This window comes from Hyperolius riggenbachi, chromosome 10, assembly GCF_040937935.1.
Source record: "Hyperolius riggenbachi isolate aHypRig1 chromosome 10, aHypRig1.pri, whole genome shotgun sequence".
Lineage (NCBI taxonomy): Eukaryota > Metazoa > Chordata > Amphibia > Anura > Hyperoliidae > Hyperolius > Hyperolius riggenbachi.
This window is the reverse complement of record NC_090655.1, coordinates 86,916,595-87,052,446: the sequence shown is the minus strand read 5'-3', so window position 1 is coordinate 87,052,446 and position 135,852 is coordinate 86,916,595. Positions and strand designations below refer to the sequence as shown.

At 45.4% G+C, this 135,852-nt stretch overlaps 1 protein-coding gene and 1 long non-coding RNA gene across 3 annotated transcripts; one reads left to right on the top strand and one right to left on the bottom strand.

Moving 5' to 3' along the window:
- Positions 1–19,377: 19,377 nt before the first annotated feature.
- On the bottom strand, positions 19,378–103,887 carry CCDC6 (coiled-coil domain containing 6). 2 transcript variants are annotated; one of them, XM_068258866.1, is made up of 9 exons: positions 103,526–103,887; positions 58,590–58,739; positions 47,927–48,055; positions 46,583–46,686; positions 40,785–40,945; positions 32,028–32,121; positions 28,093–28,193; positions 24,549–24,673; positions 19,378–20,934 (listed from the first exon to the last, which is right to left on the bottom strand). In XM_068258866.1, exons 1-9 carry the CDS (start codon positions 103,790–103,792, stop codon positions 20,746–20,748), a joined length of 1,320 nt encoding a protein of 439 aa, XP_068114967.1. In that variant the 5' UTR covers positions 103,793–103,887; the 3' UTR covers positions 19,378–20,745. The 2 variants fall into 2 exon arrangements, with proteins under 2 accessions (XP_068114967.1, XP_068114966.1); XM_068258865.1 differs by having other exon boundaries at positions 31,965–32,121; positions 103,526–103,886.
- LOC137536612 (uncharacterized) lies at positions 51,795–58,594 on the top strand. Its single transcript, XR_011024587.1, has 3 exons — positions 51,795–51,934; positions 52,050–52,128; positions 58,342–58,594. It is a non-coding gene; the product is annotated as an uncharacterized lncRNA (long non-coding RNA).
- Positions 103,888–135,852: the final 31,965 nt, after the last annotated feature.

The following is a 135,852-nucleotide window of genomic DNA, read 5'->3' as shown; positions in this document are numbered from 1 at the left end:
CCCCCCCCCCCACACACACACACTGACCTCTCCCTCCACCAATCACCCACACTGACCCCTCCCCCCCAGAGCCCACAGGGACTTCTCCCTCATCCACCCCTACCCACACCCACGCTGTCCTCTCCCTCCACCAATCACCTACACTGACCCATCACCCCCCCCCCCCCAACCCACAGTAACTTCTCCCACACACACAAACACACTGACCTCTCCCACTACCCACATAAACCTCTCCATCACGGACACTGACCTTTTCCTCCCACCGGCACCCACACTGACCTCTCCCTCCCCCACCCCCCACACTAACCTCTCCCATCCCCCACAATCCACACTAACCTCTCCCTTCCCTGACAACCACACTGACCTTTCCCTTCCCCCAGCACTCACACTAACCTCTCCCACCCCCCCAGAACCCACACTAACCTCTCCCTCACCCGACAATCACACTTATTGATGAAGTTCCCCCTGTTGGTGTCTTATGAATCATGCACTTTACTTAACATTTTTTGTGTCTTGTTACCTCCCTCTGGGCAACCAAACAACAAAAAATCCCCCTCCTCTCTCTTTCTGAGTATACATAAATAATGGATGCTATGCTTGTGGCGCATACCACAAATCAAAAATTAAATTGGGTAGGACATGGACACTTTGCTTAGTGCCTCTTACCTGATTGGCTATATCCATATAGCTTTGCATTTACTTATTGTTTGAGTCAAACAGTAATGCCCCTTACTTGGGATGTCTCTGCTCTGCATTTCGTGCCGATTTTCCTGCTGTATTTTCAATATTATTATTTTGTTCATCACTTTATTTACATGTATATTATCCCTTGTGTACCATGATATAATGTTGTTTAATCCTTAATATTGTGTGACACTTTGCGAAAACCAGTTGTTTTTAATTTAGGGACATTGTAATCAGCCCTGGTAACTATTTGCGTTCCAAGCCGGCATAGCACTTCCTGAAGTGACGCACCTCCGTTTGATGGTGATGCACTTCCGGCTGCTGGGCTTGGTTACCCATGTGCGCTTGCCATTGATGGATGTAATGTCTGATTGTGCTGCCCGGAAGCTCCCTTCCACACTGAGTAGCGTGCATGCCCAGTGTGAAGTTAATGATGCTGCTGGAGGTAAAATACTAAATATCTCCGCTCTCACACCTCTTACACTCCTCATATTTTCAGGGTAGGGAGGGGACCCCCAGAACGACCTCTATGCCAAATTGCAGCCCCCGAGACCTGCTAGTTCAGGAGATAGATTACAGAAACCTATCTCGGGGACCAGCGGGTCTCGGGGGCTGCAATTTGGCATAGAGGTCGTTCTGGGGGTTCCCTCCCTACCCTGAAAATGTGGGGAGTGTAAGAGGTGAGGGAGCAGAGATATTTAGTATTTTACCTCCAGCAGCATCATTCAATAGGAACTGTGGCCGCACTGTCTCCTACTGCGCATGCGGGGCAGCGCAAATCCACAGGCAGCGTAATCAGACACAACATGGGCATAGACCAGCACACAGCGACATAATGGATTCGCGCTCCAGGGACAGGAATCACGTGGATTCTTGCGCTCCTTGACTCATTTTCAACACAGCTTGGAAGGCGGATATATTTCCGCTCCAGCTGATGACGTTCTTCACTCGGACAGCTTGTCCTATCAGAGCGCTCCATCCACGAAGGTCCCCAGCTCTTAAGCAACCCCCTTTCCCATGATACACTGCTCCTGAGGAAGTGGTTATCTTTAACCACGCCACGCGTGGAGCATCTGGTGTGCCTCCAACCACCCTCACCTGAATGCTGCTATCAATTCCAGGACCCTCCAGTATCGGTATATGTGTGCTACAACCCCATATATAACTTTTGACTTGCATTACTGATCCCTATATGCACTTTTCATGCACTTTTACCTGAACACTCATGTTCTTTGAGCATTATATCTATCCTTATTTCTTAGCACTTTGGTCACTATAGGGCTTATTATTGTAGCATGTCATTTTCAGGTCTAGACCCGGGTCTGGGATTGCCTTACATTGGGCTAAATCATTGAACCCAATTTTTGACAATTTAAGCAGTTACAGGGCTGATTGTTTACATAGGTGGTGACACACCAAACTCACCGTGTAACGCACCGCAAACAGCTGTTTGTGTAGTGACGGCCGTGCTGGACTGGTGCGCACCATGGCGAGAACAGGTATGCAGTGGCGGGTTCACTGAACAGAACAGGTATGCAGTGGCGGGTTCACTGAACAGAACAGGTATACAGTGGCGGGTTCACTGAACAGGTATGCAGTGGTGGGTTCACTGAACAGGTATGCAGTGGTGGGTTCACTGAACAGGTATGCAGTGGTGGGTTCACTGAACAGGTATGCAGTGGTGAGTTCACAGTACAGGTATGCAGTGGTAGGTTCACAGAACAGGTATGCAGTGGTGGGTTCACAGAACAGGTATGCAGTGGTGGGTTCACAGAACAGGTATGCAGTGGCAGGTTCACTGAACAGGTATGCAGTGGTGGGTTCACTGAACAGGTATGCAGTGGCAGGTTCACTGAACAGGTATGCAGTGGTGGGTTCACAGAACAGGTATGCAGTGGTGGGTTCACAGAACAGGTATGCAGTGGCAGGTTCACTGAACAGGTATGCAGTGGCAGGTTCACTGAACAGGTATGCAGTGGTGGGTTCACAGTACAGGTATGCAGTGGTGGGTTCACAGAACAGGTATGCAGCCAGGAACAAGCTAAGCCTAACTAATCTTTCCCTATGAGAGACAGTCTGCAGCAGCTCGTCCTACTCTCACTAATGCAGGCACACGAGTGACCGTAATGGCCGCCGCTGCCTGCCTTATATAAGGGGGGTGGGGCTCCAGGGGCTAGTGTAGCCTAATTGGCTACACTGGGCGTGCTGACTGTGATGTAGAGGGTCAAAGTTGACCCTCCATGGTGCATTATGGGGCGAACCGAACTTCCGCAAACGTTCGCCTTCGGGACGCGAACGCGAACCACGGAAGTTCGCATGGAACCGTTCGCAGGCGAACCGTTCGGCCCAACTCTACACACCAGTACGATTGAGGAGTACGGATTATTTCTATTGCATATCAATCCCAGTCACGCAGTGACCAATTGGGCAAAGTTTGAGAACCCTTCCATTAACCTCCCTGGTGGTAAGCCGCCACGGACTATTTCTCAGGCCCTGGTGGGCTGATTTGCAGAATTTGTTTTTTGTTTCACGCAGCTAGCACTTTGCTAGCTGCATGTACAAACCGATCTCCGCCGCTCCGTGCCGATTCGCCGCTGCACGCCGCGCCGCCCCCCCAGACCCTTTGCGCAGCCTGGCCAATCACCGCCAGGCAGCGCTAAGGGGTGTATTGGGACTCTTTCTGACGCCATGACATTGATGACGTCATCTTGATCATTGCCATGGCAATGGGGGAAGCCAAACAGGAAATCCCGTTCTGAACGGGATTTCCTGTTTGCGCTGATTGCCGGAGGTGATCGGAAATGGAGGGGGGATGCCGCTGCACACACAGCGGCTATAATGTAGCTAGCGCTAGGCTAGCTACATGATTTTAAAAAAAAGTGCTGCGCCGCCCCCCTGCTGATTTTATTGTAGCGCCAGGGGGGTTAACAGTGTAAGAATGGCTGCAGTTTACATTTCCCAGTGAAATTTGTATTTGTCTCCGCTCACTTTTTGGTTATGGGGTATTTGTCTCTGTCTACTGATGACCCGGCGTTGCTCGGGTATGTATTTGGCTGGTGTTGGCTGCACCCACTTTTTCTAATACTAACACCTAAACACTCAATTACTCAATGACCAAGTTTGTGAGCTTTGTGGTCTTTGGCATCAATAATTTGCATTGAAATAAAACAAATCTGATTGGCGGTGGCTCCACCCCTTTTCTGAATTTGACCCCCAGTCACCCAATGACTAACTGTACCCGGTTTGAGGCTTGCGCCATTAACAGTGCAAGAATGGCAGTAATTAAATATTCCCTGTGAAAATCAATAGGTGAATTTTGATTGGCTTTTGTAGGCTCCGCCCACTTTTCTGAATATGAAAAGAGTGACCAACTGTGCAAAGTTTGAGAACCCTGCCATTAACAGTGTAAGAATGGCTGCAGTTTACATTTTCCCAGTGAAATTTGTATTTGTCTCCGCTCACTTTTTGGTTATGGGGATAAAAAGTATCCTGTATGTTATTTCAGGTAATGTACTGTGTGTGTGCCAAATTTCATTCAAATTCCTTCAGCCATTTTTGTGTGATCGAGTAACAAACATACGAACTTCCCCTTTTATAATATTAGTAGGATATGCTGCATTTTATATATGGACTGCATTTTCTGTATGGGCTAATATGCTCATTTTATGTGTGGGCTAATCTTCTTATTTTCTATATGGGCTAATGTGCTTCATTTTCTGTATGGGCTAATATGCTGCAATTCATATATAGGCTGCTGTTTCTATATGGATTAACCTGCTTATTTTCTACATGGGCTAACGTGCTGCATTTTATTAATGGACTGCATACTGCATTTTGTATATGGGCTAATGTGCTGCATTTTATATATGGACTGCATTTTCTGTATGGGCTAATATGCTCATTATGTGTGGGCTAATCTTATTTTCTATATGGGCTAATGTGCTATATTTTCTGTATGGGCTAATATGCTGCAATTCATATATAGGCTGCTGTTTCTATACGGATTAACCTGCTTATTTTCTATATGGGCTAACGTGCTGCATTTTATTAACCCCCTTGGCGGTATGAAAAATACCGCCAGGGGGCAGCGCAGCAATTAAAAAAAAATTTTTTTTTAAAAAATCATGTAGCGAGCCCAGGGCTCGCTACATGATAGCCGCTGCTCAGCGGCATCCTCCCGCCCGCTTCGATCAGGAAATCCCGTTCAAAGAACGGGATTTCCTGGAGGGCTTCCCCCGTCGCCATGGCGACGGGGCGGGATGACGTCACCGACGTCACCGACGTCGGGACGTCATTGGGACTCCGGATCCAACCCTCGGCGCTACCTGGCACTGATTGGCCAGGCAGCGCACGGGGTCTGGGGGGGGGGGGGCGCGCGCCGCACCGGATAGCGGCGATCTTGCGCGGCGATCGGGGTGCTGGCGCAGCTAGCAAAGTGCTAGCTGCGTCCAGCAAAAAAAATTATTTAAATCGGCCCAGCAGGGCCTGAGCGGCACCCTCCGGCGGCTTACCCCGTGTCACACACGGGGTTACCGCTAAGGAGGTTAATGGACTGCATACTGCATTTTGTATATGGGCTAATGTGCTGCATTTTATACATGGACTGCATTTTCTACATGGGCTAACGTGCTGCATTTTATTAATGGACTGCATTTTGTATATGGGCTAATGTGCTGCTTTTTATATATGGACTACATTTTCTACACGGGCTAAAGTGCTGCATTTTCTATATGGGCCAATGTGATGCATTTTATATATGGACCGCATTTTCTACATGGGCTAACGTGCTACACTTTCCATATGGGCCAATGTGATGCATTTGATATATGGACTGCATTCGGAGCAGTGCTTTTCAGCGCTGCTAGATTTGGGCGCAGCCGGTGCCACCATAGACTATTATAGGAATCGCATCACACAGCGCTCATTGAGTAACGTTGGCGCCGTCAGAAGATGGAGCCGAAGTTGCTTAAAAACACAATAAATCGGCCTCCAGCAATCGCTGGAAGCTGAATTATATAATTCCCCCCCTATCCATGGCGGCCTGGAGGGGGAATAGTAATTAACATGGCCCGGACTTGTGTAGAAGCAGGATCAGCCATATACTGGCTGTGTCCTGCGCCCAAGTCTACCGGCGCCGATTTCACATGTATGGACTGCATTTTCTATACATGCTAACGTGCTGCATTTTCTGATATGTGAGATGGGCCCCTGTATTGGGGGGTGGGGGGTGGTTAGAAGCTGTGCCCCCACAGCTCTGGAACCACCTGCAGTCGCTGGGGCTGCTCTCTGTGGTTACACCTCTGGTGAAAAGTGTGTCCTTTGGCCTTTGCCATAACCAAACACTAGTAACAGAGTATGGTATAGATATTGTGGGGACTGCTTGAGTGTCCTGAACGTACTGTAACTGCACAACACGTATAAAGCATATACAGTATATTAGAATCTTGCTGCTTAAATAAATTGTTCATGTAGTCTGAAGTGTGTGTCCAGGTGCCCCAAATGTTCCTGGCATTCCCTTCAGCCATTACACACTTTAGATCAGCATTGTCTGACAGTTATCTTCTATTGTTTTTCCTACAACTCCAGCTCACCCCTTTTTCCCCTCCCCTTTCCGTACAACAGAACAGGCTGCTCAGCAGATACCCCGCTAGCCTGTCTATACAGAAATCATTCCTAAATTACCACCTTGAACTAATGTTTTTATGTGAATGGAGTAATTCATATTTTAATATTAATCAACATTTATAACAGTATTTAACAGTATTTATAAATTAAATGTGTGGTTTCGTTTTGTTACAGGCCCTTGTCGAATAAGTTCTGGATCGGTGGGATCAAGGAGGATTGAGAAGACTCTGAACTCTCCAGAGGCTTCCCACTACTGAGGTAAGTATTCAATTATCTTTTTCCGCTTCAGGTACCCTTGAAAGGATACACGAGGTGACATGATGAGATAGACATGTGTATGTACAGCGCCAAGCATACAAATAACTATTCTGTGTTCCTTTTTTTTCTTTCCCTGCCTGAAAGAGTTAAACATCAGGCATGCAAGTGACTGGCTTGGGACTGGGTGGGAATACAGCGTAACCCTCACTGATAAGAAATTACAGCCATAATACAAAAAATGGCTTCTGAGAGCAGACAATAGATTAAAAAGGGTCAACAGTTCATAGATTTTAGCTCTGGCATACTTCAATGGCAGTCACACTCCCATCCTACGCAATAACAGCCGGACCAACACATTACAAAAATCAGAGCCCGATCGGCTCTGTGCTATTGGGAAGGCGTGAGGCATCCTGCACAGTGTGATCACGGCTGCACGCACTTCTCAACAAGCTTTCATCAGAGATTGGAGTGGTCCCAGCGATGGATGGTTGGAGGCGAGGAGGACGGAAGCCTTTAGATTATCAGGAGGCTTCCCTCTACTGAGGTAAGTATCCCATTTTCTGTTCAGGTACACTTTAAGAGTTTGAAAACCTATATATATATTTGGTAAAAAGTTTATGCGCCCTGACCCTTTTAGCCAATAAACAGAATTATCTGGATTCAAAGTTCCAGCTCCAGGTTTTGTGCTAGTACAGACTTGACTTTGCCACAGACTGGATAGCATATTTTTTAACAGGTGCTGTCAATTTATCTATCAGATTTAGGTAAATTAATATAATTGAAAAATGATCAACATATTAGGAACAACAAACGAGACCACTTATATATCCCCCCCCCCCCCCCCTTAGGTGACACTTTGTTGCTGTGCCCGCACAATGGGTAGGAATGGCTCTGTTCCAGTTACTCCACTACACCATTTTTATAGATATGCAAGTTCGTCGATTTTGTGCTCCGATTACATCATCTGTTAACTACTTACGTACCAGCCGTTTCTTGCCCCTTAAGGACCAGAGACTGCTGGTACCGTAAACCGGCATTACCGACTATTTGCCGCACTGATCCACTGCTCTCACTAGTCTTGCTGCTCTCCCATCACCGCAGGTCCCTTTCTCTGCTGTCAGGAGCTGCTTTCACTGGCTCCTGACCCTGTCCAACAATGTAAGCCAATGGGATTGGCTTACAGTGATGACCGGGTCGGGAGCCAATGAAATAGTCTCCTGACCGGCTCATGGCAGGGTGGGTGGGTTGCGGCGGGGACATCGCGGCGTGATCGGCAGGACTGCATGGCGATGATTGTTGAAATCTATGTCCTGTCAGAGCCGCACAGCCACAAGCAGGACCTAGATTTCAACCACGCTGGTCCGGAAGCAGTTAACCATTTAAAGCAGGGGTGCCCACACTTTTACGGCTCGCGAGCTACTTTAAAATTCGCCGAGGCCAGGAGATCTACCAATGTTTCAAATGCACCCTCCCCGGAAATGTAGTTAGGTATAGGTCCCTTCAGTATAGGCTAGCCGGGTATAGGTCCCTTCAGTATAGGTTAGCCGGGTATAGGTCCCTTCAGTATAGATTAGCCGGGTATATGTGCCTTCAGTATAGGTTAGCCGGGTATAGGTCCCTTCAGTATAGGTTAGCCGGGTATAGGTCCCTTCAGTATAGGTTAGCCGGGTATAGGTCCCTTCAGTATAGGTTAGCCGGGTATAGGTCCCTTCAGTATAGGTTACCTGGGTATAGGGCCGGTGTCTTCCCGCGGTGGCGTCCAGGTCTTCAGGCCTGGCTCCGGTGGGCAGCGTGAGTGGAGTCGGAACTCGGAAGTTTTCTGCCTCTCCGAGTCCCGATTGGCTGCGCGCCTCTCCTCCCCCGATTGGCCAGGCTCTCTCCTCCTCTCCGCTGATTGGCCAGGCTCTCTCCTCCAGCGGCCAGCAGCAGAAACTGTGTTATACAGCTGCTGGCTGCTAAATTCAATGGGACGCGGCCAAGGGGCCGCGATCTACCGATCAGGCGGTCGCGATCTACCGGTAGATCGCGATCGACCTATTGGGCACCCCTGATTTAAAGGATACCTGAAGTGACATGTGACATGATGAGATAAGACGTGTATGTACAGTGCCTAGCACACAAATAACTATGCGGTGTTCCTTTTTTTCTTTCTCTGCCTGAAAGAGTTAAATATCAGGTATGTAAGTGGCTGACTCAGTCCTGATTCAGACAGGAAGTGACTACAGTGTGACCCTCGCTGATAAGAAATTCCCCTTTTTACCTGTTTCTTGATCTCAGAAGCCATTTTCTGCTAGTAAAGTGTTTTATGGTTCGAATTTCTTGTAAAGTGGCTCTTAGCAAAATGTACCACCCAAAGAAAGCCTAACTAGTGGCGGAAGAAACAAGATATAGATCAGTTAATTGTGATAAGTAGTGATAAGTAGTGATAAAGTTATAGGCTAATGAATGGGAGGTGATAATTGCTCGGATGCATAAAGTGAAAACGACTGGGCTGAAGTGGTTAGAGAGGATCTGTGTATAATGTAAATTTAAGGCTAGTACACACTAGCAATTTTGATTGACCAATGATTGCTCAATTTTACCACCTCCATGTAGTATGAGGGCCAAACAGATTTTCAATTCTATGCAGATTATATAGGTAAATGGTCATACTACATGGAGGTGGTAAAATTGAGCAATCATTGGTCAATCAAAATTGCTAGTGTGTACTAGCCTTTAGTTTTTACTCACAGCATTTGGCCACACAGAAGCAAAAGTGATAGGATTATCATGAAGGAGGGGCTGCAGGAAAGTCCACATTCTCCACAGAACAGCTGCCGTCAGAGGACTGATGACTGCAAGACCTGGCTGTACAATCAATATAACAAAAACTAAAAATGGTAAAAAATAAAAGTTTGTGTATTTAGAGATTATAAGTTATTGACTGCAGTTTTAAAAGGAAATTTCTTGTAAATGGACATTGGCCCAAGTGTGATTGTGCTATTTTCCTCAGAGTCAAAAACTTATGTTCAGTAACTCACAGCTAGGGATGGGCAATGGATGCAGGGCGAGGCCGACAAATGTCTCTCCCTGCTCCTGCAAAAGTCCTGGCCTTAATTACTATTCCCCCTCCAGGCTGCCATGGACTCTGGAGAAATATGTAATTCAGTTTCCAGCTATTGCAGGCAGCCAAATTCCACCATTGGTATAGTAATTTGGGCTCAGTCTTTTGACGGTGCCCAAATTACTGTCTGAGCACCGCTATAGCCATAATTCACATTACAGCCTATGGTGGCGCACCATTTCCCTAGCCCTAGTCTCAGAATGCTGTTCCTCCCATCCCCACCCAGCTAGTGACATGGCTGCTGGATACTCTCTCACCCTCCCATTCTTTCTCAAAGGTGGGTGGAAAGCTATGTCACTAATTGGGTGAGGATGGGAGGAGCAGCATTCAGCCTCCAGGGCACAGTGACACTGCCTCACCAGTCAGGTCAAATCTGGATTTTTATGGAAGGCTCCTGGCAAAATGGTGTTACTCAGAAGAAAACAGTATTGGAGATTGAGAAGCAGAAAAGCATCCACCAGGCTATTATTTATATTCTGTCCAGACCCTAGGCAACTGCATAGGTTATCCTTGTGGATGATCCAGCTGTTTAAAAGAGTATTCAAAAAGCTCATAGGTGCACATTTAATCAAGGGCTGGTGCACACCTAAAACCGCTAGCGTAATCGCAAATGCTCAGGGTTTTTAGAAGTAATTTTTCTAAGCGATTCTAGGCATGTGCCTAGCCATTTTCTAGCTGTGCCTAGCGATGTTTGGAGTGTTTTGGTGTATTCATTTATTTTTTGCACAGTTTGAGCTGGAAGCGTACAGCTTTGGAAAAACCGCTTGGAAAATCGCTCTGCTCTAGTGCTTTTCAGAGCGATTTTCCACTTTCCTATACTTAACATTGAGGCTGAATCACCTCAGAAATGCAGCAGGACCCATGTTTGCAGGAAAGTCACATGGTGTGATCCATCACATTCAAATACATTAGCCAAGCGCTTTTCAAAGAGCTAGCATTTTGAAAAGTGTTTAGAAGCGTTCTAGGTGTGCATCAGCAGTAAGAAAGAGATTTCCTCAACAGGTCAGCTTCAAATAACAATTATTAATCATTTAATAATTTGCTAGCCCCATCTTCATGGGTGAGGCTAATTTAAATGTTAATATTTTTCACACATCATCAGTGACTATCTAAACAAAGGAAACGCTATTTATGAGAAACACATTTTAACATTGCATCCCCGACTTTAAAGAGACTCTGTAACATTCAAAACATCCCCTGGGGGGTACTCACCTCGGGTGGGGGAAGCCTCCGGATCCTAATGAGGCTTCCCACGCCGTCCTCTGTCCCACGGGGGTCTCTCCGCAGCCCTCCGAACAGCCGGCGACTGTGCCGACTGTCATTTCAATATTTACCTTTGCTGGCTCCAGCGGGGGCGCTGTGGCGGCTTTCCATTCCGAACTACACGGAAATACCCGATCTCATTCGGGTCCGCTCTACTGCGCAGGCGCAGGAAACTTGCGCCTGCGCAGTAGAGCGGACCCGACGGCGATCGGGTATTTCCGTGTAGTTCGGAGCCGACAGCCGTCAGAGCGCCTGCGCAGGAGCCAGGAAGGTAAATAATGACGTCACCGCTGCCCGGACTCCACGGAGGGCTGCAGCGAGACCCCTGACGGATGGAGGACGGCGTGGGAAGCCTCATTAGGATCCGGAGGCTTCCCCCACCCGAGGTGAGTACCCCCCAGGGGATATTTTTATGTTACAGTTCCTCTTTAAATTGGTCCTGTTTAAATATGATTAAGGAAGAACCCTAATTATTTCAGAGCAGAGCAGTTATACAACCGATGGACAAACCATTTTTCAAGCTACTTGCATTATAAGAATGTGGAATGCAACATCACCATCTGCTGTTCCATGATGGTAATGCATTTATTGCAAGAGTGGAAGACAAGACTCTTTGGATAAGTTCTTAAAGGAGAACTGTAGTGAGAGGGATATGGAGGCTGCCATATGTATTTCCTTTTAAGCAATACCAGTTGCCTGGCAGCCCTGATGGTCTATTTGCCTAAAGAAGTGTCTGAATCACACCAGAAACCAGCATGCAGCTAATCTTGTCATATCTGTCTAAATTTGTCAGAAACACCTGATCTGCTGCATGCTTGTTCAGGGCCTATGGCTGAAAGTATTAGAGGCAGAGGATTAGCTGAATAGCCAGGCAACTAGTATTGCTTAAAAGGAAATAAATATGGCAGCCTCCATATACCTCTCACTACAGTACTCCTTTAATGAGTACTCCTTTAATGATTGTAAACATCGAGAGGGAAAAAAAGGGGGATGGCAGCAGCGAAAATAAAGACTGCATATTTGTAACTATGAATATGCCCATGCTACAGCTGAGAAATACAGTGATTAACAAATATCTGGTGTGCAAAAGTACAGTATATGTGGCCATGGAGAGTCAGGAGGTAGTGAGGAGATATTACAGATGCAAAGAAGTAAATAAAAGAATAAAAAGTTGCAGAGACACCACACAATGCAGTGGAAGTGCAAATCAATCCTAGCAGAATTGGATATACCCTGGTGATCTGGCCTGATAACATACAACACAACTTGACACAAATGAGTTTAATCGCTATTAAAAGGTAACCATGTTCACCTGTGATATGTTGCTTGTAATTAGTGGGTGTGTATAAAAGTTCAATGAGTTTCTGGACTCCTGACAGTCCCTTTCATCCAGTCCCGCACTGAGGTTTTTGATTCTAAGGCCTCTTTTAAACAGACTGAACTGCAGGCAAACCTAGCATTGTAGTGCCACATCTGCCGGCCGCCATTGCAATTTAGGAGCAATTTAAATGCAGCCGAATTGCAGTGGTTGTAACACCACGCATGTCAAGAGTTGACTTATAGTGGCGTTGCCCGGCACCAGAGGACCGCGACATGGCCACAAGGCCAAGTCAACCAGCCATTCGGTACAGCAAAATAAAGTGAAGGAGAGGCCATCTCAGTCTCAAGACCCAAATATCATTGTGCCACTCTGGGGAGATCTCAAACATGAAGTTCATGCAAGACAGCCCAAGAATTTATGGGAACTGAAGGGTTTTTGCAAATAAGAATGGGCAGTTTTACCATCTGAGAAGATTAAGAGCCTCATTCACAACTACTACAAAAGACTTCAATGTTTAAAGGGGATACACAGTATTGAACTGGGGTATGTTAACGTTTGTTCAGGGTCATTTGGGTAAAGAGATTATAAATTCATGACAGTTGTTTGACAATAGAATAGATTTTATTCGCCAAGTACGGGATCATACAAGGAATTGTTGGCAGTACAGAGCAGCAAACCTTCATGGACAGGAACATAGAGAATGGATAACAAGTTATAATACAATACAATGCAGTTAATCAATTTACAATGTGATTTGCACTTTGCAGAACAGTTTGCAAGACATTTTGCTAGTTGCGCGACTCAGAATGGGTGGCTCGATGTGGAGAGAGGGGTGGCTGAGTTTAGGGCCAGGTCAGCTTGGGGGAAGTTTTGGTGTCTGGAGGTCCTGGTGGTGATGGTTCTGAAGCAGCGGTCAAATGGAAGTCGACTGAGGAAGCAGTTTCTCTGGTGGGAGAAGTCTGCTGCAATCCTAGCTGCTCTACATTGTAGTCTAGTCTGGTGCAGGAGGTGAGATCCTATGTACTTCTGTGCAGATTTTATAACCCTCTGAAGTTTGAGTTGGTCTCTGGTGGAGGCCTCCCCCCCCAAGTACCATACGATGATGGAGGTGCAGAGGATCGACTCAATGGTGGAGGATTAGAAGCGATTTAGAAGTGTGCGGGACATGCCAAACTTGATCAGCCGTTGTTGGGCCTTGTTTTGCCGTCTGGAGGAGTTTTCGACCCACCTAAGGTTACTGGAGATTGTGGTACCCAGTAGGTGAACACTGGGGACTCTGGTGACCTCAGAGCCCTCAATGAGAACCAGGGGGAGTGCAGGAGGGTTAATTCTGAAATTGATGAGCAGTTCATGAGTTTTAGCATTGAGGACAAGCTGATTTTCCTTACACCAATTGCAGATCCTCTCAATCTCCAGGTGGTAGACTTGTTCACTGCTCTTCTTGCCCGCAAGGCCAATGATGGTATCATCCGCAAATTTAATCACCTTTATTGAGTCAGACTTGGATGTGCAGAAGTTTGTGTATAGGGAGAATAAATGGGTTAGCCAAACACTATCCATGAGTGATAGAAATGTTTTTGTTATTCATATGCTATAAAAAAATGGTTAAGAAATCATACATTCTGCCAGGGTATGAAAACTTGAGCACAACTGCACATTTTAAATGTATTACTTTAACCACTTGACGACTGAAGGGTTTTTTCCCGTTAGGACCAGAGCAATTTTCACCTTTCAGTGCTCCTTCCTTTCATAACTTATTTACTACTAATCACAACTAAATGATCTACATCTTGTATTTTTGCATTGGGTGGTACATTTTGCTAAAAATTAATTTTATTCTAAATGCATTTTAATGGGAATAAAAAAAAATGAAAAAAATAATTCAGTTTTTGGGCAATATAGTTTTAAAATAAAACATTCTAATGTGGGTAAAAGCCACACATTGTATTTGCCCATTTGTCCAGGTTATTGCAAAGTTTAATATATTGCCCTAGTACAATATATGGCACCAATATTTTATTTGGAAATAAAAGGTGCATTTTTTCCATTTTGCATCCATCACTAATTAAAAGCCTAGAATGTAAAAATTAACAGATATATACCCTCTTGACATTAAAAAAAATTTAAGTTGCTAAAGTAAGAATGGCATTTTTTGGGGGGTGCAATGGAAGAGTGTGGGAGGTAAGGAGTTAATTTTAAATGTAAGTGTGGGTAATTTTTTTTTATTAAAACAGATGTATTTAGGTGCAATTTTACCATTTGGCCCCCTGATATCCTTGCAAATTTACTACTCGTATACTGTAAACAGGAAGTAATGCGTTGACGTGTTACCCTGGAAGATACGACACAGGCATCCCATTGATGTCGACAATCATTGACACTGGGACTTCGATTAAGGAGTGGAACTGCATTACCATTCATTCATCTCCCCACTAACGGGCGGCAGCCATACGCAGCTGAAGACTAGTATTTATGGCCCTGGGACTTCAAGTGAAGTTTCCCAGGGCGTAATTATACAGCACCTGATGCAGTAAGTAGTTAAAAGTCAAATATGAAAAATGGCCTGCCTGATTTAGTCCTACAAGGAAAGGTGATGCTTGCCTACATACCTGAACAGGTTTGTTTCTAAACAAAACTAACATGGCAGTGTTTTTAAATTAGGTGGCAACACCTCTGAACTGTATCCTAATAGGTAGGACCCAACACACTGTTCTGCTGAATGTTTGAGATCAATAAAGTGAAGTAATCTACACACATTTCCCAGCTGTTAATAATCCTGTTGATTTTATTTTCAATGTACCTATGCCAGTGCTTTGGCTTTCCTCCTCGGTAATTTGGCTGTTTTATCACGGACAGGAGGTCTGGCTCTCAGTAATAAGTAGTGCCCTCCTTACAGTTCCACCTGCCGATCCATCTCAACACTTATGTGCAAGTGCTCTTCGTTGACTACAGCTCAGCATTTAACATTGTACCTAGCCAGATGATCAACCAACTTTAAGCACTAAGATTCAAAGTTGGAAATACAGAGGCACCAAAATAGATTAAAAATGCTAAAAACCATCTAAAAATGGGTGCTAGTGTTGGACTTACCTTCCAGCAGATGGCACAAAAGGTATTTTGTAGAAATAGAAATCACTTTATTAAATTTTACTCCACCACTTTGCAAAATGTTTCTTGGGTCAAGCCCTCTTCCTCAGGCAGTTGTAATCTATTTTGGCAATTGTTTCCAATTTTCACTCTTGTGTGCTGAAAGCTTACTCTCTTATTGAACCCCTATATTCAAGTATATACGGTATGTTCTTTAAATGCACCTTGGGGGTTATGAAAAGTAACTTTGTTCACAATAAAGTGATTGTACTACAGCAAGCAGCTCTTTCAGCATTAAAATGCCTCCAAAGACTGCACTGTCTGATGACAGGCATCAGCACTGATTAACAGAGCAGATCCTCCTGTCAGTGCACTGAAAACAGTGACTGAATAAGTGGTGTGTGGAACTGCACACATTAATTTGTAAGGATACTACTAGGTATAGGAAGTTGCTGAAGAATGTGCATAAATCACTCTTTGGGAAATTCACTGAGGCATTATTTTCACTGTATTGTTTATCAGTTTATACCTGTTCAGATAGTACAGGCAGGCATTTGCTAATGTGTTGAACAAAATGATGAGGATACAACTCTTGCCTCATATCCATGGTTGCATCGACAGAAAAAAAACTAAAAGCCCCAACCACAGCAGACTACAAATCTTGGGTACAGAAGACTATTATGTGCTCCAGGGAGACCTCTGACTGATGTACATATATAAAAACACAGGGCAATTATCTGGAAGTGGAAAGGCTTCAGGATAGAACCCATGCACAATAACCTGCTCAGCAATACAACCAGTAAAGGAGAATTATGTTCATCCCTTTACATTACAGTATAAGCTGTAGGGGCAGGAGTGACTGTGCTCCATCCACAATTAAAATGCTACTGCTAACCGTCCAGCCAAAAGGTCATCAACAATCAGGCAGTACAGATTACTGGCAATTCCTTCACTAGCAATTAACTGGAAGGCAAGGAACTGCCCATATGCCATGTCCCTACCTAGAAGATCACTGTAGTTGGTAAGCAATACAGAAAAAAAAAAAAAACTCATTCCATCAAAAACATTTGGAAATCTCTACATGAAATTACCAGCTACAGGAAGAAATCTCCTCCCCCCTCACTACATAACCTGCAGCTTGCAGATGAACTAAATACATTTTATTGCAGGTTTGACACTACTAACAAAAGCCAAACACAACAAGTCAATTTGCATCTCTGCCACAGGCAAACTGAACACTCTTCCTGCCAGCCAATGTCTCCACCCCCTGCGGTGCCTCAGCAACTACACAACACAGGAGGCCAGACACAATCTGCTAACCTGTCCCCAGATGTGCATGCTCTAACAATGTGCCAATCAGATGTAAATAGACTCTTTAAAAAACAAAACACCAGGAAAGCAATGGGACCAGACGCTGTGTCTGCGAAATGCTTGAATCTCTGTGCCGACCAATTAGCGCCTGTATTTACAGACATATTCAAAGCATCTCTAGAACTCTCAATTGTTCCTGCCTGTTTTAAATGCGCAACTATTGTACCAATTCAAAAAAAAACAAAACCTACATGTTTAAATGATTACAGGCCGCTTGCCCTGACATCACTGGTCATGAAAGCATTTGAAAAACTGATAATGACTTATCTGAAATCCATCACAGATCCCCTGCTGGACTCTTTGCAATTTGCCTACAGACCTAACAGATCCGCAGACGATGCCGTGAACATGTGTATGCATTATGTACTACAGCATTTAGATAACCCAGGAACCTACACCAGGATTTTATTTATAGATTTCAGCTCTGCATTTAATACCATAATTCCATCACTGCTGCACAGCAAGCTCTCCCAGCTACACATACCTGAATCCCTCTGCAAATGGATAACCGACTTCTTAACCGACAGAAGACAGCGTGTTAGACTTGGTAAACTCACATCAAGCTCTCTGACAGTCAGTACTGGTGCACCCCAGGGCTGAGTGCTTTCCCCACTGCTGTACTCACTTTACACCAATGACTGCATCTCCACAGATCCATCTGTTAAGGTTCTGAAGTTTGCAGACGACAACAGTTGTTGGTCTCATTCAAAACGGGGATGAGTCTGCATACAGGCATGTGGTGGGACAGCTTTCCTCCTGGTGCAGCAGCAACAACTTAGAACTAAATGCTCTCAAAACCATGGAGATGATAATAGACTTTAGGAGATCTCCCCCCCAGCACCTCCCCTTAACCATAAATGGATCCACAATAACCCAAGTAGAGTCATTCAAGTTTCTTGGGTCCACGATCTCAAACGACTTAAAATGGGACAACAACACTGCCACTATTGTCAAGAAAGCACAACAGAGAATGTACCATCTGCGGCAGCTGAAAAAGTTTGGCCTACCTCAAAAGCTAATGGTGCAGTTCTACACTGCAATTATCGAATCCACCATAACATCATCCATGACTGTATGGTTCAGCTCCTGCTCAGCATTAGAAAAGGGGAGGCTGCAGCGCATCATCCGATCAGCGGAAAGGATAATTGGCTGTAGCTTACCTTCCCTGCAGGATCTTTACACTAGCAGGTGCAGAAAGAGAGCGACCAAAATTGCCTCTGACCCCTCTCACCCAGCTTACTCCATCTTCCAGCGCATGCCTTCAGGAGTAAGATTCCGGTCAATCGCTACCAAAACCTCCAGACACAGGAACAGTTTTTTTCCTCAAGCAGTAGCCATACTTAATGCTGAACCACATTAGAGCTGCTAGGACTGAAAGTAATCAGCACAGAACTAAACATGAACAATTCTCACATTGCTTACTGCCACTATACTTATAATGTCCTTAACTTGTAATATTCACACTGTCTGTCCTTGTATTGTTTTTTGTTTGTGTTTGTTAAGCAACTGCCAAGACAAATTCCTTGTAGGTGCAAACTTACTTGGCGAAAATAAATTGATTCTGATTCTGATAACATTCTCCATCTGTCACAGTCTTTGGTTTGTAGCAGAGGTTATAATAAATCGCCAACAGATTCTGTTTTAAGAAGGCAAACTTGTTTTGCATAACATTTTAGAGGACTTTTTGGTCCTTTGTAGCCTCTTACATACTCCTAGGAGTTCTGGTTCACCATGAGCTTGCGGGGTAGTCTGTAACTCTGGGTGCTTCAAGTCCCACATTAATCCATGCCATGCACTGATGAGGATCAACCAATCCGAACAAGTCTTTATTCATGTTGGATTATTGTGGCTCTGTACAATTAAACTGACACATTGCATTCCAATGGTTCTGGAGGTGTATTCAGCTTACAGGGACAACAAAGTATGATTTGCATATTTAGCAATGATGCATCGTGGGAGACATATACTCCAATCTGAATAATCGCAAATACCTTCTGTTTTAAGAAGGCAAACTTCTGCTATGCATAATCTACTATCTACACCAGGCATGGGCAAACTCGGCCCTCCAGCTGTTACGGAACTACAAGTCCCACAATGCATTTGCCTTTATGAGTCATGACTGTGGCTGTCAGACTCCTGCAATGCATTGTGGGACTTGTAGTTCCTTAACAGCTGGAGGGCCAAGTTTGCCCATGCCTGATCTACACCCTGCCTTACTAAGTAGAATGGGATATTTGCATTGCATTGTTTTTCATCTTGGAGTCTAAAGAATAACAGATCGTACAAGACATTATTACCCCAGAACCCCCCTCCCCCAAACAAAAAAGAAGCAATTATACTTGTAAAAATGGCCATGAGTGGTATACTGTATGTTGCTGGCCAACATGCTCCTACTTTTTTTAATGGTTAATGGAGTTTATAACAATAGCAAGCTTTCAAGACAGGTATGGTCTTCTACAGACACTGCTGACTGTAGCACCTTAAATGGTTTTATCCTTATAGTGTTTAGAGGAGTAGACCTAAGCCATTTTCTTGCAGCGTTTTGCTTAGTGGAGCTAAATATCCCCCAAATATACATGAAATGTTTACATTTCTGAACCAGTGATGGCTGCAACTAGAGCAAATATAGCTTAACAATAAAAACACACACAGTTCCACTGCAAAGTGAAACCAAACAATTTATTTGTGCTAAATGAAAAAAAAAAATGTACTCAGAAAATAATTCTTTATACATTGTACCGGCTTACAGTATTCTGCTAATTAAGCATTCATTAGTTCCAAGCTGTGCTACTTTTCTCTGTAACCTGTCCTGCTTCTATCAAGCAATACAAACCCCCTGGCTATGCAGCCAGTACATTGGTAAAATTTACTCTTCAAATCACATGGGTGTCTCCGGGCTCAATTTCAACCTGAATTTTAAAACACTTAGCAAAATTAAGGAAAACAGATTTGGTATATATTTTACATAGCCTTCAAAGCCAGTTTTATACACCTAAAAAAATGGCTAAATACTGAGTATCATAGAAATGGATTCGCGGACAGCTTACGGGATAAGATCACCTAAAACTGATACATTTAAATCTTAAGATCCATTTACAATACATTCCACATATTGAAACAAGGTTGCCCACATTTTTTCACTACCATGTTTATTAAATTGATGAGAAATTTATCTGCTTATTTCTCGCATCAGTTATGGTGTGCGCGCTCAACAGACACTGAACGCGTGTGGGAGGGGCAGGGAGAGGGGGCTGGGTCTACGGATAGCTAGCTAGAAAATGTAAATGATTTACAGGCACTGAAGAACTTCAACCTACCTCCGCATAAAGCCATAAACACGTCCTTACTAGCACATGATTAATACATTTAACACTGTGCTTTAATAGGCTTTTTTTTGTTTTTGTTGCAATAAAGCATGCTGTTATATCAGCTTACTGCTTTTCTAATAGACAGCAAGACTGGCTCTGGAGTGAATAGATTTTAATGCAAGAGCCTAATGTGCAGATGGACCTATGATCACAATATGCACTTCTGAAAAGTCAAAGTCGGAGATAATTGAATGTAGTGATTAAAAGTATGTATGGGATACTATAAAAATAATGTCCAACCCATCATGCTTTAGAAGGCTTAGCAAAATTTCTCAAACGAAAAAGAAAAAAAATAATCAAACAGTATCCCTTTTATTATATAAACCTAAAAGCCTCAGGGATGAAAAAGCATTTTGAGCAGCATGATATAACGTTTAGTAAGGTTGTCCTGCTCATCACTGAGTAGGGAATGTCCCACAGCCAGGGTAACGTACATGTAGCGTCAGTAAACATGGAGGGGGGGAGGGGCGTTGTGTGGGAACGTTAACGCTGTAGGACCTACAGCACTGGCTGTATTCTGAGACAAACATTTACAACACAATTAGACAGTGAAGCCTATGTAACCTCAGTGCAAATAAAGTCAAATCCGAATATAACAGGTAAGCCTTTGGCTTTGAGTAAACTGTTCCATGTTGAGTCCAAACTCAAGATGCAGAGGGCATGCACTAGGGCTGAGAAGGAGGATGCACTGAATTGTGGGAAGTGGTAGACTGAGATGCAGCTGGTTGGACTGCGGGCTGAGCTGGAGGAGGCGGAGGGGGTGGAGGCTGCACAGGAGTCTGGGTGTTTGGTGATGGAGGCGGAGTGGGACGCTTAAACTTGTCAGGACTGTTGCTTCTCCTTGGCGAGGGTCTCTGGAGGGAAACATGCAAGAGGTTTACTTAACATTACAATATTTTGCTATATAGAAGACATTTTACACACAAAGTATTTGTTCAACAGTTCAACAGACATTTTGCTAATCAAGATATTTATCTTTGCTATTCTGGTCATGTCTTGGGTCTGGAGATTGTGCACATGTTAATTAAGGCTCTGGGAAATTTGGCCGCAGGGTAAAGCCGAAAAACGTTGCACCCTGTTCCTGCAAAAGTCTCAACGGCGTTTATTACTATTCCCCCTCCAGGCTGCCGTTAACACTGGGGAAATACTCAATTAACTTCCAGCTATTGCTGGCAACCAAATTGCGCCGGTTTTATTATAACTTGGACACAGTCTTGACAGTGCCCAAATTACTGAGCACAGATATAGCCGTAATTCATATTCTGGGTTATTGTGGCGCCAGCTGCGCCCAAATTCCAGTGCCATTTTTGCCCGATTCGCTGGAGTGTGGCAGCCCTGGGTAAAGCGGAAATAGCCAAACCTGATCATAACCGCTCTACTCGCAGACACAAAGGAATCACGCCTGCGCAGTAGAGGGGATCGATCAGGCTCAGCTATTTTGGCCTTAGCCCAAACAAGGAGCCGCTAGTGCACATGCGCAGGATCATGGTAAATATTTACCTTGTCGCAGTTCAGGGGGTCCCGGCACTCGAACGAAGGGACAGAGGAGGATGGGGGAAGACTCGTTAGGATCCAGAGGCTTCCCCCTCCCGAGGTAAGTACCCCCCCACGAGGTTTTTGTTTGTTAATTACAGATACTCTTTAAGTTGCTGTTTTTGCAGACCATTGAAAGTGAACCTGAGGTGGGAGTGATATGGAGGCTGCCATATTTATTTCCTCTTATACAATACCAGTTGCCTGGCTATCCAGCTGCTCCTCTGCATCTAATACTTTTAGCCATAGGCCCTAAACAAGTATGCAGATCAGATGTTTCTGACAATATTATCAGAACGGACAAGATTATCTGCATGTTAGTTTCTGGTGTAAGGAGGACACTACTGCTGCCAAATATATCAGCAGGGCTGCCAGACAACTAGAAATAAATATGGCAGCCTCCAGATTACTCACACCTCAGGTTCATTTTAAGAGGGAGGTGCTACTTGGAGAGCTCTTACCAACCTGTGTTTTGTATGCTTTCAGAGAGGTTTTGTGGTGGTAGTGGTTAATCCCCCCCCCCCCCCCCAAAGTGGTGAGAACATCTGGGGGACTAGCTGTGATGCTCCCCTTTGGGATGTAGCATGCATAGCATGGTCCAGGTCACCTGGGACCCTGCCTGCTTTGCACCCCTCTGGGTTGTATTTTATAGCTATTCTGGTCATCTTAGAAATATTCCAAAAGGTGGTGGATGTGTACAGGACTTCTGTGACTTGTAGGTACACATTTGCAATTTCTTTGCCGTGTTGTCTAGCTATCACAATCTAGTACTTGTCAAGAAGCGCTGATCAAAAACATGCTAATAATGCCAGCGTGCATGTAAATATACTGTATATTGTATGCAGCTTGGAACTGGGCCAAATAAAATCTACAAAAGTGATTTTATGGAAATCCAAGTTGCATACAAGCGAGAATTATTTGCATTTAATTGATTATCCAACTCCCTAATCGTGAAGAACAGAACCAATTTCTGACTTCTGTCCCCTCTGTGGTGGCCAATAGTAATAATGAAATGCATTTTCTGAATAAATAGGAAGAAGAAAAGAAAACCTGTAATGGGAAAAAACAAAAAAACCCTCTGGGGGATACTTACTTCGGAAGGGGGAAGCCTCTGGATCCTAACGAGGCTTCCCCCATCGTCCTCCGTCCAAGTGCCAGGGTCCTCCAAAGTGCGGCAAGGTAAATATTTACGATCCTGCACAGGCGCACTTTATTCGGGTTAAGGTGGAAATAGCCGAACCCCATCAATCTGCTCTGCTGCACAGGCGCAAAGTCCTTTTGTTTCTGCGCAGTAGAGCACATGCGATCGGGTTCGGCTATTTCTGCCTAGCCCGAACCAAAAGCCGATTCTGCGCCGGTTTCTGGCGAGGTAAGGCCCCGTTCACACTTGCGGTTGTCTGCCAAACGGACCGAATGACCGGACCGGATCGGAACCGTACGGTTCTGATCCGGATCCGATCCGGTCAGGTTGCATCAGGTGTTCATCAGGATGCGATCCGGATCCGTTTGGCAAAAGTTACGTAAAAAACAAAAAAAAATGTTGGGGTCTGGGAGGTCAGCAGAAGGGGGACCTGTGGAATCAGGCCCTCCGCTGTTTAGCACTCACCTTCACCTCCAACATGCTGCCAACATCTCCAGCTCGTGCTGCTCCACTCCAAAATGCTTGCCCATGTGTCCCCGATCCAATATCGCCGCAACAATCCTCATAGGAAGTGGGGTAGAACATCCGGATTTTTAGCCAGTGTGTTGTGCGCTATCCGGTTCTCATTGATTTGTATTGGCCGGATGGTGCAGTCCGGCTCCGCCCCGGATACGGCTGCCGGAGGAGCCGGACCAAAAAATAGCGCATGTTGGAACGGACGCCGGAGTCCGGATCCGGTCCGGACGAAACGGACGCATGTGAACGGTGGCATAGACTTACATTGCTATGCCGTGCGTCCGTTTCGTCCGTTCCGCATGCGGTGCGGCTCCGGCACGGCGATTCCGGATAGCCACCGCTAATGTGAACCGGGCCTAAATATATCTCGTCAAGCTTGTCAGGGGAGGATTGGGAGGAGTATTTGGGGGAGTCAGCGCTGGATTCCCTGAACCTACAGGGGAGGTGGAAGCCTAAAAGGGTCCCTGAGGCTTCCCCCTACTGAGGTAAGTATCCCCCAGAGGTTTTTTTTTAGGAGGGGGGGGGGGGGGGGGTTAAATTACAGAGTCTCTTTAAAGCATAAAGGGGGTATTATTTACCTACAGGAGAAGCTACAGGAAATAGGGATGGCCAATGAGAGGTACACCAATTCAGTTGATGAGTGATTATGTCAATTATGTATGCACATTTAGCAAACCTGAAAATAGACTAATTAATACTAATGATTTAACTTAATACTAATAATTAATACTAATGAATACTGCCAAGATGGAAGTGATTGGCCCATTTTCAAAATGCATAAATTTGCATAATCAATTTAGAATTATTTGCATCTCATTGGCCACCCCTAATAGGAAGTAGAGACTATTGAGAGACCACAGAGCCGTGATCGTATAGCAGTTAGTACTCTGCGTTGCAGCTGCAGCAACCTCGGTTCGGATCTGGGTCAAGGCACTTTTTTTAATTAAATTTTTTATTTTCAAATTACATGATTAAATGTAATTTCATGATCATGTGATTTGAAAATAGATGTAACTAAAAAAAAAATGCCTTATACCGTTTGCATATATAACCTTGTGCTATGTTGTATAATAGTTTGCTACCTCTCTGTCTGTCACCCCTTGTTTACATTGTATGTATCCCTATTTATTGTCCAGCGCTGTGTAATATGTTGGTTCTTTATATATACAATAAATAATAATTGCACTAAAAATATCAAAACAAAAAAGTTCAGATTCAGTTTTCCAAAACGGAATATTGATGAATACTTTTAGTATCGGTTAACAGCAGGATACTTACAGTAATACCATGTGATGAGCCCATGTGTTGGACATGTAAACCTGGTGAGTTGAAATAGGACATTCCAGCTCTAGTGAGGGAGGTTGGAGGTGTGAAGCCCACAGTGTGAGTTGCATATGACAAGCCTAAAAACACAAAGCAGGAGCATTATCACATGTAGTTCCAGCACATAAGTATGGGAGGAATAAAATGAATACGCTTACCGCCATGAAAACTGCTAAACCACAGTTTCAAAATTCTGGTACAATACAATATTAAGCACACACTCAAATGAAAAGCAGTAAAGAAGCTTAATCTATAAGTAGTTATAAAGTGGTAAATAGTCTCATACAAGCCTAAAAAAGATGGAAGAAGCGTCGGAGATGGGATCTATTCTATTGATATTACGGCACCCTACTCAGGATAAAGAGCCAGACGTGTCCCAAGTATAAGGCAGGCCGCCTCCTCATAGCCAGATGTTCCCCTACTATGACAGCTTTGCACAGGAGACTTGCATATAGGCCGAGGGGTAAACTTTTCAGCACATTTGGTGTGCTGAAACTTTGGCTTATACGTGAGTGTATAGGGTAACCTCATTCATATGATCCGGTAGTAGGACTGTTGTGATGTAGGCTAGAGGTAAGGCAATGCAGTTTACCACAAAGCTCCCAGCTGTCACAAATGCTGCTCTCCTGAACCAATGTGCTGGGCTCTCTGATATTGATGTACTACCGCTTAGTGTTTCATCCCTTCCAAAGTACCATTTTAAAGGAGGTAACTGGGAGCACAAATCGGCTGCAGGTTGTTGGTCAGCAATTTTTCATTTTGATATGAAAAAACGAAATCTAGAAACAAAACTGATAATTTAAAGAGAATCTGTGACTTTAAAAAGTGCCCATAGGGAGTACTTGCCACGGGGAGGGGGAAGCCTCTGGATCCCATCGAGGCTTTCCCTGTCCTGCTCCTTCCCGCTTGGCTGCTCCAAACAGCGGCCATGTAGATATTTACCTTCCAGGCTCAGCGCAGGTGCAGTAGTGGCTATTGGCTCGGAATTAGGTGGAAATAGCCGATGCCAGTCGGGTCCGCTCTACTGCACAGGCGACTGGCGGAGAAGAGCTGACTGGGATTGACTATTTCCGCCTGATCCCAAGCTGGTACTGCACCGATGCAGGGGAAGGTAAATATTGCAGGCGCAGTAGCACCTGCTCCACAGCCAGCCACAGCCTGACAAATTGTGGGGCACAAAAGGGGCACAGCGAGACCACTGTGGGATGAAGGAGGATGGGGAAGCCTCGTTAGGATCCAGAAGCTTCCCCCTCCCGAGGTAAGTAATCCCCAGGGGCACATTTTAAGGTTACAGAGTCTCTTTAAAATGGGCACTACTGCATTTGTATGAAATCCATTAATAAAAATTGAACCCAAATAAGATTTAAAAGACAAAACAAAAACATTATGCCCAACCTGAAGGTCTAGAGTTAGGGTGGGGGGCGCTGTCCAGTAGCAAAAAAAACTGCACGTTTAGCTCCAAAGTAGCTATTGCCTGACTATTCCCAATTACTAGCTCCTGAGTAGGAAAAAAGTGAACAAGTGGAAGCTTCAATGCCTCAGGACTCTTTCACATTGGAGAACGCGTGCACAAACCTGATTTTGTGCACGTTATGACCTACAGCGTGACATCAGGAAGTTGTGTTTAAACGATAATCAGCGGCTAGTTCTAAATTCACCAGATGGGAAACCGCTGACGCTGGACAAGTAAAAGCAACCTAACGCTCTGGAACGCTTTGTCTAATACAAAAGGTAACATGAAAATGAAATAGACTCATGTTACCGCATCCTAGGAGCAATCCATCAAACCGCACAAATCAGCTCCTAGTGTGAAAGAGCCCTAACAAGTTCCATCAGCATGAGTGAAGACACACTATGTGCATTGCATTGTGTTGTGACCTCACTGACCATCCATCTGTATAGGGGTTTACAACTTTGCATTGTACAGTAATGGACCACTTTATCCCAATGTATCCAGCGTGTTCCTGGATTGTGTACACAAATGCACACACTACATAGCACCTGTTCAAGCTATGAGCATAACGTTACATTTAAATGCACATTGGCCAGTTATTCACGTTTTCTCCTAAGTGTTATCCTAGAAGATCATTTTTAACCTTGTTTTAAATAACTTTTGCACTCCAAAATAGAAAAAGTGCAAGAAAGCAGTAGAAAAAGTACAGTCAAAATTACTCTATTTGCTTGCTGGTGGCTTAAAGGACAGGTCAGAGGAAAAAAATAAAGATGATCTTACCTGTGGCTTCCTTCAGGCCCTGACAGCGCGTTTCTCGCCGCAGCTCCGGGCCCCTCCACTGCAGATGCCGACCTTGCACGGTCGGTATCTTCTGCACCTGTGCCGTTCCCAATCGCGCTCACGTGGCCTGGAGTGTTCTGCACGGGTGCTTAATGATCTTGCAAAAGATGCTGACCTGATAGAACTCCTGAACGTTTGCATAAATGTTATCCTAGTGTCTCACCTCTTTGCTGGCGGGCATGTGGCCATGTCGGTTCTATTTATCATATGTTTTGGAGCTGTCCAAAGATGCAAACTTACTGGGATTCAATTTTAGAAACCATTCATTTGCCAATAGATGTAGTGATTCCCAAGGACCTTGGATATGTGTCTTAGGCAAACAGATTCCTAAAACTAAGCCACATATCCAAAGATTGGTGAACCATTATCTGACTGCATCCAGGTGCTTAATCGCATATAATTGGAAAGATCATAAAATCCCAATTACACAAGAATACTTGGCTGGGGGGGGGGCTATGTTTATAAAATGGAATATTTAACGGCCCAACTATCAGATAAAATTCATAAGTTTAACAAGGTGTGGGAACGCTCTCCTTTATTTCTGGAATAAGCTCTGTGGCAGATTCTCGGTTGTGTATCGGCTACTGCCCTTAATGTTTCAAGACTTTTTTAGGGGACATCAGCTCAGACACTATCTTCTTTCTTTCCTTTTACTCTTCTTTCTTCTTTTCTTTCTCTATTTCTGTTACTCTTTCAGGTATAAAGAATAGAAAACTATATGAGATGCTACCTGGTCATAATTTTATCCCTGGGCCATCATCATACAGAGGGGTTGTATGATTAGGGATTATTTAATCCCCACAACCTCATCAATCTAAATTTTGGTCAGTAACGTGTTATAGTATGATGCCCCGGATTTGAGCCCGGTGTCTGTAACAAATTTTATTGTTTGCTGCCCATTAAGATAATTTATATCTTTTTTGTATACTTGATATATTTCCACTGAGCATTTTTGTATTGTTACAAGCGTTGGCTTTTCAATAAAAAAAATAAATTAAGAAAAAAAAAAAAAGGATGCTGACCTAACAAGGTTGGCATCTTCAATGGAGGAGACCCGGAGCTGCAGCGAGGGACAGATTGGCTGCCAGGGGCTTGAGGAAGCCCCAGGTAAGAAGATCTTGTTTTTTTCCTTAACCTCAAATGTGTCCTTTAAAATGCATTTTATTGTGCAGCTATGCCTCTTATATAAAAAGTTGAAAAAATTACCAGGCGAAATGGGTCGGCTGGAACTTGGGGATGGCGTGTAGGGAATGGGACTGGATACGGTGCGTGGCCTTAATCCTTGTGCAGACATCTCATTAAAATACCTGTGAAAGAATGAAGTAGTTCACTACAAAGAGCAAAGACACTTTTTTAAAGACATTGGAGTGGAAAAACTGGATCCTCTGGATCCTAATGAAGCTTCCCACTTAGGGATCCAGTGCTTCCCCGAAATCCCAGCCGACAAGGATGTCAGTTGTGGCACAGTAGCGCGTGCAATATTTACCTACCGCAATCCAGCACAGTAACTGCTTTCCGCTCGGGCTCAGACAGAAGACGCCTGAGAAGTAGAGCGGGCCCAATCAGGCTCTTATTTCTGCCTGAGCTTGATCGGAAAGCCGATACTGCTTCTGCGCAGGATCGCGGTAGGTAAATATTTACCTTGCTGGTGTTCAGGGGAGCCAGCGCTGGATCCCGGAGGGTGAAGAGGATGTCTCATTAGGATCCAGAAGCGTTCCCCTTCCGAGGCAAGTACCGCCCAGGAGGTAAAGGCTTAAAAGGTTTACTTTAAGCTATGCTGTAACAACTCTGCTCAAAGGCTACAGTGAAACTTGTGCAAAAACAGGTGCAATTTGCACCTTTATTGTGTCATTAAAGAGACACGGAAGCTAAAAAAAATTATGATATAATGAATTGGTTGTGTAGTAGAGCTAAGAAATAAAGCATTAGGAGCAGAGACACAAGTCTAATATTTGTTTAAAGTACAGGAAGAGTTAAAGAGAAACTACCAAGAATTTAACTTTATCTCAATCAGTAGCTGATACCCTCCTTTTACATGAGAAATCTATTGCTTTTCACAAACAGACCATCAGGGGGCGCTGTATGACTGATATTGTGGTGAAACCCCTCCCACAAGAAGCTCTGAGGACTGCGGTACTTTTGACAGTTTGCCACAATGTAACAAGGTTCACAGACAGGAAATAGCCGTTTACAGCTGTCTTCCAACGGCCAAAACAGCTAGCATCAGCTACATAACCTGCCCACAGTAAAAATGTCACCATGTAATAAATGTCAGAATGTAAATCGGGAAGAGGAAAGATTTTACAACGAGCAAACCCTGACTAAATCATTTATACATAATTATTGTAAAAATGAAGCACTTTTTTTATTACACTATTTTCACAGGAGTTCCTCTTTAAGAAACTCCAGTTATCTCTGCAAATAGCCATTGAGCTCTGCTACTTTGAAAGTTGTGGAGAGCTTCCGATTAAGTTATCTCAGCTGTATTGTTTTTCTTTTGCAGAAAACAGTTCAGGACAGGTCAAAAGTTCGCTGCCTGCAAAAGCGTTTAGACTGCTGAGTAATGTGTAAACTGCAAGTATTAGAGAATGATGGAATGTTACTAAAAAAAAAAAAAAAAAAAAAAAAAAAAAAAGCTGTATAACAAAATAAAAATATGAGAATATTTTTTTTTGCTACCAATGTTCTAGTAATTACCCGTACTACACAACCAATTCATGATATAATTTTTTTTCGCTTCAGTGTCTCTAACAGAGTGGAGATCATCATCAAAATCATCTCACGGACAGCTGTTTAGTCACATTAGTTTCTGGCATTAGATAAGTGAGCTGCTAATTTCTGCTTGCATGCAAATGTTCTGCAACTTGTATGCAGCTTGGAACTAGGCCAGTCATTTGATTAGTACAATTCCAACCTGCATACAATTTTATACAGATATTACAAGAACTGTCACTATGGCTGTTACCACAGAAACTTAAAAGGGAACCCAAGGGGAGAGACATATGGAAGCCTTCAATGCAGAACAGAGATGGACAGCACAGAGGCATAATGTTTTCAGCACACTTGGTCCCTGGGCAAGGCACTATCTGTCAGCCAGGGCACTATGTACACGTATGTACGTTCTTCCTGTGTCTTTGTGCGCTTCATCCAGGCACTACGGTTTCTTCCTACATCCCAAAAACATACAGTTAATTGGCTTCCCCCTAAATTGGCCATAGAGTACGATACATACACTACACATCAGGGCTGTGGAGTCGGTCCAAAAATCCATCGACTCCAACTCCTCAGTTTAGGATTCCACCGACTCCGACTCCGACTCCTCTAATTTGCATATTACAATTTTGTTGATTAAAAGTATGTAACATGAAATTCGTCTCTTAACTGCCAACGCTTAGGAATTTTACAAGTCAACTGAAGTGAGAAGGATATGTAGACTACTATATTTATTCCCTTTAGACTAAAACTAGTCCTTGGTAAGAGTACTTGTAAAAGGTACAAACCGGAACAAAGAACATCTATCAGGCCCTAGGCAATGTAACTGTGGGTACATGTAAGAATGATGTGCAGGTACTCTGCAGGGGAATGAGGAGATTGTAAACAGACAACACCTCTGTGTTCAATGTGCACAACATTCTCAGTGGATTCCCTGCAGCTCTGTGGGGAGTGCATATGTAGAGTATAGTATTACTGTGTAACAAAGTAAACCTGAGACAGATGAAATTAAAGTTTTATACATACCTGGGGCTTCCTCCAGCCGCCTTCAGGATAATCAGTCCCTCATTGTCCTCCTCCACCACCTGGATCTTCTGCTATGAGTCCAGGTACTTGAGACAGTCAGGCGTAGTGCACATGCACACACTCCGCCGCCAGGAGCATACTACACCTGTGCAGCACTATTGCGCAGGTGCAGAATGTTCCTGGCTGTGGGAGCGGCATGCGGCCGGACAGCGCTGACTGGCTGAATTACCAGGACTCATAGCGGAAGATCCGGGTGGTGGAAGACAGTGAGGGACTGCTTAGCCTGAAGGGGGCTGGAGGAAGCCCCAGGTATGTATAAAACTTTACTTTTCACCCGTCTCAGTTTCCCTTTAATTTGTAGTCACCAAACCAAATTTTAATAACATATCAAATTATTTGATTTCATCAGCAAAGGGAGTGCATACATTTGCATAAATCAGCATCAATGCAGAATTATTTCCATCTCGTTGACCATCTCTATTAGTGACACAGCTACACATCAGGCTTTATTCTTACAGCATAGATGTTATTTAGTATATATAAGAGATTCCTGTGTACACATCATATATACAGTCACAATCAGATATGTATATCTGACTTTAAAAATACGGGGACTGCTTTATTGAAGCAGCACAAGTAACTAATTTTGATTGGTTTATTTCATTTTTGTGGACTAAGCACAGCTATTACTGTATATATACTGTATATATACATTATTTTTAATGACTATTATCTGAGAAATAGAACATTTTATCATATTTTCTATTTTAACTATAGTTACAAATTTATTAGGAGTCGGAGCATTTTTTCCCGACTCCAGTCACCCAAAATTGCCCGACTCCACGACTCCGACTCCGACTCCACAGCCCTGCTACACATTACATACATAGACATGTCACTATAGTAGGGATTATATTGTGAGCCCCAATATACTCTGTACAACGCTGCAGCAAACCCTATGCAGCGTTATACAATTATTTAAATAACAGAAATGAGCCATCAGTCTCAACTCTGCTAAGTTTGTTCTGAACAAATGGCAGTTTCAAGACTTTTCCATAGCATAAATGGAGTCATGGCGCATCTAAGTATCACTTGAACAGTGAATCAAAGCCTAACCTTCTGTGAAATACATATACAACATATATGCAGGCCAATAATGAAGATGTTTTCCTTATTAGTAATATCTTTACAACATCGACTGTTAATCTTATAACACACTTCACTGCTTGGGCTGAATAAAGTGGAAAATTGCGGTAAGCCTAAAAAATTAAGCTGTACATTTCGCTCCTTCAATTTTTTTTTTTTTTTTTTTGGGCGAAGGCTGGATATAAATTTGAGACCTCTCATCATCCATTTCTAAGCTGGACTCGCTCTCTGACAGCTGTCTACATAGGGCTTCTCGCCTCTCCATTTCTCTTTGGAGCTTCCTCTGAAGCCGCAGGTTCTCTTCCCTCATGTGACGCTCCTCCTCCAGATACTGGGCCATCTTTTCTGTGTCTGTAAATGAAGAGGAATAGATAATGTCAGCATAACTGTATAATCTCTTCTTTAAAAGCACGATGTACATATTAAAGTGCACCTGAACTCTAATGTACGGTATTATTTAGCCTGTTTAATTCTCACTCATTTATGTCTAATCACAAGTTATTTGATCTCTCCCGAGTCACATGACTGCCATGGGAGAGATGACAGATAAGCTCATTTTAAAAGCACAGGCTTTTAACAATATGCCTGCTTCCATGAATCAGGAAGTAGAAACAGGAGATTTATTTTAGGATTTGTATCAGCTGTAACAAAGAAATTTTTTTGTTTAAAGGTTATTATGCTGTTTAGTATCTTTTAGAGCAGAGAAGACGTTCTCAGTTCAGGTCCGCTTTAAACTCAAAAAGGTGCAACCTTGTGTGTACGCCATGAACTCATATGAGCACTTTGGTCAGTAAAGAGCTAGGGATAGCTCTTAGCACAAATTCATAGCAACGTATTAGCTGAATGTTGAGGGCATTGACATTACCATTTCTGTTCACCACGATTGCAGAACAGAAGTTTACCTTCTTAAAACAGACAGTATTTACAATTATTCAGGTTGGTAGTGAGCTCTGATGTCTCCTGATGCATCACTGCTGAATATGCAAATCATCTCTGATGTCCCAGAAAGCTAACCACACTTCCAGAACCGCTGGAATTTTACAGGAATAATAGAGCCACACTAATCCAACATGTATACAGCCCATTTCAGATTGGTTGATCCTCATCAGTACATGGCAATGATTAATATGGCTCGATGATTTGCATATTCAGCAGCGATGTACTGGGAGACATCTCAGAGCTCACTCCAACCTTAACAATTGTAAATACTTTACCTTCTATTTTAAGAAGGCAAACTTCTGTTTTTCATATCATCTTAGTAAGAAGGCTTTTTTGGTCTCTTTTAGCCCCTTACACACTCCTGGGAGTTCTGGTTCACCATGAGCTTGCTGGGTACTCTGTAACTAAGGTTGTATACAGAGGACAGACCTGCTTAGAATTTTCATAGACAATTATCATGCCTTCTTAAAAGGGAACCTGAAGCAAGAAATAGAGGTTGCCATATTTATTGCCTTTTGAACAATACCAGTTGCCTGGAAGTCCTTCAAATCTTTATGGCATCAGTAGTGTCTGAATCACACAACTAAAACAAGTATGCAGCTAATGCAGTCAGATTATCAGAAACATCTAAACTACATGCTTGTCCGGGGTCTAAAGGGGCCCATACATTGCTTGATTCCAGCCATCAATCGATCAGAAATCGATTCTTTCAAATCTTTTAATCAATTTGTGGCCAATTTTGATCGATTTGATCTATCTGACAGGATGGAAGATCTAGGTCGATCTGCTGCTGGTAGCAGATCCATGGCCCATAGAGTTGCATTGGTTCTAATGGTCCAATAATGCATTTAGATTGATTTCCAATAGAAATTGCATTGCAGCAGTCTGACAGCCACAGCCATGATTCATAAAGACAAATGCATTGTGGGACTTGTAGTTCCTTAACAGTTGGAGAGCCAAGTTTGCAGATCACAGGCATCACAAAGGAAGAACGGATGCCCCTTTTCACCCTACAGCGAGCTTCTGAAGCAATGCTGATGAGGCGTTACTTAAAAGATACTTTTTCTCACAAAGTTTTATCAACCTTAAATGTGTCCTGGTCATACATGCATTTTCTTATTTAGTGTGGTGCAAGTTACTACTATAAGAATGAGCGGTGTACAGACAACCTCCTTGACTACAGCCAAGCAAACTATTCTATCAAGAGAAGAGAAAGACAAGAACACGTGGCACACCATAGCATGGAGAATTAGAATTAAAAATAAATAAATAATTTCTTTAGCAGTCATGACCAATCACTAAACATTTGTGCGTTTTTCGGGAAACACAAATTGGCACAGCAATGAATTCCAATTGGCCTGTTTCCACTAAGGCTACTTGCACACCAAGACGTTGCGTTAGGTGCTACGTTAAGGTTGCATAACGTGCACCTAACGCAGGGCCTGGTGCTCTTTGATGTGGACGTCAGAGTGAGCCGCGTTGTGCAGCTCACTCTGGCGTCCGTGATGCGTACTCTTGGACGCATGCGGCATCACGTGGTCCCGCCGGCCAATCGCCGCACAGAGCGGCCGCACCAGGAAGTATACACTGCATGTCACAAAGTGCAGTGAATATTAATTAGCCATGTGCCTGGCCGCTCTCCGCTCCTCCCCACCATGACTGAGCATGTGCGAACAGTCTAACGCAGCTTAAGCCGCTGTAACGCTATAGTATGCTGCACTTTTGGAAGAACGTGCAGCGTTACATGTAACGCAACGTGGGCAGTGTGAACAGCCCACTTGTGTTACATTGCTGTACGTTGGGGGAGCGTTACAGGCTGCACTAACGTGCGCCTGTAACGTCCCTGTGTGTAAGCAGCCTAAAAGTGAAATCTGCATCCATAGAAACAAAAAAAAAAACCCTGACAACAGGGTTACTATTCGGATGTTGCACACAGAAAAATCAAGGGTGATGCAATTTGCACGTTGTCACATACCTGATCAATAATAGCAATAGGACTACCTACTTTGTATTAAAAAAAAAATCTGCATGCTTTCAGGGCTCGTTTCAACTATCGCGAATCTGCATGCGTCCAACACATGCAGATTCACACATGTAATGCAAGTGAATGGACCTGTTTCCACTGTAGCGTTTGCGTGGTGCGTTTTTATGAGCGGTGAAAAAACGCACAAAAGAGCCAACGAATTCGCCTGCTAGTGGAATGCATGCGAATCGCCGCTAATGTATTTAATAGGGAAATCGCATGCGTTTTTTACGCGTTATTTTACGCGATTCCGCATGCGATTCCGCATAGGAACCAATGTAAATTAACACAGGCAGTGACATGGTTAAAAACGCACATAGCCTAACCTATGCGAAATCGCATGCGTAATCGCGTAAAATAACGCGTAAAAAAACGCACCTGCATGCGATTTCTTCTGCGGTGGAATCCAGGCGATTCCGCACCGCTACAGTGGAAACAAGCCCTTAAGGAAACCTAGCCTCAAAAGTTTTTACCTGAGATGAACAATTGCTCTCCTTTAACCTTGAAAATCTGATAGCCTAAGGCAGGGTTACAACTAAAAATTTATTTTTCCTTATGAAACGGGAACAGACAAACGTCCAATGCCAATCAATGGATTATGGCAGTTTACATTATGTGGGATTTTTTTGTTTGTGTTGTGTGCACAGAAAAAAATCCAGTCAGCCTGCAGCATCTAAACAGATTTGGTGTCTGGGGAAAAAAAAAAGTAAAAATGTGCAACGTTTTCATGCATACAAATTGTGACCTACCTCAAGTTAAAGGGAACCTGAGGTGAGAGGAATATGGAAGCTGCCATATTTATTTCTGTTTAAAACAATACCAGTTGCCTGGCTGTCCTGCTGGCCTCTGTCTTCAGTACAAGCATGAGGCAAATCCAGTCAGAAACACCTGATCTGCATATGCTTATTCAGTGTCCATGGCTAAGTGTATTAGAGGCAGAGGATCAGCAGGACAGCCAGGCACTCTGCATTCTTCAAAGGAAATGCGTTTTTCAGCCTCCGTATATCTCACCTCAGAATCTCTATAATTTTGGTCATCTTTTCCTAGTGTGAATCGGCATGTCACTCCCAAATTTTCCTCAATCCCCCTAACCCCCCCCCCCCTTTTGCCCAGAGCAAAACACGATCATATACTCAATTATCAATAGAAGGTTGTGTGCTCATACCATCAACTAGTACAATATGAGGAAATGCACAAAAAATACAATTTGAGAAAATTACAGCTTATTCTGGATCGCCAGTACCAGAGGGAGAGGATGCCCCATTAAAAAAGTTAACACTAAAAGAGTAAGTCGCTCAACCGTCCGAATGTTTCAGTGAAAGTAAAATTTTTAATATTTTATTATTTGCATTGAAACTGCAGATTGTTGAGCGCCACACTCAGTGTTAACTATAATATATTCACATAGCGTGTTTGTGCAGGGAAAGTGAATACAAAGCACTAACAGTTTGTGCTGCTCCACTGATTTAATGTGTGGACATCAGATTAGATGAAAGGAAGCTATAGTGATTTCGCAACTTCCCAAGTACAAAAAGCGTAACCTTTGTTATCTCTTGGAAAATGCCAAGAAAACAAAGTACACAAGGGCAGAGCAAGAAGCAATGCCAAAAAAAGATCATCAAAGGCTATTACTCGTGAAGGAAGGCTAGGCCTAGATACAGATCTAGCATACGTGAATTATTACAGTATCCGCTAATCTCTGAGAAGCGTACAAGTGCAAATGTTTACAGCTACAGTAAATGTAGACATACAGCACTTTCCATCTATAAGCACTGTCCAAAGGTTGTTCTTTATGTTAAAGGGAATCAGAGGTGAGAGGGATATGGAGGCTGACATGTTTATTTACTTTTAAATAATACACATTGCCTGGCTGTCCTGCTGAACATCTGCCTCTTAATTAAGCCACAGACCCTGAGGAAGCATGCAGATCAGAGGTCTAAAACCAATCTTAACAAGACAGGTTGGGCAATCACCATCAGTTATATCACTGTAATGATATATCTGATAGAGTGTACAGAAGGATCATTTACCATGTATGCAAAAATAATATCAAAAGTATGTTCCATAAGGACCGCACCACTCAAGTAATACATTCAAAAGATCATCTTTATTAATTACAAAAGCATCATAAAATTTAATTAAAAACACAATACACAGGAGTGAACGCAGTAATCATAACCAGTATGTCAATTGTCAATAAATAGCCAATAATCATTAGTACTAGTATATATACTACAAAGCCCTATAGCGCAACAATATAACAAATTGACAGTCCAAAGGACTGAAAAAAAGGAGGTCCTAGTTAAAATATAAAAATAGGTAGGCAAGTAAAGAGCATCAAAAGTGTAAACAATTATAAAGTGCATATTGCAATGGTAATTTTCACAATCTATAATTAACATTGCAATATGCACTTTATAATTGTTTAAACTTTTGCATGCTGTTTACTTGCCTACCTTTATGTATTCACTAGGACCTCCTTTTTTCAGTTCTTAGGACTGTTTATTTGTTATATTGTAACACTCCTATGTATTATGTTTTTAATTGATTTTATGATGCTTTTGTAGTTAAGATGATCTTTTGAAAGTATTGCTTGAGTGGTGCAGTCCTTATGGAACATACTTTTGGTTTTGTTTTTGTCTAAGACAAATCTGACAAGATTGGCTGCATGCTTGTTTCAGGTGTGCAATTTAGACCCTACTGACCAGAAAGATCAGCAGGACTGCCAGGCCAATGGTTTTGTTTAAAAGGAAATATGGCAGCCTACATATTTCTCTCATTTAAAGGGGAACTGAAGAGAGAGGTATATGGAGGCTGCCATGTTTATTTTCTTTTAAGCAATACCAGTTGCCTGGCAGCCCTGCAGATCCTCTGCCTCTAATACTATTAGTCATAGCCCCTGAACAAGCATGCAGCAGATCAGGTGTTTCAGACTTTAAGGGTCCTTTTCCACTAGAGCGATTGTGATTGCTGAATCGCAAAATCGCTAGTGATTTTTAAATCGCTAGAGTTGTTACTTTATCATAGAAATCACGAGAAGTATTTTCCACTACAGTGATTAGATTTGGAAATCGCTAATCGCAAATCGCAATCGCTTGCTGGAGCAATTTTTACAATGATTATGCAATGTAAATGAAAATCACAAATCGCAATCGCATAACAGAATTAATGAAAAATCGCAATCGCTGGCGTTTGTGATTGCGATTGCTAGTGGAAAAGAGATCTGACAAGACTAGCTGCATGCTTATTTCTGGTGTTGTTCAGATACTACTGCAGAGAGATAGACCAGCAGGGCTGCCAGGCAACTGGCATTGATTAAAAGGAAACAAACATGGCAGCCTCTACATACCTCTCTCTTCAGTTCTCCTTTAAGAGCTCTTAACTAGCACACCATCCACAGAAGCGTGTAAAAAAAAAAAAAAAAAAAAAAAAGTGTCCAGGGATGAGGACACTTTCGCATTACATAACGCGTGCATGAACCAGATTTCATGCACCCGTTATGACTTGCGGCGTGACATCAGTAAGTTGCGGTGCGACACCAATTAGCGGCGGTAGTTCTAATTCACCTGACGGGAAACCGCTGCAGCTGGACGTTCCGAAGCTCCCAGAAGCATTACAACATTAATGCTCTGGAACGCTTCGTCTAATGTGAAACATTAAAGGGGCACTATGGCTAAATTCTTCTTATATTCTCATTTAATATAAAATATGTGCAATTGTAGCAATGTGTAAGACTTGTATTGTGGCTGAATAAAACTCTGCTTCAATATTGCTTTACCCTAAATCAGTGCTGGAGTCCCGTCGCCAGAGAAAGCTAAGCAACGCTGAACCAGCACATTCCATTCTGCAGGAGGAGGCTGCCTTATCAGTCGTTTCATCTGAAGTTGTAATCTCCCCCTTTGATGTATCAGGAGAGGTTTCACCCAACCTCTAACTGCACATTAGTGCTGTTACAGCTCCTCTGATCTGCCGTACGTCTCAGGACAATGACTTACGGCTCTGATGAAAAAAATGCTCCCCGCTGAGGCCCCCCTTCAGAGAAGCTGGCACAGGCAGGGTCACCACTTGTTGTCAGTTGCCATGGAGACCAGCTTCTCTTATGCACAGGATTCCAGCGTCTTGATTCAGCACACGCAAGTGCTGTGTAGCCAGTGTCCTGCTTGTGTCTCTGAAGGGGGGGCCTCAGCGGGGAGCATTTTTTTCATCAGAGCCGTAAGGCAGATCAGAGGAGCTGTAACAGCACTAATGTGCAGTTAGACGTTGGGTGAAACCTCTCCTGATACATCAAAGGGGGAGATTACAACTTCAGATGAAACGACTGATAAGGCAGCCTCCTCCTGCAGAATGGAATGTGCTGGTTCAGCGTCGCTTAGCTTTCTCTGGCGACGGGACTCCAGCACGGATTTAGGGTAAAGCAATATTGAAGCAGAGTTTTATTCAGCCACAATACAAGTCTTACGCATTGCTACAATTGCATATATTTTATATTAAATGATAATATAAGAAGAATTTAGCCATAGTGCCCCTTTAAGGCCTCTTTCCCACCAGGACGTTGCGTTTTAGGGGACGTTATGGGTCGCATAACGTGCCCCTAACGCAACGCCTGGTGGTGTTGGAGGAGGACGCTACCTAGAGCTGCGTTTTGCAGCTCTTGGTGCGCCTTTTTTTGTGCTATGCGATGCGGAGACCACGTGATCCGCATCACATGATCCCGCCAGCCAATCACTGCACAGAGCGGCCACTCCAGGAAGTAAACACTGCACGTCACACAGTGCAGTGAATATTTATTAGCCATGTGGCTGGCCGCGGAGGAGGAGGGGAGACCTCTTCCTCCAACATCACTGAGCATGTGCAAACAGTCTAACGCGGCTTAGCCACATATAACGTACTGCATGCAGTACTTTAACTTGACATGCAGCGTTACAATGTAAAGCAACGTGGGCACTGTAAACAGCTCATTTAGTTTTCATTGCTGTGAGTTAGGCTGCACTAACGTGCGCCTGTAACGTCTTACTGTGAAAGCAGCCTAAAGTCAAATATCTTTCATTACCTATCTAAGCGCATCCTAGGAACGATCTGTCAAAACGCACTGATCTGCTCATAGTGTAAAAGAGCCCTGAGAGAAACTGAAGTGGTCTGTTAGTGGCCGCAGCTAGTGATGAGCAACAGATGAATTCCGAACAGGTTTTATTTGGAATTCATCCAGGTAATTAGCACACCTGAGCGGGGGGCCACAGGAGGGTTAAATTTACCCAGATGCCTTCTGCTTTAATCCGTCCACACTGCGGTCAAATTCAGTCACTACACTTCATCCTTTCTGGCTAAAGGAGGAAGTGCGGTAGTCACGTGACCGTGAATTGGAACACAGCGTGGGACGGATTAAAGCAAAGGGCTCCTGGCTAGCAGTAGTCTCCTGGCGCAGATTTGTCAGACATCTGATTTGCATGCTTCTTCAGGGTCTATGACTTAAAGCATTAGAGGCAGAGGATCAGCAGGACAGCCAGGCAATGGGCATTATTTTAAAGGAAATAAACATGTCAGCCTTCATATCCATCTCACCTCAAGTTCCCTTTAAGTTTCATGAAGACAAAACTTAGCTTTGCTTATTACTTGCTCATCGCTAGAAATGACCATAGGAGTAGAAAAAAAATACTCTGTTTAGATTTTGACTAGGACTGGGACTTAACATTACAATAGTAAGACCGGAGAAATGACAGGAAAAAAAGGGCTTGAATCAAGCTTTGGGACATAATTGTGTAGATCTGAACGAAAAGAGAAAAATGATTTCCCAGCAGTCTCCAGTCTTCTGCTGTACACAGGCCATGCGGTCGGTGAGACTGTGGTGGGAGTCACTTCCCGACCAGGATATTAGCTTGTCTCTTGTCACAAATACAGTGAGTAAAATTAATGACCGGTTACATTGTTATTCCAACAGTTCTTCACTGTAAAACAATATCCTGCTTTCTCTCCATGACTCTGGATTCCTTCCATATATGCCTGTTTGGACTAGCAGGAAAGGACAAACAGCATTATAAGAAATGGAAATGCTTACGCTGTAGCTGAGCAGCTCGTAGTTGCTTCTTCAGCCTCTCTACTTCATTCTTTAGGAATCGTATATGCCTCATCATATTTTCCGGGGAGTCTATTTCCATGGATATGTCTCGCGGTGATGGCGGAGCAGACACTGGCTGGTCTAACTTTTCCTGTAAAATTCTACAAACACAATTTTCAGCACTTAAAAAAAGCATCGTTCATTAAATCCAACTAAGACAAATCATGCAAGTTGACTTAAAGTGATGACTAATTAATAAAGATCATAAGACGACTGACAGTGAAAACTGAAAGTTCAAAGAGGCTTATAGATTTACGTGAAAATGTGCTACACAACCTAAACCAGTTCCTGTATCTAGCCTGAGGTAAATTAGCAGGAAATGCTTCACAGCTAAAAAGTGGCAAAGTAATCAGCCCAACAGCACATGAGGGGAGTCTGTCCTCCTGTCTAGAGGTGGTGATCACACAGACCTAAAAGCCAATGAGACACATTGTCCTGAACTAAAGGTTCGACTGCTCGATTGATTTGATACGATCGTTTAGGCCAACCAACGGAGGGGAAAAAGGATAGGCAATCCCATCGCTCCAGCACAGCGGCTTCCCTCTATGAATCCCTCCACTGGCTTCCTATAAAGTCTAGAATCAGATTCCGGATACTGCGTCTGGCCTATAAATATGGCCACAAAACCTGCACGACCTACATTTCCGATCTTACTCAGAGGTAGCCACACACTCCGCTCTTCCAATGAACTTCGCCTGACCACCCCTGCATAACTCAATCCCATGCACGCCTCCAGGACATCGGAAGAGCTATGAACTCCCTACCTCCCCTACTAGGGTCGCACCATCCTTTAACATCTTTAAGAAGGCCTACCCCTTTTTGCCCTGGCCTACCCCCCCCCCCCACTGGTGCTTTAAACCCACAGCTGAACACTGAACTCTGGTCCCCCACCATTCATGCCCCTACCTCTCCCTCAAGATCAGGGGTGTTAAAACGCAATTACAAAAGTGGCCCAAAATTGAATACTGGGACCTTAATGTCTACTGGCCACGTACATCCCTTATACACTTCCCTGGTGCCTTATGACTACCCTCCAACCCCTATACAGTACCCCGGTGTCTAGTGGTGGTCCTCCTTCCTCTATACAGTTCCCTGGTATCTAGTGGTCTTCCCTCCCTCCCCTATACAGTTTCCTATTTAGTGGCCCCCACCCAACCCTATAGAATTCTCTAGAGTTCAGTGCTTTCCCCCAACCTCGAACAAATGGCTTCCCTTTTGTTCTAGGGCTTCACCTCCAATATAGCTTCCCTGGTGGTCTAGAGTGGGCCAAACATAATGCAAAGTGGGGAAACCACTTGAGGGCCAAATGCAATGGCTCTGAGGGCCATATTTGGCCCGCGGGCCGGACTTTAACATGTATGCTCTAGATTGTAAGCCTTCGGCAGGGTCCTACTCTGTGTGTCTCCTACCTGATCACGCACCTCCATCAACGTACACCAATCCTATGGATCTGAGTGAACTCTACGTGCCTAATCTTCACGCTCCCATCCAGTGACTAAGCACTTCCTGTACTCATACTGTGCTGTGCTGTGTAATCTGGTTTGCATGTATAACTGTATTGTCTTATTGCTGTATGTCACTCCTAAATATTGTCTGTAACCTTAACCTCCTGAGCGGTATGGACGAGCTCAGCTCGTCCATCACCGCCGGAGGCTGCCGCTCAGGCCCTGCTGGGCCGATTTTCCTCAAATAAAATGCAGCACACGCAGCCGGCACTTTGCCAGCCGCGTGTGCTGCCTGATCGCCGCCGCTCTGCGGCGATCCGCCGTGAGCAGCGGCGAAAGAGGGTCCCCCTAGCCGTCCGAGCCCTGCGCAGCCGGACCAATCAGTTCCGGCCAGCGCTAAGGGCTGGATCGGAGGCGGCTGACGTCAGGACGTCGGCTGACGTCCATGACGTCACTCCGCTCGTCGCCATGGCGACGAGGAAAGCCAAACAAGGAAGGCTGCTCATTGCAGCCTTCCTTGTTACTTATGCTTGCCGGAGGCGATCGGAAGAACGCCTCCGGAGCGCCCTCTAGTGGGCTTTCATGCAGCCAACTTTCAGTTGGCTGCATGAAATAGTTTTTTTTTAATTAAAAAAAAACCCTCCCGCAGCCTCCCTGGCGATCTCAATAGAACGCCGGGGAGGTTAATGTCCAGCGCTGTGTAATATGTTGAGGCTTTAGAAATACAATAAATAAAATATTGCGCTTTTCTCCTGATGCAGCCAGAGCTGCAGCCTCTAGAGTGTGCTCTATAGGCAGTAGCAGTGTTAGAGAGTCTTACCCATAGTCTCCTCACTGAATAGGTGCTGACTTACTGAACAGGAAGAGCCGAGATTCGAACCCTGTTTTCCTGTGTCAGAGGCAGAGCTATTATAGCTTTTTGGGTTCTTTAAACCTAAAGCGAAGGTGGCCAGGAGATTTGATTAGGCGTTGCTTTTGCCTGTATCAAAAAAACAATTTTGGGTAAGTGTGAGCTTTATGCACTTTTTTCCCAGTACCTTATTTTGCATAATTCTATAGTGTAATAAAAGCAAATCAAAGGATAAGGTTGCATGGCCTGCAGCCTTACTAGCAATGAAATGCAATGCAGTTATGCAGCTTGAAAATGGGCAAACCAAATGCCCCTGCTGCAGCATTTGCCTGACCAATGTTTGAACTGCATACATTTAAAAAAAAAAAATTGCATAAAAAAAATGTTCATCTCACTGATCGTTTCAAGTCACGACTCAGAAGGTCCATGTTTTTCTGGTGCTCCCTGTTGCACATATATGTATAGGCCCACAGACTTGGGGTACATACTCATTCAGGTTTGATTGGCCAATTTTACCTCCTCCACATTGTATGAGGGCGTACAGATTTTGAATACTATAAACAGTTCTATAAACACATTGTGTAAGTACTCACACTACATGGAAGTGGTAAAATTGGAGGTGCGTACGCACCCTTAGGGCAGTTTCACGCTACCTGCACTTTTTAGGCGCAGGTGATTTGATTTGAAAAGCTCTTTCCAATGCAAAACTATGGGTGATTTTTATAAAAATCACATTGCTCAAGTAAGAACAAATAGCATTACATTAGCAAGAGCTTTTGAAGTCACAAGCGCCCAGAAAAAGCTCCTGTATGTGTGTGAACTAAACCTTAGTCTCTACATCAATGTAGAAGTCAGAGCAAGGCCATGTGGTGCATGGAGCAAGCAATTTGTCAACTGTCCTTCAGGGTCCTTAGTTGATTTTTGAAGGCAAGCTTTTAATAAAAGCTGAAAGTTATCTAAAAGTGCATTTTCCCTCATGCATGGTATAATTCAGGATAGTATGACCCATGCTAGAACAAAATGTTGAGCCAGGGACTTCATTACCTGACAGAGTTGGGAAGGTATTTTTTCCAAGCTTAAGGCTGCTTTCACAGTGGGATGTTACAGGCGCACGTTAGAGCAGCCTGTAACGCAGAGTAACGCAGTAATGAAAAATCAATGTTCACAATGCCCACGTTGCGTTACATTGTAAAGCTACACGTTAAGTGAAAGTACTGCATGCAATATGTTATACACGGCTAAGCCGCGTTAGACTGTTTGCACATGCTCAGTAATGTTGGAGGAGGAGGGGAGAGTCCGCTATTGCGGCCAGCCACATGGCGAATTAATATTCACTGCACTGTGTGACGTGCAGTGTTTACTTCCTGGAGCGGCCGCTTTGTGCGGAGATTGACTGGTGGGACCACGTGGTCCCCATGCGTCAAAAAGTACGCATCACGGACGCATCAAGAGACGCCTAACGCGGCTCAATCTGACGTCCAACTTCAACACCACCATGCGTTGCGTTAGGGGCACGTTATGCGACCTTAACGTCGCATCTAACGCAACGTCTTAGTGGAAAAGAGGCCTTAAGGGAACCTCAACTGAGAGGGATATGGATTATTTCCTTTTAAACAATACCAGGTGCCTGGCAGCCCTGCTGATCTCTATAGCTGCATTAGTGGCTGAATCACACAGCTGAAACAAGCATGCAGCTAATCCAGTCTGACTTCAGTCAGAGCACCTGATCTGCATGCTTGAGGGGCTGTGGCTAAGAGTATTAGGCTGCATTTCCACTTGTGCGGTGTGAATCGCCGCGGTAGAAATTGGCATGCGGTTTTCATGCAAATTCGCCTGAAAATTCGCATGGATGACGATGTATGCGAATTTAACCATGGCAGTGCTGGTGTGCTTTTCCATTGTTTCTATGCGAATTCGCATGAAAATTCGCATACTGAAACCTCATGCGAATTTCCTATTAAATACATCGTATGCGATTCGCATAGCGGTATGCGATATGAGAATTCTGATGGCTCTGCCATGCGAATTTTTTCTGCACAGAAAAACGCAAAGGAATCCTGACAAGTGGAAACAGTCCCATTCACTTGTATTGCTATGCGAATTTGCATGCGAAAACGGCATGCGAATTCGCGATAGTGGAAATGGGCCCTTAGAGACACAGGATCAGCAGGAGAGTTGGGCAACTGGTTTTATTTTACAAGGAAAAATCCATATCCTTCTCAGTTTAAAGAGGAACTGTAACGGCAAAACGTCCCCTGGGGGGTACTCACCTCGGGTGGGGTAAGCCTCAGGATCCTAATGAGGCTTCCCACGCCGTCCTCCGACCCTCGGGGGTCTCGCGGCAGCCCTCCGTACAGCCGTGACATAATATTTACCTTCCTGGCTCCTGCGCAGGCGCTCTGACGGCTGTCGGCTCCGAAGTAGGCGGAAATACCGGATCGCCGTCGGGTCCGCTGTACTGCGCAGGCGCAAGTCTCCGGCGCCTGCGCAGTAGAGCGGACCCGACGGAGATCAGGTATTTCCGTCTATTTCCGAGCCGAAAGTAGCCACAGCTCCCCCGCTGGAGCCAGCAAAGGTAAATATTGAAATTACAGTCGGGCCTGTCGCTGGCTGTTCAGAGGGCTGCAGCGAGACCCCCGTGGGACGGAGGACGGCGTGGGAAGCCTCATTAGGATCCGGAGGCTTCCCCCACCCGAGGTGAGTACCCCCCAGGGGATCTTTTTGAAGTTACAGAGTCTGTTTAAGTTCCCTTTAAAGTAAACCTGTATTGAAAAAAAAGTGCCCCAGGGTGGTACTTCCCTTCGAACGGGAAGGCCTCTGGATCCTAATGAGACTTCTCTTGTCCTTCTCAGCCAGCCCGATCCAGCACTGGCTCCCCCGAACCCTGCAGAGCAATAACACCGACATGTGCTTGCCTGCGCAGGCGCACTAGAGGCTCTACGATTGGGCTCCAGTGGAATTAGCCAAGCTAGATGTGGGTCCTCTACTGCGCAGATGGCTCGCGCCTGCGCAGTAGAGCGGATCCAATCAGGCTTGGCCATTTCCGCCGGAACTGAAAACTATTGCTACCAACATCACAATCATATACTGTTTGGACACATCTGTTCTTTATTCGATGCCAGCAGATGCAGTACACAAGGGACATTTACATGGCTTTGTACTGTATGGATTAGTAAAACCAGTGGCTACAGATCTGATGCCATGCAAAATATTTTCTAATATCTACTAGTACAAGGTAATAGACTAGGTAAAGACTGAATGATATAGACATTTAGCAAAATCACCGAATTATGAAGTGAAGAGAGAAAATTACTGGTATCCTAAAAACCACACACCCAGGTGACTATACTGCAAATGGACATCCCATGCTGCTTGCTCGATAGTTTACCATGAAGCAAATCAAGCTCACCTCATTTTACCTCAGAGAGAAACCATTGACTAACCTTTTCTCAGCTTCAAGTTTGTCCATCCTTTTCCACAGGCGGTTTACTAGTGCTTCTTGCTCTTGCTCTAAGGTGTTCTCAAGGTCGATTTTTTCACGTCTTAGCTGAATGCATAGAAAGATTTATGAATGAACACATCTACATGGAAATGCATATATACAGATCTGTTCCAGTTAGCTAAAATAATGAGTATAAAACGCATATGATAAGTTTCTCTATCGTTTTGGTCATGTGCCAGTCCAGAAAAATAATGGAACAGCTGGCTCTCAAAGTGTAATCAATGTGGATTTCTTTGTTTTTTCTTAAAGTCCCAGTAACATGTAAGAAGTTTAATTTGAGGTGCTATTAAGCCGATATACATTAAAGCAAAGTCACAACTCACACTCTTAAGCCTAGCCATTAAGTTAGTGAAAACAGGTTACTGCTCCTCAGAAAAAAGTAGCTTATACTACAAAACAGATGAATGTTCCCTGTGAATATCCAGTTGTCAGGATCCTGCAACATTCACTGCAATACTAGTACAAGAGCATATAGCTCCACCTAGAGGTATACATTTCAAATTTGGTGTTGTATTCACTGAAAACTACGAAGTCATTTCATTTGTAATGCCAAGTTGGGATTCATACACTTTGCGTTAAAAAAAATGGTTCTATTTCACAATTCTAGTCAAATATATTTTTGAGCCCTGCATAGTGTGGATAAGGAACACAAAATATCAGGTACTATACACACGGGCTGCGCTTTGACACAATTTTGGAATTACCAATGTTTTTACAACCACAAGGTCCCTGCGGTAATGAGAATCGCAAAGCGCTGTCCACTGGTACAATGCAAATCCATGAAATCGCAATTGCAGTTACTGCAGCGTTACAGCGTTTGTGAAGAGCAATAAAAACTGCAATGCATGCAATTTTCATTAAAGCTGATCTTTCTACTAAAAACAAAAATCCTGCTGCGTCCCTGTAGGTAAAAGTTACATTTACCTGAGCAGGTCACCCAGCAATACTCCACTTCCGGTGCCTGGCCCCTCCTTCTCCTCTGAGAAAAACACCTGGCTATTTACTGCAGTAAATGTCTTGATGTTTTTATCCGAGGAGAGAGGGGAGGCAGGGCAAGGCGCCAGAAGTCAGGTGATGCGGGGATCTTCAGGACGGCTTTGTGGGGAAAGGCTTCTCAGCTAAATATAACTTTTTTCCACAGAGGTGCTGCAGGATTTTTCATTTTAGTATGGACATCCGCTTTAAGGAGACCTTGCAACTTCCTGGTGAAAGGTAATAAAGAGACCTTACTTGAAAAGACCGCAAGTAGCAGAGCTCAAGTTTCCTTAGACAGATCGCACCATACCTGCTCTAGTGTTAGCTGTTTGGAGATGGTGTCATTTTCCAGTTTCTTAATTTTCTTCATAAGTTTGTTAACTTGAAACTCTTGTTCCTGCTCCAGGTGCTGCTCCAGTTCCGCTTTCTCATGTTGTAACTAAAAAGGAAGAAAAAAAAATATGGCATAAGAATTATTACAATTTTAAGTTATGCCGTATATAAAGATGTACCAAGGTACGTATGTAAGGCAGTGCAAAGAGCAATCACACGGTGACCCACAGTAATCAACATTATCAAATGCTATGACAGCTAATTGGTTGCTGCAACTTCGCTTTGTTGAAAGACCCCATTGCCCATCTCATAGATGTGCTTTTGTACCAAGCCTATCACTAGGCATACACTATACTATTAGTAGTAGATCAGAAAGACAATATCTTGCAGGGATTATTAAATTGGTGTACCGCCTTGCATTAGTAAATATTAAACATGACTTCTGCAAAAACCTCCTCTAATATCTCGCTCAGGCACAGCTGCTAGCTTGGTACTGCCCAATGGAGTACCACTTGTGTGCATCTTCATCTTGTGGATCCCCTGCTTGCATCGATAGAGCAAAGGAAGGGCAAGTCTGATCAATAGATATTTCCTAATGTCAACTATAAGAGTCGTTGTTCAAAATCTTTAAAAAAAAGTTCCTTTAAATGCATATGGAAAGCTGACTGCTTTGCACATACCTTTTCCAAGTACTGACATTAGCATTTGATTTCTTTGCTGCTTATTTTTGTCTTGTGATTCTATAATAAAAATGAAATGGTGCAGCAGGACAGCACAACCACAAGTTTATCAGTAATCAAATAAGCCTCTGTTCAAACTAAATTCCACACTGGAACATTATACCCACAGCACATCCTCTCCACTGGCCAGACCATTATCAGGAAGCTCCGCGTCACACCCATGTTACTGAATAAATAATGCAGGCTTATTCATGTTCAGCTACTAGACCAATCAGACTTCAAGCCAGTGCAGTGAAAATTCTGTGTTGGCCTTTATTGTTCGATTATGAATTTGGAGCATTTCAACTTTATGGCAGTGGTTGAAAAACTTCCCATTACGCAGAAAGATATGGAACGTGTGAACATCAGGCTGAAATTATACAGGTCATAGATACTGTGCAATCTGTCTGTGTTCCCTGCATTAGCTGGAAATATCATTGAGGGCTGGTGCACACCGAACGGGTTTTTTGGAGTTTTCACAGCCCCTTGCGGCTGCGGATACGCTTGGGTAATGTATCTCAATGGGGTGGTTCACACCAGAGCGGGAGGCGTTTTGCTGAAACGCATACTCCCGGGGTGAGGCATTTTTTGGATTGCGGAGGCGTTTCTGCCTCAATGTTAAGTATAGGAAAAACGCAAACCGCTCTGAAAAAACGGCAGATCAGAGCAGTTTGCCAGGCGGTTTTGTTACAGAAGCTGTTCAGTAACAGCTTTACTGTAACAATATATGAAATGTACTACACTGAAATCCGCAGCAGCAATCCGCAAAACGCCTCAGAATTTTTTTTAAAAAAGCGTTTAAAAATCTGCTAGCGGGTTTTGGTGTGCACCGGGCCTCAAATGGTACTTTGTGTTTCGATACCAAAACGGCCCAGTGTGAACAAATCTTGTAGTTAACATAGTATCTGGTCTTTTGGTGTCCATTGTGAAAAACTTACGGTTATCGGGTATAGTGTAACCCTAGCCTTTTTTTTGTATAGAAAATGATCAGAATCAATCAGAGAAATGATTGGAAATCAGAGTGTACGTGTGTACTAGGCATTACAGTAACCAATCTGCTATCAGAAAGGCCCAAAAGCCTATATTGCACACCATGCAATTTCCCATCGGATTGACGGGTCAGTTCTATAATTTATACTTAGACCAATCAGCTGCTGATTTCATACAGTTGTGATTGAAAATTCAATTGCGTTATCGGAAATTAGCAAATCGACCAATCGATCTAAATGCCCATACACACGCCTGACTGAAGTTCGATCTAAATGCCCATACACACGCCTGACTGAAGTCTGATGAAGCAGCCGATAATGACATCCTCAACCGAGTGTTTACACAATGCGCAATCTAGTTTCCCAGCGATGGTCGATCGCACTGTTTTTGCTGCTCCCCTGACTGCTGTGTGATGTCACGTAAGCGCCGCTGTCCTCCCTTCGCTTCCCTGTATAGCAATACAGCGCATTATCGGCTATACAGCTGACGCGTCTGTACAGCTATACCTGGCGATGTCGCCCAAGGGCATTGGGTTCTGATCCCTGACTGGCGATATCTGTAGTTTGGTGGATACGCTCCATAACTGTAAATCATATGGTGTGTAAGCATTACAGTAAGCAAACCACCATTTCCTGGTCCTTTTTCCGAGGTTTCTTTCACACATATAAAGCAGGATTAAGTGTAGATAGGAAGCGTCTGCTGCGGGAGACCGCTCCATTTCCCCCACTCCAGCCTGGCATCAGTTTCTATTTTGGCTGCTGTGGAGAAGGTGTCGCATTTGGAATTAATCTTACTGTGACCAGACTTGTAAAAAAAAGTTCCTTTAAATGCATTATATATATATATATATATGCATATATATTATGCATTTATTTCTCAATAAGAAAATACCGTGCGCAGGATATAATTTTTTTCTTCAATAATTTCCAGCTGCCTGCTAATTCCCTTCCTCTGAGCAATTACTCTGCTCCTTTATGCCCATGTGACTCAGGCCTGAAACCCACTACAAAACACTATCGCTAATCGCAAGCGTTTTGTATGAGTGGTTTGTAACGATTTCATGAGCGATTGCGGTAGAGTTTTTAAAAAGTGTCAGCTTTTTGCCAGCGCTTGTGTAGCGATTAGCATTTTAAATTCTGATTGGTCCTTTCAATTAATTTTAATTTTGTTATAGTGTGCAGTCATTTCAAAACGCTAGTAAAATCGCTCTGTGTAGGTTTTGACGAGCGATTATGCCAGCGTTTATATACTTTACATTGCAGAAACGCTAAATGCTAAAAATGCTGCATGTCCTGCGTTTTGCGATTTGGGAATCGCATTCGCTCCAGTGGAATTTGGACCAATCATTAACATTAGTTGAGCATTTAGGGGAGGGAAAAACAAAACCCTTTACTGGGTTTGAGCCCTAAGAAGGGGAGTGGTGCAAGCTAGCTTGGTGTGTGCAAGCAGCTGCCAGTCCATGCAAATATCTGAATTTCTACAGCAGAGTGGTTTCATTTTTATTTTGTAAACAAATTATTAAAAATATATACAATGCACTACAGTATAATCCCATAGTAAACGTATATAGTAGAACTTCGGGCATAGTAAACGAAATGTCCAGGTCCCTGCCAAGCACCATTATAAATATATGGAAGTAATGCCTGGTACTGTATAGTAAACCTGGATATGAGAACTTTGGTTAAAGCAAACCAGTGTTTTGGCCCCTGCGGTACTCTGTAACAGGCTACAGTGGAACATGGGCAGACGCATGTGTCATACGTCAGTCAGAAACACATGAGCCGTGGGCAGACTGGCTCCACTTGTAGCCTGCTCACTATCTGCACGGTACTCTGGGACCACATGGATTACTTTGAAAGCACCAGCCAGGGCATGGCCTAAAGGACGCAAGCTTCATCTACTGGTGAGACCTGTAAATCCTGTGTAAGCTGCTGCTCGATTATTGAAGGAATTGACATCTGTGACTTGCTTGTGCATGTTCGCAACTTAAAGGGGCACTACAGACAAATTTTAAAATTAAAAATGTGCAAACAAACAAGTACATTTTTTCCAGAGTAAAATGAGCCATAAATTACTTTACAGCACTTAGTGAATGGCAGTTGCTCTGTCGAACTGCAAAAATAAACTGTAGTGAGCAGGGAAGCTGGCCAGCATCACTGTTTAAATCTTTTTTTAGGGAATATCTTTACAAGGAATTATAGCCTTGCTGAGAATCCCCTATGAAGAGATGGACTAGTCCAAAACCTGTCGCTTCTGTCAGATTTCTACTACCTACTGTAAGTGATAGAAACATAGGAGAAAAATAATTTATGGCTCATTTTACTCTGGAAAAAAGTACTTCTTATTTGTCTATGTTTGCACATATTTTAAAATTTTACAATTTTTCGCCAGTGCCCCTTTAACAGTAATATCCAGGCTGCAAGAACATGCTGACAGAGGAGCACACCAAGTACTGTACCTGCATTAACTGGTGAGACCTACGCTTACTGAGCAAGCTGTTGCGTAATTATTGCATGCAAACCCCTGCATAACGAGCAGTGTGCATTCTGATCTAGCTTAGACGCTGTCTGTGCTCCCTTGATGAAGCATTGGAGGAGGAAAAAAGAAAAACCGACGACTCCATATTATTGACTGAATAATGATACAGTACTATGGCACAAGTTATGTGCTTGAGTATCACAATTTCTGATATAATTCTGAGTTGACCCGGTCTCTTGGCGTTTACTATAAAGTGATTTTTTTTATTCTGTTTAAAAACTACGGTATATTCTTAGAGTTGCATATGAAGAAAAAAAAAAAACTGCACCTAAATTGGTCAACTGGGCCTTTAAGACAGATCAGAGCAAAGACAGACAAGCCCTTGTATGGATTACATGTAAACATGAGCTCATCCATCACATTTGTACAGCACACAGAGGTCTGCTGACAATGTGCCACTATTCATTGATATGCATATATTCAAGAGGAAGAAAGAATTTGATTATTCATTAACATTTTGCTGTTCTACTTTGTAAAAATAGTTTTGATAAACTGATACAAAACAAACAAAAAATAAAGCGACAGCTATCAGACAGAATGCTAAATTCTGAGCTAAGCCTAAAAATTATTTTGCAGCTTTAGCAGGAATGAGGAACCATTGCAGTTTTGGCGCTACCGCTTCTCCCCAATGAAATATTACCTCACATTATTTCTTTGGTGGCTCTCACGAGTGGGAAAGTAGTAACATTTGAAGTCAAACAATGTATAGGTTAATTGAATACCTGTCTCATGGTTAAAATATGCAACATGGCAGATTTCCTAATTTCACCTTTAGTTGCCGCTTCTGGGGATGGGAGTGGTTGGGGCGAGTCATTCATGTGTTACCATGTGACAACTAAAGTAGTAGCGATATATTCCACAAGCCTACATTTTCCAGTGTTATAGTACTAAAGTAGAAAACCTGTGCTCTATGTGGGTATGCAGACTTGTATTTGACAGGAAGTAGGTGGAGAATCAAACAGACCATGATCTGTTCACAGAAAACTATTCAATTTCTAGGGGTCTTAAAGGGGTTCTTTCCCGACTGAGGGAAGAAAAAAAAAAAAGTGGTTTATGCATAAACTATTAAACATCCTTCTAAAATAGTGTAAAAAGTTATAGCCCTAACAGCTGAGCTCTGCTGAGCTCCTCAATATGCGTTTACATTGTTGCTGGGCAACCAGAGGCCGGTGTAGAGACTTTTGTGAAAAGAGTCATAAGCTGCTGGGAGAATCAGTCCCATCTACACCATTTGATTCTTTGTCAGATTCAATTTGATTCGATTCAATTCGATTCGATTCATTGATTTGATTCAAAATTCGATTCAAATTGAATCAAATCACAAATCAGACATGTCATTGTCAGATTCGATTCAATTTGATTTGATTCATTGATTTGATTTCATTCAAAGAATCATATGGTGTAGATGGGACTGATTCTCCCAGCAGCTTATGACTCTTTTCACAAACTAGTCTCTGCACAGCCTCTGGTTGCCTAGCAACAATGTAAACATATTGAGGAACTCAGCTGTTAGGGCTATAACAGTGATTCCTGTTAGAAGTGGGTTATACCACTGAAAACTACTTAGGGAGAAGTTATGGTTGTGAAAGGAAGGGAAAAAAACAAAAAAAACAAAACTAATAGATTAGCCTCCCAGTCTGTCATCCGTCACTGTGTTACATTACATTTTGTATTGATGAAACCATTCATTTTTTTTTTTAAAAAATTTACACTATTTTAGAAGGATGTTTAACCACTTCACCACTGAGGGGTTTTACCCCCTGAGCACCAGAGCAATTTTCACCTTTCAGCGCTCCTTCCATTCATTCGTCTATAACTTTATTATTACTTATCGCAATGAAATGAACTATATCTTGTTTTTTTCGCCACCAATTAGGCTTTCTTTAGGTGGGACATTATGCCAAGAATTATTTTTTTCTAAATGTGTTTTAATGGGAAAATAGGAAAAATGTGGGGAAAAAAAAATAATTATTTTTCAGTTTTCGGCCATTATAGTTTTTAAATAATGCATGCTACTGTAATTAAAACCCATGAAACGTATTTGCCCTTTTGTCCCGGTTATAAAACCATTTAAATTATGTCCCTATCACAATGTTTGGCGCCAATATTTTATTTGGAAATAAAGGTGCATTTTTTTCAGTTTTGCGTCCATCCCTAATTACAAGCCCATAGTTTATAAAGTAACAGTGTTATACCCTCTTGACATAAATATTTAAAAAGTTCAGTCCCTAAGGTAACTATTTATGTATTTTTTTTAATTGTAAATTTTTTAAATTTTTTTTAATTACAAAAAAAAAAAAATGGGGAGTGTGGGAGGTAATGAGTTAATTTTATGTGTAAAAGTCATTTATTTGTATGTGAAAAATGTGTAGGGTGTAGTTTACTATTTGGCCACAAGATGGCCACAGTAACTTTTTGTTTTAATGCGACCTCCAAGCTTCCTTCCGGAAGCTTGGAGGAAGAATAAGGAGGCTGGACACGTGAGTTTTTTCTCACAATGATCGCGCTGCCCATAGGAGAGCAGCTGATCATTGCGGGGCTTAGATCAACGAACGGGAATGGATTTTCCCGTTCATTGATCTCTGGGCGAGCGGGCGGCGGCGGTTTTACTAGCGGCGGGCGGCGTGTTTACGAGCGGGAGCGCGGGCAGCGTCGGGAACGCGGAAAGTACGTGTTTCTCCGTCCCTGGTTTTTAAAGGATGGAAAAAGGGGCGGAGAAATACGTACGCGCGGGGGTAAAGTGGTTAATAGTTTATGCATAAACCACTTTTTATTTTTTTCCTCATTCGCGAAAGAACCCCTTTAAAGGGAAGGTTCAAGCAAAATAAAAAAATGAGTTTCACTTACCTGGGGCTTCTACCAGCCCCATGCAGCCATCCTGTGCCCTCGTAGTCACTCACTGCTGCTCCAGTCCCCCGCTGGCAGCTTGCCGACCTCGGCGGGACGCATTGCGTACATTTTTACGCATTCCCGCTAGTGCAGGAACATTAACACATACATTTTTACGCATTACTGGTTTATTGCGTAAAAATGTATGTGTTAATGTTCCTGCACTAGCAGGAATGCGTAAAAAAAAAGTGTACGCAATACGTCCCGCCAACCTCCGAGGTCGGCAAGCTGCCTGCGGGGGACTGGAGCAGCAGTGAGTGACTACGAGGGCACAGGATGGCTGCATGGGGCTGGTAGAAGCCCCAGGTAAGTGAAACTCATTTTTTTATTTTGCTTGGACATTCCCTTTAAATAGATACCCGAGGTGAACTTCAGGTCGAAAGTCAAATACTTACAAAGAGGGAAGCCTCTGGATCCTGTAGAGCAGTGTTTCTCAACATTGTACCCCCTAGCATAGTAAACATTATCACAAGTGCCCCTTGACAAATATATATTTAATCATTGTACATGATAATTGGTTCTAAACAATATCCAAGCTTTTACTGTTGCTTTTAATTAGCTAAAACACTAATTTGGTGTTTAAATAAGATTTATCATTTTCTGAAACTCTAAATTTGTTATTCTTGGTTAAGTTTGGTATATCAAACCCAAGTACCCCCTGGAACCATCAGAAGTACCCCCTGGGGTACGCGTACCACACGTTGAGAACCTAGGCTGTAGAGCACTGATCCCCAACCCTGTCCTCAAGGCCCACCAACCGCAAATGTATTGTGGAAATCCACGCAGGTGAGTAATTAGCTCTGCTGAGACACTAATAACCCCATCTGTGAATGCATGTGGTTTCCTGCAAAACATGTACTGTTCGTGGCCTTGAGGACATGCTTGGGGAGCTCTGCTGTAGAGGATTCCCACACCGGCCTCCGGTCCACTATTGGAGACTGCGGACCGCCCAAAGGAATCAGACAAGTTCTTGCCAGATTCCAAGTTCGCGACTGAGCTTCTCTTCAAGCATGAGGCGTGGCCGTGCATGAAAAGGAGCGCAGTTGCGAAGTGCAGGAGGATCCTTGACATTAGTGGTCCCAGGCAACTGTGTTAGAAACTTCTGGGGAATGAGAGCCTTTCCTCTCCTTAGTTAAGCATTTGATTTTTGAACCAAGGTTCCCCTCGGGTTCACTTTAAGGGCTGATTCACACTACAAGCGCTTTTTAAAACGCTAGAGATTTAAAAAGCTCTTGCTAATGCAATGCTATGGTGATTTTTACAAAATCACATCGCTCAAGTACAAAACACACATAGGATAACATTAGCAAAAGCCTTTAAAATCACAAGCACTTAGAAAAGCTCTTAAAGTGTGAATAAGCCCCAAGCTTTTTTTTCGGTCAATAGCTGAAGGCCGGCACAACAACAAAGCATTTGTGGAACTAAAAGTTATTTTTCAAAAAGGTAATACTTCTGGTTGTACATCAACAAGATGGCTTTCAGAATTTACAGTGCTCAATTTATTTTTGTTGGGCTTTAACAGAGGTGTGCAGACACAGATTGTGAATATAAAAAGGTACGGTATGTAATGGCACCTTATGCCTGCTGTAACGTGATACTGAGGGGAATTTTGATTTAAAAACCTGTATGACTCAAATGCTTGCTGGGTTACATTTTTAATAGGGCATTATTTCTGATCTTTATCCTGACGCATTTCCAACTGCACAAATAACTGCTTTTGAGATTTAAGCCAGATTTTATGTAGCAGTAAAATGCAAAGGAATGTGATAGAACATCTCTGTGCTCCACTTACTAATGCAGGATAAGCCCTCAGAAATATTTCACGGCTACACAGCAATAAAAGGTCTTTGCTGGCATGCCTGGTGACATGAAAATCGGTTATGATTTACCCACAATTGTTGTAGGATCTTGGTCCTGTTCAGACATTTCATGACAACGTTAATCTGGCCGAGATGCCAAAGTTGCATACATTTAGCAATTGAATGCTTTCAAAAACAAAGCTAAAGGACCAGAACCTAAAAGGTCAGCTCCTCTACAGTAAAGTAGAACAGTGTTTCAGTTAACTTTACAAATGAAGAAAAGAAGATGCCTTGATGGGTTGCTAAGAGCAACCAGTCAGATCAAAGCATGAGACCTTGGGCTGTACGTTTGTTTTTGTTTTTTGAAAGGGGGAGTTTATGGAAAAAGTGGTTACCATATATCCCTTTGTATAGGCAAGCCCCACAAATAAGCCATTCCTCCACACCCCCAAAGTCTAAAAGCGGATACTCACCGTTTGGCTGATGTGTGGCATCTTATCCCCCCCCCCCTCCCCCCATGCACAATGCAAGTTTGAGCAAGCATATCTACCTCTCCTTGCTCCAGAGGTCTAGCTCCAGTCCCCGCATCTCCCTGGTGGCTTCAGAACTGGTCACTATTATTATTATTATTATTTAGTATTTATATAGCGCCGACATATTACGCAGCGCTGTACAGAGTATATATATATCTTGTCACTAACTGTCCCTCAAAGGAGCTCACAATCTAATCCCTACCATTGCCATATGTCTATATTATGTAGTGTAAGTACTGTAGTCTAGGGCCAATTTTAAGTGGGAGCCAATTAACTTATCTGTATGTTTTTGGAATGTGGGAGGAAACCGGAGTGCCCGGAGGAAACCCACGCAGACACGGAGAGAACATACAAACTCTTTGCAGATAGTGCCCTGGCTGGGATTCGAACCAGGGACCAAGCGCTGCAAGGCGAGAGAGCTAACCACTACGCCACCGTGCTGCCCACTAGAGCTCTAAGCTCACTGTCATGTAATCCACAGTGCGCCTGAAGCTCTAGCAGCCAGTTCAGAAGCTGCCGGGGGAGACGCGAGTATGCAAGCTGGAGTAAGGACAGGTAGATAATTTGGAGTGAAAAAAAAAGTTCTGATTATCGGCAGGAATATACGGTAACGACTGGTGCCCATAATCCTGTCGCCAATATAGAAAGACTACAGGTGGAAACATTTCGCTAAAAAGGAGCTGCTTAGTGAGATAGAAAGGGGCAAGCACATCTTACAATTCAGGTGTGGCTCCCACTACATGCACATAAGAAATTAAGGACAAAGGGTATTTCAGAGCAAAGGTACAACATTAAACTCAGACATGGAGCAATCCTAAGATCTTCGTAGCTTTGCTTATTTGGACATGGGCTCACATTAGGCTGCACAGACACCTAGGATAACTGTTGCCTGTAATGATTGTTCCTGATTGTTTTGGATTACAGTTTATGACTGTAGGAGACACACTACGTGCAAAGCAGCCAGTTCTACTCCACGGAGAGAAGACAGGATCGATCATCGTGAGGCGTTCCACTTTGGTTAATTTTCAAGCTTGGTGGATCACTGAAAAAGAAGTCACCGGGATTCGGAGGACATCTTTACACACTTTAGATTCACCCAACATGATGCCTAATTATTGTTCTGGGCAATAAAAATCTAAGGTGTGCACACAGCTATAAAATGAAGATCTCACCTGCATGAGCTTCCGGGACAGTTCATTAGTGAGGAATTCCTCTTCTTTCTCATAGTTGACTGCTAGGGTTTCCTTCTCTTTCTGCAAGGCCTGGATCTTCTTGAACAGCGTGTTACTGATGAACTCTTCTTCTTGCTCAGCCCTTGCTTGCTGCAGCAAAAAAATAAAATAAATAAATAGTGTTAAAGTAGTAAATTAAAAGCAAACCTGAACCAAAATGAACTCATGAGATAGTGGTCTATGTAGTATTAATAGTAAATAAAAGCATGTATGGCCACAATTATACACATTGTTCCAATAACTATCGCACAGAAAGATTGTGAATGTTCAATTCTGGAAAGATTCTAGAAATGATCATTGTACAGAGCAGTCGGTTCTGGTCTATGGAGAGTTGGGGGAGACTGGAGGGAATTACGAATGAACATCAATAAAAGAGCAACCAAAGATCTGATGTTGTTGATCACCAATGTTAGTTGATACCTGTACAGGCACTAACCTTTCCAACAATAGTGTCAACCATCAATCAGCCACAGCAAATCCATTTTGCAGACGTAGAGTTATTCTATTCCTGCGTTATAAGAACCCCCAAACATGCTGAAGTGAGTCTTCAGTGAGATAAACAAAAGACAATTGGTTTACATTTAACGCGTACTAGCGCAGTAATACCCAAAGGCCTTTTTTGTGCGATGTGGCCCCCGAGCCGCACTGCACTGCTGCCAATCCTGTATGAAACCGGCCTACAGCCAATTTTGGGAGAAGTCAGTGATTTTGTAGGTTTCTGGGATTTGAGAGAACACCAAAGTGGAGTGAACTCATGGGGTGAACATACCAACCCCATGTAGATAGTGTCCTTGCAAAGATTATCGACCATGCGGCCCAAACGGTCAGCAGTACAGCCATCACATAGCCTCCTCTTTGCTCATCTGTCTTCATTCACAATCATGCATTGCTATTTTGCTTATCCTGAAAATCAAAGCAATAAGCACCAGTGCAAAACTGTTCACCATTATTTTTTTTTCTATAACAAACACCTGTAGTACTGGAAAACCGTGAACAAATGTACAGCAATTCTGATGTGCAGAATTATAACCATTCACAAAACAAAAACACAACTGTAAACATGGCTGTAAGATTGACCAGTCATTCATTTATGAGCTCACCATAAACATTTATGGTCAAGTACAACGAATGAGTGTCTTGCACTCAAGCAGGTTATATTGTGCATGTTAGAAAATATTAACAACGTTATCTATGTCATGTCATGTGTCAGCTTCAATAGGGATTCAACAGCCTCAGTGTCGCCTGTCAGGAACTGGGCTTGATCCTGAGGGCAACACTGAGGGGAACAAGCGCTGTACAGACACGTCACTATGGTGTACCAGAATGGCACGTACTGTATGGAGATAGGAGTTATGAATGTGTTTTGCACAATGATGTTGCTTCCACCAGGAGAGAGGGGGGGGCATATATCTAGCAATTTTGCAACCCAATTGACCATGCGATTTGAGAATTTTATTGTTCAGATGAAAATCTGTGCCAAAACACCGACAAATGATTCGACCAATTTCAGGCTGAAATTAGTCAAATGCATCAATCGAGCAAGCTGGAAAATGTTGGTCCGATGTGGTTGATCAGGTGTGTGGCGGAAAAAGCATGTGATAGCTCAACAAACCCCTGGCCGCCGTTAGTGCAAATGTTAACGCCCCCCCATTGGTGCCCGTGTGGCTGGATAGTGTAATGGTTAAGGGCTTGGCCTCTGACATGGGAGACCAGGGTTTGAATCTCTGCTCTGCCTGTACAGTAAGCCAGCACCTATTCAGCAGGAGACCTTAGGCAAGTCTCCCTAACACTGCTACTGCCTATAGAGCGCGTCCTAGTGGCTGCAGCTCTGGCGCTTTGAGTCCGCCAGGTGAAAAGCGCTATATAAGTGTTTGTCTTTGTCCTTTTTTTTTTGTCTTTGTAAATATCACCTTTCCAACTGCTGTGAATCTCAGTCTCCTCTGCTTTCTCCTCCAATCATCAGCACATGTTGGCGCTCGGTGTGACAGTGGTACTTAGGGAGACAGCAGAGAAGAAAGGGAGTCTGTGCAGCTAGACTAGTGAAATTTACAATGCAAATTTACAATTTACCAGCAGACACACACATTAACATTTGGGCCAATTCCGAAGAGATTTCATGCCGAAATGGAACAGAAATCGGCCTGTATTGTGTATGGGAAGCCAACATATTTCTTTCTGATCAGAGAGAGATCTGTCTCTTGGTCGGACTGCCCGTATATCGTTAGATGTATGAGAACCTTAAGGAGCAGAACACTGGACTGTGCGATGATCCAGACCTGTTGGCACTTGTACACATGCCACATACCAATAGTGGCAGCTACCGAATATCAAGAGACGTTTGCATAGTTTGGTGCTGCACTTAACTGTGAGTGTGGGTGGATAGTGTAATGGTTAAAGGGAATGTCAAGGATGAAAAATAAATAAATAAATCTACTTACCTCGGGCTTCCTCCAGCCCCTAGTGATATCAGCATCTGCACCGGATAGGACCGGGAGCCACTGGAGCTGCGGCTAGGGCACAGGACGGCTGCCAGGGGCTGGAGGAAGCCTGGAGTAGTTTTTTTTTCTTCTTCCTGGACCTTCCCTTTAAGGGCTATCTCTCTGACACAAGTGCCCTGGGTTCAAATCTTGGCTTTTCTGTTCAGTAAGCCAGCACTTATTCAGTAAGGAGTTCTTGGGCAAGACTCCCTAGCACTGCTACTGCCTACTGAGCGTGTCTTAGTGGCTGCAGCTCTGGTGCTTTGAGCCTTCCAGAAGAAATGGGCAATATAAATGTTATTTGTCTTGTGAACAATACTCGATCTGATCTCTGCTGATATCTGAATATCAAGATATTCAAGCAGGTACACTATATCCGGTACATATCAATTACTTGGCAATTCTAATGTATGTCTGCCTAAATAATCAGGGTATTCCTTCAAACATAGATTCAGAACTTTCTATTAGAGACTGTGTCCATGACTAAGAGATGGCTAGAAAGCACTAGTCATCATCTGCGATATCATTGAATATCATTGCAGTGAAAGTTGCCACTATCCATTCTTATCCAATCAGCATCCCTAAACACTAACGTGTTGACATGAGTCATGAGCAGCTGCCTGTGACCCAGATTAATCGCCTGGAACAGGTTACAACTAAAAAGCAAGCAGTAAAAACTGGCTCCCAAGGCGAAGCACGGCTTAACTCCAAAGTATGAAGTCATCTAAGGTGTGGTAGAATTCATTTCAAAACCAGTTAGATACATCATAACGCTGCCCATTACACTATGCTGTATAAAAAGGTTTTCTTAAAGAAAAAAAGTTTGCTCAGAAACAGAGCGCACCCACAATATCAAGTCACTCAAAACTTCATGCATGAATGCCTGGTACACCCCATGCAATTTCCCATTGGGCTGCAGGTCAAATTGTTAATTTCTGACAGGTCCAATCGATTTTCTAATCCCTTCTGTACAAAATCAATCAGAAAAACTATTGGAAATAAGATATTGTCAGAACTGACATGATTATCTACATGCTTATTTCTGGTATACTTCAGACACTACTGCAGCAAAATAGATTGGTGGAGCTGCCAGGCAAATGGTATTGTTTAAAAGGAAACAAACATGGCAGCCTCCAAATCACGCTCACCTCAGGTTTATTTGAATGGCGTACCACCAGTAAACATGCTAGATTCTCAGCAGAATACATTCTAGAGTCTTTGGGGGTGTGTAAGAGTGAAACTAATAAGATTGGCAGCTGCAGAGGCACATGCAGTGTGCTGAGACATGGTAGGGAACATGTCTTACCACAAAAACACACACGCAAGCTGCAAACCTGGAGGGAACATAACTGGCTTACATATCTTTCTATAAGTACCATACTACGTATACCTATTCAGTAAGGAGTTCTTGGGCAAGACTAATGTTCCAGAGTGGCCTACTTAACACAACCTTAGTGGCTGAAAGTCCAAAAGGAGAAAAGGGCTATTCCAAATGTTAGCATCATCTATGTATAATGAATCCAAAGGGCTTGATTCACAAAGCGGTGCTAACCTACTTAGCACGTCTAAAGTCTTTAGATGTGCTAACCAGGGTGCTAAGTAGGATAGCACTGGATTTCTCAATTGAAAAAGCCGGTGCTAACCTACTTAGCACCCTGGTTAGCGCGCCTAAAGACTTTAGACGTGCTAAGTAGGTTAGCACCACTTTGTGAATCAAGCCCTAAATGTGTTTCATTGTGTGCAGGGCTGTGGAATCGAAACAATTTTGGGTACCTGGAGTCAGTCGGTGGTTTAAATAAACTGAGGAGTAGGAGTCGGATGATTTTTTTTATCCAAATCCATAGGCTTTGTGAAAATTACACTAATGCTGGGCATACACGCGTCGATCCAGCGGCCGATTAACCGCCGGATCGACCCCCGCCGCATCCCCGCTCGTCCGCGGATCGATTCGCGCTCGTCCCCGTCGGCGGTCCTTATCAGCCGCTCGATTCCCTTCCATTGTCCGCCGGCGGGAATAGAGTGGGCGTGGGTCGAGCGGCTTGAATATTATCCGCTGGCCGATACACGGTACAGAAACGTACCATGTATCTCCAACATTAGGAGTCTGATTCGGATGATTTTTGTACCGACTCCACAGCCCGGATTGTGTGGCTGCTCAAAAGATAGGCTTGATGCGCATGCAACGTAAGAGGCTTCCTGCACGTGGTGCAGCCTGCTAGTGGTATAATCTTATTGGCTGGAAGGTGTACTGGTTAAGGGCTCTGCCTCTGACACAGGAGACCTGGGTTCGAATCTCGGCTCTGCCTGTTCAGTAAGCCAGTAATTCAGTAAGGAGCTCTTTGGGCAAGACTCCCTAACACTGCTACTGCCTACTGAGTGCGCTCTAGTGGCTGCCTCGCAAGCGCTTTGAGTCCGGCAGGAGAAAAGCGCTAAACAAAAAAAAGGTATTATTATTATCTTAGATTATAACCGACCAAACCCTCTCACCTGAATGGTGCTGAACTTATGCAATCCCTGCTAGATTTGGTACTGCAGGCACTTGATTGGCTGACTGGCTGTCTGCTCACCATATTAACATGGCAGTTTGCTGGCTGGGAGTGAGTGTTTTGCATTCAGCATTATATACAGAGACAGTGTGGGTAAATCCCCGGGCGGTGGCAACACTGGTGCTCGCCTGCACTCCCCCTATTGGTGTTTCATGAGGATTCGGGGGTCCCGGATAGTGGCAGAGCTCGGGGCCCCTGCTACGTGCACCAGCGTTTATGGGTTGGATTGAGTCAGACCTGGCTGCCTCGCCCCCTACATCTTCTCTGTATTCAAGCAGTCGCTGCTCTCCCATGAACTACTCCCCCAAAGCAAAAATCAACTTTGTACATAGTTTTCATTGCAATCTTCCAATTTAGCTGCTAGTGCTGGAGTTTTCACTGTGACCAAGCACCATGTAGGAAGTAAAAAACAATGAACTGCTTGCATGTGAACATTCCATAACTAACCTACACAGAAATACAAACTCCTCGAGGCATTACAAATTCACATACTTCTAGCATTGCCTTTTTGCAAAGTGTCCATCCACTTATATTATGGGATCATTACCACTTGCTGGTACATTTACAGCAGTCGTCTGGCTTGTGACTGGCGTTGGTAGCAATATCAGTGGTGATGACAGGAATTTCAATTGACAGAGCCCAAGTAAATGAAAAACTAGCAAAACACTGGCAGTGCTCCTAATCAGGCTGCAACTAAAATGAAACCAACAGAGGGGTGTGCTGCACCCCTCAGGGAGTTAAATACACACCCTGAATACAAATCAGATGCAAAACTCTCGAGTTGACTAGCTGCATAGATGTGCAGAGCCCAAACCACGAGCAGATTACACAACTTATATTCAAAATAGATGCAGCAAATGGAGAATGCAACCTTCCGAAACAGTTTGCGCTCAGATTGTTCAGTACTAGACTTCCACGATGATGACATGCTCTTACAGATGAGACCTAACCACTAACTAACAATTAGAACATAGTGGGTCCCTGGGGCTGTTAGCCACCAACTGTCTACACATTTTCTAAAGAACAGCAAAAAAATTGGTAGCGCTCCTAATCAGGCTGCAACTAAAATGAGTTAAATTAAAATCTGAACAATGTAAATTCTGAAAGCAATTTTAGTGTAAATTAGAAGTACTAACTATGGAAATGAACTTTTCAAAATCAAAAATTCTTTGCGCAGCGATCCATAAAGAATCAAGACTTCTAGAGCTGGTTCTTTCCTGCTCACAGGATGTAGGTGTGAGGCTGGGTTTACACTGTCAGTAAACATCTCCCGCTTATCGGAGTGGAAAGTATCTGTAGACATGTGAATGGATCCTGTGCAAAGCAATGGAATCCATTCACATCTGTTCATTCATAGTGGATCGGTTTGTTCTGAAGGAGCAGAACATAAGTTTATGTGAAATTTACGGATGAGCGCTGCTAATGATGCGGGTGATGACAGTTAATAGAAGCCTATGAGATTGCACAGTGCCCATTCTCACTAGACTGGCGCCGCATGAGTTATACCATTTTACTCACCAGTCTGTCACCTCGTGTCCACTGCAGGGGGAAAAAAAAAATTCACCCCTATACAGGTCAGAGATCAGGCAGAAGCATGGAGCTCCTCACTGGTTTGCATCAGATCAATGGAAAACTTCTACACCCAGGGAGTATTCTTATAAATTCACTAAGTGGTGGACCAATTCCTCCCTGGTAGAAGGGAGGATTCTCATTGGTCTTCTGCAATCCAGTGATGAGCCCTATATGCTTCTGCCGGGGGTTTAATCTGTATACTGGCACTTCTCCCCTGCAGTGTACCCAGTACACAGTAATGGGCAAGATATCAGACAAGTGTACTCAGACTGAGTTTTACAATGTTTATTTAATAAGAATTCACACAAAGCAGCAGTTTGCTGATGTGTGAGTGAGACGATCCCTTTTAATTTGGATCAATGGCAGTGTGCAAATTATAAATATTAATGTTTCACATTCAGGAAAAATCTAAAACTTCCTGGAATTTGCAGTAAAGGGAAGCACTTTCATCTTTAGTTTCTGGGATCTGGTCTTCATCCATTCCAATTTCAGAATAATTTGATGAGCAGTGCTAATGGACTGGATATGTCTGACAAGAGGAAAGAATAGTGTTAAGCCACATACACACACACGAATAAAGTCGGCTTGGGTGGCCAATAAAGACCACTTCAGCCAATAATCAGGCGTGTGTACAGTAGTTCCCAAGCGATCTGCCAGATAAACATGGCCAAGCAATGGCCAATACTCTTGTGCACGCCACTCCCCCTCGTGACATCACGCACGTGACACTCAGTTTTTCCCTCCCCACCACCATATAACAACAGAACACGCTTTCAGCTGCTTAGCTGACTTTGTGTCAGTACAACCTGGGCCACCGATACCCGCCCAAGTGGATTGGGTCCCGATCCCCAACAAGCGACATTATTCATAGGTGCGTATGCACCTTTAAAAAGTAGTGCAAGTCACTAGATTTTGTGGCCCTGAAGAGCTTCAAACGTGCATCACTGTGAGCAGTAAAAGAATGACAACACACTACCTTCCAATCCAGAGGTGTGTTGACAGTGCTTCTGGTTGGAGCATTGGAGCATTGTCAGTTTAAATAAGGTTTCAGCTCATGTGACTTCCCAGCGAAATTAGCATGCGGTCCCCCCTCCTGGGATTTGAACCACCTCTTATGGCTTGTAAAACATACACACCTGGCCTTTCCACAAGCAGAGTAAATTTACCTGCCCTGGTGATACATCAGGTCTCTTCTGTTCTTCCCGGCAGCTGCACGCTCTATGCTGCGTATCTTCAGTTTCCGATAAGAGGGTGTGGCTGTCAGGAAGATCAGAGGAGACCTGAAGCAGCAATGGAGCAGGTCTGTTTATTAACCATTTCAACCCGCAGTAATTTTTCACTTTATGGACGAGAGGAATTTTCACATTTCAGCGCTCCTCCCTTTCATTCCACTCACTTTATCACTGCTTATCACAAAGAAATGATCTATACCTTGTTTTTTCCGCCACCAATTAGGGTTCCTTTGGGTGGTACATTGTGTTAAGAATTATTTTAAATGCATTTAATCGGAATTAGAAAAAACATTTCTCAGTTTTCGGCCATTATAGTTTTAAAATAATGCTACCGTAATAAAAATCCACACATTTGCCCCGGTTATTGCAACGTTAAAATGATATCCCTAGTATAATGTATGGGGACAATATTTTATTTGGAAATAAAGGTGCTTTTTTCAGTTTTACATCCATCACTAATTTTTAGCCCATAAATGAATATGGCCTCTTTTTTTCTACATTTTTATTTACTAAACACAGGTGTAATTTTACTATTTGGCCAGAAGATTTCCCCATCGAGTGCTTCCTATTAGCATACAATAAGTACGCTTTAGGTTGCTACATTGTAACTAGGGACGTGACACAGGCCTGCAGGGAAATTAATGAATGGGAACTTTGTTCCCATTCATAAATCTAACGATTGGCGGCAGAAATCAACGTAGGGAGGAAGTGCGGCGGCTCTATTTAAGAGCAAACACTGTTTATGAACAAAAACAGTTTTTCGGCAACATCGCGATCGCCCACACAACACCCCAAACTGCAGGGACGTGACTAGCGCATCCCTGCGGCTGTAGCAGCTGCCGCTGTGGACGTGAAGCTCACTTCCCAGCGGCAGAAATGGTTAAACTGCTCTAGACAATAAAGGTTACATTTTAATAAACAATTTGACCTGTGACAAACTCCATCATGTAAGAGGCTAAAATCTAGTACGACACTCCTGCCTTCAGAGCATTCTCTGCCCTTTGTACTTCCAAAGCTTTTATGCTAGGTGCACACCAATTTTCTGTTAGATATACCTGCCAAATAGATTTTTTTTCCAGCATGTTATCGTGAAGGCTCTATAGCATTCCCTCTTTTTAGGCATGTAACTTTTAATTAGGTGGCTACAGGTATCCTTTAATTCCATTTCTGGATTTTTATAGCCGTCTCTTCATCCGCATGTGAGAATATGGAAATCTACAATCCAAGAGTGACAGACAGCAGCATATAAACCCTGTAGACTAGGGAATAGCTAGAATCCCAGACGGATTTTCACTGCTGTCCATTGCCTGACCCCACAAAGCTCCCTGGTGGTCTCTGGAAAAGGAACTGGGGGGATGGGGGGGGGGGGACTTTCCAATAAGACACAACTAGCAATGAAAGTACCCCAAATCATTTAATGGTTTCGATTTAGCTGATCTGACAGAGTCAGACTATTCAACGGTTTTGTTTCCACTAGCCTGACTCACTAATATCAAATGAGGACATGTCTGTATAAACACACAGCTTTCAAGATTATTCTCATACTAACTTGTAATAATTTAGCACAGGAAACAGACATGATGGTAAAACTTCAGGATGTACTAATAAAAGGTGGCCAAGTTATTTCAGTTCTTGCAGTTAATATTTGAATACTGCTTTCTTTCCTTATACAACTGCTTAGAAAGAATGCTGAATAGCAAGCATTTCTGTCATGGAAAATACTGGTTATCCTTAAAGTGTACCTGAGGCGAAAATTCAAGCATTTATACTCACCTGGGTCTTCCTCTAGCCTGTTAGCTGCCCTCCCGGCCACTCCGATCTTCAGCTGGCCGGCCTGTTCTCTTCCGGTCGGCTCAGTCAGTGCTGTACTGCACATGCTCGGCGACCCATCCAACTCCCGTTGTCTGGAGCACGATAAGGGCGCACGTGCAGTACTCAACTTCCCAGCAGGAGGGATAGCACCAGCAGACAGCTGCGCCTGCAACACTTCATATGCTAAAATCTATTGGAAATCTGTTTCCACTACACTAGCAGCAATAGAGGGGGATCTACTGGGATCTAGAGAGGGATCTACTGGATGGTAGAATCTGCTGACCATCTGCCAGTGTATGGGCACTAGTTTGACTATTCAGGAACAAACATTGAGGAACCAGGTAAAGCTCAGGTAGCACAGTATCAGTTTAGCAAAGTTGGGTTACTTGTTAGGGAGTTCATGAAACTCCCTATCTTAAAATCTACAAACTGCTGCCATTCAAAACCACAGGTATGCAATACTCACCCAATGGAAGTGTGTAGGGGGAAAGGGACATGTAGTGCAAATATAAAAACTAAAAAAAAAATTAAATTGAGGGGTGACTAAAAAACAGACCCAGTTTCTGAGATCTCTGCCAAAATCATGCAGCGGTTCAGTGTCTTATCTCTTTATATGTTTATGCACGGAGTTTGAGGCAAGAGCCGCAGTGAATCTGGAAGCTAGCTGACACCATCAATACGTTCTCTAAAGGTGCAAACTTTGCAGATACAGATTATCCTGCTGATATGTTAGCATCGTCAATGCCTTAGCTATGCATCCTGCAAACTAGGTAAGAAGTGAGATTTTTTTTCTTTAGATTTAAAAATTAAATATTCCAAAGGGGCAACACAAATTCACATCTCTATGGTAGCCAAGGCAACGAAATTCAGCTTGGTGGTAACATTGCTTATATCTATGAAATATATCTACAGGAAAAAAGGGCTTAATTTTTATAATAGTTATAAACTATTTAGTCAATGTTTGCCCATTGTAAAATATTTCCCGGCACCAGAGAAGTTGCAATGCACGCATCAATTTATTTCATCCCACCGCAAACCGATACAGGCAAAAAATGGCGGTCTGACAGCTATATCACAAGTCCAACGCTTGCTTCCTCCCTCAGAGACGCTCTCTAGGTCTCTGAGGAAGCAAGCGTTGGACTTGTGAAGCAGCTGTCAGACCGCCATTTTTTACCTGTATCTGTGTGCGGTGGGATGAAATAAAATGACATGTGCATTGCAACTCGTCTGGTGTTCAGATCTTCTCTCTACCTTTATGACTAGGTTGCGTGTTCGGTCTGAAAATACAGTGAGTCACTCTCAATAACCCCGGAGGTCGTCAATGTAGATGTATCTAGTGCCAATCTCCTTTTGAGCTCTACTCATGTACAATCTTTCCTCTCCATAACTTACATTCTGATATTTATCACATGGCGTCATCTTTACTGCTGGCAGGTGATGTTTGTGGAAACAAATTATGCATTTTTGGCAGTTAGAAACAGCTGTTATTTCCCACAATGCAACATGGCTCCCACAGTGCGATATCAGCACCCTGGTTGGAGGTGTTTCAGCAAAACATCAGCCATACAGACCCCCTGATGACCTGTTTGAGAAAAGGCAAAGATTTCTCATGGGAAAGGGGGTATCATCTACTGATTGGGATAAAGTTCAGTCCTTGGTTACAGTTGCTCTTTAAGCATTTCAAAGGTGCCAGTTAGTGCCAAGATACTCCTAAAGTGCAAGGCAATACCTAAGGGCCCGTTTCCAGTAGCGCGGAAACCAGGCCGAATTCGCAGTTTCCCCGCAAGCAAATCGCTCAGGGAAATGCTTGCCCTAGCGATTCGGCCTGGCATTGCCCACAGTTTTCGCATGGGAGGCAGCATGGCACGGCTTCTGGGATTCGTCTGCGTTCCAGCAGACCGGGAAGTGGTGGCTAGTGGAAACGGGCCATAACAAAGATGATGGGTTGCTGCAAAGAAACAAAGTACAAAAAGGAAAGACCACACTTACCTTCGGTAAAGTCTTTTCCAGTAGTCCAGGGGACAGCACCCATCCACTGAGACTTGTCTCCTTTCCAATTCTAGACAGGAAGCTACTAAATAACTAAATTTGCATAATGGACAGCAGCATAGATAAATACAAGCTACTCACAGAGATCCTCAGTAATAAAAAAAATAATAATAATGATGACCCGGACTAACCATATGATGCTTGCATAATTTCTTAATAGTTTCCCACATAAGGTGGGAAGTAGGGGTGCTGTCCCCTGGACTACTGGAAAGGACTTTACCGAAGGCAAGTGTGGTCTTTCCCAGAACGTCCCTGGGACAGCACCCCTCCACTGAGACGATAATCAAGATTTCTCATTATGGTGGGACTACTGCCTGTAGCACTTTTCTACCAAAGGCTAGATCACCACTAGATAAAACATTTAGTCTATAATGTTTTACAAAAGTCTTTTGGCGGGACCAGGTAGCCGCTCTGCAGATCTGCTCGATGGAAGCTCCAGCCCTCTCTGCCCATGAGGTAGCAACACTTGTCGAATGAGCCTTGACAGATGTTGAAAGAACTTTACCCTGTGATTGATAGGCTATCAGAATAGCCTGTCTTATCCATCTAGCAATATTTGGCTTTGACGCACGGGACCCTTTATTCTTTCCAGCAAACAGTATAAATAAAGAGTATGTATTCCTCCAGGATCTAGATCTTTCCAAGTATTGAAGCAGACATCTTCTAACACCCAAGCAAAGAAGTTTTTCTTTTTCATTTGACTGTTTCCCGCAAAAAGGATGGAAGATACATTTCTTGAGTTCTATGAAAAGTTGATACTACTTTTGGTAGAAAAGCAATATCTGGACGCAAGGTAACCTTATCTTCCGAAATAACACAGTAAGGAGGCTTAATTGACAAGGCCTGCAATTCTCCGACTCTCCTGGCAGATGTGAATGCAAGAAGAAATACAGTCTTCAAAGATAACAATTTCTCAGAAATCTGGTTAATTGGCTCAAAAGGGGGGCCACACATGGCCTGTAATACTATATTTAGATCCCAAGGAGTCTTTGGAACTACCACTGGACATAACCTCTTGATTGCCTGAAAAAAAACTAACAAATTCCTCCTGAGACAGTTTTCTTTGTAAGAAAACACTAATTGCTGCCGTTTGTACTTTTAAAGTACTAATACTCAGCCCCTTTTTGAATCCTGCCTGTAAGAATTCTAAAACTGACGTAGATGAGTGAACATTCATTGATCTCTCCAAACACCAGCTGTTATAAACTTTCCAGGCTTTTTGATAAATGACTCTAGTTCCTTTCTTTTGACTTTGTACCAAGGTTTCCGAAAGATCATCCGAAAACCCTTTAGCTTTTAAAATGTTCCATTGCAGAGAGATGCATCTGCTGTAAATTTGGATGAAACGCTGGCCCCTGCTGAAGTAGATCCGGACATCGAGGCAAAAGCAACAGAGGACTGACTGCTATTCTCTGTAAAAGACTGAACCACAGTCTTTTCGGCCAGAAAGGAACAATTCGAATCATCCGGGCCTTGTCTCAACAAATCTTGCTGAGGACCTTTGGAATCTGAGATAGAGGAGGGAACGCATACATCTGCCTGAACCCCCAAATCCACCGAGAAGGCATCTACTGCCCATGGCCTGTACTGAGGACGCAGGGAGCAAAACTCCTGACACTTTGCGTTGTTCTTTCTTGCAAATAGATGGACCCATGTTGTGCAGATTTCCTGAAAAACTTCTGAATTCAGGGACCACTCATCCTGCATTAGAGCCGATCTGCTTAGATAATCTGCCAGTTGATTGTACACTACCTTCAGATGTACTGCTCTGATGGAGCTCAGATTGTTTTCGGCCCACTGAAGAATCCTTGATGTTTGAGTCCATAGTAGATGACGCCTTGTTCCTCCCTGCCGATTGATATATGTCACTACACTGCTGTTGTCTGTGCGTACTAGAACATGACACTGGTTGATGCAACTGCTGAAATGAAGTAGGCCTTTCCACACTGCTTGTAACTCCCTGCTGTTTGATGACCTCCCTCTCATCAAGTTGGACCAGGGACATTGTGCTGGCAGAGAGTCTACATGAGCTCTTAAAACAGCTAAAACCTCAGACATTACTTTTGTGAATAACCAAGGAGCCGAAGCCAACCCAAAAGATAGCGCGTTAAACTGGAAGTGCCTTACCTCTTCCTGAACGCAGATGGCAAACCTCAGGAACTGCTTAGACTGCAGATCTATCGGGATATGTAGATAAGCATCCTTGAGATCCAAGGATGCCAGGAAGCAACTTTTCTGTAACAGATTTATGACAGAATTGATAGTGTCCATCCTGAATTTTCTGTATTTTACAGCCTTGCTTAATCCTTTTAGATTGAGAATGAAACTGAACTCTCCCTGAGGCTTCTTTATGAGAAAGACCGGAGAATAATATCCCTGACCTCTCTGGCATGATGGGACTTCTCAGATGACTCTTTTGTAGTAACGCAGAAACTTCGTTCTGCAGTGCCACTCTTTGAAGTTTGAATTAATGTCTTTGGGTTTTGATTTACCCAGAATCTTTGCGGGGGGATAATGGAACTCGATGGCATACCCTTCTAACACAATCTTTTCCAACCACTGATTTTGAGGAAGTAGTAGCCACTGTTCATAAAAGTGGGAAAGTCTCCCCCCACCGGGTTTCTGACGTCATTGCTTATTTTGTTGGGAAGTATGGGCAAAATTTTATTTGCATTTTTGAGGCTTGCTGGGTCCCCATCTCTTCCTGGAAGAGGTTTTGTGATCCGGCTCTGGTTTAGTGGAATTACGAAAGGAACGTCTGGGTTGAAAAGATCTCTTTATGCAAAAATTCTTTTTTGCATCAGCAGTCCTTTCTAAAGTTTGCTCCAATTTTGAACCAAAGAGAAATTCCCCTTCACACGGCAAACTACATAAACTTAGACCAGGAAGAATTATCTCCCTGCCAGGTTTTTACCCATACACCACGCCTAGCAGAATTCACTAAAGCCGTGGTTCTGGCTGTCAACTTTACCGTATCATCTGCTGCATCAGTGAGATAATTAATAGCATTAAACAGTCTAGGAAAGTCTTAATATTTCTTCTCTAGGTACACTGGATGCTATTTTATCTTGGGTTTCAGATAACCAGCTCCTCAAAGACCTACCTACTGCTGTGGAGGCCACTGAAGGTTTAAATGTTAGCGAAGAAGACTCCCATGCTCTTCTGAGGAGATTACCAGTCTACCATAATTTTCAAATTGTAAATCCGTCTTTGACACCCTAGAAAAAGATGGATCGAGCTTGGGAGATGTACCCCAGAACTTCTGATCTTCCGAACTAAACTGGTATCTACGAGCTAAGGAACGAGGCCAAAAGGCTCTCCTCAGGTTCATCCCACTCCTTTCTAATCACATTCTTTAAAGAAGAATAACCTGGGATGAAACTGGTCTGGGGATCTGACAAACTTTCATACATTTGATCCAAGGGCGTCAGTGCCTTCTGCTCTATAGTAATACTCATTGCACTATGCATGTCAGATAATAGATCCTTCATGAGATCTGGTGAAAAGGCAACCTTTTGTACTTTATCCGGTTTATCAACCGTATGATCATCAGAAATCTCTTCTAAGGAAGACATTTCACCCTCTTCGGAATTTTCTGAATCCTCTGACTCTTCACCTCTCTTTCTTTTAGGAACAGGCTGGGGAGGAGCCTCTAATCCAGACATCACTATCACATCTAGAGGCAGAGACACATGGCAAATGGGAGCAGCTCAAGAATATGAAACAGTTATAAGAACATCATGTATAATTTGTCACAGGTTTATTTTACACTAGGGAATTTGGACACAGGTACACTTTCAGGTATCTGTGAAGGCTCTCATTTATCCAGGTCATGGTATACACACAGAAAAATAAAGTAGCTTCAACTGGATACCTTTTTCTGCACTAGAAGACTAATAATTAATGACACCTTCCCATCACCGACTTGGCACTGTGCTGTAAATCTTTAGCTTTTGGCCACAATGTACCTTAATGGTGTTATAGGCAGACTTACTACAGTGCAGAAAACAATGTGGCCACAGAACAGTTTTCACTGCAAGGACATATCAGTTCTATCATTGTAGACAATGTTTGTCTTTGTGCTGCCAGATAATCAAAGCTATTGAATAATGGTTAACCCAGTGTGCATTTCCTGTACAACCCGGCTGCAAATTACTTTGGTTTTGATTGTTACCTACATTTATGCTGGGAATACACAATGCGTTTTTTTTTTTCTGTCAATTTACAGATCAAGCGGTAAACCGATCAAAAGTAAGATTGGACATGATGGAAATTATCTTTCGAACCATCTGTCGAGAAAACGCATAGTGTATTCCCAACATTAGAAATCAAGCTAGGCATACACACTAGCTGACATTTGGGCCAAGGCTGAAAATCTAGTGTTTTTACAGGCGACGCCATCCCAGGTTGCCCAATTATCGAGTACTCGGGATCTTCGGCCAACCCCTGAACACTGTTTTGTATCCCACCCTGCCCGCTGGAAGCCACGCCGTCATGCACTGCATATCGCCCCCCCAAAGACTAGACGAATCACTAGCCTCTAGGCTAGCGACACATTTGTATTGCCCTAAGGCATCAAGTCCTATATCCTGCAGGCAACAGTAATCAAGTGTGCGCCCTGCTTTAGGCAAGCTCAGCTCTACAACAAACAAAACTAAACAAGGCAGCGGCGGCAGGTACACAATGCGCTTTGCCACTGTTCTTCCCAAACAAACAACAATGTATTGTACAACAATCACATAGCATGTACAGCCATGATTAGCTGAACAGACTGACCAAATACATTGTCCACATGAAAGAGTCCAACTATTTGGGATTTTGACTGTGTGAGCAAACATCAGGCCAGCACACAATTTAAATGATTGCGCAAGTTGGAAATTCCCATCTCAGCTGTCAGGACGAATAGCAAACATCTTAACATAGTGCCAGATCTGCTGAAACTCAAACACACTGCTAAATAATTTGGTGCCCAATACCCATAGACAGTCTGGGCAGCAAATCTAGCCATTGTTGACCTGTATAGCCAACCACCTAGTAAGTTTTACTGCAGATTACCAGGACCAGTGCCTCAACATATTGCAGTACACAGATGTTTGTCTACAGAAACCGAGCCAGTGGACTCTTGTGTTGGCATACAACAGTAATGTTTCTTGGTAGGGACCTGCTCAATAGTATGTCAGCAAGAAAAGAAAAAAGAAAAAACACAAACACACACGCACGCACACACACCATTCTTGAGCAGCTTTATGTTCCTTCCTTGGCAGAAGGAAATGTAAAGTCAGCTTATAACTGAAAATAAAAACTACTCAAAAAAGTAACCCAGAGACCTGACCATGACTAGTCAAAATGCCAGTATCTGCTGTTTTGGTCAAGTTAACAGTGTTGTGTCAGCACAGCACTGTACACCCCCTAGTGGTGAACCTAGACATTGATTGTAAATTCTTGGTAATAAAGTGATCTTGCAAACCTGAATTGAAAACAAAATAATTTATAGGACAGCAGGCTACATTTCACTCAATTGATTAAACAGATAACAGAAGTTTTTTTTTTTTTTTTTAATAATTTGTGTATGGGAAAACAGAAAGGAACTAGAGATAATTTTTTAAGGACTAGTACTATATGTACCAATGGTATGTCATCAAGGGACTGATGCATTAAGCAGCAATAAAATCACTGGCACTAATTATTATTATTTAGTATTTATATAGCGCCAACATATTACGCAGCGCTGTACAGTGTATATATATATCTTGTCACTATCTGTCCCTCAAAGGAGCTCACAATCTAATCCCTACCATTGCCATATATATATTGTCTATATTATGTAGTGTAAGTACTGTAGTCTAGGGCCAATTTTTTTTTTGTTTTTTTGGGGGGGAGCCAATTAACTTATCCGTATGTTTTTGGAATGTGGGAGGAAACCGGAGTGCACGGAGGAAACCCACGCAGACACGGAGAGAACATACAAACTCTTTGCAGATAGTGCCCTGGCTGGGATTCGAACCAGGGACCCAGCGCTGCAAGGCGAGAGAGCTAACCACTACGCCACCGTGCTGCCAAAGGAGTAGCACGCGTCATGCTATTACTGCAATGATAGTTACTAGGGTAACTCATGTTGCAATAATAAGGACTGATAGAACACGGAGAGTATCCCTAGGACCTATAATGTTCAAACCTGCACCTCTACAATTCGGAGTGCCACAAGGATCAATCCTATCCCCTCTGCTGTTTGCTATCTACATGTTGCCACTCTGTACACTTATCCAACGTCATGGCCTGACGTACCACTGCTACGCCGATGACACACAGCTATACCTGTCCTTCAAACCTGGTGGAACAGACCCTACTCCAAAAATAAACTCTTGCTTAGCTGAGCTACAGGCATGGATGAATGATAACTGGTTGAAACGGAATGCTGACAAAACTGAGGTCCTCTTTGTCCAAAGCCAGTGCTCGCCATCAAAACAGCTCTATCCTAAAGCAACACCAATCAGGATTGGGAATTCAGACATAAACCGCTCCAACCTTGTGCGCAGCTTTGGCGTACTAATCAATGGGGATTTGAGTTTCAGAAACCAAATTTCATCTGTAGTTAAATCTTCCTACTTTCATCTGAAGAACATTGCAAAGATTAAACATCTGATTCCCCCAGAGCAGGGGTCTCAAACTCGCGGCCCATTTGCGGCCCTCGATACAATATTTTGTGGCCCTCGCCGGCAAAAGCTTACTCATAGTTCGCTTCAGTGCTCACAAGTAATCTGCCGCATCCCCGCCGCTAAACGAGGGCTGCAGAGCCCCCAAATCGCCTGGGGGGCAATCCGCCAACATTTTCTGGAAGGGGCAGAGCTTTCAGCTTCAGCTCTGCCCCTCCTGACGTCAATCGCGGTGCATCGCCGCCTCTGCCAGCCCCGCTCTGTAAAGGAAGAGTGAGAGGGGCGGGCAGAGGCGGCGATGCGCCGCGATTGACGTCACGGGAGCTGCTGAATGATTGATTCCCTTATGCGGCCCAGCCTCATCCTGACTTCGCCTCCTGCGGCCCCCAGGTAAATTGAGTTTGAGACCCCTGCCCCAGAGTATCTTCCAACCCTAGTTCACGCCTTCATCACATCACGGCTGGATTACTGCAATGCCCTTTATGCTGGCCTCCCCAAAAAGGTCCTGCGTCGCCTGCAATTAGTGCAGAATGCTGCTGCCAGATTGCTAACAAACCAGCCTCGCCACTGTCACATTACACCGATCCTTCGCTCACTGCACTGGCTACCAGTAGAATGGAGAATACTCTTCAAGCTTGGACTGCTGATATTCAAATCCCGTCCAATAATTAGTCTAACTAGACGAATGCAACTGCGCCTGCGTCCTCACTCGCCTCTCCGGGAGCCTCCTGCACAGGCTCAGTACAAAGTTTTCTCGTCCTGCATCTGCATAGTAAACCTCCGGAGACTGCGAGCATGAGCTAAGACACACGCGGCCGCAGTTGCATTCGTCATGTTACACCAATAATAGGATGGTAACCAGCGGCGGGGAACGGAGGATCGTAGAGGACGCCGCGGGACAGGACAGCTGCAGGGGGCCGGTAGAAGCCCTGGGTAAGTGTCAATTTTAGTTTTTTAAAAGATGTAGCTAAAACGGTCAGGCTTCAGTCAAACATCTGGTCTGAATGATTGTTCAGGGTCTATGGCTAAGAGTATTAGAAAAAGAGGCTCAGCAGGACAGTACGTTTGCCTCCACATTCCCCTCAGTTCAGGGGAACTTTAATAGCCGCATTTCAAACAAAATTATACAGCTTCTGCAGACATTGACCTGCAACATCTATGGGACAGTCCAGTGTTCTCCCCAGGCTCTTTTAGCTGGGTGCTCCACAGGGCTAAATTTGGTGAGCACCTAGCTGTCATCGGCTTGCATCCTCCTCCTATGCTGTAAGAGTTGCGCCAGCTCTGCATTACCCCCTTGCACCCCAACCGGCTACTTTCTCGCGCCACCTGGCTGGGAAAAAAAATTCTAGGGGAGAACCGAGCAGTTAAGAATCCCCTTGGCACTAATAGAAAAAATTGACAGCAATTTCTTAACAGGAAAATAAAAGCAAACACAAAATGACAGTGCCAATGATGATTGCAAGAAATTAAAAAATGCTCTTGATTCGGATCCAGCTGTATGACAATCATCAGTAAAAACAGGCCATACACATCCCATCCTTCCCCTCAAGCAAGTTTAGCTAGCTGGGAAATAGCTTTTGAACAAAAACGAATAAGCCGTGTCAGAGAAGAGATTCATGGTTTAATATAACATACCGCTCCCAGCAGATCTACCTTCAAAACACATCTAACAGAACGAACAATGTTTATCACATCCAAAAATGCAACAGTACAAAGGCAATCCTCTCTGACAGTATTATTATGCATCTACACATTACTGTACTGCAATGCTTTACAAAATACACTGAACCCATGTCACCCAACTGTCCCTCAGCAGGGCTCACAATGTCCCTACCACAATCTAGGGACAATATCTAACAGCACACTTCGTTTGAGAGAGATTATTGCACGTTATACTTAAATTTTTGCCTTCAGTTTTGCTGAACTGCAGTGAGAGGTATATGGAGGCTGCCTTACTTACTTCCTTTTAAAGCTAATGGGAACCGAAATTTAAAATTAAAAAAAAGGTCAGATTCTCACCTAAGGAGAGGGAGGCTCTGGGTCCGGGCATAGAGCATTCCCTCTCCTCTCCCGATCCCCGCTGTTGCGCTGGCTCGTAGCGGTATTCGACCGTTTCGGTCAAATACGCTGTTTCCCCACCGAAGGGAGGCTTCGGAAATGCTTCGGGAGCCCGAGTGCTCCCGAAGACGGGCCGCTCTACACTGCGCACGCGCGAGCACCCTCTATGACGCACTTGCGTGTGCGCCGCCTGTCTTCGGGAGGACTCGGCTCCCGAAGTCTCCTCGGCATGGGATGTGAACGGAGGAGCCAGCACAGCACAGAGGGCACCAGGAGAGGAGAGGGAAGGCTCATTAGGACCCTCTCCTTAGGTGAGTATCTGACTTTTATTTAAATATGGATTCCCATTAGCTTTAAGCAATACTAGTTGCCTGGATATCCTGCTCATCCTCTGCCTCTAATACTTTCAGCCATAGACCCTGAACAAGCATGCAGCAGATCAGGTGTTTCTGACATTGTCAGATCTGACAAGATTAGCTGCATGTTTGTTTCTGGTGTTATTCAGACAATATTGCAGCCAAATAGATCAGCAGGGCTGCTAGGCAACTGGTATCGGTTTAAAAGAAAATAAATATGGCAGCCTTCATACACATCTCATTAAAGTTGTCCTTAAAAGCAGGCCTCTAATGTGCAGCACCGGTGGCGTAGTGGTTAGCGCTCTCGCCTTGCAGTGCTGGGTCCCTGGTTCAAATCCCAGCCAGGTCAACATCTGCAAGGAGTTTGTATGTTCTCCCAGTGTCTGTGTGGGCTTCCTCCGGGTACTACGGTTTCCTCCCACATCCCAAAACCATATGGATAGGTTAATTGGCTCCCCCCTAAATTGGCACTAGACTGCCACACATACACTACACAATACATACATAGACATAGGACTATGGTAGGGAATTAGATTGTGAGCTACTCTGAGGGACAGTTAGTGACAAGACTATATACTCTGTACAGCGCTGCGGAAGATGTTGGCCCTATATAAATACTAAACAATAATAATAATAATAATAATAATAATAATAAATGTAATACATTCAACAGGTCCTCTTCTAATAGCAAGTTATAATTACCTGCTGCAGGGCGGCCAATTTCCAGTGCATAGCCCCACCCCCTGCTGAAAACTGCTGTGGTGTTCTCTCTACTTAAGACAGACAACATTGTGGTGTTCTCCAGCAGGGGGCGGGCCAGGTAAAGACACAGCAGGTAATTATAACAGGACTCGTTGAATGTATAATATACACTGGAGGTCCACTTTAATCATTGAATACATCTCAATTAAATGTGAAAATTATTTTCAACCTGCATTACATTACCAATTTAGGTGCATGTAAATTCTAGGTTAAATCTGTAGCCAGTTTTCCCTATGCTATATATTAACATATGAAAACTGTATGAGAGACTTGAAATAAGACAGCATGACTGTGCAAGCCTCCTCCAACTGCTGGGACTAAATCTGCTCATGGAAACTGTGACCCAGTGGGTCAGATTTTTCCAGGAGATCAGGCCACTTCCTGAACTGTCATAGAACACTATCAGAAACACAACGATGCCCATACATCAGGCAATATATGGGCAGATCGACCAAAAGACAGATACCTCTCTGATCGAAGAGAGATCTGTTGCTGGCCCATATACCGCAGGCCGATTCCTGATCGATTTCAGCATAAAATCTCGGGAATCAGCCTTGTAACGCTCCATCCGCTGCCTCGCCACGTGCCCGCCCTACGCATTTCATTACTATGGTAACTCATTTTTACATGTTTTTCTTCAAGGGTGACATTACTGGAGAGGATATACAAGTGCCCAGCTGAGGTTGCCGGTGTGGCTGAGGGGTGGCCTATACTGATGCACTGACGGGGCCTGCTGACCGTATCATCCGGTGAGTCTTTTCATATTGGGGGAGGGGGCACTGCTGATTGATATACCCCTACATATGTTGAAGGGAGAATCATCAGCCTGCAATCTAAGAGACTGAATTAGAATGCTGAATCCTGTTTCAAATTGTTTACCTTTATGCTAAATCACAAATAGCAAGGAAACGCTCCACCTCTATGGACTGGTGCTTGTTCAGCCGGACTATTTACAACATATTTGCAACCTATTTTTATATACGGTCTATGTGCGCTTATGTACATTTTATACGCATAACAAGAAAATCGCGTACTGACGCAGGACGCTCCCGGTGACAGGAGCATGAAAGGCCACCAACTGGCCAGTCGCCAGAAAACTAGCTCGCTGCGGGGGGACGTGAACTTACCCGGGGCTTCTAATGGTCCCCCGCAGACGTCCTGTGCCCACACAGCCACTCGCCGATGCTCTGGTACCCGCCTCCGGTTAATTTCTGGAATTTACGACTTTAAAGTCGGAAAACCACTGCGACTGCGTGGCCGCGTCCTCGTTCCCACCTGCGCAGTACACTCCTGGTGACATCAGCGAGAGCGAGGACACGGCCATGCAGGCGCAGTGGTTCTCCGACTTTAAAGACGGAAATTCCAGAAGTGAACCGGAGGCGGGGACCAGAGCATGGGCAAGTGGCTGCGCAGGCACAGGATGTCTGCGGGGGACCATTAGAAGCCCCGGGTAAGTTCAACTTTATTCCCCCTACAGTACTACTTTAAGAAACTGACTGCCTGGTGAAGTCTGTATATAACTATTTTTATCTTTCCCAGACAGGGCGCTTATGACTCAAACTAGACTTTGCTCCATCTACAGCCTCTCATGACATGAAGCTATCAAATGCTGCTGCGCCACTTAAACATCCTGTGTTTAGTTTCAGAGGAATATGGATCTAGAGAACATCACTTTAAAAGTACTTTCCACCCCCTTTTTCCATGCTCACTTCCCAAAAATACAATGTACATTACTAAAGAAAAAAAAAGATAAAATGTATTAAATGTCAATGATGATATCCTGCACCATCATAGCACTTAGGTGCACTACCTCTCCACTCCTACTATTCAGGACTTTGACAAGGGTGTGCCTGAGCTACCATTCAAATAGAAGAGAGCAGCACGGTTCTGACAGCAGGCTCCAGTTAGTTCTTTCAGGGAGCCGGACAGTTGCCAACATGAGAAGATGGAAAGGGGAGAGGGGGCGATGCATTTAGCAGAACTTGTTACACCACTATTTTGTATATCCATAAAATTAAAGGTAATTTTTAGAGATGGTTCATCACGTGCAAATAATTCATGCTTGCACACAAAACTGTGTGCAGCCTTACACCGAGTAGGCCAAACCACTTTCTGCCACAGGTAGGGGGCGGGGAGGGGGAAGAAGAAAAAAAAAATAAAAAACACTGGCAGGCACTACAGCCTCTCGGCTCCGATCGCGGCTGGCAGGCGGATCACGGATCCCCTCTTTGTTTACTATCAGGGAACCTGCCTCCAGGACTCTGATGCCAATCGGCGTTAGGCAGTGCCACCCTCTCTCCACCCATTAGCGTGGGGCAGTTGGGAGGTGGATAATGGCAAATCCCTCACAACTGAAGTGAAAAGAATATGGATGGAGGCTGCTATATTTATTACCATTTAAAAAGGAACCCGAGACGGGAGTGTGGGGGGAAAAAAAAAAATCATATATACAGCTGGAGCTTCCTCCAGACCTTTGGCTCCCTCACCGTCCTCCCGGGCCGCCTCGATCTGATGCAAGGGGCCTCTGAAGTTTCGCCGGTCTGGGTGTACTGCGCATGCACAGCGCGATTGCACATGCTTCCGCCGTTGAGAGCATAGTGTGCCTGGGCAGAACACTCCTGGCAACGGAAAAAGATGGCAGCAACCCTAGCGGCGGATCGAGGCGGCCCAGGAGTGTACTGTCTCAGGTACACTTTCATCCATACCAGTTGCCTGGCTGCCCTGATGATCTGTTTGGCTGCAGTAATATCTGAATTATACCAGAAACAAGCATGCAGCTAATTTTGTCAGGTCTGAAACACCTGATCTGCTGCATGCTTGTTCAGGGTCTGTAGCTAAAAAGTATTATAGGCAGAGGATCGACAGGATAGCTAGGCAACTGGTATTGTTTAAAAGAATATAACAATTACAGTCTCTATATTCCGCTCACTTCAGTTGTCCTTTAGGCTAATTTCACACCAGGACGTTGCGTTAGAGGGGGCGTTAAGGTCGCATAACGTCCCCCTAACGGAACGCCTGGTGGTGCTGGATCTGGACGTCAGAGTGAGCCGCGTTGTGCAGCTCACTGTGGCGTCAGTGATGCCGTAATGCGCACTCTTGTGCGCATGCGGCATCACGTGGTCCCGACGGCCAATCGCCGCACAGAGCGGCCGCTTCAGGAAGTAAACACTGCACGTCACAACGTGCAGTGCATATTAATTAGCCATGTGCCTGGCCGCTCTCCGCTCCTCCACAAGATTACTGAGCATGTGCAAGCAGTCTAACGCGGCGTAGCAGCGTCTAAAGTACTGCATGCAGTACGTTGGCTTGTGACGCAGCGTTACAACGTAACGCAACGTGGGCACTGTGAACAGCCCCATTGATTTTTCATTACTGTGCGGTGGGCTGCGTTACAGGCTGCTCTAACGTGCGCCTGTAACGTCCCACTGTGAAACCAGCCTTAAAGACAACTCTTTCTTTGAATTTTGTTTAAACTTGGTAAAATGACATTTTGTTGTAATAAAATATAAATTGAGTTTTGAATACACATTTTATGAAACCGGACAGTGTGGGGTGCCCCTCCCAAGCCTATGTAACCCCCATATCCCCCCCCCCCCCCCCCGGTCACCAACGCAGGCTGGTATAGCCAGAACGCCAGAACCAAAAGAAAAATCATAATCCGATCAGAGGTGGAATTATTTGATTGACATCCCCCAACACACTTTTAACAGCTTAATTCCTGAGGGCTCGTTTCCACTATAGCAAATCCGCATGCAGGGATTCGCATAGGCAATACAAGTGGATGGGATTGTTTCCACTTGTGCGTCGTGCGGGTGCGTTTTGGTGTGCGGGGAAAATCTGCACGGCAGAGCCGTCAGATTTCGCGTGCGGCAGGAATGCGGGTGAATCGCCCGCAATGCTTTTAATAGGGAAATCGCATGCGGCTTTGCCATGCGGTTTTCCCCGCGTGTTAGCGTACGATTTCGCATGTAAGGCTATAGAACTTTACACAGGCAGTGACATGGTTAAATTTGCCTGCTTCCTAGCCATGCGAAATCGCGGGGAAAACAGCATGCGGAAACGCATCCGATTTCGTCCGCGGTGGAATCCAGGCGATTCCACAACGCAACAGTGGAAACGAGCCCTTAGAGTTCCAATGAAATAATCGGCCAGATATAGGCAGTAAAAAAAAAAAAAAAAAAAAAAAAAATAAAAAAAAAAAATAATCGTCCTGTGTACAGCCAGCTTAACATTACTACAGCTTCACTCACACCATCATGCAGAGGAAGCACAGAGAGTCAAGCACTATGCACACTGAACATTAACACGCAGATGGCTGGTAATGTCTAAACAAAATCCTTTGCCAACATGCTAACAATGGGTAGTTTAAATGTAGCACAATGGGGCTAATTCCTAGGAGGTTTGGTGTGAACATTACAAAGGGACCGTCTTGAGGGATGTACGGAAAGTCATAAACAAACATTGTGTTGAGTACGTATAAAGGCCCATACACACGTCGGATTTCCGTGGACGGGTCGTTTTAACGTCCCGTCGTTCGCCCGCTAAATCGGGCGTGTGTACAGACTGTCGTTCGCTTGATAAGAGTCAGTGTGAGCGATCCGCCCGGCGGATCGCTCAAACTCACTCTTATCAAGCAAACGACAGTCTGTACACATGCTGGACGGGACGTTCAAACGACCCGTCGTTCATGGAAATCCGATGTGTGTATGGGCCTTTACTCTCTGTTAAAGAAGACCATTTTAATGTGAAACCACACCTTTGTCAAACCAAAAAAATTAATTCCATTCCAGGTCAGCTACAAAGACTGCAAAGATTTCAGCTTCTGTTGCACATTCTGGATTTAGGGCCAGTTTGCACTGAGCAGGCGTGCGTATAGCAAACCGCACACCGGCACTTATAGTGGTGCAAGCACGCATCAGAATCGCTCAGCGGTGCCATGCACAGTTAGGGCTTGGGGTGTTTGCTGCGGGAAACTGAGCACACCATCCATAATTGCAATGGTATGCTATCTTGACGGCAAGCCATTGCCAAAATAGGCAGTATTTCCCGTGTGTGACCTGTCTGCGGGGAAATGCTGCGGATTCGGTCCTAGTGGGAACAGACCCTTGATGAAGGGCATTGTTGAAGTTCTCAAAGCAGGCATCTGTCCCACCTCAGGGTTGTAAAGAAGGAACAACAAGGAACCTTACATGGTAGCCAAGTCCCTTAAAACTTAGACGGCCCTTAGCTTTTGAGTTTCTTTAATTGTTGTCACAGGGTCTAGCTCAGTGCTGGGCAAACTACGCCCTCCCAAAAAAACAATATCAGTAAATTAAATTTGAGGTACTTGTAGTACAGGGAAAGCGCTGCAAGAACAGTAACTTACTGCATGGCAGGTATTTGCTATGATTAGGTTATTATTTTTCAAACTTTTCCCAATTAGTCAGAGGTTTCAATAAACTGAGGAGTCTGATTTTTGAACAGTCGGAGCAATTTTGGGTACCTGGAGTCGGAGTCGTTGATTTCATAAACTGAGGAGTCGGATGATCTTTGTACCGACTCCACAGCACTGTTGGATATTGATAAATTATTTTGTAGCTAGGATGAGTAAACAAGAAAAATTTTATGAATCATGATAGATTGTACAAGGGTTCCATATTTATACAAATTCAGAAGATTCTTTGCCATTTTTGACTACTAAGCCCCATCTTACAGCAAATTTATTGGCCTATAGGCATTAAGAAGTATGTCTTTCCAGTCATAACATTAGGACTCCAGCTGCAAACAAACACTAAAATGCAGCTTGGATTATAGATAAGCATAGATCAGGGGTGCCCACACTTTTTCGGCTCGCGAGCTACTTTAAAATTCGCTGAGGCCAGGAGATCTACCAACATTTCAAATACTGAACTTAGCATTAATAATGCTGGTATATTACTATACAAGTCTTGTATAGTCATATAACAGCATTATAAAGGCTAAATGTAGCATGGGAAATGTTGGTAGATATCTTGGACTAGAATTGCACCACAACCATGACTTATATAGATATAATAATAATAAAATTATGATATTAACATTGCTGGTCCTTACCTAATCTGATGACTTGCACTGGATGGAATCTGCCAGGGATGCATAGTCCAGACAGTAGCTGCTGATTGCCCCCTCCCCAGCATATTTGGCAGAATGGCAGCAGATGCACAAAATACCCCCCCCCCCCCTCCCACACAGTAACATGAAAGCCCCCCTCCCCAGCATATTTGGCAGCACATGGCAGAATAACCCCCCCACACACACAGTAACATGAAAGCCCCCCTCCCCAGCATATTTGGCAGAAGATGCACAAAATACCCCCCCCCCCCCCCACACACACACACAGTAACATGAAAGCCCCCCTCCCCAGCATATTTTGGCAGCAGATGCACAAAATACCCCCCCACACAGTAACATGAAAGCCCCCCTTCCCACCATATTTGGCAGCACATGGCATCCCCTTCCCCCTGCAAATACCGCTACCACGCAGTAATCATCCACCCGACCTCACCCGCGACCCGACCCACCACCGTAATGTGCCCACCTCAAAGCCAGTGACATGAAAGCCCGCGACCCACCACCACCTTATGTGCCCACCTCAAAGCCTCTCCGGCGTATCCGAGCAGCCTCTCGTCTCCGTGTCTCAGAACACAAGATGGAGGAACGGTGTCTCGCGTGATTTGAAGACCCGCGGGACCTGGGGGGTGTGGCCACAACTCCTGCCCATCAGAGAGGAGGGAGAGGAGAAGCTTCGCAATTGGCTCCTCTCCCCTTCAGCCACACCTCTGTGCGGACAGCCGCGCCTCTCCCCTCCGTGCGCTGGGAAGCATTTTGTGACAGCCACGGCCATTTTCTGACAGCCGCGGCTGATCAGTTACAGCACGAGGCAGGTATAGACGCGGCCAAAAGGCCGCGATATTTGACAAGACGCGGCCATGAGACCACGATCTACCAAATAGGTGGTCGCGATCTACCGGTAGATCGCGATCGACCTATTGAGCACCCCCGGCATAGATCATATAGATCAGCGCTGCGTAATATGTTGGTGCTTTATAAATACAATAAATAAAGCACCCTAAGTATTTCCTTAAGATGGGCATACACGGTACGTTTTTGTCCGTGTAATCGAGCCGCCGGCTCGATTCCGGCGCGTCCCCTTCCGTCCCTGCGGGCGCCTGGATCGATTCCCGCTCGTCCCCGCGGGCGCTTCTCTTTTCGTTTTTTGCCATTGTCCTGCCCGCGGTATCGAGCGGGGAATCGATCCAGCGGGTGATCGGACACGTCGGAAATTATCAATCGAGCCATCAGCGGCTCGATTACACAGTACCGTGTATTCCCAGCATTAATTGCCGTTACTAAAAGATTGTATTGGTGTAGCAAGGGAAGTTTTAAAGAAACTAACTATAAATAAAATACAGTTTTCTAAGGATGCTGAGCACAGCTTTGCTGTTTAAATACCAGTGCATCTAATCACTTAGCATAATGAACATACAGTTACATTTGCCCTCAGGATGAAATTTTAAACAAACCATACTGCATTAATTCTATGCCAATGATGTTGCAATCTTCCTATTTGTTTGCATAGTTTTTTTTTTATACACAGTGTGGAATCAGATCCCAATTTGCAACACAAAATGTTTTGTGCATTAATATTTTTTATTGCCTGGCTGTCTTCTAGTGCCAATGTCAAATTCAGCATGAACAGACAAAATGGCAGTCTGTAAACCATCTTAAAGGGGAACTGAAGAGACAGGTATATGGAGGCTGCCATGTTTATTTCCTTTTAAGCAATACCAGTTACCTGGCAGCCTGGCTGATCCTCTGCCTCTAATACTATTAGCCATAGCCCCTGAACAAGCATGCAGCAGAACAGGTGTTTCAGACTTTAAAGTCAGATCTGACAAGACTAGCTGCATGCTTGTTTCTGGTGTTATTTAGATACTACTGCAGAGAAATAGACCAGCAGGGCTGCCAGGCAACTGGTATTGATTAAAAGGAAATAAATATGGCAGCCTTCGTATACCTCTTACTTCAGTACCCCTTTAACCAGGCATGGGCAAACTTGGCCCTCCAGCTGTTGAGGAACTACAAGTCCCACAATGCATTGCAGGAGTCTGACAGCCACCGTCATGACTCATAAAGGCAAATGCATTGTGGGATTTGTAGTTCCTTAACAGCTGAGGGCCAAGTTTGCCCATGCCTGATCTAAACTCTACATCACTACATAATCATCACCCAGATCACAGGAGAGCTAGGAAGGGGTACCAGCTAGTCTTCTACTGACCACACAAAGCTGTTCACCTGGCCCCGTCTACTTCCTCCTTATGCTGCGGAGTCCAGTGATGGGCTCACAAGTAATCATGAGTCCATAAGGACTCAAATTTGTAATTAAAATGAGCCTTAATTGCCGCGGCTGAATGATAAGGGGGTTATTTACCCATAATTCCACCGTCCTGCCTGCACTCCAAACAGCTAGCATGTGTCCTATTGGATGCGTTGCAAGCCTCACTACGCGCACTTCCTCCTTCAAGCCAGAAGGAGGAAGTGCGCAGTGGTGAGGCTTGCAACACATCCAATAGGATGCGTGCAAGCTGTTTGGAGGCAGGACAACGGAATTAAAAGGTAAATAACCGCTTATCATCCAGCCGCACAGCTGCGGCAATTAAGGCTCATTATACAAATTTAAGTCCTTACGGACTCGTGAGCCCATCCCCACTGCCGACATATTAAGTCATGAGACAAAGGGATAGATAAATACATTATTACGCACTGCGGACCACAGTGTGAATGCTCAGGAGGTGGTATGCTCAGAAGTAAACACAGAGGCTTGGCAAGACTGGCCCATCGTAAGCCACATACCCACACACTAAACTCTGAAGAGGCGTCAGTCAGGGCAGCGCCTGCCAAATATCTAGTGTGCCTACAGACGACGCAATGTCGCTGAAAGACCCCAAGTGTGGGATAGTTTTGATTCGGTGCATAATTCCCCTCCTTACTCTAGACCAGTGGTCCTCAAACTAAGGCACGCGGGCCGAATGCTGCCCCCCCAAGGCTTTTTTACTGGCCCCCAAATGTATAACTTAAAGATGTGTCCCACTGCACCATTAAATATCGTCGGCCCACATATAGAATAGCAGTGCTGGCACCACCCATCCACATACTGCAGAAGCCAGCAAGCAGTTTTTCGCTGGCTTCCAATCCAATTCTGCATCAGGTGACACTGCTGTCCAACTAGATGACCAGTTGTCACATGGGTATGCTTTACTGTCTGGTGCACAAAGACATTCTTTGGGCGCTGCATGACTGAATGGCTGCTGCTGGGAGTTCTTTTTTAACATAATTTCATGTATGTATCGGCCCCTCAGCAATCTGAAGTATGATGACCTGACCCTTGACCGAAAAGCTGCTCCATCACGACTGCTTCCCGCTTCAACAGCAATAGAACCCTTCGCTCAGCTGTAGCCTAGCAACGCATCTTTACGGCACTCATCTGAATTGTCTAAGGAATGTGGAGTGATAATCATTGTGTATGAGTCATGCCTAGAAGTAATGTAGCACTTACCACATGGAACTCATACCTGTCGGCAAACATGAATAAAGCAACATTATCAGTGCAAAACCAGCATGTATGTATAAGCTTTAGAGGAAAGAACATCTAAAATATTTATAACGCAACAGTGTTCTTGTCCACACTTAATAGCATTGCCATCAAAGAGAAGGTAAATAGGGATGGTCAATGAATGAGTTATTTCCAAGAGTAACATTAGTAATGTAGAGCTTGTACAAACATGTGTTGCTTGTTTAACAATCCGGTGTTTCCAGGGCTAGTTGTGTCCCAGGATCCAGTTTGCAAACGCAAACAACCCCCCCATCTCCAAAATACACACACTGCACACACGCAGGCACAAGAGCAATGTGAAAGTGTGCAAGGGTTTTTCTTCGTGGCTGAGCACAGCTGTTATATTTTATAGGAATAAAGAAAGTTGTTTTGTTAGGCCCTGTTCAGACTATGAGCGTTCCTAGACGTTTTTAGAGAACGCATACGGGCCGAGTTTCCGCATAGAAACGGCTAGTAATGTTTTTTAATGGGCTGGTTCACATGTATGCGTATGAGACGCATAAGTTTCTCGTCCGCATTGCTGCATGCAGTTCTGTGCGGTACGCACAGAAACGTACACAATGATTGTCTATGGACGCCTATCAAAAACGCGTAGTATTGCGTTTTTTGCGTACGTTAAGAGTGTTGCACTGATCATAGAACATACTACGAGTTATATTGGAAATATTGACAATGCAAGATAATTAAGAAACCACAGACAGCAGTACACACAAATGTGACCGTATGTACAAGGCTTAAAGGATATGCAAGATTACCTGGGGCTTCTACCAGCCCCTGGTAGTCTATCAGGTCTCTTGCTGTAGTTCCGCTTTCCCCTCTAAGAGATCCCCTGGTCTCAGGCCGACGGCACACCTTGGCCCAGACTGAGACCTGCATTTGTCATATACTCCTACCCCATTGCCTGATGAAGCAGGGTCATACATGCGAAACATGTTGAAAAGAACCTTGGAGAGTATCAAATTTTCTATATTTTAAACGTTAATACGTTTTTGTGTCTACTTGGAGGAGGTAAGTCCACCACTGCCTCCCCATGTTTTAAAAGTTTTATCTATTTTTATTCTTTTGGTAATAATATATTAATAATGGCAGTATTTGTATAGCGCCTTTCTCCTGTCGGACTCGAAGCGCTTGCGAGGCAGCCACTAGAGCACACTCAGTAGGCAGTAGCAGTGTTAAGGAGACTTGCCCAAGAAACTCCTTACTGAAATAGGCCCCTCGGTTTACCTTGCACTATAAGAGTCCACCCCTGGTGGAGGGGTGTTACCCTTTTCTTCTGATCTACAGAGAGCGACTTCTTGGGACAGGCTTAATCTCCTCCCCTGCATCTACAGTTGTTGACCGAGTGGTAACTCAGGCTTGTGAGTATAAAGATACTTACTTTATCATCAATTCATCCTTACTAGTACATAGTACACTATATCAGGCTCTCAGTGTCATTATTTATTGTGCTCCTGTGGCCAGGAGTGTTTTGTGCAGTTCCCAAAGACTTAAAAATTGCACAATTTTAGGATGCTCCCTCCCAGGGGAATGCAGGCGAATGTTGGACTCACCCACAAATGCTCAGTTGCTTACAACCACAGCGGTGGTTGAGGATCTTTTGGCTGGGACAGTGGCAACCTGGACGGCAGTGGAACTACAGCAAGGAACCAGATAGGGGCTAGAACAGGCATGGGCAAACTCGGCTCCAGCTGTTACGGAACTACAAGTCCCACAATGCATTTGCCTTTATGATTCATGACTGTCAGACTCCTGCAAGGCATTGTGGGACTTGTAGTTCCTTAACAGCTGGAGGGCCAAGTTTGTCCATGCCTGGGCTAGAGGCAGTCACAGGTAAAGTAAATCTCAACTTTACACTCCAGATATCGCTTAAGACTGAGTAATGCAAGGTTTGATGGGTCAGCCCACCATAAATTAATGTATAGCTAACTGATCATACAGTCCAAGAGGGGGAAGGTCAGGGAGACTTCAAGCTTATTGAGAAAAGTCAGACTTTCACCTATCAGAATGATCATAAAAGTATGCCATGACCAATGTCAAATAAAGAAAAAAAAAGAAAAAAAGACTGCATTGGAAATTTCATGTAAACCTCCATAGAGACTAGAAAAAAAACAGATCTAATATTTCACAGGACAGTCATTGACAAAGTCAGTCTGGCTAATAATTCTGTGCAGGCAGTAACCATAGCAATTAAACTGTAGTCACTCTTCAATAAACATAAACCTGATTGGCTAGAACAGACTGCTTTTCAGACTGCTTTTCTAAACAAAGATGCCCATACACTTACACAATAACTGGCAAAAAAGGCAATTTTAGGGATAATTTGCTGATAATCATGTGTTTATGGACAGCTTCCAACCTTTCCACACAATTATCGACAAACTGAAAAAAAGCGTGAGGGGTAGAAAGTATGTTATGCACAGACAGACAAGAATGATAAGAATGATGAACAACCACATTGTTCAAGCACTATTAAAGTTATTAAAAGATAACTGTACTTTTTGTAAACTTTTGTAAACTGTAATTTTTCTTCACCAAAAGCTTGTAGGTATACCCTAATCAATAATGCAGCCTCTCTTTTATCAATTTTACTGCTACAGTAGCAGTCTCAGTTATCCGGCACCGACAAGTATTGGCTGATGCCGCATAAGTGTGCATTCTGGTTGCTTGAGACTCATTGCTAAAAATAGGCTTAGCTAATTAAGTACTATAAACATCTCTATATGCATATCCTGAACTGTGTTAATGTTAAAATACAGTAATTTAAAGTATATTAACCTTGGGGGAGATGTGGAACCTAGTGGATAAACACAGCAGAGCCTACAAACAGCTTAGAAGTTGGCCTTCACCACTGTGAGTACCGCCAGTGATTTGTGTTGGTTGAGACTACTGTATAAGGAAATACAAGGCAATACAACCCCTTTACTTACAACTGCAGCACAGAGCTTTCTCTACATAACCAGCTACATAATTGACTAAGGACCCTTTTCCAGTATGTGCATTTAAATCCAAAAACTGGATGGCTTACGTTGACAATTGTGACACCACCATGATTAACATGTACTGTTTTTTCTACTAGTGCAATTCATTTTTTTTCCTAAACCACAGTCAATGGCCTGCTGCATTTATGGTGCGTTTGCACTTCTATGATTTGTATAGGGGTGCAGTAAAATCGCATAGAAATCATAATTTTCCCCATTCCTCAGCAATTCAAACTACCCCCTCCCCTCCAGTTGGTAATCGCAAACACAAATGCACCAAGATCATGCTATACACAACAGATCATGGGCCAAACACGGCAGTAAAAATAGGAAGGAAACACATTCACATCATGTATCCAAGTGTAAAAGAACCCTAAGGCGCCTTTTACATAGGAGGCTGAACTGTGCACTGGTTGGGCAGTTCAGCCTCCTGGCCATCAGCAGGAACACAAAAGGCAGCATTTGTAACCCCACCAGTGACATCGTTAGACACCCGGTGGCATTGGCTAATAGCAAGAAAGCGGCATTTCATGCGAGCACACCCGAGCTCAGATTTAACTCCATAGGACGCTGCCTCTCCATTGTCCGTACCAAGGTACCTAGAGGTGTGCAAGTGAAGCTGACAGACTGAATTCACCACCTTTAAATCCAGGGCTGCGGAGTCAGAGCAATTTTGGGTACCTGGAGTTGGAGGTTTCACAAACTGAGGAGTCTGGCGATTTCTGCACCACCTCCACAGCCCTGCTTAAAGAAAATCTGTAATAAAAAAAAATCCTCGGGGGGGATACTTACCTCGGGAGGGGGGAGCCTCTGGATCCTAAGGAGGCTTCCCCCATTGTCCTCCATGCCTCCGTTAGCCTGCCGGGCCCCTGAAGTGCGGCAATGTAAATATTCCCCCGGATCCAGCGCAGGCATACTAGCGGCTCTTCCTTCGGGTAAGGCGGAAATAGCCAAACCCGATCGATCTGCTCTAGTGCGCAGGCACGATTCCTTCTGCGCCTGTGCAGTAGAGCAGATACAATCTGGTTCGGCTATTTCCGCCTTACCCGAAGGAAGAGCCGCTAGTATGCCTGCGCTGGATCCCAGAGAGGTAAACAAATCATCCCTTGTCAGGGATGATTGCGGGACGCTTCAGAGGAGCCAGCGCTGGATTGCCTGCAGCTACTGGGATGGGGGAAGCCACATTGGGAAGCTAAGGCTTCCCCCTCCGTAGGCAAGTACTCCCAGGGGAAGTTTTTTTTTTTTTATATTACAGAGTTTCTTTAACATCTAGTGTGAAAACTGCCTAAGGCAGGTGCACAAAAAAAAAAGTCATGGCAAAAAAACTGTTCTCAGCAAGCTTGTGTCAAACAGCCAAAACCTGTTTTGATGCTCTGGGCAACTGCTTCTGTTTTCTTGGCTCCTGTATCCTGATATATCAGACACATGGAGCTGGTCTGCACATAACTGAGGAGTGGAGACTGGGCATCAGCCGATTGCTGTAACATAGTATAGACTCTGCATGCCTCTGTGGTCTGAAAAGCAAGGTTTCACTGCACTCAGGATGAAAACTCAAAGGGCATTATTCAAGTCACTTTTTCTCCTAGGAGTTCATTTTTCATCTTTTGTTTATAACAACTTTTCAGCACTCTGCAACTGAAAAAAAAAAAATAGGGGAAAAAGCTCTGTCAAAATTATTCTGAAAATTTTCTTGCTTGCTGGTGGCTCAAAATGCATTTTATTGATAAAAGTGTGAAAATACCACCAAGAAGAAAACGTAAAGTGGACCTAAACTCTTGCACAGGACTGAAGGAATACAGAGAAATGCACCCTGTATGAGTTTAGCCTGTCTAATTCCCCCTCATCTGTGTCTAATCACAAGTTGTAATTTGATCTCTCCCTCATCACCTGACTGCCACGGCAGATAAGCTCATTTGAAAGCAGAGGATGTTAACCATATGTCTGCTTCCATGAAAGCAGGAAGTAGACAAACTGAAGATTCACTGCAGGATTTGTATTAGCTGTAACAAACAAATGTTTTTTCTTTAAAGGTTATAATGCTTTTGTGTATCTTTTAAAGCAAAGAGGAAGTCCTGAGTTCAGGGCCGCTTTAAAGAGACTCCGTAACAAAAATTGCATCCTGTTTTTTATCATCCTACAAGTTCCAAAAGCTATTCTAATGTGTTCTGGCTTACTGCAGCACTTTATACTATCACTGTCTCTGTAATAAATCAATGTATCTTTCCCCTGTAAGGGCTAGTTCACACTTGATTTAAAAACGTATCCGTAGCTACGTTTTTTTGTCCCGGACGAAAAACGTAGCCACGGATACCAATGTTAAAAATAGGAACAGTACACACTCAAGTTAAAAACGTATCCGCGTGCGATCAGCGGAATACGTTTTTAAACCCGGAACGCTGAGTCCGGACTTGCAGCATTTTTCATGGACCCGTATACACGTACAGGTAGTGAAAATCAATGGGGAAACGGGCCTCCCTCTTCACTGACATTTTGGGACACTGGAAACGGATCAGTTTCCAGTGTCCCATGGTGAAGGAGGGGGCCGCCATGCTGGAGGGGGTAGCAGCCAGGACGGGGGGCTGCGGGCAAAGCGGCGGCCAGGGGGGGTCACATCCCCCCCCCCTTGCTCACCTGGGTGCCCCCCGTCCCCGCTCCCCCTCCAGCTCGCATATAATGTAATTTGTACCTAAGGAAGTTCGGCGAGCCGGGCACTTCCGCCCACACCGCTCGCCGTCACTTCCTGCGATGCCGCCCACTGAAATACAGAGGGCGACATTGCAGCAAGTGACGGCGAGCGGTGTGGGCGGAAGTGCCCGGCTCGCCGAACTTCATTAGGTACAAATTATTACATTATATGCGAGCTGGAGGGGGAGCGGGGACGGGGGGCACCCAGGTGAGCAAGGGGGGGGGCGAAGTGACCCCCCTGGCCGCCGCTTTGCCCGCAGCCCCCCGTCCTGGCTGCTACCCCCTCTAGCAAAAAAAAAAAAAAAAAAAACACGCAAGCGGATCCAAAACGTGTGCTGCAAAAAAGGCAGCACGGATCCGTTTGCGTTCCGGGTTTTGAAAATCGGAGCCCGGACCGCGGATGCGTCCCGCACCCGGAGCTAGTGTGGCCCTAGCCTAAGACTTGTCGGCCTGTGTCTGGAAGGCTGCCAAGTTCTTCAGTGTTGTGGTTCTGCTATGAACTCCCCTTCCAGGCCCCTCTCTGCACACTGCATGTGTGTTATTTAGATTAGAGCAGCTTCTCTCTTCTCTCTTATCTTTTACAAGCTGGATAAAATCGTCCTCTGAGTTGGCTAGGCTTTCACATACTGAGGAATTACAAACAAGGGCAAAGCTGTTTGCAGGAAGAAAAGAGCAGCCTGAAACTTCAGTGCATGAGAACAGGGGGAAAGAAACACACAAATGATCTCTTGAGATTCAAAAGGAATGCTGTATACAGCCTGCTTGTGTATGGATGTATTTTCTATGTGTGGACATACTGTACATCAACCTACTTCCTGTTTTGGTGGCCATTTTGTTTGTTTACAAACAAACTTTTTAAAACTGTTTTTAACCACTTTTAATACGGCGAGAAGCGGCGAAATTGTGAGAGGGTAATAGGAGATGTCCCCTAATGCACTGGTATGTTTACTTTTGAGCGATTTTAACAATACAGATTCTCTTTAAGCGAAAGAAAGTAAACTGAAGAAGGCCTATTGACTTTTGACCACAGGTTTAAAGTGTAACTGCAGCAATAACTTATTTCACAGAAAAAAATAAATAAATCTTTAAATGGGGCCTGATCAATAATGCAGTATACAATACTTGTGCTGCCAAACCTGGCTGCTGTCCAGCTGTACTTCTACACCCAGTGGCGTAGCTAGGGTATTTGAAACTCGGCGCGGATCATTTACTGACCACCCCCCCCCCAAAAAACCCGGTGGGTGTGGCCATGACATCACATGGGCGGAGCTAACTAATGTAACAGTAAGGCAGTGGGCTAATATAGGTTAGATAGGTAGCTGCCCGCCAGTATAGGTTAGATAGGTAGCTGCCCGCCAGTATAGGTTAGATAGGTAGCTGCCCCCCTAAACTAGCATTGCTAACCTGTTTCTGTAAAAAAAAAAAAAAAAAAAAAAAAAAAAACCTGGATATCACACTGATCTAGCTTCAGCAGTATCAGTTAGGCAGGGCTCACACTTCAGCAAAGCCGCAGCATTGTGCCACAGACTGCAAAAAAAAAAAAAAAAAAAAAAAAGAACATGCAGAATTGCATGTGATAGTCTATGGTGCTGCTCAGTTTTCCGGGGAAACATGCAATTTCATTGAAAAAAAATTAAATACAACCTGCACAACGCATGCAGTTTTTCAGAGATCAATAGCTACTTTCCAAAAATGAACAGTTAAATGCTATGCAAATCGCACAATTGTGTGGTAAAACGCTTACTGGGAACCATCTGCTATTCCCGCACATGCAAGTGTGATCCCTCCCTCATCCACAACAGACATGCAGCCAATAAAGGCACAGGGTGACACCTGATCTGCATACTAACTCTTAAGCTTAAGTACACACCCAAGATAAAAGTTTTTGGAAAACAAAAGATTACAGACCAATTTTACCACCCTCTACGTAGTATGAGAGCATGCCTACACAGTCTATTCTATTAACTTGTTCCCGACCGCCCCACGCCAATTGGCGTGAACGTGGCAGCTCCCTCAGGACCGCATAACGCCAATTGGCGTTAAAAGCGGGATTGTCACCATAAAAAAAAACAAAATTTCAACAGCAACTGGTCTGAGTGTATTAAGTGATAAAGATGCTAATCCTGCATTCAAAACTTTGTATGCTGTTATGATTTGGAGTTATCACATAAGGAACACTGGCCCTTTAGGGCTCGTTTCCACTATAGTGAATCTGCATGCGGGCACTGCATGCGGATTCGCATAGTCAATGTAAGTGGATGGGGCTGTTTCCACTTGTGCGGCGGCGGGAGCGTTTTTCGGTGCGGCAGAAATCTGCACGGCAGAGCCGTCAGATTTCACGTGCGGGAGGAATGCGGGCGAATCGCCGCTAATGCATTTAATAGGGAAATCGCATGCGGCTTTGTCATGCGGATTTCCCCGCGATTTCGCATGGTTTGCTATGGAGCTTTACTCAGGCAGTGACATGGTTAAATTCGCCTGGCTCCTTGCCATGCGAAATCGCGGCTAAATCCGCATGCGGAAACGCAGCCGCATGCGATTTCTTCTGCGGTGGAATCCAGGCGATTCCGCACCGCAACAGTGGAAACGAGCCCTTAGTAGTCAGTGCCAAACAGTTACAGGCTGGGGGTTCTTTTATCTATAATATATGCCTCCTCTTCCATTTATTTCCTTGCCTAGCTGCTTATCTGAAACATGATCACTTGCTGACTTGTGTTTACAAGCAAGGCTGAGGTGACTCAGCAATTGGAGAAAATAAAAAGTAAAGGGCAGAAATGACATCAGGATTTAGCCTAAACTGTGGGCAAAAGACATGGTTCCCACCAGGAACAGAATTCTCTTCATTTACTATATAAAATTCACTGAAATCAAAACGTGGACAGTACAATACGTGTTAAGTAGATCAAGTATTTTATCTACTTATATATGTGTTTTTTTTCCCCTGGCATAGTATGGCTAATCCTACTGCTTTAAGGCCTGGGGGCAGAGATTGCAGGGGTTCATGCGCGCCGATGCGCTTGAATGGCAGAGCTCTGCTCCGTCATCAGTCTCCCAGCGGTGATCGCTGCTAGGAGACTGTTAGACGGCAAAACCTATTTATATCATACAGCGCTGCGATCTACGGCAGCGCTGTACTGGGGACAGCTGTGTCACCAAATCAAAAAAAAAAAAAAAAAAAATAGACATTGCAGCGGCAATCAGAGCCCACCATCAAAAAGCTCTGTTGGTGGGCAGAAAAGGGGGTGGGGTGGGAATCACTTGTGTGCTGAGTTGTACAGCCCTGCAGCAAGCCCATAAAGCTGCAGTGGCCTGAATTGTAAAAAAATTGCCTGGTCACTAGGGGGTGTAAGGTTAGGGGTGAGGTTAAGCCGAGTACAACTATCAGATACAAATCTTTGCAAACTGTCAGTAGGTTTGTCAGGGAGGTTTGAAAAGCTGATCTTTCTAAAGATGCTGTACAAAGTATGTCAACTCCATGCCCAAACAATTCTATGGACCGTTCACATCTCTGTGTCATAACTGATCACTTCATTCTAAGGGCCCATTTCCATGAGTCTTGCGAGACGCGATGTAAAATGCATCTCTCTAGCCATGCCATGGACGGCTATTGGGATTTAGATGCGTGATGCAGAAAAATGCTGCAGGCCAGCCTTAGCCAAGATATTTTCCTTGCATTAGAATCAGATGGCAGCCTATTGATTTTTTTAGTTTGTTTCCCCATCTGAATTTGCACGCAGGCAAATGCAGCAAGTTTGCACAAATAGAAACATGCCCAAATTTGCTGCATGCAGGCTTTAAACTGCCGTCTATGTCCAGTCTCCACTGCAGTTCACAAACACGTGCGTTATGCAATATGCACAGTGTGACAAAGCAGCTCATTTCACCGCTCACTGGCCACCACATAGCACCTGATATGGACTCCGCTATAGCTGTAATGTTATAGCTCCGCAGCTCACGTGTGTGCAATTTGGATATCGGACCCCAAATTATGTGTCCCTTTCTATGACTCGGAAGGGGAACCTTTTATGCTGCCCAGAATTTTAGCAGCAGCAGGGTGAGCCATCATTCAGCTCACCCTTCATCCAACTCACCGGGAAACATAATATGTACGCCAGTGTGAATCCAGCTTTAGAGTCCTTTCACACTGTTCATAGCAATACAATGATATTCCTGTGGTGCTTTCACAATGAAAGCGGTGACCAGTGCGGCGGCCCGGCAAGAAGGTGACAGATGAAGGCAGAAAAATGTGATAATGCAAGGGCATGTACAGCAACCATTGATTCAGTCTGCAGTGCCTAGAATAGAGTACTGTACAAGCCAGCATTCCGCTAAACGGAACTAAGAGAATGGATGCTATGCGTACCACAGAACCAATTAACGGGTGTTTATCTGCTGCCAATCCGATAAATGGAACGTTTTTAGCATAAGTGTGCTGAGCCTACAGGTGGCCATAAAATTATAGATGGCCACCAGATCAACAATCAGTAGATCCCTCTCTGATCGAAGCTGCCCCCACTCAGTACAGATTAAAAATGGATTTCAGCATTAAATCAACTGGAAATCTGTGGAGACAACGCTCCTGCCCAGGTCTCTCCATCAGTGCTCTCTCCGGGTGTTGGCAACAGAGCTCTCACCTGTCCCTTCAGCATGCCTCCTCCTGTGATGCCTTTTCTCCATGTCACGAGGCTCCTCCTACCTGTCATGTAACAAAAGCTGAAGTTAAACTAAACACAGGGCTGTGGAGTCTGAGTTGGAGCAATTATGGGCACCCGGAGTCGTTGATTTCATAAACTGAGGAGTCGGATGATTTTTGTACAAAATGCACAGCCCTGTTAAGTATTAGGCTAAGGAGTCGGAGCCATTTTGGGTACCCGGAGTCGTGGTTTCATAAACTGAGGAGTTGGAGGATTTTTGTCCCGACTCCACAGCCCTTGTTAAACAAGTAAAGGCTCAGCAGCAGACACACTGTACCTCTAATGTTTGAGCCCTAGCTGTTGTCACGACACAGAGAAGAGGGGAGACAGGCAAAAAGGGTGCCGGACATTTTGGTGCCGCCATAGGATGTATTGTGAGTTACGGCTATAGCGACAGAGGGTAATTTGAGTGTCCCGGCAAAAGACAGAGCCCAAATTACGAAGAAAAAGCCGAATTGCATCTTACCCTTGAGTCCATGGCAACCTGGAGGGGGAATAATAATTAATGCCAGAGGTAAATTTGTAATAGCAGGGTGAACCTTTTTTTTGGCTTCACCCTGTGCCCAAGTTTTGCATGTATGTGGGAAGAGGACCCCCACAGCATGAACGATATCGGACACGGGAGGAGGCAGGTCAGAGTAATCCCTCTAGTGCCACTTTTTATCGGTTGTTGACATATTGCAAAAAAATTTCCATCGTGTACGACGGACCAATTTCAGATTGAAATTGGTCGGACATTGTTTACGGCATTGGTGCAACATATTGACAAGTAAAATAGTCTAGTGTATGGCTAACTTTAGGGACACCTGAGCAATGACACCCTTTATCTTGCCCTCAACACATACACCCTCTGTAGTCACAGGGTAGAGAAACACGGATAAAAGGGGAAGTGAACACAAAGTAAACACGCATGACCAAATCATCTATCAGCTATTCATAACCATCAGATGGGAAAGCAAGCACATTGCCAACTAAACCAATGTATGTATATTACATATACATAAGTAAATAGCCATACACTGCTATACAAAATGAATCCTCTTCCCTACATAAACTACTAAGAATACCTTTGATGACAACAAGCATGTATAGACCGACTGGATTTTGTACAGCAGGAGTCCTGAGGAGCCTTATGACTTTCAGGAGGCAGGGTTGGCCTGCCTCCCGAAAGTCAATGGAAAGCAGAAGTGGGACCCCCCACCACCTGGCAGCCAGTGTCAACCGCAAAGCCCACCCACCACCTGGCAGCCAGTGTCAACCGCAAAGCCCACCCACCACCTGGCAGCCAGTGTCAACCGCAAAGCCCACCCACCACCTGGCAGCCAGTGTCAACAGCAAAGCCCACCCACCACCTGGCAGCCAGTGTCAACAGCAAAGCCCACCCACCACCTGGCAGCCAGTGTCAACAGCAAAGCCCACCTACCACCTGGCAGCCAGTGTCAACAGCAAAGCCCCCTACCACCTAGCAGCCAGTGTCAAAAGCAAAGCCCACCCCCACCTGGCAGCCAGTGTCAAAAGCAATGCCCACCCCCACCTGGCAGCCAGTGTCAACCGCAAAGCCCACCCACCACCTGGCAGCCAGTGTCAACAGCAAAGCCCACCCACCACCTGGCAGCCAGTGTCAACCGCAAAGCCCACCCACCACCTGGCAGCCAGTGTCAACCGCAAAGCCCACCCACCACCTGGCAGCCAGTGTCAACCGCAAAGCCCACCCACCACCTGGCAGCCAGTGTCAACCGCAAAGCCCACCCACCACCTGGCAGCCAGTGTCAACAGCAAAGCCCACCCACCACCTGGCAGCCAGTGTCAACAGCAAAGCCCACCTACCACCTGGCAGCCAGTGTCAACAGCAAAGCCCCCTACCACCTAGCAGCCAGTGTCAAAAGCAAAGCCCACCCCCACCTGGCAGCCAGTGTCAAAAGCAATGCCCACCCCCACCTGGCAGTCAGTGTCAACAGCAAAGCCCACCCACCACCTGGCAGCCAGTGTCAACCGCAAAGCCCACCCACCACCTGGCAGCCAGTGTCAACCGCAAAGCCCACCCACCACCTGGCAGCCAGTGTCAACCGCAAAGCCCACCCACCACCTGGCAGCCAGTGTCAACCGCAAAGCCCACCCACCACCTGGCAGCCAGTGTCAACCGCAAAGCCCACCAACCACCTGGCAGCCAGTGTCAACCGCAAAGCCCACCTACCACCTGGCAGCCAGTGTCAACAGCAAAGCCCACCTACCACCTGGCAGCCAGTGTCAACAGCAAAGCCCACCTACCACCTGGCAGCCAGTGTCAACAGCAAAGCCCACCTACCACCTGGCAGCCAGTGTCAACAGCAAAGCCCCCTACCACCTAGCAGCCAGTGTCAAAAGCAAAGCCCACCCCCACCTGGCAGCCAGTGTAAACAGCAAAGCTCACCCAGCAGTCAGTGTCAACAGCAAAGTCCACCCCCACCTGGCAGTCATTGCTACACCTGGCAGTCAGTGGCAACAGCAGCATGCCTCTCCCACCACCTGGCAGCGAGAAGGCAACACAACCCCCACCTGCCAACTAGTGGCAGTAATGGGGAGGCAGTTAAATGCACCCCACACCTGTCAGTCAGTGGCAGCAGCAAACCTACCCTCCCAACCTAGCACTCAATGGAAGCAGCAGGGAGGCGGCCCTCCACCTGGCAGGCAGCAGTAGCCATGGCACTAGTCTCGTTTGGGGGACCCAGCAGGAAACAATTCTCCAACGAATAGTGTGGGCATAATTTACTACAACCTACCTGACACATAGCAGTTCAGGAGGATGCCGTCCACATAATCATGTTAGCCAAATGACCCTATAAGGTTTCCTGCTGAGTGCCTTATACTGGTGGCATGGCCCACCACCTGGCAGTGGCATGGCCCACCACCTGGCAGGCGGCAGTGGCATGGCCCACCACCTGGCAGGCAGTGAGGGAGACAGCATGGCCCTTGAGTGGCAGTGAGGGAGACAGCATGGCCCTTGAGTGGCAGTGAGGGAGACAGCATGGCCCTTGAGTGGCAGTGAGGGAGACAGCATGGCCCTTGAGTGGCAGTGAGGGAGACAGCATGGCCCTTGAGTGGCAGTGAGGGAGACAGCATGGCCCTTGAGTGGCAGTGAGGGAGACAGCATGGCCCTTGAGTGGCAGTGAGGGAGACAGCATGGCCCTTGAGTGGCAGTGAGGGAGACAGCATGGCCCTTGAGTGGCAGTGAGGGAGACAGCATGGCCCTTGAGTGGCAGTGAGGGAGACAGCATGGCCCTTGAGTGGCAGTTAGGGAGACAGCATGGCCCTTGAGTGGCAGTTAGGGAGACAGCATGGCCCTGGCAGCCAGCAGCCCCGCCGGTGTGCACTCCACAGGTGGCGCTACTCACAATGGTGACGCTGGCTTTGCGCAGGTCGCGGTTCTCCTCCTGCAGCGCTTTGCACTTCAGCTTATAGGTCTCCAGCTCGATCTTCAGCACTTTGTTCTCCTGCTGCAGTGAGGCCAGCCGGTTAGTGAGCTCCTCCAGGCGGAAGGGCGAGATGACGATCCCGGACTTGCTGGAGGAGGTGGAGGAAGCCGAGGACGAGGTCTGCATAGCGGCTGAGCTGTTCCCGCCACCGCCGTCAGTGTCACTCTCGCTGGCGCTGTCCGCCATAGCCGCGGCTGGCTGGATAAGAAGGGAGGGAGGAGAACGCAGCACAGGCGGCGGCAACAGCACACACCCGCCCACAGCCCGAGTACTACGCACTGCGCACACTCCGCCTGTCACCACCACCGAGCCCTGAGCGGAGGGATATCCCTGCGTCCTGCTGCTGCACCGCGCCCTCACAGCGACACCTACAGGGCACGGCGTGACAGGAAAATGCAATATAGTGTCGTGGGATTGGACATTGAACAGTAATACTAATACTATATTTGTCATTTAATTTTATTCATACCTTTTTAAAATGTGTTTCCTACCCAAGCTAACAGCAAGTCTTTTGAACAGAGTGCATGGGCAGGTTTATCAAAACTGCTCCAAAGAAAATTGTGGTAAAAGTGTAGCCGGTGCCTAGGTCAAGGATTTTGAAACTTCTTATGAAAGTTCATAACTGCTCTGCAAGTTCTTTATGCAAGTTCACTATTGCTATCCCACTTGCTTTACCAGCAGATGTACTTACAAAGTAAATTCTTTGGATGAATGAAGAAAATGCTTTAGTAATCTTTAAAGTGGATCCGAGATAAACTTTTACTCATTGCATAATTGCATACCTCCCAACATTTGAAGTAGTGATGGGTCGTTCGCGAACGAGCCGGCTCTAAGCCGGTTCTCCGTTTTGAAAGAGCCGATGCCTCAGCCGCCCCACACAGCTCTGATTTGCTGTGTAATAAAGGGCGCTGAGGCATGCTGGGAGATGTAGTCCTCCTCTTGCAGCTTGTACGAGTGTATGGGGCGGAGCAGAGCAGTAGCAAGAGGGATTTTCCCAGTCAGAGAAGCAGTCTGAAATTGTCATGGAGACAGGGGCGGGGCTTTTACTCCGATTCTGAGCGGTGTCTATTGATATTTAATAGGGAGCCGATTCAGAGCCGTAAGAGCCGGCTCTTTAATGGGAGCCGATTCAGAAGAGCCGATTCTCCGAGAAGAGCCGGAATTCCCATCACTAATTTGAAGATGTGAAAGAGGGACACATAAGCTACGCCCCCTGTGCGGCCTTAAGCCACACCCCTGCTTTTGCAGGAGGGTGACAATGGGAGGAATGAGTTTGCGGAGGAGGGTGCCAGTGGGTGGGAGAGGGTGGAAAGGGGGGTGCCAGTGGGTGGGGGAGGAAGGTGCCAGTGGGTAGGAGGAGGGTGTTAGTGGAAAGTGGAGGGTGTCAGTAGGCAGAGAGGAGGGTGCCAGTGAGCAGGGAGGAGGGTGAACCTGGGTGGGGAGGTGGGTGCCAGTGGGTAGGAGGAGGGTACCTGTGGGTGGAAAGGAGGGTGACACTGGGTGGGGAGGAGGGTGCCAGTGGGTAGAAGGAGGGTGTCAGTGGGTAGGAGAAGGGTGGCACTGGGTGGGGAGGAGGGTGCCAGTGGGTGGAAAGGAGGGTGCCACTGGGTGGGGGAGAAAGGTGCCAGTGGGTAGGAGGAGGGTGACACTGGGTGGGGAGGAGGGTACCTGTGGGTGGAAAGGAGGGTGCCACTGGGTGGGGGAGAAAGGTGCCAGTGGGTAGGAGGAGGGTGACACTGGGTGGGGAGGAGGGTACCTGGGGGTGGAAAGGAGGGTGCCACTGGGTGGGGGAGAAAGGTGCCAGTGGGTAGGAGGAGGGTGACACTGGGTGGGGAGGAGGGTGCCAGTCAGCAAAGAAGAGGGTGCCAGTTGGTGGGGAGGAGGGTGCCAGTGGGTGGGGAGGAGGGTGCTAGTGGGTGGGGAGGAGGGTGTCGGTGGGTAGAAGGGTGACACTGGGTGGGGAGGAGGGTACCTGTGGGTGGAAAGGAGGGTGACACTGGGTGGGGAGGAGGGTGCCAGTGGGTAGGAGGAGGGTGTCAGTGGGTGGGGAGGAGAGTACCTGTGGGTGGAAAAGGAGGGTGCCATTGGGTGGGGAAGAAAGGTGCTAGTGGGTTGGAGGAGGGTGTCAGTGGGTAGGAGGAGGGTGACACTGGGTGGGGAGGAGGGTACCTGTGGGTGGAAAGGAGGGTGCCACTGGGTGGGGGAGAAAGGTGCCAGTGGGTAGGAGGAGGGTGTCAGTGGGTAGGAGGAGGGTGCTAGTCAGCTTAGAAGAGGGTGCCAGTGGGTGGGGAGGAGGGTGCCAGTGGGTGGGGAGGAGGGTGCTAGTGGGTGGGGAGGAGGGTGCCAGTCAGCAAAGAGGGTGCCAGTGGGTGGGGAGGAGGGTGCCAGTGGGTGGGGAGCAGGGTGTCAGTGGATAGGAGGAGGGTGCCAGTCAGCAAAGAGGGTGCCAGTGGGTGGGGAGGAGGGTGCTAGTGGGTGGGGAGGAGGGTGTCAGTGGGTAGGAGGAGGGTGCCAGTCAGCAAAGAGGGTGCCAGTGGGTGGGGAGGAGGGTGCCAGTGTGTGTGGAGCAGGGTGTCAGTGGGTAGGAGGAGGGTGCCAGTCAGCAAAGAGGGTGCCAGTGGGTGGGGAGGAGGGTGCCAGTGGGTGGGGAGGAGAGTGCTAGTGGGTGGGGAGGAGGGTGTCAGTGGGTAGGAGGAGGGTGCCAGTCAGCAAAGAGGGTGCCAGTGGGTGGGGAGGAGGGTGCCAGTGGGTGGGGAGGAGGGTGCTAGTGGGTGGGGAGGAGGGTGTCAGTGGGTAGGAGGAGGGTGCCAGTCAGCAAAGAGGGTGCCAGTGGGTGAGGAGGGTGCCAGTGGGTGGGGAGGAGGGTGTCAGTGGGTAGGAGGTGGGTGCCAGTCAGCAAAGAGGGTGCCAGTGGGTGGGGAGGAGGGTGCCAGTGGGTGGGGAGGAAGGTGCTAGTGGTTAGTGTGGTCATCAGTGGAGGGGGGGGGGAAGAATGCCATGGAGTGGGGAGGAAGGTGCCCCTGTGTGGGGAGGAAATTGCCCTGGGCAGAGAAGAGATGACAGAAATGATCGAGGTGCCAGCCGCGCCAATAAGGGATGCGGGAGCCTGCTTTATTCCTCCCTCCCTTCCTATGAATGCCCCCACCTGCTGTGAACGTGTCCCCCCCCCTGTAGGCAGTGTGTGCGCAGCGGAGTGGTTGGTCCTCTTACCGCAATCCATGCGCACCGGCAACTAGTCTCCTGCTTCCTGTTTACCATGACATCACAGGAAGCAGGAGACTAGTTGCTGGTGCGCATGGATTGCGGTAAGAGGACTTACCGCTCCGCTGCGCACACACTGCCTACAGGGGGGGGACACATTCACAGCAGGTGGGGGCATTCATAGGAAGGGAGGGAGGAATAAAGCAGGCTCCCGCATCCCTTATTGGCGCGGCTGGCGCCTCGATCATTTCTGTCATCTCTTCTCTCCCCAGCCAACCGGGACTTAAGAAAGGCTTCCCGGGATAGCGGGAGAGCCCCCTGAAATCGGGAGAATCCCGACCAATCCGGGACGATTGGGGGGCATGTAATTGTGTTCCTTTCATATAGTTTATAGGGCATTCCTCAAGCCAAATACTTTTTTGTTTTGTTTTAACCACTTCCCGACCGCCTAACGCACAGGGGCGGCCGGGAAGTGGAGCCCTTAAGGACTGGCTCACCCACAGAGGCGGCGGTCCTTGTAAGGGCATGGGCGGAGCGATCGCGTCATCCGTGACGCGATCCTCCGCCGGCGCCTGTCACCGCTCGCCCGCCGCAACATCCCGCCGGCTATACGGAAGCGCCGGCAGGATGTTAACCCGCGATCGCCGCATACAAAGTGTATAATACACTTTGTAATGTTTACAAAGTGTATTATACAGGCTGCCTCCTGCCCTGGTGGTCCCAGTGTCCGAGGGACCACCAGGGCAGGCTGCAGCCACCCTAGTCTGCACCCAAGCACACTGATTTCTCCCCCCCCCCTGCCCCAAATCGCCCACAGCGGAAGTTAGCGGAAAATGACACTTTGTGAAAAAAAACAATTAAAATCAATTTCCGCCAACTTGTGACAAAAAAATAAAAACTTCTATGAACTCACCATACTCCTAACGGAATACCTTGGGGTGTCTTCTTTCTAAAATGGGGTCATTAGTGGGGTTCCTATACTGCCCTGGCATTTTAGGGGCCCTAAACCGTGAGGAGTAGTCTTGAAACAAAAATGACCTGTGAAATCCTAAAGGTACTCATTGGACTTTGGGCCCCTTAGCGCAGTTAGGCTGCAAAAAAGTGCCAATCATGTGGTATCGCCGTACTCGGGAGAAGTAGTATAATGTGTTTTGGGGTGTATTTTTACACATACCCATGCTGGGTGGGAAAAATACCTCTGTAAATGACAATCTTTTGATTTTTTTTACACACAATTGTCCATTTACAGAGTTATTTCTCCCACCCAGCATGGTTATGTGTAAAAATACACCCCAAAACACATTGTACTACTTCTCCCGAGTACGGCGATACCACATGTGTGGCATTTTTTTGCACCCTAACTGCGCTAAGGGGCCCAAAGTCCAATGAGTACCTTTAGGATTTCACAGGTCATTTTGAGAAATTTTGTTTCAAGACTACTCCTCACGGTTTAGGGCCCCTAAAATGCCAGGACAGTATAGGAACCCCACAAATGACCCCATTTTAGAAAGAAGACACCCCAAGGTATTCTGTTAGTAGTATGGTGAGTTCATAGAAGATTTTATTTTTTGTCACAAGTTAGCGGAAATTGATTTTTATTGGTTTTTTTCACAAAGTGTCATTTTCCGCTAACTTGTGACAAAAAATAAAATCTTCTATGAACTCACCGTACTACTAACGGAATACCTTGGGGTGTCTTCTTTCTAAAATGGGGTCATTTGTGGGGTTCCTATACTGTCCTGGCATTTTAGGGGCCCTAAACCGTGAGGAGTAGTCTTGAAACGAAATTTCTCAAAATGACCTGTGAAATCCTAAAGGTACTCATTGGACTTTGGGCCCCTTAGCGCAGTTCGGGTGCAAAAAAGTGCCACACATGTGGTATCGCCGTACTCAGGAGAAGTAGTATAATGTGTTTTGGGGTGTATTTTTACACATACCCATGCTGAGTGGGAGAAAGATCTCTGTAAATGGACAATTGTGTGTAAAAAAAATTAAAAAAATTGTCATTTACAGAGATATTTCTCCCACCCAGCATGGGTATGTGTAAAAATACACCCCAAAACACATTATACTACTTCTCCTGAGTACGGCAATACCACATGTGTGGCACTTTTTTGCAGCCTAACTGCGCTAAGGGGCCCAAAGTCCAATGAGCACCTTTAGGCTTTACATGGGTGCTTACAAATTAGCACCCCCCAAAATGCGAGGACAGTAAACACACCCCACAAATGACCCCATTTTGGAAAGTAGACACTTCAAGGTATTCAGAGAGGGGCATGGTGAGTCCGTGGCAGATTTCATTTTTTTTTTGTCGCAAGTTAGAAGAAATGGAAACTTTTTTTTTTTTTGCACAAAGTGTCATTTTCCGCTTACTTGTGACAAAAATTAATATCTTCTATGAACTCACTATGCCTCTCAGTGAATACTTTGGGATGTCTTCTTTCCAAAATGGGGTCATTTGGGGGGTATTTATACTATCCTGGAATTCTAGCCCCTCATGAAACATGACAGGGGGTCAGAAAAGTCATAGATGCTTGAAAATGGGAAAATTCACTTTTTGCACCATAGTTTGTAAACGCTATAACTTTTACCCAAACCAATAAATATACACTGAATGGGTTTTTTTTATCCAAAACATGTTTGTCCACATTTTTCGCGCTGCATGTATACAGAAATTTTACTTTATTTGAAAAATGTCAGCACAGAAAGTTAAAAAAATCATTTTTTTGCCAAAATTCATGTCTTTTTTGATGAATATAATAAAAAGTAAAAATCGCAGGAGCAATCAAATAGCACCAAAAGAAAGCTTTATTAGTGACAAGAAAAGGAGCCAAAATTCATTTAGGTGGTAGGTTGTATGAGCGAGCAATAAACCGTGAAAGCTGCAGTGGTCTGAATGGAAAAAAAGTGGCCGGTCCTTAAGGGGTAGAAAGCCCTAGGTCCTCAAGTGGTTAATGCTCTAATTCCCTATAAACTAAACAAGCCTCGTCCACACCTCCTTTTTTGCCTTGGCACTGTAGCAAGGCCTTATGGAAGCTCAGTCTGGGCAGGAGGAGGAGGTTATGAGCCATTGATTGCAGAGGAGGAGAGGCGACTGAATCTTCACAGCCCTCAGTCTGTGACAATGTGACAAACAGAACATGGCTGCCCTCATTGTATCACAGGAATAAATAATCATAAACTTTTGAAGCTGTTTGCAGCCAGATATGCTGTGTAAACTCTCTAAACTTTAGATAAGATATATAGACAAGTTACTTGTTATAGTTAGTTTTTCATCTCAGATACGCTTTAACCCTTTACGGCCCCTTTTCTACTGCAGTTCGTTGCAGTGGCCATTAGGCTAGGAACTCACTAGGGTGATTTTGGCAGCATTTTGGGATCGCCGACAATCGCCTGCGATTCCCAAAAACACTTTGCCAATGAAAGTGGGTGAGGGGGAACCTATAAGTGTGACTGCGATAAGGGGTAATCGCAATCGCAGGGAATGTAGCAGTTTTAATGCATTTGCACTCAATGCAAAGTATATAAGCGCTGCATAAGATTTTGCAGCGCTTGGGGGGGGGGGTTCAGCAATTACGCTTTTAAAAAACTCTTATACTTACTGGGTCTCTGTATTTCCTTTTTCCGTCTGTAGCACCTATGACCTCTTCCTTTAGGAGCGGAGCTATGGATGGAAGAAGGACGCCTGGTAAGTATAATAAAGTTTTGTACAAAAAAGCGAATCGCTAATTGGAAGCACTGTACAGTTTACTGTACGGCACTTCCAAGCATCAGGAAATCGAAATCGCTCTTGGAATTGCTGCACACAGTGCTGCAGCAATTTTAAGACGCTGCAGCGATTCCTAGTGGGTTCCTAGCTTTAATGTGAATGAGACATGACATTATTTATACGATGCAACGGAAGTGCTACAGCTGACACAGAAGCTACAGTGCGTTACCGCGGACTGCAAGCAATGAAAGTCAATGGTAATGTGCACATTTTTGGTGCGTTTGTGGTGCGTATGCGTACATACAGATGTTCAGATGATGTACTCCCTGTCCAGCATTATGCATGTGACTAAAGGGTGTGACTTTTTCAAGGCAGATTGCCTCCAATTTCCCTGTTAACGCAGACTGCCACATGTGCCAAAATAGTATGTAAGGGCTCATTCACAGTAGAGGTGCTTTGTGATTTTTTTTTAAGCGCTGGCGATTTTTCAAAATCGCTTTGAAAGCGCTTGTGGAATGATTCTCTATGAGAGAGTTCACATCTGAGTGGTTCGTATCCGATCCGCTTAGAAAAACGTTGCTTGTACCATTTTTTAGGCAATTTTGCCTCAATGGAAGGTATAGGAAAAACGCAAAACGCTCACAAAATCGAGCGATTGCGATTGCATTTGCGTTTTTAAGAATAAATACATTGTATTTATTCTTTTCCGGGTCAAAGAGTTCACTTCCTGACTCGCTCGGGAAAAGCCCTTAGAAAAGCACTTTTCACAAAAACACAATGCCCACCCAAGCGTCGAGAATAAAAAATCACGTAAAAAAAAAAGCCCAGCGCGAACGCTAACACGAGAAGCGGAACGCAATGTGAACAAGGCATAAGGATCCACACTATAAGTGCTTTTCTGAGCACTTGTGATTGCTGAGCGCTTTTTAAAAATCACTCCCATTCACTTTCATTAAAATCACGGTAAACATCACAGCATATGCAATTTGCGCGATCGCAGTGAATTTTACCGCAATTTTGGTGGAAGAGAATGGGAGTGATTTTTAAAAAGCACGCAGCAATCACAAGCACTCAGCAATCACAAACGCTCAGAAAAGCCTTAGGCCCCATTCACACTTAGAAATGCAAAACGCCAGAGATTTTTTCCGGCCTTTTGCAGGAGTGATTTTTTTTCCCGCGATTTCACGCAGAAAAATCACTTAACACTGCTGCGATTTTGGCGCAATCACGTTTTGCGCTTCAATAGCACTGAAACGCGATCGCCTGGAAATTTGTCTGAAAATGGTGCAGGCTACGCGTTTGCTTTTGGCGTTTTTGCCCATATTTGGGCGATTAGCGCAAATCGCCCAAGTAAGAACGGGCCCTGAGGGTTTCATTACAGTAGCACTTTTAAAAAGCGCTAGTGTTTGAGCGTTTTGCCGAAATCGCGGCAAAATGCTCAAGTGTGAATGGGGCCTTAGGCCTGGAACCTACTGAAATCCGCAAACGCAAAACGCAACCGCTAGCGTTTTGCCTAAGCGGTTTGCAAGCGGATTCATGCGAGTTTTCGGTCGCGTTTTGCAACAGTGTATTTTTTTCCTCAGCGGTTGTGTAGCGTTTTGCGTTTCGCGTTTTTATCCTGATTGGTCCTGTGAATTATTTTTAATTTTGTTACAGTGTGCTGAACCGCAAAACGCTAGCAAAACCGCTCAGTTTAAGTTTTGCTGAGCGTTTCTGCTAGTGGTTCAATACTTTACATTGAAGCGCTAACGCTCCCAAAATGCTGCAGGTCCTGCGTTTGCGTTTCTGGAAAACGCAAACGTTCCTGTGGAAGTTGCCCCATCCATTAACATCAGCTGAGCCTTTTGCCAAAACGCTAGCGTATCGCAGCGCTGCCAAAATGCTCAAAAAAACTCTCTTGTGGGTTCCAGCCCTTAGGGCTTGTTCACACTATGAGCGTTTGCGTATCTTTTTGAGCACTGGAGATTTTAGAAATCACCTTTAAAAAACTTGAGAAATGATTCCCTATGAGAGTGTTCACATGAGTGTTTCGATTACGATCCGCTTCCAAAAGTGCTGCCTGTACCATTTTCTGAGCGCTTTGGCTCAATGGAAGGTATAGAGAAATCACAAAGAGCTTAAAATGCACTTTGCATAGCGATTTCCTGAGCACTTCTATGAATATATACATTGTATTTATTCATTCCCGGATCAGATCAGATGTTTCTGACAAAAATCTGACAAGATTAGCTGCATGGTGGTCTCAATTGTGTGATTCAGACGCTACTGCAGCCGAAAAGATTAGCAAGACTGCTAGGCAACTGGTATTCTTTAAAAAGAAGCCTCCATATCCCTCTCACCTTGGGTCCTCTTTAAAGGGAACCCGATGTGAGAGGGATATGGAGGCTGCCATATTAATTTTCTTGCAAACAATGCCAGTTGCCTGACAGTCCTGTAAATCTTCTAGCATAAGTAGTGTCTAAATCAAAACCCTGCAACAAGCATATGGCTAATCCAGTAAAATGTGAGTGAGGGCTCGTTTACACTAGGGGCTCGATTCCCAAAAGTGTGATAACTGCTATCACAGCAGTCATCTCGTGATCTGCCGCTCGCGCGGCGCTTTGCGCGCGCAAGCATTACTCCGCGTGGTAAACGAACATTTGTTTATCACGCGGAGTAATGCTTTGCACACGCAAAGCGGCGCGCGCGGCAGGTCGCGTGATAACTGCTGTGATAGCAGTTATCACACTTTTGGGAATCAACCCCTAAGGGCGTTTCCGGCCTTTTTTCAAGCGCAGGCGATTCTTAAAATCGACCACAAAATGCTGGTGTAATGAATCTCTATGAGAAGGTTCATATCAGTGCGGTTCGTGCAGCAAATCGGTGCCTGGACCATTTTTGGGGAATTTTACCTCGATGGAAAGCATAGGAAAAACGCAAATGCTCACAAAATCGCTTTGTGCAGCGATTGCATTTGCGTTTTTAAGAATAAATACATTGTATTTATTATTTTCCCGGTCAAAGAGTTCACTTCCTGACTTGCATCAGGGAGTGAATTAAAAAAAACGCTTGGGAAAAGTGCTTAGAAAAGCGCTTTTCACAAAAACGCAACACCCACCCTAGCGCTGGGAATAAAAAAAAAATTGCTTCAAAAAAGGCCCAATGCGAACACTGACGCGAGCCGAACGCAATGTGAACGAGGCCTCAGTTGAACCAGAGTACCTGATCTGCTGCATGCTTGTTCAGTGTCTATGGCTGAAAGTATTAGAGACACAAGGTAAGGAGGACTGCCAGGCAACTGGTATTGTTTAAAAGGAAATAAATATGGCAGCCTCTATATTAATCTCATCTCGTTCCCTTTTAGGACCAGATATTTTTTTTCTGAATTTGTGATGTGACCACTGTGATTGGCTCACAGTAATCACAGGATCAGGAACAAATTAAATTGGTGCACCCAAACTCCTCTTCCCTCCCCACAGAGTAGTGTGGAACTTTATACTTTACCTTGTTCCAGCTGTGGGACAGGTCCTCTTCATTGTAGCCGCGCCGTGCAGCCTATTATCTTGCAGCTCCCGACACGGTATGTCATTTGAAATGCATAGGGAGCTGTAAGGTGATTGGCTGCACAGCGGCTACACTAAACAGCGGAATGAGGAGGACCTATCCTGCTGACGGAAGCCAGTAAAGTATGAACCCCCGCTGCCACGCTACTCTGCACCCCAGGACCTAAGCCCTGCCCCCCTCCTGTGATGGCTATTGTAAAGCCCATGCTTGCGTACAAATTTAAAGGATACCAGATCCGAATAAACGTTCTCCTTTCTGTCCCCGCATTCTGCCTAAATGCCCCTCCGGCAGCCTCTTCCGGGTCGCCGGAATCAGTTTTCGGGGCGATTTGCCTCAATGGAAGGTATAGGGAAAGAGCTTGAAAAAACGCTTTGTATAGCGATTTCCCCAGAGCCTTCATGAATAAATACATTGGGCTTGATTCACTAAGACAAATAGCATGCCTTATCAAAGTTAGCACGCCTTATCAGCGTAGCATAGCGAGCGCTACGAACTCGCAGGGGCTCAGGGCAGGACGGGTGGAGCTCTCGTCATTGCCACTTAACAGGCATAAGTTTGTTATGCTGCTCTGATAAGGCGTGTTGACTTTGATAAGGTATGCTAACTTTTCTAAGGCATGATAAGGCATGCTATTTGTCTTAGTGAATCAAGCCCATTGTATTTCTTCATTTCTGGGTGAAAGAGTTCACTTCCTGACTGACGTCAGAAAGTGAAAAAACAGAATCGCTGTGCAAAAGCGCATTTATAACTAAAACACGCTAAAAAATGAAAAAAAGGCTGGCGTCCACGATTTCGTTTTTAGATGTGAACGAAGCCTTACAAAGCACTGGCAAGTGAAAGTTACTTTAAACTTATTACATATGTCCTCGGCATTGAGGCAGGAGTCACACTTGGGAAACAGATGTGCACTTTGGCACAATGCAAAAACGTAGGCAAAAATGCACATAATGTATATGGGGCAACTGCGTTTGAATTTTTGCTGTGCGTTTTTTTAAAACTGAGTACATACACCACTATATTGCATGCGTCTGCGAATCGCATGCAATTCGCCCATTATGCATTCAAATGGGACAGAACACATTAAAAATGCACCGCAAACGCATCTAAAAACACACAAAGGAAGCAGCAGAAAAATGGGCACAAGTTCACTTTAGAGGGGCGAGCAGGAAAATTCAGAAAACGTGATTGGGTGGACAGCACCCTCTTGAACTGCTTGGTTTCCAATAGGTTGTAGGAAACTACACCCACTCTATTTGGCCAATCACAATGCTTTGTGCTGTAAGCAGGTACTGTGACTGGAGAACTGTTCCCTATGAGGTCTGCTCGGTACCCCAAAAATGAACTAGCACCGAAAAATGCATGCGTTTGTGATCTTGCAAGTGTGACTCCTGCCTAACTTTTCTAAACTGTACAAAATGTATACAGGAAAATGTGTACAGGGATGAAAAACAGGTGCAAGGAGCTGTTTCCTCTCATGATTAGCTGGGCTCTTTCAAGTCCCCAGCTGGTAGAGTTCCTCTAATCAAGGTGTGTGAAGTAACTGGAGCTGGACATTCTAGAGAGACAAGAGGTTAGCCAGCACTTGTGGACAGAGAAACTGATCATTATAAAGTCATGTGGATTTCCTGGTGAGTAGTAACTGTTTTTCATTGTGATTTTCCGCCACAGCTGGGAATGAATTTGAAGTGTTCTAGATGCTTCTTGTAGGTGTCCTGTCTTGTGGGAGGCCGGTAGTAGCTGCTGCTTTCTTTGTTCTAAATCCTTCCCTGTTACTGCAACATATTGCTGTATTCTTCTCTCAGACCCACTAATCTCTACAGATTTGTAAAATAAATCAAACCGCAGCAAATATTCACCTAATCTTGTGACTCTTTGCTATCCGTTTTATTAGACTGGGATTTATAATCTATGTGGAGAGCTTTCTTTGTCCTTGAGGTGAAGACTGTACCTCATCGTTTATGGTTAGAGCATTATTAACCACTTCAGCCTACAGCTTCGAAAATCTTATGCATCCAAGCAATGTTCACCTCCCATTCATTCGCTAATAACTTTATCGCTACTTATCAAAATTAATTGATCTATATCTCGTTTTTTCCGCCACTAATTAGGCTTTCTTTAGGTAGTACATTTTGCTAAGAGCCACTTTACTGTAAATACATTTTAACAGGAAGATTAAGATAGAAATGGAAAAAAAACATTATTTCTCAGTTTTTAGCCATTATAGTTTAAAATTAATACATGCTACAGTAATTAAAACCCATGTATTTTATGTGCCCATTTGTCCCGCTTATTACACCATTTAAATTACGTCCCTATCACAATTTATGGCGCCGATATTTTATTTAGAAATAAAGGTGCATTTTTTCAATTTGCGTCGATCACTATTTACAAGCTTATAATTTTAAAAAATGTAATAAGATACTCTCTTGACATGTATATTTAAAAAGTTCAGACCCTTAGGTAACTATTTATGTAGTTTTTTTTTTTTAATTGTAATTTTTTTTATAATTTTTTTTAATACAAAAATGTATTTGGGTAATTTTAGTTTGGGAGGTAAATAGCCAATTTTAGATGTAAAATAATGTATTTTTTATTCAATTCAGGTATGTGGGTGCAGTTTACTATTTGGCCACAAGATGGCCACATTCAAAAAGTTCCTAGATGCGAACGATGTCGCATCTAGGAACTAAAATGAAGAGAAGTTGTTTCCTGGGGGCAGAAATACCACGCTCTCTGATGAGAAAGCGTCGGTATTTCTGCCGGGGACTTGGATCGGTGAATGGGAATTATATTCCCATTCACTGATCGGGGGGGCAGCGGGAGGCAGCGGGGGCGCGCGCGGGCGCGCGCCCGATCGCGCGCACCACACGGCTGCAGCACCACTGCCTATCTGGACGGATATATGCGTCCAGATATGGCGAAGTGGTTAAACAAAAATAGTGTTGGATCACCTACTGTCCTTTTTATACAGAAAGGGTTTACACTCAGGCTGGAAGCATACTTGTTCTTGTTAAAATAGTGTGTGTTTTGCTGCACACGGCAAATTGCACATGGCTGCACTCAGGGCCGGGCCGAGGCATAGGCTGGAGAGGCTCCAGCCTCAGGGTGCAGTGTAGGAGGGGGCGCACAATTCATTTAGCTGTCATTCCTAATTGTGTTTGAAGCAGAAATAATTAAGAAAAGGAGATACATGGCAGTGACTGCAAGCCAGATAACTAGATATTAAGGTGTTGGGGAGGTTGTGGGCCCTGTGGCCCTCTGAGTCTAATAGCAATCAGTGTGTGACAGCTGGGGTGGGAAGGATGGAGGGGCGCACTTTGGTGTCTCAGCCGTGGGTGCTGGAGGACCTTGTCCCGCCTCTGGCTGCACTAACCACTGAAGTCAATCACACTTTGTTTGCATTCACATTTTTTGTTTGATTTTATACCACGCAGCATGTTGCTTATTTCTTTGCATTTCCTAATTGAATACATTGTATCGCGTTCTGATGTGTGGAAAAATGCGATCAGAAACACAGAACGCAGAGTGCTGCGAGACTGTGCCAAGTGTGTTTACAGCCATAGGTCCTCTTTCAGATGGGCAGCGGACAGGCGAATTCACCACCTGCCAGTTGCTGTCTTGCACCGAGCAGTTGTTTGGCACTGGCGCTAGACAGGTTGCCGCTCATGGTTACATCTGAGCGCAGATGCATGTCATGGTCTTCTGTTGCCAGATAACACCACCGCGCGTCAGAGATTGGCACAAGTGGTGTTACTACCGCTGCAATTTGGCTGCATATAAATTGTGCCTGAATTGCACTGGCGGTGATAGGCGTGATGCTGAATGGCTTGGCAAGTGCGCAGTTCAGCCGGATGTCTGAAAGAGGCCTTACAGAGCTATTGCTGGTGGCCGAATTAGTGTTCAAAAGTAACTTCAGCTCCGTCTTCTGACGGCGCTGAAGTTACTCAGTGTACACAGCTATATCTGTAATTCTTATTACGGTCTATGGTGGCGCCGGCTGCGCCCAAATCTCCTGCGCTGGATTCAACGTGCTCATACGTTAAGGTTTCTTTACACTCAGATTGCAAAACCCAAACACCTAGTGATTTTATGGCAATTCCGTTCTGTGATTCCCGTTCAGGAAACGAGAATCACACTGTGAATATGACTGAAAGTGCAAATGGCTCGATAGAGTACATTGTTAGAGCTCTTTGCCAATTGCTGGCGATCAAGAAAGCACTGAAACCCTCCTGAAAAGTGCCCCAGTCTAAACTGGCCCTAAGGCCTAGAACCCACCTGAGGGCTTTTGACTCTGTTTTTGGATGACCAAGAATTGCCGGCGAGTCCAAAAAGTGCTTTGCCAATGAAGTTTTTAATAGAACCGGCTAGAGCTGTTAAGCCAAATCACAATCGTGGATCCTGCAATGTTTTGTTTTGGAGTAATTGCACTTCAATGCAAAGTATAGGAGCGCTGCACAATTGTTTTTGAATCACTGTTTTGTGAGGCGCGATTGTGGTTTGAATAAAGTTTGTATCTACCTGCTCGCTCACTTTGTTTACATGTGTGCCAGCTTCTGGCGCATAGCTAAACCCCTTACACAGAAGCAAAGGTTGACACTCTGGAGTCTGGCACAAATGGACATGGGAAGACCCCTGGCATGTAGATAAAATTCAATCAAAGCACATTTTAAAAAAAATTGCAAATTGTAAGCGCTGTGCGATTGCAGCTACTACGCTTGAAAGCTCTACTAAAATTGTGCCGCAAAACACATCCAAAAATGCTGCTCTCAGTAGGTCCCAGGCCTTATGACATGTTTACACTGAATCAGTTGTATTCAGTTTTAGGGCTGGGGTGAACTACGGCCAATTTGCGGCAACCACAAACAGCCTGTGATTTGCTAAATCGCGGAAGTGCCTCGATTTCCTGCAGATTTCCAGAGCGATCAAGATTTTGATACTGTAGCCACTAATGCGATAGCTCACAAAATTCTGCAAGCATTGTTCTGCTAGTGGGACCACCCCGACAGGTATCCACTGGAGAAGCAGCGATCACCAAGCGCAGTAAAAACACTCCTAGTGGGTCCCAGCCATTAGGGCCCATTCACACTAGGGCTATTAGTGGCCATTTACCACCAATCGCCAAACCACTAGCTCTTTTTAAAGGGAACCTAAACTGAGAGGGATATGGATGTTTCCTTTTAAACAATACCAGTTGCCTGGCAGCCCTGCTGATCTCTATAGCTGCAGTAGTTGCTGAATCACAGACCTGAAACAAGCATGCAGCTAATCCAGTCTGACTTCAGTCAGAGCACCTGATCTGCATGATTTTTCAGGGGCTGTAGCTGAACGTATTAGAGACACAGGATCAGCAGGAGAATCAGGCAACTGGTATAATTTTAAAAAATCCATATCCTTCTCAGTTTAGGTTCCCTTTAAAGCGCTATCGAACATGAACGATTTGTGCCAATCAAAGGCGATTCGGGATTAATGGCTGTCGCTGAACACTGTGCATGCAGCATTTTCCCGGAATTGAAGAGCGATCACGATTAGCATGCTATAAAAGTGCTAATCATGAAGTGTACAGTGATTTTTTTTTTCCCCGCGATAATAGTGGTAAAATCACCCGCGCTAAGCACTAACGTTTTGCATTTACAAGTGTGAATGGGCCCTAAGACCCCTTTCCCACTTGTGTGCTGGATTGAATGCAGATTGCTATAGCAATGCCATTCGTTTATAGTGGTATAACGCAGTGTGCTAGCGCATAACCCACATGTTAACCGTTGCAGTGACGCATGCTTTGTATGTCGCACTGTACATATAACGGACCATGTGACCTGTCCCCTCAGGTTCCCCTCAGAATAAAGCCAGGCATGATGTGCATTACCGGATGGCATGTGCATTTAAAGTTGCGGTGAAGCTTTTTATGTACTGTATGCTTCATTGTACGGATTGCACAATAATTGCGCGATGCAGCCTTTCCCTTCTGTTTTTTCCTGTGAGTATAGGATGTGCAACGCAACATCCCAGTGTATAAGTAGCATTAAAGTGTACCTGTAGTGAAAAAAGTGCCCCTAGGGGGTACTCTCCTGGGGTGGGGGAAGCCTCTGGATGCTAATGAGGCTTCCCCTTCCTCCTCAGCAGAGGGTATCCAGTGCTGGGACCCCCAAAGATCCACTTGTTAGGAGCCTTGCATAGGTGCAATAGCGGCTCTCTGCTCGAGCTCCAGCGAAAATACACCTACTCAATAGAGTGAATACGATCGGGCTAGGCTAATGTGCCTGCGTAAGGCAGGCTATGTAAATATTGTTGTGGCTCTGCATTCAGGGCTGGCAGCAGGCCCGCCATCAGGGGGGGACATCCGTGACTCCCGTCACGGGCCCGGGCCTGCAGGGGGGCCCCATCCCCGCCGCGGCCCTAGCGGGTGCCGCCGACCGCCGCTCAACCTCCCCTGGCCACTGCTCCCTCCCTCCATCCCTCTAGCCGCCGCCTCCGCCGCCGCGTCAGACCCCGATCAGGCGGCGACAATAGTGCGGGCGCTAGGACCCAGCGCCCGCACTGATATGCGGAAGTGACGTCACTTCCGCATATAGAGCGGGTGCGTCCAGCGCCCGCTCTTACTGGTCGGGTCGCCGCTGATCTTGAGGTCTGATGCTGCTGGCAGCCTGGCAAGGTAGGGGAAGCAGCGGTGGCGGCTGGGGGGGGGGCTCCCTGTCACTCACTCACTAGCTAAAGGGCCTCCCTGTCACTCACTCCCTAGCTAAAGGGCCTCCCTGTCACTCACTCACTGCCTAATGGGGCTCCCTGTCACTCACTCACTAGCTAAAGGGCCTCCCTGTCACTCACTCCCTAGCTAAAGGGCCTCCCTGTCACTCACTCACTGCCTAATGGGGCTCCCTGTCACTCACTCACTAGCTAAAGGGCCTCCCTGTCACTCACTCACTCACTAGCTAAAGGGGCTCCCTGTCACTCACTCACTGCCTAATGGGGCTCCCTGTCACTCACTCACTAGCTAAAGGGCCTCCCTGTCACTCACTCCCTAGCTAAAGGGCCTCCCTGTCACTCACTCACTGCCTAATGGGGCTCCCTGTCACTCACTCACTAGCTAAAGGGCCTCCCTGTCACTCACTCCCTAGCTAAAGGGCCTCCCTGTCACTCACTCACTGCCTAATGGGGCTCCCTGTCACTCACTCACTAGCTAAAGGGCCTCCCTGTCACTCACTCCCTAGCTAAAGGGCCTCCCTGTCACTCACTCACTGCCTAATGGGGCTCCCTGTCACTCACTCACTAGCTAAAGTGCCTCCCTGTCACCCACTCACTCACTAGCTAAAGGGGCTCCCTGTTACTCACTCACTGCCTAATGGGGCTCCCTGTCACTCACTCACTAGCTAAAGGGCCTCCCTGTCACTCACTCCCTAGCTAAAGGGCCTCCCTGTCACTCACTCACTGCCTAATGGGGCTCCCTGTCACTCACTCACTAGCTAAAGGGCCTCCCTGTCACTCACTCACTAGCTAAAGGGGCTCCCTGTCACTCACTCACTAGCTAAAGGGGCTCCCTGTCACTCACTCACTAGCTAAAGGGGCTCCCTGTCACTCACTCACTAGCTAAAGGGGCTCCCTGTCACTCACTCACTAGCTAAAGGGGCTCCCTGTCACTCACTCACTAGCTAAAGGGCCTCCCTGTCACTCACTCACTAGCTAACGGGGCTCCCTGTCACTCACTCACTAGCTAAAAGGGCTCCCTGTCACTCACTCACTAGCTAAAGGGGCTCCCTGTCACTTACTCACTAGCTAAAGGGGCTCCCTGTCACTTACTCACTAGCTAAAGGGGCTCCCTGTCACTCACTCACTAGCTAAAGGGCCTCCCTGTCACTCACTCACTAGCTAAAGGGGCTCCCTGTCACTCACTCACTAGCTAAAGGGGCTCCCTGTCACTCACTCACTAGCTAAAAGGGCTCCCTGTCACTCACTCACTAGCTAAAGGGGCTCCCTGTCACTTACTCACTAGCTAAAGGGGCTCCATGTCACTCACTACCTAACCTGGGGGTCCCTGTCAGAATCCAGGTGAGAGGTGTCTACCATAATAAGGGGGCATTATGTGCCTCATGTCTGCTGAATTTGTCTTGTTGGGGGCCTAATGATTGAATTTTTACTTGTTGGGGGCCTCATGATTTGTTGGGAGCCTCATTGCCTCAAGATTGCTGAATTTGTCTTGTTGGGGGCCTCATGATTTGTTGGGGACCTCATGATTTGTTGGGGCCTCATGATTGCTGAATTTGTCTTGTTGGGGGTCTCACGATTGCTGAATTTATCTTGTTGGGGGCCTCATGATTGCTGAATTTGTCTTGTTGGGGGCCTTATGATTGCTGAATTTGTCTTGTTGGGGGTCACATGATTGCTAACTGCGAGACTATGGGAAAAGCTGAATCATTACCATATGAGACAATAGCATTAAACCTACTTTTTTAGTTTTTTTAAACAGAAAATAAAACTGGGAGGTTCTAAAAAAATGATGGAGCACTTCCTCCTTCCGGCTTGAAGGAGGAAGTGCTCGATATCGAGGCTTGCAACGCGTCCATTCGGAAACTTGCACCTCGTTGAAACGCTGGGCGGAGAGCGGCGGTCTGGGTAATTAACCCCGCCGCATCTAGCTGCTCAGCTGTGGCAATTAGAGCTAACTTGAATCACGAGTATCCACCGTGGTTATTCGTGATTAATTTGTGGACAGCAAGCCTCCAACTAGCTCTGCCAACATGTAATGGCTACGCACATTTCTCAGTTTGGGGGGGGGGGGGGCCGGACTGATGATTTGTGAGGGGCCCCAAAATTTCTGATGGCGGCCCTGGCTGGCAGCGCTGGTTTGGAGAAGTGGAGGAAGATGAGGGAAGCCTCCTTAGGATCCAGAGACTTCCCTCTCCCAAAGTAAGTAAGGACCCAGGCAGGGTCCTTCTGGGAACTGTCTGACTATATCTTTTTTTTCAATCAGGATCGCTGTGTTTAACCACCTTACATCCGTCTAACGCCGATTGGCGGCTGCCTAGAGATGAAAGGCATCAAGTCCTGGGGGAGGAAATTAGTGCGGATGCGCGTGCATCTCCGCTTGAGTGACGAAGCTCCGCTCTGTCAACAGTCTGCCAGCGGCGATTGTTGCTGGCAGACTAAAAGACAAACAAACAGCCATTTATTGTTGTACAGTGCTGCAATCTCCTGCAGCTTTGTACTGAGGACAGCCCTGTCACTTGGCTGTCCCCTGGAGCAGCTCCGAATGAGATCCCTTCTCATAGGCTGATGCCTATGAGATGCCTTAAAGGAGTTATTAGGCTGATGCTCAATCAGAGCCCACCAATAGAAAGTTCTGTTGGTGGGCTGAAAAGGGGGGCATGCTTATTTGTGTATTGTATACCTAGGGCTTGATTCACAAAGCCATGCTAACTGTTTAGCACGGACGCGCTAAACAGTTAGCACGTGAAGTGCCGGTAGCGGACTTTTGCGCGCGCAAGGTGCCGCGATTCGCGTGAGCAAAAGTCCACGATCGCGCGAATCGCGGCACTTTGCGCACGCAAAAATCCGCGACCGGCACTTCACGTGCTAACTGTTTAGCACGCCCGTGCTAAACAGTTAGCACGGCTTTGTGAATCAAGCCCCTAGTGTTTAAGAGTGAGGGTCATTTTACATTTAGGCCCGTTAAAATTGCAGCTTTGATGCATGCAATACGTACAACAATGCACACCAAATGAAAGAAAAATGCAGAACAGTTGACCGGCAAGAATGTACAAGGTTTTTTTTTTGGGGGGGGGGGGGGGGGGTTCACACTAGCGCAGTGCTTTTCATCAGAGAAGAAAGTAAGTCGTATCATGCATTACACATTTGGACAAGCAAGACGTTTTTAAATCAGGATGATACAATTAATTGGCTAACTAAAAAAGAATAAGAATAAGCAAGCTTTCGGCTTTGCAGCCTTCGTCAGGCTTAAATCCTGTTTGCTTGCAGGCTGATGGTACAGACAGCTTTATACATGCAACATCAAACGGGTATACAAGTAACTTTTTTTTCAAGCATAAATACATGTCATTAAGATGCCTTAAGTGATGCCTTAAAGGAGTTATCTGGCAATCTGTAAAAAATGAGCTTTACTCACCTGGGGATTTCTCCAGCCCCTTGCAGCCGACTGTCCCACGCCGACCGCTCCGCTCCCCGCCGCTGTCCCGGTCTCCTTGCACAGTGCAGAGGCTGACTTCGGGGTCGGCCTTACTGCGCCTGCGCGAAGCGCCGCTGTCAACCACAGCCACGTGGGCCACGGCGAGCTGCACAGGCCGGCCATTGCACCGTGCACGAAGACTGGGACAGCGGCAGGGAGTGGAGCGGTCGGCGTGGAACAGTCGACTGCAAGGGTCTGGAGAAAGCCCCAGGTGAGTAAAGCTCATTTTAAACTCCTTTAAGGCATCTTAATGACATGTATTTATGCTTGAAAAAAATCTATGTATCCCCTTTTGGTGTTGCATGTATAAAGCTGTCTGTACCATCAGCCTGCAAGCAACCAGGATTTAAAGAGAGTCTGAAGCGAGAATAGTTCTCGCTTCAGACCTCATAGCTAGCAGGGGCATGCGTGCCCCTGCTAAAACGCCGCTATAGCGCGGCTTAACGGGGTCCCTGTCCCCCCAAACCCCCTCCGTGCAGCGGGGGAGCGCTTCCTGGTTGGGGCAGGGCTAACCGCCGCAGCCCTGCCCCATGCGCGTCTGTCAGACGCGTATCTCCGCCTCTCCCCCGCCCCTCTCAGTCTTCCTTCACTGAGAGGGGCGGGGGAGAGGCAGCGATGCGCGTCTGATAGACGCGCTGGGAGGCAGGGCTGCAGCCGTTAGCCCTGCCTCCAGGAAGAGTTTTCCCTACGACCATTTTACGACCAACTTTTGCGGGGGGTGGGTTGGGGGTGAAGGGACCCCTGTTAAGCCGCGGGATAGCGGCGTTTTAGCAGGGGCACACGTGCCCCTGCTATATATAAGACCTGAAGCGAGATTTAGTCTCGCTTCAGTGTCTCTTTAAGCCCAACGAAGGCTGCAAGGCCGAAAGCTTGCTTACTCTTATTCTTTTTAGTTAGCCAATAAATGGTATCATCCTGACACCATGAGGGCTGCTGCCTGTCTAGCACTGGTACTGAGTGCTAAGAAGCGCCCAACCACTGCACAAGAACAGCTGACAGGTGGCGAAATCCCCATCCGTCAGTTGCCCGTGTGAAAGCGGCCTTGTTCTTGTAGCATAGAAGGTCTGAGGTCTGGAAAAACAATACAAATCTTAATCTATTGCTGTGAGCATCCAATCCGTATCCATGATTATTTTCCAAGTTAGTAATTTGCTAATATATACATGTGAATGACCGACTACGCTCCTAAGCACAGAAATTGACCTGGGGAGTTTAGTGTCCAGTGCAAGCTCTCTGGTTCTTGGCAACTAAGGGCTGGTTCAGACGGACGCTTGCAGAGCGTTTACAGCCAGCGTTCAGGGCTTGGTGTTGAACGCTCCCATTCAAGTGAATGGGAGCGTTTGTACCAAGCTTTCAAGCGCGTTTACACAAACGCGGCGTTTGGGTCCCGATTTTCCCTGGCGTTCAAGCAGCCCCTGGAAGCTACATGTAGCTTCCGGGGGAGGTTAACCGCGACGGCTAATGTCCCCCTAGGGGAAGAAAAAACGCGACCGCATCCAAACGCACACGAACGCTGCTGAACGCAACGCCAACGAACGCAACGCCTCCAAACGTCCATCTGAACCAGCCCTAATTGTTTTCATTTTTGCTCGAGGCATTAGGTTAGCTTTCAAGATTAGATCTGTACTCTTTTAATGCTTTAAAAAAATTTGTGCATTTAGCTTTATGGCCTTTGTCACATGAATAGCTGAACTGCGTGATTGTTGCACAGTTCAGCTGCAAGAGAAGTGAGGATTAGAGATGGGCCGAACGTGTTCGCCGGCGAACCCAGGGTGGTTCGCCTTCGCCGGCGAACTTTCCCGGAAGTTCGATTCGCCCCATAATGCTCTATGAGGGTCAACTTTCACCCTCTGCATCACAGTCAGCAGGAGCATTGTAGCCAATCCGGCTATACTAAGCCCTGGAGCTCCACCCCCCTTATATAAGGCAGGCTTCGGCTGCCATTAGCCTCACTCGTGTGCCTGCTAGAGACAGACTAGGGACAGCTGCTGCAGACTTGTTCTCCTAGGGACAGATTAGTCAGGCTCTTGCCTTCTTAGCTTGCTCCTAGCTGAATCTTATTGCTATAATAGTGCCCCAGAACAGCTCTTTTCAGAGCTCATCCTGCTCGTGTGATCAATTTTTTTTTTCTGTGTTTGAAACTGACACTTGTGTTGCTTAGACAGCATTGCTAATTCATATTGTGTGTCCCACTGCCAGCAGCAGCAGCAGCACATTCAGTGACTACCTGTGTGTGTGAGACACTTGTGTTGCTTAGACAGCATTGCTAATTCATAATGTGTGTGTCCCACTGCCAGCAGCCCACCAGCATCAGCAGCACATTCAGTGACTACCTGTGTGTGTGACAGGGAGCTGCACATTGTACTACCCACCCAGTACTGCATTTACCTACTACTAGTACCTGTTGTGTTTAGTTAACCCACCTCATCACTGCATACACCTAAGTTTGTGTTGAGTGAAACCACCTCGCTGCACATAACTACCTTTTATGTTGAGTGAACTTGCCCCACTGCATATAACTACCTTATAAGTTGAGTGAACTCACCTCACTGCATATCTACCTTTTCTGTTGAGTGAACTCACCTCACTGCATATAACTACCTTTGTGTTGAGTGAACTCAGCTGACTGCATCTAACTACCTTTTGTGTTCAGTGAACTCACCTCACTGCATATATAACTACCTTTGGGTTGAGTGAACTCGCCTCACTGCATATATAACTACCTTTGGGTTGAGTGAACTCGCCTTACTGCATATAGCTACCTTTTGTGTTCAGTGAACTCACCTCTCGGCATATAACTACCTTTTTTGTGTTGAGTGAACTCACCTCTCTGCATGTAACTACCTTTTGTGTTCAGTGAACTCACCTCACTGCATATACCTAGCTTCCCCCCCGAGATGGACAAACCAGGTAAAGGAAGAGGTAGAGGCAGACCCAGAGGAAGTGTTCAAAGGATTGTCAGCACACCGTTCTTAATAGCACATACTTTATTGTGCCAGTCTCCACAAAATGGTCCAACAATTGTTTCGGGGCCACGCAGGGTCCCCCTTTATCAAGGCATGTGGTTACCACATGGTTACTGTGTGGCCCCGAAACAATTGTTGGACCATTTTGTGGAGACTGGCACAATAAAGTATGTGCTATTAAGAACGGTGTGCTGACAATCCTTTGAACATTTGTACTGATGTGGCATGGCCTTTGCCACTTTGTCAGGCACCCGGGGATAAACAGATGGTGTGCCGACTCCTATCTGGAACTTTGCATACTGAGACCCAGAGGAAGGTCACCTGGCACTGGCAGGTCTGTTGCTGTGATTTCGTGCGGACCTGGCCCAAAGTACAGTGCTCAGAAGAAGGCACATGTCATCACTTCCCAAAATTGTGAGGACGTGCTTGAGTATTTAACACAGAACACCTCATCTCCCGCAGCCACCAGCGCTACAACAAGCACCACATCTGCTGCATTTGACACTTCGCAGGAGTTATTTGGTGGTGGTGGTGAAATCACTGATTCACAGCCACTACTGCAACAACAAGAAGAAGGCGCAGGTACACCACCTCATACGTCTGAGTTATGTGGCGATAGTATGGTCGTAACGTGTGAGGAGGGGCATGATGAACCACCTGAAGTTGGTGCAGTTGTGGAGTTTTCTGAGGAAAGCGAAGCTGGGCAGGAGGATTATGATGACAATTATACGGATGCCACGTATTTTCCCAATAGAGGAGATGACCAGGGGGACAGTTCAGAGGGGGAGCCAGAGAGGAGTAGGAGGAGACGACTCCATGATAGAAGCAGAGGGAGCGCGTCCTCAGAAACAGCTGGGGGCAGTGTCCGGCACCATGTATCGCCAGCTATGGCCAGCCAGCCAACATGCCCTTCAAGGTCAGCTGTTGATGCCACCGTAGTGCCATCACCGCAGGGGGGCTCAGCGGTTTGGAAATATTTTAACGTGTGTGCCTCAGATAGGAGCAAAGCCATCTGTTCTCTCTGCCTCCGAAAATTGAGCCGTGGAAAGGCCAACACTCACGTAGGGACAAGTGCCTTACGAAGGCACCTGGAGAAAAAGCACAAACCGCTATGGGTAGAACACCTGAGTAAAAGCCGCACCCCTCAAAAGACAAGCCACCCTCCTCCTCTTCCTCCTTCAGGTGCATCATCTTCATCCGCTTTCTCCCTTGAACCTTCACAGCCACCCTCCTTCACACTGCCTCTGCCCTTGAGCGGTTCCTGCTCCTCTGCCCACAGCAGTAGCCAGGTGTCCGTGAAGGAAGTCTTTGAGCGGAAGAAGCCAATTTCGGCCAGTCACCCTCTTGCCTGGCGTCTGACAGCTGGTGTGGCGGAACTATTAGCTCGCCAGCTATTACCATACAAGCCGGTGGAGTCAGAGGCTTTCCGTAAATTTGTGGCCATTGGGACACTGCAGTGGAAGATACCAGGCCGCACTTATTTTTTACGAAAGGCCATACCCAAACTGTACCGTGCAGTTCAGAGGCAAGTGGTGTCATCTATTGCGAAGAGCGTTGGGTCAAGGGTCCACCTGACCACGGATGCCTGGTCTGCCAAGCACGGGCAGGGCCGCTACATTACGTACACAGCCCATTGGGTCAACCTGGTGACCGATGGCAGCAAGCAGGGAGTACGTGGCTGCGCAGCGGACCGACTTGCGACACCTCCACGGCTTGCAGGCAGGCCTCCTGCCACCTCCTCTCCTTCTCCTCCAGCTACATCCTCTTCGCTGTCAACCTCTTCCTCCTCCTTGGCTGAGTGTCAGTTGAACTCTAGCAGTGCTGCCATCTCCTCTTCCTCTCCAGCTACACAGCCCCATCTCCCCAGAGCCTACGCTGCATGCCAGGTACGACGGTGTCACGCAATTTTAGACATGTCTTGCCTCAAAGCGGAGAGTCACACTGGAGCAGCTCTCCTGGCTGCTCTTAACAAACAGGTGGAGCAAAGGCTGACCCCGCACCAGCTGGAGATCGGCAACGTGGTGTGTGACAACGGCAGAAATCTCCTTTCTGCTTTGAATTTGGGAAAGCTGACACATGTACCCTGCATGGCACATGTGCTGCAAAGATTTGACTCAAAGTACCCAGGCTTAGAGGACGTCCTGAAGCAGACCAGGAAGTTGTGTGGGCATTTCAGGCGGTCTTATACGGCCATGGCACGCTTTGCGGACATTCAGCGGAAAAACAACTTGCCGGTGAGACGCTTGATATGCAATAGCCCAACTCGCTAGAATTCCACCCTGCTCATGTTCTCTCACCTGCTAGACCAGGAGAAAGCCGTCACCCAGTACCTGTACAACTACAGTAGAAGGACACAATCTGGGAAGATGGGGATGTTGTGGCCCAACAGCTGGACACTGATGCGAAATGCATGCAGGACCATGCGGCCGTTTGAGGAGCTGACCAACCTGGTGAGTCGCGCTGAAGGCACCATCAGCGACACGATCCCCCTACGCTTACTTCCTGGAGCGTGCCGTGTGTAGAGTGGTGGATGAAGCTGTGGAGGAGCGGGAACAGGAACAGCTACGGCAGGAGGAGTCATGGGAGCGATTTTCATCCGAACCACATGTTTCCTCGACACCTGCGGCACCACAGAGGGGGGAGGAGGAGGAAGAAGAGGAGTCGTGTGGGGAAGGAGAGGAGTCAGACTCGGATGACGATTATGAGGAAGGTGTTTCTGTGGAGGAGGAAGAGGCGGCGGCAGAAGAACAACCGCAGCAGCCGTCACAGGGGACTTCTGCTGCTCCACGTTCCCGTGGTATTGTTTGTGGCTGGGGGGAGGAAGAGGAGTTGCGTGACGTCACTATGGAAGAACAATAGGAGATGGAGAGTATGTCTGGATCCGACTTTGTGCAGATGGCCTCTTTCATGTTGTCCAGCCTGTTGAGGGACCCCCGTATCAAAAAACTCAAGGCGAATGACCTGTACTGGGTGGCCACGCTACTAGACCCTCGGTACAGGCACAAAGTGGCAGACCTGGTACCAACTCAACACAAGGCGGAAAGGATGCAGCACTTGCAGAATAAGCTGTCAATGATGCTTTACAATGCATTTAAGGGTGATGTGACAGTACAACGCAATAAAGGTACCACTGGCAGTAGTGCTCCTCCTCCTCCCCAGTCCACGCAGGCAAGGACAGGAAGCTCCAGCGATCTCGGGGTGATGTCGGACATGAGGACATTCTTTAGTCCAACGCCTCGCAGTAGCCCTTCGGGTTCCACCCTCCACCAACGCCTGGACCGGCAGGTAGCCGACTACCTGGCCTTAAGTGTGGATGTACACACTGCAACTGCGAGCAGCGACGATGAACCCTTGCTCTACTGGTTGCGCATGCTTGACCTGTGGCCAGAGCTGTCCCAATTTGCCATACAACTTCTCTCTTGCCCTGCCGCAAGCGTCCTGTCAGAATGGACCTTCAGTGCAGCTGGAGGCATTGTCACTGAGAAGAGAAGTCGCCTAAGTCATGACAGTGTTCAGTACCTGACCTTTATCAAAATGAATGAGGCATGGATCCCTGAGGGCTATTGCACGACCGAAGACTAAGTCAGTCCCCACACACAGCATCTCTGCCTGCAGGCTGCTTGACTGCCTTCTCCGCCACCACCACCAGGGTCCAGGACTCTAGGCGGATTCCAGAATTTTTAAGGCCGCTGCTAGCAGCGGCCGCTATACAAATTTTTCTGGGGCGTGCAGATGCCTGCCTACTTCTTCTGGCTGAACGGCAGGCGGCTGCAACAAAAAAACAAAAGACATGTACATGTGTCCATCCCCCTTCGTGATCATTACCTTGCCGCGGTGAAGGGGCTTGCGTATCACAATGAAGCAATGACCGCCGACTATATGAGTGTCTCGGGTGGGGGTGGCACACCAAAGATAATAAGGTTGTTGTTTCATTGTGGTCAGACCAAATTTGATCAGCTGGACAGTCACTGTTCTGTCATTCAGCTATATCAGCCGGGCGACCATATGGGCTGAAAAGCCACCATCACCTGCACTCTCGTCATGGTGCGCACCAGTCCAGCATGGCCGTCACTACACAAACGGCTGTTTGCAGTCACTGCATACCTTTCACTGCATCTGTGACTGCACATTGTATTATACCTGGCAGTCAGTGCAGAACTTGCACTTGAATGGATGGCAGACTTGCCCTCCATAATGGATTCCCGTTAAAGGATTTAAAGTTGATTCATTACAATTAGGGCCTCAAAAGTCCTCCTGAGTCCTGTATTGTTATTTTTGGTCACTACCTCGGGGCGGGCGTGCATGCCTGCCTGCTGCCCTCCTTGGATGTGTAGTGGTAGCCATTGCTCAGGCTCCACACCGGATTCAAACCCTCATTCCCCGGCCATTACCCGGGGTCACAATGGCAGACTTGCCCGCCTCCATAGGATTCTCATTGTAGCGGTACTGAACAAGTACACAGCAAGTAGAAAATGTAATTTAAAAACAAAACATAAGCTTTTTAACAATGCCATGGAAAGTTGATAAGGCAGTCACACATTACCTGACATCACTGAGTGAGGAAGAGCAATCTCGCCATGTTGCGCAGTAGTCCAGCACGGCCGTCACTACACAAACAGCTGGTAACTTGCGGTGTGTTACACAGTTAGTTTGGTGTGTCAGTGTGAAGCAGTACTCTAATTACACTACCTGATTGATGTATACACATGCAAGATGTTTTAAAGCACGTTAGGCCTGCAATTTAGCATTCAATGTGATTTCTGCCCTTAAAATGCTGTTTTGCGTTCAATCCAGATTTTTCCCCGGGACTTTTGCCGTGTATCCCACTCCGCCATGCCCCCCTCCAGGTGTTAGACCCCTTGAAACATCTTTTCCATCACTTTTGTGGCCAGCATAATTCTTTCTATTTTTCAAAGTTCGCCTCCCCATTGAAGTCTATTGCGGTTTGTGAACAGAACCTTCCGCGGAAGTTCGCGAACCTAAAATCGGAGGTTCGGCCCATCACTAGTGAGGATCACCACTGTTAAGAACATGGCAAAATGAAAAGGGCAGTTATGTCCACACAGATACTTAAATAATGAATATATAGATAGGTTTATTGAAAGTTCGGTTGCATATACAGTACATAGAGTAGCATTTAGTAATGCATAATGAAAGCATGTTTTGTGCATAGTACATAAAGGGTTGTTAGAATGCAAATACATCATTTCAGTTGAAATGTTCCTTTAAAGAGTATGTACTGATTGTCCATGCTAACTAAATTTCATTTTTTTAATAAAAAGTTGAAATTTACCATATTTAGAACTATAAGATGCACCTAAGTTTTTAGAGGACAAAAACCAGGGGAGGAAAAAGTGTCCGCCTCTGTCTTCCTTGTGTCCTCTATGCCACTTTGTGTCCCCATTCTGTCTTCCTTTATGCCCCTTTGTGTCCTCTGTTTCTCCTCAGTGTCCTCCTCTGTATAGGCACAGTACAGCGAGTCCCCAACATTGCGGCAGGTTGGAGGTTCGTATTGACAGGCGTTTACAAGTCAGGAACTCCCTGCATTTGGACTAAAAGATCCACTGACTTTTTCCCCCACTTTTGGGGGAGAAGCAGTAAAGTAAATGGTATCATCCTGATTCAAAACTTCTTGCTTTTGGGGGAAAGTACTAAAAATACAGTAATTAATCAGAGAAAAAACATCATGCATAGAACAAGTGACCAAAGGCTCAGTGGTATATCTGTAAATTTATTACCATATTCATATCAGTACCTGTAGGAAGAAAGTCCAAACTCTCTGCAACCCCCTATGCATGGTATTCCCAGGGACAGGATCCAGTTAGCCGGGCCGTGGTGAGGAAGAAGAAAATCTGCAAGCTCTGGTTGAGTTCTAAAAGTCAGTATCTTTATTTGAAGTTGACAGACAAAAAAAGCATAATTGTCCACAGGATTAACTGACTCATTTTGTGCTTACAATGCACCCTTAGTTATAGTTGTAAAGACCCTGAGACAAAGGTGGAGTCTTTTTAGAAGGCAAGAAGTGACCCTCCCACCCAAAAGGAAAACTTCTACCACCTGATTTAAAGAGACTGAGGCATAGAATCAAATGCATATCATTACAAGAGCATATAAAAATAAAGTATGTCCTTTAAAACACTAGTGCCAAGGAAATGGCAAAAACTATTACACCCTGTTGACTGACCTAAGAAAAAAAAGGGGAAGGAATGAGAGTAGGAAAAGTGGTGGGGGAGTAGAGAACAGGGGAGAGGGAATGAAGAGGAGAGAGGAGGGAGCAAACACATTTTATTTAAAAAATTGTTCATGAGACTTTAGTCCCGCTGTGTATTTAAGCCCCCTGGGGTATGAGTGTCCATCAAATGATCCAGAAGGCCTCAGGGCAGAGAAGTCTTTGGAGGTCGCCCCCTCTCACAGGACACCACACAATTCAAAATGTTTAGAAACAGCTGACTTCTGGAAAGTTTTCCAGTTAGACGCTCCGTAGTGTTCAGCGATATGTGCTCGCAGGTTACATCCGGTGCATCCTACACATTGCACCTGGCAATATAACATATTTAGTGTCATAGCTAACGTAATGTGTATTTGAAAAGGACTTCTGTGTTTTCATACAATGCTAAGAAGTGTTTCTATGGTAGTACGTGCAATAATGGCGGGTGGAGAAAGCACAAAAGCCCACAGTGGAGAGCAAAGTGAGAGTACAAGTCAAGTTAGGAGGACTGCAAAAGACTGTGAGATAGGAGTGAGCCCAGAGTACATGCCCTCTGTGAAGAGAAACAATGCCCATCATCCAGGACCCTCCATAGTTTGTGGTCCAAAGAATGCAGCACTGGAAGATACTTTCTGACCATAGCGATAATCTTATTGCACTCCAGGTTGTATTCTGTGAAATGTCACTCCTCCTGCATTGTCAGTCTTTCTACCAGCAGCACCCTGTGTGGGCTTCTAGTGCCTCGTAATCTGCCCAAATGTATCCGTTCTCTGAGCCTCCAGTCAACCAACTCACACACCTGGTTCAGAAATTCTGGATTTATATCAGTACCTATATGGCAATAAGTAACTGAGCAGCAGGTAGAGGTAGGTAACTGAGTAGCCCATGTTAAACAAAGACCATAGTCCACTGTATGCAGGCCTCATCCGCCCATGATGCCAAGTGAGATGACTTCCTCAGGAAGCAGAAGTCTGGGGGCAGCACCAGGCAGAAACCGGAAGTGAAGAGCGTGCCTAGCCAACCTATACTGGGGGCAACTGTACCTAGCTACCAACACTGGGGGCACCTATAACTGGGGCTACTTACCTATACTGACGGGGCTTTTTAGGGGGCTCACCGCAGCTATAACGTGCGGTGCAAATTGTCGGGTGCTGTGCGATCATTCCAACTCACGGGGGGGGGGGGGGGGAGGAGAAGGCATCCTCACAAGTTTACCTCAGACATCAAAAAGTCTTGAACCGCCCTGACTGTATGTTTTTATAAGTGAGAGGACTATTTCCTAAGCTGTATATAGAAGGATATTTTATAAATCTGACCAGGGGCAGTAGTCGCCTCCAATTATTAATTATAAGCATGTAAGGAAGATAATACATACTGTAACAGAATTACTTAAACATGAGTAATTGTGGTGAGGAACTGGGTTTCCTTTTGGCATACGTATTATGACACCGCTGGCAAGTTGGGCACAAGGTGAGCCGAATGACAGATCACCGTGTTGCCACTCAAATATCTGGCGGCGTTAAATACTATTCACTCTCCTAGTCGTCGCAACTCTGAGGGCAAACCCTGAATTACCCTTAGCCCCGCAGACTATATCACTACTGCTATAGGGGCGCCTACTTGCGGCGCTTGTGGCTGAAAAATGTGCATCGAAACAACCTGCTTAGATCCTTTGAGACAATTAAAGTAAGATCTACATTCACAAGGCTAAACGGGGGACATTTGGGAAAGATGAGGACTTGAGTTACCCTTGAACAAAAGCATGAATCAATTCTACCTGCTAATGTTATTTGTATTTGGATAATTATTATTGACCATATAATTATTTATTTTAATGATCTTCTCAGTACTTTTCTTGACAGATGAAGAGTCCTACAGCTTTCACTTGCAGGCTCAGCTCATGCTTGTCTTTGCAGAGCCTGCTGTTACCGGTAGCTGAGAACGTATTGTATTTGTTGTGTGGTATTTGAGTTTTAGTGAATCCCGTGGCATTTAATTCCCACAAAGCTTTCCTGGCGCTTCCCTCATACTTAACCTTTGGTAGCTCCAATGGCTGAATAACTCTGTAGCTTTTCCTGATGCAGGAAAAATGTGTTATTTAGCTGACCCTACTAACTTGTTTCTGACTAATGCTGCTGAGTCAGGGCCAGATCAACTCAAGGGCAGCCAGTGATCAGAATGGGGAAGCGAGGTTGTTTTTCCCCAAAACGCAAACCTTCCCTTTTTTTCTTTCTTTTGTTTAAGTTGTGTTTAAGCAGGTTACCGTAAAGCCTTTTGTTTGGCACACTTGTCCATGCAAAAAAGCATCACTTTTCTGCCATGTGCAAGTCTTGCATTTTTTCCTGTGTTTGCATTTTTCATGTGCGTTTCCGTTTACAGTTTTTAATATTCGTATTAAGTTAAAAAAAATAATTTTCACATAACAGCATCAGTTTGTTTTGTTTT

What these genes read in the sequence shown, in the direction of transcription:
- CCDC6 (XM_068258865.1), bottom strand. Translation starts at nt 103,792, where the DNA reads ATGGCGGACAGCGCCAGCGAGAGTGACACTGACGGCGGTGGCGGGAAC. An exon ending in TTAGAAATGGATGATGAGAG is followed by an intron (nt 28,194 to 31,964) that starts GTCTCAAATTTA and finishes ATTCTTTCACAG; the next exon opens with GTATTTTAATGAGATGTCTG. An exon ending in CAGCCGACCCATTTCGCCTG is followed by an intron (nt 24,674 to 28,092) that starts GTAATTTTTTCA and finishes TTGTGTTTTTAG; the next exon opens with GCTTGTCATATGCAACTCAC.